The 117,845-nt window shown below is 53.6% G+C and overlaps 6 protein-coding genes and 2 long non-coding RNA genes across 37 annotated transcripts; 2 read left to right on the plus strand and 6 right to left on the minus strand.

The window, feature by feature from the left end:
• Positions 1 to 2,903: 2,903 nt before the first annotated feature.
• TMUB2 (transmembrane and ubiquitin like domain containing 2) lies at positions 2,904 to 7,076 on the plus strand. 8 transcript variants are annotated; one of them, XM_082706423.1, is made up of 5 exons: positions 2,944 to 3,012; positions 3,624 to 3,682; positions 4,300 to 4,466; positions 4,981 to 5,547; positions 5,799 to 7,076. In XM_082706423.1, the coding sequence occupies exons 3-5, from the start codon at positions 4,462 to 4,464 to the stop codon at positions 6,163 to 6,165; spliced, it is 939 nt and encodes a 312-aa protein (XP_082562549.1). In that variant the 5' UTR covers positions 2,944 to 3,012; positions 3,624 to 3,682; positions 4,300 to 4,461; the 3' UTR covers positions 6,166 to 7,076. The 8 variants fall into 8 exon arrangements, with proteins under 8 accessions (XP_082562552.1, XP_082562546.1, XP_082562549.1 ...); XM_082706422.1 differs by having other exon boundaries at positions 2,966 to 3,066; XM_082706420.1 differs by lacking the exon at positions 3,624 to 3,682 and having other exon boundaries at positions 2,922 to 3,012.
• Positions 7,077 to 7,149: 73 nt separating this feature from the next.
• On the minus strand, positions 7,150 to 15,255 carry ATXN7L3 (ataxin 7 like 3). 9 transcript variants are annotated; one of them, XM_082706405.1, is made up of 13 exons: positions 14,602 to 15,255; positions 13,139 to 13,249; positions 12,709 to 12,841; positions 12,322 to 12,493; positions 12,055 to 12,152; positions 11,835 to 11,857; positions 11,462 to 11,528; positions 11,225 to 11,310; positions 10,825 to 10,893; positions 10,506 to 10,549; positions 10,160 to 10,231; positions 9,909 to 10,066; positions 7,150 to 9,797 (listed from the first exon to the last, which is right to left on the minus strand). In XM_082706405.1, exons 2-13 carry the CDS (start codon positions 13,187 to 13,189, stop codon positions 9,649 to 9,651), a joined length of 1,122 nt encoding a protein of 373 aa, XP_082562531.1. In that variant the 5' UTR covers positions 13,190 to 13,249; positions 14,602 to 15,255; the 3' UTR covers positions 7,150 to 9,648. The 9 variants fall into 9 exon arrangements, with proteins under 9 accessions (XP_082562531.1, XP_082562537.1, XP_082562532.1 ...); XM_082706411.1 differs by having other exon boundaries at positions 11,225 to 11,253; positions 11,462 to 11,507; positions 14,602 to 15,254; XM_082706406.1 differs by having other exon boundaries at positions 11,462 to 11,507; positions 14,602 to 15,254.
• A 5,575-nt stretch (positions 15,256 to 20,830) lies between these two features.
• Positions 20,831 to 38,079, minus strand: UBTF (upstream binding transcription factor). Of its 9 annotated transcripts, none has more exons than XM_082706352.1 (21): positions 36,460 to 38,079; positions 33,354 to 33,492; positions 31,743 to 31,918; positions 31,115 to 31,198; positions 30,862 to 31,017; positions 28,375 to 28,439; positions 27,971 to 28,091; positions 27,502 to 27,612; positions 27,024 to 27,157; positions 26,711 to 26,852; positions 26,417 to 26,458; positions 26,156 to 26,269; positions 25,903 to 26,058; positions 25,434 to 25,589; positions 25,220 to 25,330; positions 24,720 to 24,808; positions 24,428 to 24,617; positions 23,603 to 23,650; positions 23,425 to 23,496; positions 23,186 to 23,329; positions 20,831 to 23,109 (listed from the first exon to the last, which is right to left on the minus strand). In XM_082706352.1, exons 2-21 carry the CDS (start codon positions 33,409 to 33,411, stop codon positions 22,984 to 22,986), a joined length of 2,295 nt encoding a protein of 764 aa, XP_082562478.1. In that variant the 5' UTR covers positions 33,412 to 33,492; positions 36,460 to 38,079; the 3' UTR covers positions 20,831 to 22,983. The 9 variants fall into 9 exon arrangements, with proteins under 9 accessions (XP_082562478.1, XP_082562475.1, XP_082562476.1 ...); XM_082706349.1 differs by lacking the exon at positions 36,460 to 38,079 and adding an exon at positions 35,994 to 36,338; XM_082706350.1 differs by lacking the exon at positions 36,460 to 38,079 and adding an exon at positions 34,637 to 34,769.
• A 13,806-nt stretch (positions 38,080 to 51,885) lies between these two features.
• SLC4A1 (solute carrier family 4 member 1 (Diego blood group)) lies at positions 51,886 to 67,325 on the minus strand. Its single transcript, XM_082706808.1, has 20 exons — positions 67,195 to 67,325; positions 63,661 to 63,743; positions 63,449 to 63,539; positions 62,374 to 62,453; positions 61,306 to 61,486; positions 61,064 to 61,199; positions 60,482 to 60,605; positions 60,281 to 60,365; positions 59,944 to 60,125; positions 59,282 to 59,492; positions 58,843 to 59,055; positions 58,516 to 58,664; positions 58,209 to 58,403; positions 57,162 to 57,335; positions 56,605 to 56,694; positions 55,959 to 56,125; positions 55,171 to 55,424; positions 54,357 to 54,526; positions 54,087 to 54,263; positions 51,886 to 53,613 (listed from the first exon to the last, which is right to left on the minus strand). Exons 2-20 carry the CDS (start codon positions 63,673 to 63,675, stop codon positions 53,533 to 53,535), a joined length of 2,775 nt encoding a protein of 924 aa, XP_082562934.1. The 5' UTR covers positions 63,676 to 63,743; positions 67,195 to 67,325; the 3' UTR covers positions 51,886 to 53,532.
• Positions 67,326 to 72,053: 4,728 nt separating this feature from the next.
• LOC309851100 lies at positions 72,054 to 76,261 on the minus strand. The gene is made up of 2 exons (XR_014304630.1): positions 76,052 to 76,261; positions 72,054 to 72,404 (listed from the first exon to the last, which is right to left on the minus strand). It is a non-coding gene; the product is annotated as an uncharacterized lncRNA (long non-coding RNA).
• A 1,931-nt stretch (positions 76,262 to 78,192) lies between these two features.
• On the minus strand, positions 78,193 to 88,811 carry LOC309851319. Its single transcript, XR_014304718.1, has 4 exons — positions 88,695 to 88,811; positions 87,346 to 87,514; positions 79,747 to 79,769; positions 78,193 to 78,557 (listed from the first exon to the last, which is right to left on the minus strand). It is a non-coding gene; the product is annotated as an uncharacterized lncRNA (long non-coding RNA).
• Positions 88,812 to 92,768: 3,957 nt separating this feature from the next.
• On the plus strand, positions 92,769 to 101,698 carry RUNDC3A (RUN domain containing 3A). Of its 4 annotated transcripts, none has more exons than XM_082707621.1 (11): positions 92,769 to 92,940; positions 96,654 to 96,769; positions 97,132 to 97,280; positions 97,468 to 97,553; positions 98,534 to 98,623; positions 98,729 to 98,809; positions 98,894 to 99,059; positions 99,149 to 99,306; positions 99,712 to 99,849; positions 99,975 to 100,081; positions 101,106 to 101,698. In XM_082707621.1, exons 1-11 carry the CDS (start codon positions 92,834 to 92,836, stop codon positions 101,246 to 101,248), a joined length of 1,341 nt encoding a protein of 446 aa, XP_082563747.1. In that variant the 5' UTR covers positions 92,769 to 92,833; the 3' UTR covers positions 101,249 to 101,698. The 4 variants fall into 4 exon arrangements, with proteins under 4 accessions (XP_082563747.1, XP_082563748.1, XP_082563749.1 ...); XM_082707622.1 differs by having other exon boundaries at positions 97,144 to 97,280; XM_082707623.1 differs by having other exon boundaries at positions 97,147 to 97,280.
• A 621-nt stretch (positions 101,699 to 102,319) lies between these two features.
• SLC25A39 (solute carrier family 25 member 39) lies at positions 102,320 to 107,819 on the minus strand. 4 transcript variants are annotated; one of them, XM_082707626.1, is made up of 13 exons: positions 107,618 to 107,819; positions 107,397 to 107,498; positions 105,639 to 105,738; positions 105,446 to 105,505; positions 105,275 to 105,319; positions 104,895 to 105,028; positions 104,466 to 104,533; positions 104,199 to 104,323; positions 103,842 to 104,015; positions 103,415 to 103,524; positions 103,119 to 103,200; positions 102,958 to 103,038; positions 102,320 to 102,866 (listed from the first exon to the last, which is right to left on the minus strand). In XM_082707626.1, the coding sequence occupies exons 3-13, from the start codon at positions 105,721 to 105,723 to the stop codon at positions 102,751 to 102,753; spliced, it is 1,080 nt and encodes a 359-aa protein (XP_082563752.1). In that variant the 5' UTR covers positions 105,724 to 105,738; positions 107,397 to 107,498; positions 107,618 to 107,819; the 3' UTR covers positions 102,320 to 102,750. The 4 variants fall into 4 exon arrangements, with proteins under 4 accessions (XP_082563752.1, XP_082563754.1, XP_082563751.1 ...); XM_082707628.1 differs by lacking the exon at positions 107,618 to 107,819 and having other exon boundaries at positions 104,895 to 105,004; XM_082707625.1 differs by lacking the exons at positions 107,397 to 107,498; positions 107,618 to 107,819 and adding an exon at positions 107,020 to 107,177.
• Between the last annotated feature and the right edge of the window lie 10,026 nt (positions 107,820 to 117,845).

The raw sequence follows: 117,845 nt of genomic DNA on the forward strand, positions 1-117,845 counted from the left end.
ACACTGTTATGGGGCACCTGGGTGGCTCAGTCAAGGGTCCGACTGGGTTTCGGCTCAGGTGGTGCTCTCCCATCATAAGATCAAGCCCCATGTTGGATTCTGCACTCAGTAGGGAGTCTGCTTTGGATTCTCTCCCCCTCTGCCCCTCCCCATGCCCCTTTAAATAAATAAATCTTTAAAAACAAAGCAAAACAAACAACACAACTCAGTTTGCTAAGTGTTCTGGCAGAAGTCAGTCCATGCAGCTTGGGAAACGAGACTATAGGTACCAAACCCCAAACAGATACCTGGTACCTGGAGCCGTGAAAAAGCCAGATGTGCTGGCCCCTGGACAGGGCAGGCCTGGCCATGGGCTCTGCCTTCTTGGGCTTCAGAGGTCACTGGTCAGTCATTTATTCCCTAATCAGGTTTCACTTCCCTTCTTTTCCTCCATTCTTTCCTCCTTATAACGTCTTATAAACATCTTCAGGGTTGTCACGTCTCTCAGAACCTCCACCCATTTATTCCCTGCCCTCTCTCACTTCCATCCTGTTTTAGGGGAAGAGAAACAGTCGTAGGCACGACTCACACTGCCGTGGAAATGGAAATAGGTGCACCAGGTGTATCAAAACCTGAACAATGTGAGCACCCTTTGATCCAGCGATCCCATCTTCAGAAATTTATCCTAGGGAAAAACATCATGGGTGTGAACAAAAATCTGTCATCAAAGACGCATAAAGAGGTTTATGAAAACATTGTTTAAAAGCAAAGTACTGAAAACCATCTAAATGTCCATCCAAATGAGATAATTAGCTAAAAAGCTAGGGAGCAATATGGAAAATGGTACTGTTGAACAGCTACTTAAAGCTATGCTATGATGCTATAAAAATATTCAATGACACAGGAAAAATTTTATGGTATATAGTTGAGTGAAAAAAAGGAGGGGGCTAAATATTGGCAATTAAGATCGTATATATAGAGAGAGGAAATGAAAGAGTGAGCTCGAGCACTAGATGACTTTAGCTATAGCACTAATGGCAAATTTGGATATTATGTGAGCCTCAGTTTCCAAACCTATAAAATGGGTACAATAAGAGCTACTTGACAGGACTCCATAAGATAAGGTATATGAAGTACTTAGCACAGTACCTGGCACATAATAAACTCTCAAAAGCATTAATGGTGGTTCAGCTCATTAGTTTATTCATTCCCTCAAGCATTTATTGAGAGCCCTTGAACTTGCTACTCTGTCTGGAAATTTGCTTGGTAACCTTATTCACTCTTCAGAATTCTGTTTAACTGTACCCTACCCCTCCTGCATTCTTCAAAATAAAAACATGCTTTGGCTCAGGTCATGATCCGGGGGTCCTGGGATCGAGCCCCGCATCTGGCTCCCTGCTTGGCGGGAAGCCTGCTGTCCCTCTCACACTATGTCTCTCTCTGTCAAATAAATAAATAAAATGTTATAAAAATAAAAGGGTTTAAATGGTAAATTTATGTGTATTTCACAATAAGGCTTGGAAAAAAGAATAAGAAGCCAGACAGCTTGATTCCATTTATACAAGGTATGAAAACAGAGGAAACTAATCTATGGTAAGGAAAGTCGTAATACTCTTTGTAAGGTGGTGGCTGGAAGAGGACATAAAGGGGGACTTTGGGGTCATTTTTTATTTCTTTATCTCAGTGCTGGTTCCACTGAGTTCAGTTCCAATCAGTTCAGTTGGTGAAAACTACCGAACTCTTCACTTGTCTGTTTGCCCTCTCTGCCTTTTTTATACCTGAACCAAAAGTTCACCAGAAAACAACAAAAATCCTGACATGTCTTTGGAAAAAAAGTGTTTTTAAACATTTGTTTACGTATTTTAGTGAGAGGAAGGGAGAGCGTGAAGGGGGTAGAGGCAGAGAGAGGCAGAGGGAGAGGGAGAGTACCAAGCTGACTCCTTGCTAAGCATGGAGCCCCTAGGGAGGGGGAACTCAATCTCGTGACCCTGAGATCAGGACCTGAGCTGAAATCAAGCGACTGACGCTTGGGGCTCCTGGGTGGCTCAGGTCAATGATCCCAGGGTCCTGGGATGGAGCCCCGCATCAGGGTCTCTGCTTAGCCAGGAGTCTGCTTCCTCCTCCTCTCTCTCTGCCTACTTGTGATCCCTGTCTGTCAAATAAATAAATAAAATCTTTAAAAAAGAGAGAGAGATAGAGTCTGATGCTTAACAGACTGAGCCACACAGGTTCCCTCAAATTTTTAAGTAATCCCTAGGACAAGCGTGGGGTTCGAACTCACAACCCGTCTGTGCTAGCCAGGGCTCCCTAAAGAATTTTAATTGCAAAAATCTAAGTTCTTGGGAGCTGAATCTTTTTCTCCTGTTTTCTTCTGGGCTCCTTTTCTTGTGCCTTAAGCCTGCGCTGAATCTGTGCATTCTTTGAAAGGCTTTCTGGCATTTTTTACCAAGGTCCCTCAATACCTGGAGCCAACCGAGACGGTAACTAAACTGCCTCCGGCCTTAGAATTGAACTTTTGGAGGTCAGAGAGACCAGTCCTTACTGATCCCGCTAACCAGGAGCTCATTGTGCGTTACAGAGCAGTAATAAAACCAATCAACCCTGGAGGCTGGGAGCAAGGCCAAAAGAACATGCCCGGACCGAGAAAGAGCCGCTCACGATCTGCCCGACTATGCCAGCACGCTGGTCCCCCAGAAACGAAGCCACGCCTTCTCCCAAGCACCACCCCCAACTCTATGTGGTCCTGCCCCTCACCCGTGGGCTCTTTATGCTCCGCCCAGTAAGCTTGGCCCCGCCCTGGGAGGGCGACGATCCCGCCAACAATAACTCCGCCCCTCCTTCCGCTAAGAAACCAGTCCTTTTTAAAGAATACGTTTACGTCAGCCCGCCTTACGTAAACTTACGTCATCAGTGCAGAGCGCGGAGGCGGGATTTCCTGTCTCTGATTAAAACAGCTTCCGGGAGAAGCCGGAAGAGACGGGACCCCGGACAGAATCGGGGATAGCCAGCCCCTCCCCCGGCCCCTACGGAAAGGTGAGTCCATGGGCCGTCCTGGCGAAGTCAAAACACTTAGTCTGGCCGTTTCAGGTGAGGACCTCTTTCCCTATCCAGGCACAGTACCGGCTCAATCCCCCTTTAATTTCCCATGACTCCCCGCGTACTCAAGCCCCGCCTCCAGGCCCCCAGCCCCGCCCCAAAGTTTGAGGGGTGTGAATGGTTTGTGACCCCCTCACCGGACTCTACCCCTTATGGGCTGGGATAATTGAGCTTGGCGGCCAGGAACTAGGTAGACTTTCGCCTCGGGTGGGCCCACCGACTCCTCTCCAGCGCCGCGGGAATAGGGCCGCCCCACGCGGAGTCTTCGCCTCAGAAAAGGCAGGGTCGGGACCCCTCCTCACCGCGCGGTCAGGGTCGCCTACAGACTGAGGAGACCCCCCAAAGGCCTCTGAGGCGGGAGACGTGGGGTCCTCCCCAACCCAAGAAAGTGCCCTGTGTCTGTGCCAGTCGTTTTCGCCTCTGTTCGCCGCAGTTTCCTTTTCTGTAAATCAGGATTGGTGACATTAACCATCTTACCGTTAGGGGCTAGTTGTGGGAGCGATAAGTAATTGCTGCCATTTATCTATTGAACCATTGCAATGTGCCAGACTCTGTGCTAAGTATTTTGCTTCGTTGATTTCCCGTCACCGTCAAAACACCTTATGAGGTAGGTACTATTTTTAACCCCATTTTACCGATGAGCAAGCTGAGGCTCTGAGAAAGTTGTCCGAGATTAGAGAGCTAGTAAGAGGCAAGGCCAGGATTATAGTTAGGTTTTTTTTTGTTTTGTTTTTTTTTTACTCCAGGGCCCATGTTCTAAATAAGATGTGGAAGCTATTCAGATGTTGCTATGTCCTACAGATATTCTTTGAGCGGCGACTATGGCATTATGCTGGGCACTAGGGTACATAGAAAAATACATGTGATCCTGTCTTTCAGAAGTCTAGTAGAGAAAGATGGACCGGTAGAGGAGTATAATGAAGTTTTATAGGTATTGTGAGAATACTCTGTTGATGCTAATCATCAGATTGGATTTGCCTGGGGACAGTTGTGAAAGCCACACATTCTGTGAGGGAAAGAGTAGGTACTCTAAAGGAGCAAGCCACCATCCTTCTGCCTTTCTAAGAAATCGCCAGGGGAGAAACTACACCGTGCACAAAGAGAGATAGGGATATGGATTGTGAGAGCTATTTTGGAATATTTTCCAAATCCTTTCCAGTTAGTGGTTTTGCAGTTTTGAGCCTCTGTTGGTGTTTCTGGTGTCTGTCCTCCTTCGCTTCCTAGGACTTGTCAGAAGAATTTCAGAGGTGGTAGACACGGTGCCTGCTGCATGATGTCTGCTGATGGTTCCTGCAGATGTGTCCCCTTTGGGGTGGTCTGACCATGCTTCTGATGAAAAATTAATTTTTTGGTTCTTGACATCTGAACCTGAATACGTGACCACGAATGAGGTAGGGTTCAAATGGAAAAATCTGGCAAGAGTGGCTGCACTATGCCTCCAGAAGACCCTAAAATAAAATATTTCAGCCTCTTTGGTCTCTCAGAAGCCACCTTGGAGGCTTCTGAGGGGGGCATAGTTGCTAGACCAAGTGATAGAAATCCTAGAGAAACTCAGGGCATAAGGAAGCAAACGTTTATTCCCCACCTACCAAAAAAGCAACAGGCAGTGACAGCAGCAGTCACCACAACAAAGCCATGAAATGTTCCTGATGATCCATGCTCTTTGGGAGCTCGAAATGAGAGAGGAAGGATGTGGAACCTGAAAGCTAGTGTTTAACAATAGAGGCAGAGGGTAAGTCCTTAGCTTTATGTTGGGGGTCCAAGGGTAGGAAGGTTTGTTCCCCCTTTTGTAGGACGCTGAACTCCATTTTCTTTCAGGGCTGACTCAGTTAGGACCTGAAGAAACTAGGAACCTGGTTGCAACCCTACATGCCTTGCTGATGCTGTCCTCCTTTGTTCCTGCAGTGTCGACCCAGTCAGCGGCCAGGCCATGGAGTTCTCTGATGTCACCCTCATTGAGGGTGTGGGTAATGAGGTGACTGTGGTGGCAGGTGTGGTGGTGCTGATTCTAGCCTTGGTCCTAGCTTGGCTCTCTACCTACGTAGCAGACAGCGGTAGCAACCAGCTCTTGGGCACCATTGTGTCAGCTGGAGACACATCCGTTCTCCACCTGGGGCATGTGGACCATCTAGTGGCAGGCCAAGGCACCCCAGAGCCAACCGAACTCCCCCATCCATCAGAGGGTAATGATGAGAAGGCTGAAGAGGCTGGCGAAAGTGGGGGAGACTCCACAGGGGAGCCTGGAGCTGGGGGCGGTGTTGAGCCAAGCCTCGAGCATCTGCTTGACATCCAAGGCCTTCCCAAAAGACACGCAGGCCCGGAAAGCAGCAGTCCAGAGGCCCCTCTGAGATCTGAGGATAGCGGCTGCCTCCCTCCCAGCCCCGGCCTCATCAGTGTGCGGCTCAAATTCCTCAATGACACCGAGGAGCTGGCTGTGGCCAGGCCGGAGGATACTGTGGGTGCCCTGAAGAGGTGAGTGGACCGGAAAGTGGGCAGCTGCTCATACCCCACGCCCACAGCCTTTGGTCGCCTAAGAGGAGCCTGGGATCCACCTGGGAGTGGCGGGGAGGTATCGGGTCCGGCCCCCACCAAGGCTGGGTGGGATACCTCTTAGAAACTTACCCTTCACTTCTTCCCTCACTGCCCTGTCTGTCTGGCCCAGGCCTGTCAGCCTTCTCATTCGTTGCCTTCTGTCTTGCCTTCTATCTCGTTCATCCTCGCAGTAAATACTTCCCTGGACAGGAGAGCCAGATGAAACTCATCTACCAGGGCCGTCTGCTGCAGGACCCAGCCCGCACACTGCGTTCCCTGAACATTACCGACAACTGTGTGATTCACTGCCACCGCTCACCCCCAGGGTCAGCTGTTCCAGGCCCTTCAGCCTCCCTGGCCCCCTCCTCGGCCACTGAACCCCCCAGCCTCGGCGTCAGTGTGGGCAGCCTCATGGTGCCTGTGTTTGTGGTGCTGTTGGGTGTGGTCTGGTACTTCCGTATCAATTACCGCCAGTTCTTCACAGCACCTGCCACTGTCTCCCTGGTGGGGGTCACTGTCTTCTTCAGCTTCCTAGTATTTGGGATGTATGGACGATAAGGACATAGGGAGAAAATGAAAGGCATGGTCTTCCTTCTTTATGGCCTCCCCCCTTTCCTGGCCAGAGCTGGGCCCAAGGGCATGGGAGGGAGGGGTGGAAAGGATGTGGCAGGTCCTCCTCCATAGGACATAGGAGGCAGGTAAAGGGCCTCCCCTTCACATCTCCAAGGGTACAGATAGCCCATCTCTGTGCAAGCACAACTCAGGTAGAAACAAGGATGTCATCTTCCTTCACTTGTAGGGTCCTAAAGTTCAGAGCTGAGCTGATGGCCCAGCTCAGTGGGGAGCCTGGGCTCCGAGGATTCCCTCCCAGCTGTGGCCCTAGCTCTTCCCATTGTCCTGCATGTCTGCTCCTCAGTACCCAGGGCTGCCTGCCAGGGCAGTTCAGCATGGCCCCAGCATACTTCTGTAGGGAGCCTGGAGTATTTTTCTGTTTCTTAAGGGAATATCTGTCTTTTGAGACTGAAGTCACACAGCAGGAATGAAGGTCATGTCTGCTTCCCTTACAGGCACCTAGCCGCCTCTTACCTTCTCTCTCCGCCCCTGTAGCAGGAATAGGGTGTTCTCTGTGTTCTGGATAGTTTCCAGTGTTCTCCCCTTTTTTTCAAAGCACTTTGCTTGTTTTTTTTTTTTTTTTTTTAAATAGTCCTTTATAGAGCTCAGTCAGAATGGGGATTGGGGCACAAAGCCAAGCCCCCAGCATTGGGAGAGGCCAAGCCACAGCTGCTGCTACCCTAGGCCTAAGGCTGTAAGCAAGAGACAGCTCTGGCCCTCAGCCAGTGTCCTACCCTGCCCAGCTCCAAGGACGAGCTCTGGGTATGGAGCCTTGGGCCCCAGGCCCTTGCTTCTGGGCTTCTCAGATGGAGGGTCAGTGTCTGTGACTAAATAAAGTTCCGTTTTGTGGCTGTGGAGCCTCCTGTGACATTAAGAGAATGGCTTTGCTCTGCCCCCATTGACATGGTAAGGAGGGTGGATAGGCCGGGCTACCAACGGGAGATGCAGTTTATTTACACCAGCAGCCATGGGGGCAGGGGAAATACACAGCGTTTACAAAGTTAGCTACCTGTACAGGATGGATTACATATGCAAAAATAAAAATCTCAAGACCACAGGACAGCGTGAGCCCCACCCCCCTCCCCCAATGACCCCAGCATGCGGTAATGCCAGGCGGGTGGCCCCTGGGCATGCGGGGGGGAGTGATGCATGGAAGGAAAAGCCACCGGCCATGGAAATTAGTACAGAACCCCCCCACACACACTCAGACACATGATAGGATACAGGTGGACGACACCTAGCCGGGGTGGGAAGGATGGGAATTGAGACCCACACAGCCTGCTGTTAGAGGGAGGGGAGTGGAGAGCTCCTAGCCCCTGTTCAACTACATGGTAGGGGGGCACACTCTCCCCAGAAGGAAAGGGGTTTGCTCCCTCAGGGTCCCTGCTGGACCAAGCCCATCTCTTACCCAGCTTGGGCAGGGGGCTGTGCCCTGAGGGCGGGCCAAGGAACAATGGGGAAGTGGATGTGGACAAACCAGTTCCCAAACTACTTCCCACTTCTCCCTCCTCCAACCAGAGGGGGGAAAGGGAGAGGCCAGAGGGGAAAGGGTATGGTAGGGCCTGAGCTGCAGCTGCCTCTCAGAAGGGAGAATGGCCTGAGCTGTCCTCCCTTCACCTTCAGCCCACTCCCAAGACTTCCTTTGGAAGCAGGCTGGAGGCTGGCTGAAATCCTCCTTTCCCTCTGGCTTCCCCTTCGAGGGAGAAGACTATGGAGGGTCAAGAACAGAGGAGCCCAGGCCCCAGGATTTATTCTAACTCCTGCCAAAATGTGTTTGGCTTTTTAAAAAATAATCACAATTCTTGGGTTAAAAACCAATTTGTAACCAGGCATCAGCCACAATCAGAACCACCCCAGGGTGGGGAGGGGGGGGCTGGGGTTCCAGACAGGGTACTGCAGCCCTATCTCTTGTTGTTCCCTTAACCCTCTAGGGTCCCTAACCCAAAATCAGTCCAACCAGTCCTGGGTACTAGCTACCCAAAATGTGGGATGGCTCCTCCTGGGAAGAGGGCAGGGTTCACATCCAGCAAATGCCAGAGAACATGGCTCAGGGTCAACTCCATCCCTGTGTCAGTCAGCTCTGCTCCCAGCCCAGACCGTAGTCCTCCAGCTCGGCTCCTGGGAGCGATGGTGCCCACGTGGAGGTGGGACGGTACATCTTTTCAGGATGTAGACCAGGCAGGTGGGCACACTGGCATGACAGTCCCACAGAGGGGCAATGCCGAGGCACGACAGCCCTCCACTGACAACCCAGAGCACGGAGACTAGCCTCTGCCCACCCCAACTCCTAGCAAAGGGGGAGAGGTAAAAGATCAGGATTTTCCTCAGAGCCCCAAACCACGAGTACAGAATAAATAACTTAAAAGCGGCTAAGGAAGGGGAAACAGGGGAGGCTTCGGAGGCAGGAGCATCAAGAGAGGAACTGAAGCTGGTCAAGGTGAAGGAGGGGGTAGCAAGCAGCAGTTGGGAACTTGGACTGCCCTGCTAGGGCAGTGGGGCAGGGGAGGCGGGAGGAACATGGGGCCACCCCAGGAGGGTGAGGCTGGGCCCCTTCCTGGGGCAGGGAATGAGGTAAGAAAACATTTCAAATAAAGCAGCACCGTTCCCTCTCACCTTGGGGCCCCACTCCTCACCAGCCCTGGGTCAGGGAGGAAAGGTAGGGGGGGGGAGTCATTCTGATACACAGCTCCCTCTTCCTACCCTCCCCTTGCCTCTTCCGTGAAGCTGTAGAGGCTGGAGGCCCTTTCCTGGCACCCAACAACAAAAGGACAGCTCCTGCTGCCAAGGAGGCCCATGGGGACTGAGGGGAAAGGGCTGCCCCTGTGAGGGGCAGGGAAGGCGGTGGCAGTTCTGGACGCCCACCTCAGCAGACAGCTTGCTGGGCCTGCCTACCCCTTGGATTGGGGGCATCTGATAGGATTCTGCACACAGACAGGACACACCCAGCCCTGCCCCTCAGCTCCAAGCACCAGACCCATTCACATTGCTGAGGGCGGCTGGGGGAGGCCCCCTCCAGGCTCAGCTTCCAACCCACAGCCTCCCCGGTAGCCACAATGCTTCTCGGCAGGGCTTAGTCCAGTTCCTGGGGTGGGGGGCAGGCAGTGCCCTGGCACAGTGCCCAGGTCAGGCCCCTGGCCTAGCTGGACATCCAGTAACTCACAGAATAAATAGGAAAACCGCCTCCCCACCGAACTTATGTCCAAGGCATAATATGTCCAGGTCTGAGTCCTGCATGCCAAGGGGTCGTGCTCCGTCGCAGAGGACCCTGACACCCCCCAGGGGCGCATAACTGGATCCTCTGCCTGCCTGGCCCCACCAAGCTTCCCAAGCCCAAACCCCCAGCAGCCGTCCATTCGCCAGGCTTTGCCACCTGGGTGGGGGTTGGGAGAGAGGGCTCTGCTCAGCCAAAGGCTAACCCTTGCACCCAAGTCAGTTGATGTCATCGTAGATGCTGGGCGTCGGGGGTGCCGGTGGCTTTGGCTTCTTCTTCTTGTTGGAGCCCAGGCTGGAGGCAGTCCCTACCAGGCTCAGATGGGATTTCTTTTTCTTGGTTTTCCGTGACTCAGAGCTGTTGGTACCTGAAGAGAGAGAGGCACCATGGATGCAGGCTGGGCTGTCAGGAGAACACGGGCGTGCCCACAACCCTGGCTTTGGGCGGAGAGCCCATGGGGCCCAGATGCATCACCTACCTAGACCCCATCCCTGATTCTCACTCGTCTTGGAGGAGCCTGAATCGGAGGGCGAGAGATCAGAGGAGCCGTCCCACTGAAGTCGGCTGATCAGGGCCTGGCTGTCAGTCATGTCAAAGCTGTCATTATCCAGGGAACTCTCGACCTCTGGAAGGACGCTGGAAAGAAGAGGGGTCAAAGAAGGGCTTCAGGGATACCAATCATCATCCTAATCTTCCGCAACCCACCACCCTCCCCGGAGGCTCCCTTACGCTGAGGGTCCAAGGAAATAAATGCGCACGGCTCGCCGCTGCTCATCTGTGTGCTGGGGGCAGCGCACGGACCTGGTGGGGAGAGAACTCGTCAGACCCTGACAAGGCAGGAACAGTCTGAGAACCTCAGGTGAAGCCCCTTTCCCCTAGCAGAGGTGGGAGGAACGGACACAGACAGGGAGGGGATAAACAGAGTGCCCCCAGATTGTGGCCTAAGGCCTGACCATTAGAGGAGGGAGGGAAAGGGTGGGAGCCCCATTGCTCAAGTCCAAGGGTACTCTCGACCCATGCCCAGGATGAGTGTGCGGAAGGGACCCCAGCCCCCTTTTCTAGGTTCTAAGCTCACCTTGTGCACATCTTCTTGGTGTGTTCAGAAATCACCCCACATTGCTGGAAGAGGAATATAAGCTGAAAGGAGGGACGGAGGGGAACCCACTCTAGACACTAGGTATTCTCCTCTGTACAGATGCTAGAAATCGGCAGGCAGAAATCGGCCGCAAGGTATCCAGAACAGACAGTCCCAGACTACCACAGGCCGGGAAACCTAATTCCAGAGAGAGTGAGCTAGGTGGCCCTGACTGCTGTCACCAGCCTCTTCCAGGGACGGGACCACTGCCTATGGCTCCAGCCCACTCCCAAGGGCCTCCCTCTCGCCGGTCTCTCACCGTGGTGAGCAGGTTACGCAGCTCGTCCGGCCCCAGGGTTTCGTAGCTGATCCCAGTTGAGTTGTTATACTAGGGGAGAATCAAAGGTACAGGTCAGAGAAAAGGCGGCTCGGGGGGCTGGGGGGGGAAGGGACAGATGGGGTTGGGGAACCAGTCCCTCTGGTCCTTCTCTGTGGGGGGAGGGCCCTGAGCCAACCCGGCACTTTTCCAGGGACACTCTTCCCATCCCACCTGCTTTGTCGGGAAGGGGCTGGAGCCCAGCGAGAACAGAAATATGCAAGACCAAAATACCCCGTCTAGTGCTTCTGGCCTCAGCATTCTGATCCCCACCCGTCCAAATTCCACCCAACTCACAACTGGGGAAATGAGAGAGAACCTTAGAGGGGCGGCACCCACTCACCTTAAAAGGATCCGAATTGCTAAGTTCCCCTGAAGAAGAAAAAAGAAGGGGAAGGGTGTTTGATGCAGAGGTACAGACAGAGAACCCTGAAAATAACCAGAGAGGAAGTGGGGGTGACAGAAGGATCACAGGCCCTCCCTCGATACCCCGGCTCCCCTAAGACCCCACCTCCACCCTCCAGCAGTGAGTCCCAGCAGACGTACCTAGAATCACCCCCATCGTTCAAGCCCCACTTACCATTTTTGTGTTTTAAAGACTTGGATCTTCGAGGGGAATTGGGGTTCTGGAATGGGAGATACCACAGCTTTGGGGAAAGGGTAACGATAAGGGGGAGCCGAGAACCCAGGGAAGGAAAAAAGATTTGACAAAGAAACATCCTCAAATTCCTACTCTTCCTCCCCAGTAAGAGGCCCACCTACCCATATTCCGTCCTCCCCTTCTCCCCCAAGGCCTCCACTGCCCTCCTACCCACCACAGACACCCTCATCCCGAAACCCAGTGAGGAACCCCATGACCTCACACTTGAGTCAAGACACCCGAGGACTCCCTGCCCAAAGGGGAGGGTTCTGTCCTTCGCCCAAATTTCCCTCATGCTTGCCCCGGCTCTCACCTTGTCTGATTTTCTCTTCTTGGCTGTATCAGACAAAAACAAAAGGTCAGGGTCACTCAACCTAAGTTCTCAATCTAGAACCCCACGGAAACACACCAAGCCACATTCTCCCCTCCTCACTCAACCTAACAACTTGTGACCATTACCTACCCAACTCCTACTTGCCCACCTCACCCCGATGCCCGCCCCCCATCCCAGCTTCCCCGGAGTCCCCAAACACCTTTCTTCTCTGAGCCATAGGACCAGTCGTTGTCATTGATGTCATCATTATCCTCTTGGTCACTCTCCGACTTGTTCATATTGTTGCTATTGGCAATCCTGCCAATGGAACAGAAGAGAAAGGGTCAAGGCGGCCACCTCTCCCTGCCACTGGCCGCAAAGGCCAAGCATGTGCCACCCCTGAGCCCTACCAAGGCCCCAGGGGGAGGGGGACTACGCCTCGGAACATGGCACGAGAGAGAGGAGCCTCGCAGCTTTGGGTCCTCACCGGCGGTTGGCGATGCGGCTGCTGTTCCGGCCCATCCCCAGGCACTTCTCCAGATGGGGAGCGAAGCGGGAGGCAGCGATACTGCGACTGCAGTTGGGGCAGACACACTCCTTGCTCTTCCACTGGTTGAAAACCTGTCCAAAGATGTCCAACCCCGGCTGGTCCACGATCTCTGGGGACAGGAGAGGCGTGGCGATCAGGGCAGGCGGGGGACCTCTTGTTTCCTGCCCATGGCCCCGTGGCCTCTTGAACCCAACCCCACCCCCTCTACCACCAAGGCTTGCAGCAGCTTTGGGGGCTACATCTGGTCCAGCTGCCAGAGAGGGGACTTCCAAGGATCCCAGGGGGGCAGGGGCTGGACAGCTCTCCTTCAACCCTGAAGCTCACCAAAATCCTTCATGCTATCAGGGTCCGTGTCGTCCAGGAAGAAGTAGCCACACTTGACAGCCCGGTGCACCTCGAAGCAGAATCCCAAACAAGAATCCTCAACCAGGTCCGCGTATATCTCCTGAGCGATGGCCTGGGCCCAGGGGAGAACGTCCGCGGTCAGGAAGAGTCACAGTCCCCTGGACTGAGAGCAACTCTCACCAACCACATCTGCCCATTCGCCCTGGCCCCAAATCATGCTTTCTTCTGCCATTTTCCCCATCTTGACTTCGCGTCCTTTCTTCTTCCGGATCCTTGGGCCTTCTCGGCTGGCTATTCCCTTTAAGGAACCAGGCTGACTACCCCAATTCCTCTTTGGTGTGAATGCCAGATACAGTGGCGTAGAGACGCCCAGAGAAAGAACTAGAGGCACGCGTGGGGCAGCCCTCACCTCTAGTTTGCTGTTATCCAGGCCAGACAAAGACATTTCCTCCATTTTCATTTGTAAACTCTTGTGGAGACGGCGCTCTGACTGCTCATAGCACAGCGGGCGGCAACACGGCTGCACACACGGGGGTGGGGGGTTCTGGTGTGAGGCCAAGGCACCTCTGAAGACCGCCACCTCCCCTCTGCACCTCGCTGCCCAGAGCCTAATCCTGGCATCAGGATCTACCCTTCCCCAAGGCCCAGGCTCACTGAGTCTGGATGGTCCTTCAGGGCCTGAAACCCCAAGGCGGCCTAGTCAGAACTGAACTCGGGCCCTGGACTCTGCTACCAGACAAAGTCTGGGTCTATGGGAGGCAGCAGCTCACCCCAGGTCCCCCAAACTCAAACCCCTCTTCCATACCCATGGTGCAATGCAGCAGGGGGAGGAGAAGGAACTCTAAGGCCTCAAAGCAAACCCACAGGGTGTGGCAAAGAACTGCACAGACTCCTAAATGCACCCCCCCCTTCCCTAGGCTCTCCTCAGAGTCACCTCTGCTTTCAGCCAGGATGTCCACTTGGGGGGGTACTGCTACCAGAAGTAGGAATGGCCCTAGAACCCTACAACCTTCACCCCACTCTGTCTTCCCTTGAAATAAGCCTGTGACTACAGCAGGGGAACAGAGCCCACAGAAACCGAGAGCTGAAGGAGCCTTTCCAGCCACCATGATCAAGAAGAGGGGTAGAGCCCGCCTGGGATGGCATGCCGGGAGTGGGCACTCCCCTTACCTGTTCTTCTTTTAGATAACCACCCTCCCTCCCTCAGGACCAGCCCGGAAGTCTCTCCAAGAGCCCCAAAGTCCAGGAATCCCCACCAAAGGAATCAGAAACAGCGCCCACAGTCCGGGGCCCCTCTGTACGGTGGGTACGAGTTTAAGGAGCTGCCGGCCTAGAGTGGGGTGGGGACTGACAAATGAGCCAGGGGCACTGGGGAGGGTAGGAGGCCGGGCCTCGGCTCTTCCCCCGTCCCTGCGGCACTGCTGCTGCATCATACCGACTGGGGGGAGGAGAGCCGAGCCGCCCGAGGCCGGCGCCGGTCCGGGACAGTCCGACCCCTAGAGAGTGGGCAGAGTGGGACGCGTCCCGGCCCCTCTCCTTCCCCGCCCGCCGACAGCCCCAGCCGGCCGGGGAGAGGAGTCCGGGAGGGTGTCTCTATTGTCCCGGGGGCTGGGGCCTGGCTCCCTAACAAAGGCCCCGCGCCCCCTCCCCGGCCGGCCCTGCCCCGCCCAGGGGGGACCCAGACAGGGGGAGAGCTGGGGGCCCCGGCCGGGCCGGGAAGCCGGGGGAAGCCGGGCGTTTCCGCGTCGGCCCGGGGGGAGGGGAAGGGGCGCTGACCCAGACCTGGGGGGAGGGGGCCCAAGCCCCGCCTCGGGCCCCGCCCCCCGCCCCCCGCAGGCCCCTCCCCCGTCCCCGTCTCCGTCCCGTACTCACCCCGCCCGGGGGGCCGCGCCGGGGCCCGGCGGCCTCTCAGGGCCGCGTCCTCCGGCGGCGGCGGCGGCGGCGGCTGCTCCGGAGCCCCATGTCCGTCGGTCCGTCCTCGCCTCTCCCCGGGGCCCAGGGCCCGGGGCCGGGGGGTCGGGCCGCCCCCCCGCCTCGCCGCCTCACCGGGCGGCCATGGCCCCTTCCCCTCCCTTCTCGTCCCGTCGCCGCCTCCTCCTCCTCACCTCACCCCGCCCGCGCGCAGTCCGCGCGCCGTCCGCGCGCCCCTCCCCCCGCCCCCCACTCCAGCCCGCCTCTCCCGGGCGGGGGGTGCGGCGCGAGCCCGGAGCGCGCGCGCGTGCCGCGACCGGAGGATGGATGGATGGAGCGAGCGAGAACGCGAGCGTGCGCGCGCGCGCCCCTCTCCCCCTCCCTCCGCGCGGGCGCGAGGCCAAGCGCGAGCGCGCTCCAACCTCCTCCTCTTCCTCCTCCCGCCCCTCTTCAACACCCCGCCCCCGCCCTCCCTTCCTCTTCCTTCTTTCGCTTTCGCGCGCCCAGCGACTGCTCGCGCCTGCTAGAAGGGCCCGAGCGCGTGCATCTGCCCCGCGGCCGCAGCTCGGCAGCATTTGCTCCAGGGGGCGGGGACCGGGCGGGGAGGAGGGGCGCCACGCCGCCGTCCAAAGTACCGGCGGACGGGGACGGGGGCGGGGAGATGGGCGGGGCTTTCGGGAGCCACCTCGGCCAATCACCATCTCGCCTCGGTCCGGCCGGCCCAATAGGATAGCGGTGGGTGGAGCGACGTTCAAGGTGAGGTGCGCGGTGCGCTGGGGGCGGAGACGTTGTGCCGTCCCGGCCGGCTCCGGGGCGGGGGCAGCGGGTGGCGTCGAAAGAGAGCGCCGGCTCCCAGCCGAGCCTGGGACGCCTTCCGGCCCAGGATCCCCCGCCCTTCCCTCGGGGCTCCCGGCTCTTCTCCCCCCACCCCCCCCAACTCCGCCCCCGCCCCCGGCGCCCCCACTCCGGCATTTACCCCGTAGCGTGCAGCCACTTCTCTGAAGAGGCCGGAGTTGAAGTGGGGATCTATTAGCACCTCAGGGCAGAAAACCTATGGAGCCAAAGGGGCTCGTCCGAGCCTCCGTTCCCCTGTTTCTGGGCGGGTCTCAGCCCACTCCAGGCCTGCGAGCCAACGAACGCCCGAGATGAGGGTCCTCTGCTGAGGGCGGAGGCCGAGCTGTGCCCTTCTGAGCCGAGCGCCCTCCCGGCGCTCAGACTAATTTAGATCCCACACCTGCTCGGCTTTCCTGCTTCCGGAACCCACGCTGGACCCCCCACCTCTCGGACAGTCTGCCTGGCACTGGCCAGACCCTTCCCCCGACCCTGCGCCACCCCCCTGGGTGTGCCCATATCCGCGCGCTCTCACGGTCCCCCTTTACCTTCTGGAGGAAAAGGCCTTTCCTAGCCGCAACCGATGCCCAGACTGGCGCTTCTATTTCGGTTATTCTCTGGGTCTGGAGTGTTGGAACGGGGGTCTGACAGCCCTTTTGCCCTAGAAGAGGGGGTTAAAGGAGGGAAGTCTTAAATATTACACTTGGGGATCATTCTTGGCTTTTGGTCTTAAGCAAACATATATTGTGGCAATGGTCCTAAGTGGTTAAGACCAGGAATCAAATTTGAATTTAAATATGCAGACCTGGCAAATAAACTTGGGCAAGTGAGCTCTCTGTTGCCTCAGTTTACTCTGTTGTCACCGGGTATAATGATAGTACCTATCTCATTAGGTTGTTGTGAGGACTGACAAGTCAGTGCATGTGAAACTCTTAGCTCAGTGTAAGTGGTTTATAAATTTTAGCTGTTATTCGTAAGTGCTCTAAGAATTCTTAACAGTGCCCTGTGCTGGGATGCAAAGATGAAATAAGACAGTTGTGCTTCCTCAAGAAGTTCACAAATTTGTGAGGTAGACAGAACTGTAGGAAAATAATTGCCAAACACTGTGATAAAAATGAGAGAGAGGGCGCCTGAGTGGCTCAGTCAGTTAAGCCTCTGATTTAGGCTTAGGTCATGATCCTGGGGTCCTGGGATTGAGACCTGTCGGCCTCCCTGCTCAGTGGGAAGTCTGCTTCTCCCTCTGCCCTTCCCCCCCTCCTGCTTGCTCACATTCTCAAATAAGCAAAATCTTAAAAAAACAGAAACAAAAACCACAAGAGAGATGCACAGGGGATGGGGTGGCCAGGACAACAGATAAAATGATGTAAGAGAGTTGGTCAGTAACAGCTTCTTGTAGTGGGAGATGAACCAGTTCAAGGCAGACCAGGAAGGTGCTACAATCCCAGACAGCAAGCTTCAGGAGTATGCTTCAGTTTGGGCCCCTGGTTGGAACATAGGAGTGGGTGGGGAAGCAGCAGGTCAGCAGGTCAGACCATGCAGGACTAAAGATGTGCTGAGTAATAAGGGCTTTAGACCTAAAGGCCATGAGGAGTCCTCAAGAGGAACCATTTGATCAGACTTGAATTTTAAGTAGATCATTCTAGCATGCTGAGTCTGTAGATTTCATTCATTCATTCATTCATTTGAGGGCCGGGTTGGGGGTGGGGAGAGTACAAGCAGGGGGAGTGACAGAAGGAGAGGAAGAAGCAAGTTCCTGCTGAGCAGGGAGCCCGATGTGGGGCTCGATCCCAGGACCCTGGCATCATGACCTGAGCCGAAGGTAGGCACTTAACCAACTGGGCCACCCAGGCACCCTGAGTCTGTAGATTTTTGTTACCAATCAAGGCTTGTGGGGTAAAGGACAAAGAAATCCTGAAAATACCTTTAACCAAGATGGGGACCTCGGAGGAGGAGATATGAGGATATAAGAAGGACAAGTTCAGTTTGGTGTATGTTGTAGGTATACTGTGGGACCAGCTAGTGGAGACTCTCTGAAGGTCACTGAAGTGAGAGGCCAGGCCTTCAGGAAACTCCAGTATGTGAATCAGGAATTCTCAACTCTGATGATGCTGCTCTGTTTCTCAGTCTTTAAATACACCCAGTATATCTGCCCTGAGGGATTGACACATGTGCAGGAAGCCTTCCTGTCTCCTCTCTGTTTACCTAAATTCTTCCTACCCATGGCCATCCTCACACCAAACTCCTTTACAAGTGGATTGTTCTATTCATCCGGCCTTCGGCCTGGGCTGCTTCTGCGGTGATGGCCTCTTTGGGAACCTGCCCAGTGTCCACAGTTAGCATCAATCAGTCAATAAACACTAAGGACTGTGCTGGTCTGGGCTCTGGGTGAGGCCCTGGGGTTTCAGCAACGAGCCAGAGAGACACCCAGTCCTTGTCCTACTGGAGTTTACACCCCAGCAAAGCCTGATGTGGATGAAACAAGACCAACTGTGAAGGTATCCAGACTGCTGAAGAAACAAATAGCATGATCTTTTTGTTAAGAGGTCAGAGAAGACCAGCCCCCAACCCACTCCAGAAGAAGTGATCTTTTTTTTTTTTAAAGATTTTATTTATTTATTTGACAGAGAGAAATTACAAGTACACTGAGAGGCCGAGAGAGAGAGAGAAGGAAGCAGGCTCCCTGCTGAGCAGAGAGCCCTATGCGGGACTCGATCCCAGGACCCTGAGATCATGACCTGAGCTGAAGGCAGCAGCTTAACCCACTGAGCCACCCAGGTGCCCCAGAAGTGATCTTTTCAAGGGAGCCCTGAATTAACTAGGCAAAGAGGTGAAAAGGAACATTCAAGGCAGAGGGAATGGTTATGTGTATAGGCAGAAGGAGGCCCTGGAAGAGACTGCGGTGTGTTTTGAGACATGGAGAGTTAGTAGAGCTGGGTTCATGTAGAGGCCAGCAGGGGCAACGGATGCCCCAGGACCTTGTAAGCCATACTTACTCACTCATTCAACAAACGTTTCTTGAGTGTCAAATGTATACCAGGCAATTTAGGTGCTGGGATTACTGTAGTAGACAGATAAGGTGTCTTCTACTTGAGGAGGTAGACAGCAAACAAGTAAAAAAAATACAGAAACAAAGATGTAGGAGGAGGCCTCATTAGAAAGAGTTGTTAGGGAAGGCCTGTCTGTGAGGTGACATTTGAGCTGAAACCTGAAGGATGAGAAAACCAGCTGTGTGTAGGCTTGAAGAATTAGCATTTGCAGCAGGAAGAACAAGTACAAAGGCCCTGTGGTAGGCATGTTTGAAGACCAAAAGAGATCCCTCGGCTGGATCACTGTGAGTGATTAGAAAGAGCAAGATGAGAGAAGGTGGGAGAAGGAAAGCAGGGGCCAGGCCTCATAAGTCGTGAAAGTTGTTAGTACAGAAGTAATCAGATTTCTTTTCATTTTGGTTATTTAAAAAAAAATTTTCATTCATTCATTAAGCTGTACACTCAATTTGGGGCTCAAGCTCATGACCCCGAGATCCAGAGTCACACACTCTTCCAACTGAGCCAGGTGGGTGCCCCAAGATTTCTTTTTTTTTTTTTTTTTTTAAGATTTATTTATTTATTTATTTGACAGAGAGAGATCACAAGTAGGCAGAGAGGCAGGCAGAGAGAGAGAGTGAGAGGGAAGCAGGCTCCCTGCCGAGCAGAGAGCCCGATGTGGGACTCGATCCCAGGACCCTGAGATCATGACCTGAGCAGAAGGCAGCGGCTTAAACCACTGAGCCACTCAGGCACCCCCAAAGTTATCTTTTAAAAAGAAATCTGGGGGGCGCCTGGGTGGCTCAGTGGGTTAAGCCGCTGCCTTCGGCTCAGGTCATGATCTCAGGGTCCTGGGATCGAGTCCCACATCGGGCTCTCTGCTCGGCAGGGAGCCTGCTTCCCTCTCACTCTCTCTGCCTGCCTCTCTGCCTACCTGTGATCTCTGTCAAATAGATAAATAAAATCTTTAAAAGATAACTTTGGTTGCTGTGTTGCTGTGTGCAGAATGGACTGTAGGGGGCAAGAGTGCAAGCAGTTTTAGGAAGTCTTTGCAAAAGTTGAGCAATGATGGTGGCCTTGAATGGGATGCAGATGCCAGCAACGGGGAAGGGTACACAGATTTGGGGGGAGATACAGGAATTGGAATGGACACGTCTAGGTGAGCAAATACATGTGGAGGTTTAAGAGGGAGAGAGAAGTCAAGGCCGATACCTTAGTTTCAAGTTTGAATAGCCAGAGGCTGATGATTGCTTTGGGCCTTGAGGGATGAGGTACCTGCAACATATCCCAGAGGATACACAGAAATTTACACAGGTTTGCGGTTTAGAAGAGCAGCCTCTGTAGAGAACCCCTTTTGGATTGGTTACCTATGGGTGATAACTGGAGGTTCCTAAGGTGACGAACACCCCAGATAGAATGAGGAGGAGCCAATGCCAGCGGAATAGACCAAAGATGACAAGAGATGAACAGGTGTCCACTGGATGGAATGATGCATGTGCTGGTGAATTTAGAGTCACCCCAGGAGAGTGGTGAGTAGGAGGTGAGGAAATGGGAGACCATGAAGGGCAGTGAGCTTTCTAGCAATTTGGCCAAGAACACCAGGGTGTGGGGCCAAGGGAGAGCTCTTGGATGGGGCCTAGGTCTCCGGCCCCGGTGGTTCCAGGAACCAGGCCAAAACTTGTGCAGGGAAGGCTATCTTCCTTTACCTTGGAGGGCGAGTCATCTTGGCCCAGCCCACTTCCCATAAGTGCCCTGGGTTGAGTTGGGAAAGTCACCTCTAACCCGGGGAGAGGCTGAGGGCTCAAGATGGGAGGGCCCAGTGATAAGTCCTTATACGACCAGGGCGAGCCCCTGACCCTAATAGTTCATTGCCCCCGATTTCCCAAAGCAGTGCACTCAGGAAGAAAATAAGTTATCAGTTCCCCAAATTCTGTCTTTGGTGATCTGACAACTGAAGGTGAACGAACGGAACCGGAACAGCGGCAAGAGCACAGAGTGATGTGCAGGTGGGCTGCCTGTGGAATCTTTAGGAAGAGAAGGTTCTAGAGAGAAGGAGCAGACAAGCTGGTATCAAGTCTTTCCCCACAGATGCCTGGGTGGCTCTGTTGGTTAACCATCTGCCTTCGGCTCAGGCCATGAGCCCAGGGTTCTGGGATCCAGGAGCCCCACATCCCACATGGGGCTCCCTGCTCAGCTGGAAGCCTGCTTCTCCATCTCCCTCTGCCTGTGTTCCCTCTCTCGCTGTGTCTGTCAAATAGTCTTTCCCTGTTGAACCTGGTGCATCCCTCCTGCACCCCGCCCTTCATTGATTCCAGTGACCAGACAGCAGTCAAACCTTTGTTTTTCACTTTATTGTACAAAAAGAGGGGAAACAAAACTTCTACAGTTGGCCTTAAGCTTAGGCAGACACCTCTAAGACACTCCCTCCCACCTCCCATGATACAAATTCAAGTTGTGGTTGTTGTTGAAATCTACAAAAACACTCCTTAAATATTAGAAAAAAAGGGGAGAGAGTGGGGCGGGGTCCTCCCACTCCAACCATCTCATCCCAGTGCCAAAATGCACTCAGAGTGACCTCTTACAGCACCAACATCCCCATCCCCACAGCCCTGTTCGTACTGTAAGAATTTTCAATTTTTAAAACCGGGGGGGGGGAGGGCCCCATTCAAAGTTGTTTTTAAATGAAAACACATTCCACTAAAACACAACAGTGTAGGGGCATTCAAACAGGAAAATGGGGTTCTTTGCAGGGGATCTTGGGAAGAAATAGAACCTAGGAACCCCTGTATGAGGGACAAAGGAAGGGGAGCAGGAGTGGGGAGTATTTTCCCCCAATGCCCCCACCCCCAGCACCACGTCCAAGGCAAAGCAGACGGCTTTCCTTTGGGAGTGGGACTCCTTTCTCATCCCACCTCCCCGGTGGAATGCCCACTCTTCCCCCACACCTTGGCTTTCATTCAGAGGGGAAGGTGGAAAAGCACAAAGCCCCAACTAAATAGGTCATTGACATGATTGTAAGGAAAAAAAAAAAAAAAAGCCAAAACTTAATCAAAAATTAAAAATCTCAATCCACAGAGATAAGGTGGCTTGGCTTATTAAGGGTCTAAGGAATCAGGGTACCAGAAATTTTGAGATGGCCAGGAAAAGTTAGAGGGACCACTGCAAAAGCAACCTTTGCAGACCCCTTCCCCAGCTGGGGGTTTGGAGGGGCAGGGAGGGGAGCAGACCTGAGAAATCAAAGGGAATGGGGGGCGGTGGGGGAGCTGGAGGATATAGGGAAAGGCAGGAAGGGTATATGTTAAGAGCTTTCAATATACTTCTTGAAGCCCAGTTTCTGAGCCTAAGGGGGCCAGGCAACCTCTCAAATGAACTGGGAAGGCCTTTTCCCACTAAATAAAAGGCTCTGAGGATCACCTAGTCTGTCCCCCTCCCAATGCCCCGCCCGAGCCCAGTGGCGGCTCAGTCACGTGGCCCTGGCAGAGGGAAGCAGGAGAGTGGCTTCGGTACCCCCCCCCCCCATCGAATCAGAGATTAGGCAAAGCAGAGAATGTGGAGAGAGGGGCTGCCCTAGCCTGTTCCCACCAGGATCAGTGTCTTCCTGGCCCTCACCAACCCACTCACCAGATTCACAGACTGAGGTGGACTCCCCCTTCTCTTACACACATGCATACACACGCACGCGCACACACACGCCTTTGCACACATCCACAGGTGCACCCATGCTATGTACAGGCGACACACACGCGCACACGCTTTTCCATTCGTGTCAAGACCGTTTTTAAAAAAGTCCCAAACCTACCCCCTAAGCCCTCCCTCTCCCAGAAATGACAACAGAGACTGCAGCCGAGATCGGTAGGAAACGTCTCGTTGACAGCTCAGAGCTTAAAAAAAAAAATATATACACATATATAAAAAACACTTCTGCCCCCTCCCCCCATGAGTGGGTATGGGCAGCTCCTTCCTGCAGAGGGCAGGGGAGAGGGCTAGGGGGCGGCGCCTATTTTCTGAGGCTCCTGCCCTCCTCTCCCCGCGTTCCCTGCCTCCAGTTCCAACGCAGGGGTCCAGTCGGCAAGCCCCTCTGGGAAGGGAGGGGTCTTCCCCGAGCTTCTACCCTCCCATGGGTTGGGCTGCAGGTATGGAGGGCCTCACCGGACTCTTTGGGACCCCCCACCCCACTCCCAGGTCCATTGTCCATGACGGAACCGCAAGTGCAGAAGAGGCGTGGGCCGGGCCGGTCCAGTGGTGGCTCAGTCTGATGGTTGCGCTCCCTGGAGGGCCCCCCCACCAGGGCCGATGTCTCTGAGGCTGCAGAGTCCTGGCCTGGGCTCCTCCAGCCCCTCCCCCACCAAATTTAAAAAAAAAAAAAAAAAAAAAAAGGAAAGAAAGAAAAAGAAAAAGAAAGTGGGGGAGGCCACGGGGCAGGGGACAGAACATGGGGGAGAAACAAAGGTGGTCAGTTGGGGAGGGGAGCCCTGGGTGGGACCGGGCCTCAGTTGGAGTCAGAGTCCGAGGAGTCCCCCGAGGAGGAAGAGCTGGAGCTGCTGCCCTCAGACTCATTGTCCTCGTCCTCATCGTCATCCTCGTCGTCGTCCTCGTCCTCGTCATCCTCCTCATTCTGGGGGGCAAGGAATGCGGTGACCACGGGCCAAGCCTGGCAAGCCCCTCTCCCCCACCGCGCCCCGCCGCCTGACCTCATCTCCGTCCTCGCTCTCATCCTCACTGCTCGACTCAGAGGAGTCCCCCCCGTCCTCTGAGGAGTCCCCGTTCTCGTCGTCCTCCTCCTCTTCATCCTCGTCCTCGTCCTCCTCATCCTCTTCATCATCCTCCTCGGACTCCTGGGAGGGGCAGAGGCACGTCAGGGGTCGTCCCTGTCGCACCCCCCTCTGGGTACCAGGGACACCCCCAGCCCTGCCGAGGAGGAGCTCCTTACCGACTTGGACTGCAAGGCAGTCCGGCTGGACTTGGGGTTCGGGCCTCGCAGCTTGGTCATGCTCTTACGTTTCTGCAGGCAAGGACAGCGATGCAGACAAAGGAACAGCCGTGAGTGCCAGACAACGGCCCGCTCCAAACCCTCCCTGTCCCCGGCACGGCCCTGCTCCCAGACTCACATTGGAGATGTACTCTTTATAGGCCGCACGGTCCTGGGGAGACAGACTCTGCGGGAGACAGAGAAGGTCAAGGTTGGAACGCCACCTGCACTGACCGAGTATGTGGCTGAGTACCAGGCAGGGGGCTAAGCCCTCATGTACCATTACCTTGCTCTACCCCTGCTGCTCTCCTCATACACACAGACCCCCCCACCCAGATCCAAGCACACAGCTTCAGTGCTACTGCTGGAGATGCCCCGAGTCCTTCTCAAAGCCACCCCGTCCCAGGACTATCGGTTTTCATGTCCCTCCTGTTGTTTTACCCAAGTGGAGCTTCCAGAGTTAGTCCTTCCTCAGCTCAGAGCAGCCCCCCACAATGACCACCATAACCTCGCATCATCACTCCTGCTCGCGAGAGGGCTCCATAGCCTGGAGCCCCAGAGAAGGGGCTCCAGGGCTCCCCAAATCTCTGGGCACTTAAACCCCACGCTCTCCCAGGGTCCCCGGCTGGATAGTTGGGGGGCAGACACAGGTGACTCTCCCCATGTTACAGCTCTGACTGCTCAATCAAGGTGCAGAAGGGGAGCAGCGCAGAGCCTTGCGGCCAAACTAGAGCCTGGGAGAGGTCCTCTGGCTCCAGCTGGAGGGAGGAAAAGGCAGTATGATTTGGATTATTCTACTTAGTAGCAGTGTGACCTTGGATAAATTACTTAACCTCTCTGAACCTTGGTTTCTTCCCCTGATAGTAGTCGCTGCTCTACAGGACTGCTGGGATGCTGAACGAAATCATAAATGCAGACCAGCCAGACACCGCGGCCTTCTTCCAAGGGTCCCCAGCCCTCTCACCTTGACCCAGAGGTCCAGGTGTACTTTGTACTGCTTCTGCTGCTCCTCTGCCAACTTCTTGTAGTGCTCCTTCTGGCTCTGGGAGATGCGCTGCCAGCGGCTGCCGATCTCCACCATACGTTCTTTCAGCGGCAGGTGGTTCAGCTCCCCGTTGGACAACAGCTCCTGGGAGAACTTCTGGTAACCGTTCCTAGGAGGTACCGCGGTGCAGGGAGGGTTAGGACGCCAAGACGGCCACCTGCTAGCCGTGACCCTCCCCTCGGCCAGCGTGGGTTGCGGCCCTCTGACTCACATGGGAGGCTTCTTCGGTTCTCCTTGGAACTTCATCTTCTTGGAGGAGTTCGCAGCGGCGGGAGGTGCCCGCATCTCACTCAGCTCTCTCTGCGGGGACACCGGGAAGGGTCACGCGCACTCCACCCCACACCCGAAGTATTTCTACCTCCCGCCCCATGCCATCAGTGCCTGGGAAACAGAGGCACGGCTAGGGAGCAACGTCCTCACAGCTCACACCTGGGTCAGGCGCCGCTGCTCGAAAGTGTTTATCACAACCACGCTCGTGTGACCAGTATCACCGCCCCCTCTACTGATGCGTGACTGAGGTTCAGAGAAGGAAGGTGGGAGGTTTGCTTAGGATCACACAACCAAGGCTGGGGCTCCTGGCTCCACGGCCCACCCGCTGAGGCGAGGGTACTCTGACCCCCAAAGCGGAGGGAGGTGGCCCAGGGTCCACTGAGCCTACCATGCCCGCCCTTCCCCCCGCCCTGCGCTGACCAGCTGAGCCCTTCTTCCCACCTCGTATCGCTTTTGGTCTTCGGCTGCCTTCTTAATCCACATCAGTTTCTCCTTCTTCTCCATGTTGTTCCAGGTCATCTCCATGGCTTTCAAGGCCTTCACCCGGTCATTCTGGAGACAAACAGGGGTGTCAGCTATGGGAGGGCTCACCTGGGGCTGGGGGCAGCAGCGGTAGGCAGACAGCGGAACCACCCCCTTTCAGGCTCCCTGCCACCTTGAAGCGGGCCAGGTAGTCCCCGATGACGCTCTGTTGCCAGATCTCCTCGGCTCTCTTGGGCGACTCTGGCAGCTTGCCCCGTTCCTCACGGTCCCCACCCGGCTTCCTCTCAGACTGGGCCTTCAGCGCCGCCTCCCGGGCCTTGTACTTGGCCTGCGGAGGGAGAGCAGGGACGTCAGCCTTCCCGCCGCCCCCAGGGGGCGCGCGTTCCCCGTCCAGCTCTGGAAGGCTCTTGCCCCTGGGCCAGGGCAGGGCCTGCAGCTCCTTGGAGGAGGCGTGGGCTGGTGCAGAGGTCTCCAGCCTGGCCCGCCAACCAGCTCTGGCCCTCCTCAGAGAGCTTCCCGCCTTCCGGCCTGCTGAGCTCCCAGCCCTGGCGTCCTAGCCCAGGTACAACTGGGGCCCACACAGGCCAAGGCTGAGGCAGAGCAGCCAGACCCTGGGGGACAAAAGCAAGCAGGACCCCGACCTTCTTCTTCTCTGACAAGTCGTTCCACATGCGGGCCAGAAGGCGGGTCAGCTCGCTCTCCGAGAGCTCAGGCCGCTCCTCTTGAAGCTGCCGCCGCTTCTCTTCAGAGAAGATGAACATGGCTGACACCGGCCGCTTAGGCTTCTCCGAGCCGCCCTGGAGGTGGACAAAGGAGGTCGGGGGCCGTGGGGGTGATGGCGGGTAGCCCCACTTTCCCCCGCCTACCCCCCAGTCAGTCATGCCCCCTGCGTACCTTGCCTCCTTCCTGCGAGGGCTTCTTGGAGGCTGGGCTGGTGGCCTGCTTCTTGTTGATGCTCAGCATCTTCTCCTCCCCCAGGACCCGCTGCTGTTCCTCCTCAGGCAGGCTCTGGTCCAGAGACAAGGTGTGACGTGGGGCTGTGCACCTGGCTGCCAGCTGGCTCCCGGGGTGGGGGGGGGGTGGGGGGTGGTGGTCCAAAGGGCCTTAACCCCAAGGCCTCTGTCTGACCGATGCCCCGCCTACAGGAACACTCACCTCTAGGAAACGGAGCAGTTCCACCTCGTAATCTTTCTTTTTCTGGGAACACAAGGGGAGTCGGGGTCAGTCTGGAAACGAACCCGCTGATTCTCAAGGCACCATAACCCTCTACAAAACATCCAGGGCCTGGATGGTCCAGAGCCAAACCTCGCCCAGCACCGAGTCTGGAGCGGGGGCCCAAGATCCACCTGCCCGACCACTGATGGACCCCTCGCCGGGGCCAGATTTCAGGCTTCAAAGTCCCAAGGCCAGGCCTAAGCATCTCCAGGAGTCACCCTCCACACGGCTCACCTGGTCACACTTCTTGTGGTAGGCGTCCTTCTCCTTCTGGGACAGCAGCTTCCACTGCTGGCTGCAGAGCACCATGCGTTCTGTGCTGGGCACGTCCTTCATGTTGGCCATCAGCTCGGCGCAATACAGGGAGTAGCTGTTCCTGTCAGAACCGGTGGGAAAGGAGACGCGATCCCCCCTGAGCCTCCTCCCTGAGGGACCAGGGCTTCCTCAACTCCGGAGCCTGGCCGAGGTCTTCTGCTGTCTGGACTCCCTCGATGCCCACTGGCCCACTCATCACCCCCCCAACCCCACCCGAGGGGGTGGCGCTTACGGAGGTGGCTTGGTGGGTCGCCCATCAAACTTGTCCTTGAGCTGGCGTTCGGCCTTGGTGAGGGTGGACTTGGTGATGCCCTCCTCACTGATGTTCAGCTCAGGGTGCTTCTGGATATAGTCACGCATAATCTCCTGCAGAGTGAGGTGGGGGGATGGAGGGCAACGGGGGGGTGGGGTTAGCAGGGGGGGTTGGGGCGGGGAGAGCCGCTGGGGAGGGGAGGCAGGGAGCAAAAGCTGGGGGGTGGCCGTGTGTCTGCTCCGTCACACGAGACATGGCGCCCTGCCCTGCCCTAGCCTGAGATCTCATGGTGGGGAGGGGGGCAGGGAAGGTAGGGGCAGAGGCAAGGGGCCCAGAAGGCCCCTCCCTCAACGGAGGGACAGGGAACGACTGCCTCCCGCAGAGTGCGGAGGCCGCAGAGTCAGAGGGCAGAGGCTCTTGAAGAGCCGGACGGGGAGGAGCGCAGCGGAAGCCTAACCTCGTACTCCTTCCGCTGCTCCAGGGCCTTATGAATCCATTTCAGCCTCTTTTTGTCCGAGAGCTGAGACCACTGCTTCCCCAGGGAGTCCTTCACCTCCTTCGTAGTGGCCTGCAAACCAAAAGCCGTCAGACACACACAGGCAGCCAGGGGAAGGGGAAGGGGAGGGGGGAGGGGGGCACAGAGGCCCCCGCCCCCTCAGGCCACAGGAGGTCACATGAGTGACCCCCACAGGCCAGGAGGGGAAAGTGGAGAGGCGGGGGTCCCGCCTAGGTGCAAGGGGACAGGCTCACGCACGCACGCACACACACACTCGCACGCCAGCTGGCCCAGGCCCTGTCCATGCAGCCCACCCCTGGGGAGGGGCCTCCTCTCCTGCTCCCCTGCACCATGCCCGGCCGACCTGGCGCGGCTCCCCCCTTGCCACCACCGTGCGCCCTCCATCCCTGCCCCCGGGCCAGACACTCACATCTGGCCGCACTTTGAGATACACCTTCTTCTCGTGGGTGTACCACAGCTGCTGGGGGGTTTTGGGCTTCTCAGGGATGTCCGACTTCTTGGCATTCTGGATTAGGTCAGGGTGATCCTCCCTAGCCAGGGCGTGGGGAGCAACAGTCAGTGGGTGCAGGAGACCCTGCCAGGGAGACCCCGGCTAGCTGCCCCACCCACCAAGGCTCCACGGCCTATCCATTGGGGCCTAGTAGGACAGTGGCTACCTGCTTATCCCTGCCCTTGAATATGACCCCGCTAGGGTCAACATGTGACCCGTCCATCTTCCACGCCTCAGAGAGCAAGCTCAAGGCTCTGGTCGGGGTTACCCTATCCTGCCACACCCAGTGCCCTGTGGCCCTCCTCTGGGCTCCACTGCCTTACCTGAACCGGGCCAGGTTTCGCTCGAACTCCTGTTTCTCTCTCTGGAAGTCCTGAATATACTTCATCTGGGGGAGGAGGGGACAGGGTCATCCACGACCCAAAGCCTGAGCTATAAAAGCCACTGAGCGCTCCTTGCTAGCTATTTTGCCTCCCAGTGGTGACGTGGACAGACACAGGGTGGCGTGAGCTGGCAGGGGATGGTGGCCTGCCTTCCAGTGGGTTGGGGAGACTCAACCGTAGCCCAGACTGTCAGCTTAGAACCAGACAGTGGGAGCTACAGGGGTCTCCCAGGACACATCCTATGTCCTGGTCTCTCCTGCTAAGAGAGGGAGAGTCCCAGAAGCAGGACCAGGCCTCACCCAGTCACGCTGAGCAGGGACAGGGCTGGGACTCCCCCTGACCCTACCTCCCCCTCCCCCAACACCGCAAACTCCCCACAATGAGTCAGGAGGAGGTGTGGGCCTTGCCCCTACTCTTCCCTCCTCCCGTGTCTGTGGCAGCCGGTACTGGTCTGTTGCCTCCAAGGCGGCCCAAGAGGCCAGGGGCAGGCGAGTCCTGCTTCCAAGGCCTGAGGGGAGACAGGTGTTGAAGGCACCCAGAGCGAACCCTTACAACATTAATGATATTCTAACAAATCGGTCCCTTGCATTTGGATTTCCTTCCAGATCCACTGAGTAGTATCTTGTAGTACCTCAGGTGCCCCGGCTACTAACCTTCACATGCCTTCCCCATTCTGAACCCCCTCCCATCACCTTCTCCCTGGCTCCTGGCTGGCAGACTCCTCCAGCCCTCCCCCTTCCCCATTGGCTCTCCTCTGCCTTCTCCTCCACCGCTTTCTGTAAGGCTGGCCTCCTTTCCCGCCATCAAGCAACTACCTCCCTGTCTTGTTCCTGCCTCTCCATTCCTCACTCTTCTTTCCTTTCCTTACCTACCTCCTGTCCTGGCTACCAATGTCCAGGTCTCCTTTCTCCCTGAATCACAAGAATCAGCCTTGGAAGAGTCCAGGGGCTCACAGCAACTGAGCCCCAACCCCCGCCTCTCCCAGAAGAGGCACCAGGCACAGGGATAGCCTCACTTTCCTCTGTGGCTCCTGCCGAACACAGGGAGCAGAGCCCAGCGCACTCTGCCCCAGTCTCAGCCCTCCTCACAGAGAACAGTGGCTCTTGGAACAAGAAGTCATTCACACACAGGGCTGGGCTTACCCTCCGCACCTGAGACAAAGACCAGGTCCAGAGAAAAGGAACTTACCTTAGGTCACGCACAGAACAACTCAGGGGTAGTCAGATCATCAGGCCCAAGCCTTGGGTCCCCCAGGCCAGTACCCTGTCCACTCTACCACACAGTGTCTTAGCCCTCCCCGGTCCTGCGACCCTGGGCCTCTGCCTCCCACACCCTGAGTGTCTGGGTGTCATGTACACAGTCTGCTCCACGACCTCCCCATCAGAGGGGCCAAGGAGAACTCTGCCACTTCCTAACCCCGCTGGGCCTGGGCAGCAGCAGTAGACAGCTGGTTGCACCCCGCCAAGCTGGCTTTTTGGGTACAGAATTAAGGGGGGAGGTGAGCGTACAAGCACAGGGTACAAACAAGGAAGGTGGGAGGCTACACGCTGGCTATATGTATCCTGATCTCTTCTTCCCAAAGATGTGCCTGCCTCTCCCTCCCCCTGCCCCTCCCCGACACCTCTCCCTGGCTTGCCTTGCGGCCCAGCACCCTTGCTGTTCATCCCCCCCACCCCACCCCGGCCCCATCTCGCTCAGGGCTCAGCAGCAGGCCCCTCCATGGCCTGGCTGCCAGCCGCGGGGAGGGTCCACTTGACTTCCAAAGTGTGGGACGGGGTCCAACCCTGCCAGGGAAACCGGGGCAACCTCTGCTTAAGGTCAACGATCTCCAACAGCCTGGGACAGTGGGAGGCCACAAGGGATGCTAGTGCATCCTTGGGCAAACACGCGCATAGAGGAAGAAAGCCCACTTCACATGTGTGTGGGGCAGTGAGAAGTGCGCCTGATTCCTGCTCTGCTATCACTGGCTGCGGGACCGGGGACACGAGTCCCTCCGGAGCCTCAGCTCCGTGCCTACACAATTGGCAGAACCCCCTCTCCAGAGGTCCCCGAATGGGGATACTAACTGCATGCATCAGATGAGACCAAGGTTGGGTGGCGAGGGTGGGGGTGGTGTCGTCAGAGGGTGAACTGCTGGGCCAGCCGGACCGTGAGAATGTGAGCCCAGAAGCTGTGCTGTATGAGAACACTGTGGACAGTCTAGGGTGGGGAAGGGTGGTCTGAGTGCCTGCTACAGTCCCAGTTACTATGCCAGTGCCTGTGCAGAGGAGGTCAAGTGTGGCTGCCTGAGGCCCTACGCTCTGCTCTGTGACCCACCCCACCCAATGTTGAGGCCCTCTGTCTAAGCCTCCCCGTCATGGCTGACCCACAATGCACCAGCTATTCCCTGCCTCTTCCCTCCTCCCTGCCTCGCCCCCCTCCCCCCACCTTCTTCTTCTCTGGCAGCTCCTTGTATTTCTTGGACAGAATCTTGGTCAGGTCCAGGTTGCTCATCTCGGGGTGGAGCTTCGCATACTTGGCCCGCTTCTCCATGAAGAAGCGGAAATAAGGGGTCAGGGGCTTCTTTGGGAAGTCCGGGTGTTTCTGGAAGGAGGGTCAAGGACATGGTGAAGGTCAGACAGGATCCCTTCTCTGGCCCATTCCTCTCCTGCAGGTCACGCTCTGCCTCCTGGAAACTCACCTTGAGTTTTTTGCCTTTGTAAGGATTTTTTACGTGTTCCTGAGCATCAAGGATCAATTCTGTCAACGTTCGGAACTTCCTCACCTGGAGGAAGAAGGGCGGTGAGTGCAAGGGGAAGTTCAGAAAGGGAAACACCACCCTAGAGTGTACCCCCCCTTTGCCAGTGGGTCTCCTCTAATTTCCACTAGACTGAATTTATCGAAGGGGGAGGGGCAGAGGGCAAAAGCCATAGCTCAGCCCCTGACACCCAGACGCTGGTCCATGCCTCCGGCAGAAGACCAGGCAGTCCGTACACACCAAAGGACAGCAACAAGGTGACCACCTGACCTCGATGTGTTGTCCATGCCAGCACCTCATTCATTCCCCAGAACAGCTCAGGCGACAGAAGCTCCAAGACGGTAAGTATTCAAGGCCACACAGCTAGAAAGTGGCAGAACTGAGAACTCTAGGCCAGTGCTGTCAACCGTGCCACCTCCCAAATGCACAAGGGCGACCACATGAGCACCTCGCCTGGTCTCTTTCCTTCCTGTTTATAAACTTCTGTTTCCTCTCCCCCACCAGGAAGGTTGAGGCAGGGGTTCACACAGATGTGTCAGGAAAGCGGTGGGGGGGGGGCGGTGTCAGTTACCTCATTAGAAATCTCCACCCATTTGAGCTTGCACATGTCTCCAGAAAAGTCTTTAAAGGCTACTTTTTCCCAGTCCATATGTGACTCGGTGGTTTTGAACTTGGAGCTATCATTGGATGGAAGGTTGTTCTTCATGCATTCCAGCAAAGTCAGCATGTCTTCCTGAGACCAGCGGTCTGGGGAGGGGTGAGAAAGGCAATCACGCCCAGCTCATGCTTTCCCCTCAACTGTTCCCCAGTTCTTAAGTGCTCAACCCTTCTTTCCCAGAGCATCCCAAATCCCTGTTTACCTCCGATCTGAAGGTAAAGACAAGACATGACCTACTCATAAAGGAAAACTGTGACCATAGGGATTAAAATGGGAAGTCCAGTCCAGACAGTATCATACCTAGAAAGCCAGACCTAAATTCAAGTCTGGCTTCTTTCAAAACTATGATCATACGCCAGGTTGCCACATGCTACCGTTTATTGTAGAAGAGAGAAAAGAATGAAGTTACAGCGATTTGGGGCTTGGTGGGCAAACAGCTAACTTACTGGGAGAAGGGAGAGAAGCAGGGAGGCACAACACATCTAAATGTGATGCCAAGTTTAAGTTCTAGGGGGATCCCACAGATGTGCAAGGACTGAGGATGGAGTGTGGGCACTGAAGAGAACCCATGCAGACATTCTTCTCCAGCACAGCTGGATGCTAACATTAGAGACATGAATAATTTGGGGCAAGTAAGGAAAATGGGATGGAAATGGAAAAACCATACAGGGCTGGCAGGTGGGCAAGGCTCTCAGGGCCCTGGTTCCAGGGAGAAGAGAACCCCCAGAATTCCGGGCTGTCTTCTGGGTCCAACTCCCCATGGAGGCAAAAAAAAAAAAAAAAAAAAAAAAAAGAAAAAAGAAAAAAAAGGCGGGGGTGGGGGGGTGGGGGGGGTCCTGAACCAGCTATTTTCAGCCATTGAAAACACACCTCTAGTAGGCCTCTCTGGAAGGTAAACTGGGAGAATAGATAGCCAAGGGCTAGGAGTCAAAAGGGCTCTTCATTTGCATTCGCATCTGGTAACCTGGGTCAGGGTTTCCACTGGGTGGGTCACATGGGACAATAATCCTCTCTCCTCTCAGTGTCCCACAGTCAGGGCCAGTTGATCAGCTTCATCCTACCCCCTGCCCCCATGCACAGGGAGTCCCCACTGGAGGGGTAGGGTCTAGTTATGGACATCCTATGGCTGGGAGCCTCAGACCACCAAAATATCCTCTCCCTCCACCTGCCTCACCAAAAACCTTGTCCTCTGAATAACAATAAAACACCTGGAAAGCCTTTCTCCCCCTTCCCCCACATTCCTCTCATCCTTCCTCCCATTCCAGGACACAGGGTGAGAAAAGGGCACACTTTGGCCTGCACAGGCCTTCTTCTCCCTCTCTAAGCAGAAGAACGGAGTGTGAAAAATACAGTTTATAGCCTCGATGCCAAATAATTGGGGTTTGGCCAAACTTGACTCCTGAAACTGAATATACCTCCCTCATCTCAATTCAGAGAATGCAGACTGTCTAACCCCTTTCCAAGGGGAGTGGGCCCTGCAGACAACCATGTGGGAGAAGAGGACGTAAGTTAAAGAGCTCCTACCTTGGCCTTTGGGGGCGGCCATTTCCAGGTCTGTGGGGCAGTCAGCTTCTCCGTTCATTCTTTAGCCGTCAAGCCACCTCCTCCAGCCACCTCGTTGGGTCGTGCTGGCCGGGCAACCCGCGGTCAAAACCACCTCACCCTTTAGGAGAGACACCAGTCCCCACTCAGGCGGGGATGCGAGGTGAGAGACTTTCTATCCCTCCCTCCCCCAAAGGGGAGGGGGGCACAAGTCCACACTCTCGCGGAGACCCTGCCAAGACCCTAGCAGACCTAATGGGTCGGTGGGTGTGGGAGTGCGCCCCCCACCCCGCGCGCCCCTGCAGTCTGGCTCCACCGCGTGCGCCCTCCCCTGCCCACGCGAGAGACTGCTCCCAGCTCCCGCGTGCAGCTAGCGCCCGCCCTCCGCCCTCCTTCCCCCACCCCGGCCAAAAAAAAAAAAAAAAAAAAAAATCTCCTCCTCCTCTATGCGCCCGCCCCGGGGAGGCCCCAGGCTGGAGGGCGGGGGAGGAGGAAGGGCGGGTAAAGGGCGCGCGCGGCCGAGGAAGCGGGCACGCGCCGCAGTCTCCTCCTCCCGCCTCCCCCCGGCCGGTTCCCCCCGCCTCCGCAACCCGGCGGGGACCCGGACGCAGCGCAGCCGCCGCCGGGCCCGGAGCGCAGCGGCCGCACCGCCCCCGGGGACCGGATCCGGATTCCCGTCGCCCCCCCTTGCCGGGCTCCCGACGCCGTCCCCGCCCGCCCAGGCAGGCGAGCAGCCGGAGAGAAGCGGCCCAGCCTGCCCCCCGCCCCCGAGCCACCCACCCCGGCCAGAGGCGCCGCCACCGCCCAGCCACCCCGACGCGCACGGAGGAGCCCGGCGCAGAGGCGCGACCACGGCGGGAACCGCCGCCTCCTCCCCCGAGCTTGCGGCCCAGCCCCGCCGGCGCCCCCGCCCCGGCCTCCGGGGAGCGGAGCCAAGGAGAGGGCGGGAGGACGGCGGCCGGGAGGCGGGGGCGCAGCGCTCACCGGCCCCGCCGCCCCCTCCGGCGGCCGGCGAGAACTGCGCCTGCCGGCTCGGAGAAGCGCGGGCTCCTCTGCCCGCGGCCAGGGCTCGGCTCGGGCCTCGCTTCCTGCCCTCCCCTCCCCCGGTTCTCGGCGTCCTCTCCAGTGCCCTGATACTCTTTCGTCCAGCCCCCTGCCTGGAGGGCGCCCCGGGTGCCCCCCGGTGTCTACAGCACCCGCGGTTCGCTCCCCGCCGCCCGGCCCCGGCCCCGACCCCGGCGCGCGTCCTCAGCCGCCTCGGTTACCCGGCGCAGCGCGGCCTCCGGGCTTCCCGCTCCGGCGGCTCCCTCCCCGGCTCTGAGCGGCGGCGCCCTCCCCCGCTCGGCCGGGCACAGCCGCAGCTCCCTCCCGCGGCGGCAGCGGCTCCTCCTCCGGGCGCGGCGGCGGCGGCGGCGCTGGGGCGGCGGCTGCTGCTGTGGCGGCGGCGGCTGTGGCTGCTGCTGCCTGCTGCTCCTCGCGGCGAAAAGCACAAAGCACAGCGCCCTCCGCCTGCAGGCAGCCCGCCCGCCGCCCGCCCGCCGCCCGCCCGCCGGCCCCGGCCTCAGCTCGCACACCCCCCGCCGCCGCCGCAGCCTCCGCCGCCGGAGCGGGGAGGAGGAGGGAGAAGGGAGGAGGAGGAGCGGGAGGGGGGGCGGGAGAAGCGGGGCAGCGAGCGCGTCCTTCCCCGTAGAGCGCACACCGACCCCCGGGGAGCGAGCGCCAGCCCGCCCGCCTCGCCGGCTCCGCTCCCTCCCACAGCCTGCCCGGGCGGGCTCCGCGGGGGGCAGCTGGGAGGAGGGGCGGGAGCTGGGGGGACCCGGGCGGCCGAGGCGGAGGGAAGGAAGGAGGGGAGGGGGGTGGTGGTGGTAGTGGTGGTGTTGGTGGCGGCGGCGGCGGCTGCTGCTGCTGCTGCTGCTGCCGCCGCCGCCGGGGAAGGGGGGGGCCGGGGCAGGGAGACACGCAGCCGCCCGGATGGCGGCGGGGCTCGGAGCCCAGGCGGGCGGGCGCCGAGAGCGACCTCGCCAGACCCGCGAGGGAACTAGCAAGCTCGGCCCGCGCTGGAGGGAGGGCGCGAGGCGCGGCCGCAGAGAGAGTGCCCGGAGGGTCCCCCGGCGGCCGGGGAGGCTGAGGGGTGCCGCAGCAATGCTTCGGAGCTCTCCCCCAAGTCCTCCCAGCTCAGATTCGGACTTCCACGGCAGTCCTCACTCGCTCCCCTCTCCCGCCTCCTGGAGCGGGCGCTCCGCGCCCACCCTCTTCCCCGGAGCGTGGCCACCGGCTTGGGGCGCACGCACGCCCATCGCGGCGCCAAGCTTCGGCGCCTACCTCGCGGTCCCCTGCTACCGAACAGCACACACACGAAACTTTAAAAAAAAAAAAATTGTTTTTTACCCATACAAAATGCCCTCCCTACAAATTTAGGGAAAAAAAAAATCAATCCCCTTTGCTCCTTACACCCCGGAAACAGCAAGGGGGCGATGGGCTTCGGCAGAGGAGCCGCGCTGGGAGCCGGTTCAATCCAGCCCGGCATGGCTCCCCAGGCCTGCCCGGGCGCATGGAGATCGGCGGCGCCGCCACTCGCGCAACCCCTCTCCCCCGAAATCCGCGGAACCCGGGCTCACTTACCGAGCGTGTGAATGGGAGCGCAGGCCAGGAGCACCTAGGGGTGCGGCGGGCCGAAGAGCGGAGCCGTAGCTCCGCCGCAGCCGACGCCGGGGCCGCGAGTCGCCAGACAAAGCCCGAGATGGCGAAGCGGAGCGACGGCTAATGGCGAGCCCCACGCGCCGCGCTCCGCCCGCCCCGCTCCGCCCGCCCGCCCGCCTCGGCGCAGCGCAGCGCCGCTCCGAGCGCTCGCCCGTCAGAGCCGCCTCGGCGCCGCCGCCTCCCGGGCCACCCCGGCCTCGCCTGGCCCCTCCGCCTCCTCCGGGCCACTCAGCCTCACCCCCTTCCCTCCCACCAGCGATGGGGGCTGCACGAAAATAAAAAAAGAAAAAGAAAAAAATGCTTTTCTTTCTTTTTTGGGGGGGGGTGTGGGGGGGCAGGGCGGGCGTGTTGAGACTTTTGGGGTTTTTTGCCCCCAGCTCGCACTCACCTGCGGAGCCGCCGGGAGGGCTGGGGGTGGGGGCGCGCGGGGCTGGAGCCGGCGAGCGCGGGTTGAAAGCTAGCCAAGCTCTGCAGCGCCCGACCCGGGCGTATACGCCGCCGCCAGTCCCCGCAGAGAAATCGTCCTCCTACCCCCGCCTCCATCGCTCTGCGTTTCTCTTCCAATCAGCCGGTCGCTTGGCGGCTCCTCCATTCTCCGGCCAAGCCCGCTGCCTAGAGCGAGCTCCACTCCTCCATCTGCTAGCCCGGCTCCTTGCTCCCCTGCCGGGGCCGGCGAAGCGACGTGGGGCCGGAGGGGGATTTGCGAGGGAACCTGCCTGCTTCCCGCTCCCATTGCTCCCTCCCCGCTGCCTCCTGCCTCCTGCTTCTCTCCTGCGTCTTTCCAACTCTCCCCTGTCGCCACTGGTGTGTGTCTGAGTGTGTGCGCGGGTTTTTTTTTTTTTTTTTTTTTTTTTTATTGCTCTTTGCTTTTGCAACCCTGAAGCCAAAGCGAGGGGGTGGGGGGATAAAGGGGGGGTGTTACAAAAAAAAAAAAAAAAAAGGCAAGAAAGAAGCTCTTAGATTTGCAACACATTGAAAAACCCGGGGAGCACCCCGCCTCGCCGGATCTCGGCTCCCCGCGAGGGCCTTCCGGGTTTTAGAGCGAGCCTCTCGTCGTTCTCAAAGCCCCTCACCTCCGCCGGGTTTAGGATCCGAGGTGTCCGAGCAAAAAGTTCTCCCCCTGGGCCGCAGCAAGGGGTGTCAGGGTGGGAATTAGGGAGATTTCTCTAGGAGCAGCAGCCTTCCCCACCCCCCACCCCCACCCTGGTTTCGGTAGTTCGGCCGGGGCTGGGTTGGAGAGTCTGATGCCGGTGGGTCTGCGCGAAGGGGCTTCTGGGGCGAAGTGGAGCCGGGAGACCGCGCTTCGCGCATCTCCCCCTCGGTCTCTGCCTCCTGTCCCCAGCCAGCTCCCCCTTTAATTTTTCCCCCCCTCTCCTTTAATCTAATTTCTTCCAACTCCACCTTTGTTGTTACCGGCGTCACGCCCGGACCAGCCAATCCCCGCCATGCAATCAGCTTGTCAAAAAGGCTTGGCCAGCCCTGGGAAAGCAGGCCGCGGGCGCTGCTCCCCCCACCCCCGCTTCTCCCCCCTGTGGCGGCGGGGAGCCGCGAGGGGAGCCTGGCACCCGGTCTCGCCGCCCAAGCCGCCGCGGGGCAGCCTTCGCGTAGGCCTCCGGCGCTCCACCGTCCTGCGGGCCGGGGATCGAAAAGGCCTGCGCGGGGACCACCATCCACTCCTCCACTGCCATCGGCCGTGGTCGTCCGCCTCTGCCTCCGCTCCTCGGAGGAAGGGCTGTCAGGAACGCAGGGAGCCAGGAGACTGAAGAGCGGCGGCTTCCCACAGGCTCGCCCGCAGTCTGGGCCGTCGATCCTCCGGTAGCCCCACTGCTCCAGGCTCCGGGGGCTCCCCGGCGGCCAGTCTCCCACGCCGACGCTGCTGACTGCCCACGTCGCGGCCAGCTGGGTCACCAGCCCCTCTGGACTCTCCCCTGGCACGCAGCCTTTTCCATCCTCACTCAGCGGCCTCCCTGCCGCTGTAATTCCTCCTGTCTCCTGGGAGGAATGAGATTCCTTTCCCAGGGCTTCCACAGCCCACATCTGCCACGTTTTACAAACAGAGAGGAAACCCCTGTTAAGATCTGGTGTGACCGGATTTTTGAGTGGGCAGGGCGCCTAGGAGAGGTCGATTTACCTTGTTGCTAATGAACCTGGAGCTAATGGCCCCTCATCTGTGGGACCTGTGCAATGCCCCATCCTTAATTTTATTTCATCCTTTGGTATGATTTTTGTTAAAGACCCCCGTTCACTGTACAAGTTAAGTCTCCACAAATCCAGGTCTGCCCTTGGAACACAGCCAGGGCGTTTTGTGTAGGCTCAATTCCTTCTCAGACTGTACTTGGAGAAGGCAGGAACTGCCTTTCTTGTTTTGACTGGTAAAGAGTAAAAGGTTTGGAGTCGGAAGTCACAGCTCCCACCTGAGCTTCCCCACCTTAAACAGTACGTGTTTGATCAAGTCTTTTAACCTCATCTGATCCTGTTTCCTTGTCTATAAAAGGAGAATAGCAATCCTGCGTTCTCTGTTTTCCTTCCCAGGGTTGGAGGGTCAACTGAGAGGACAGATACGTAAACTGTAGAATTCTCCACAATGTCACTTGCCACAGTTGAGAATCTTAGATCCCAAGAAAGGCCCAAGTCTTCCACATAGAGATCTGGAGTCCAGGTGTCCTGGCTCCTGGCCCTAAGCTTCTTGGCTGGGCCAAGGGGCCTTTCGGTAAAGTGTTCTGGAATGAAACGGGATGAACATGAATCATAAAAATGATTATTATTGATTTTTCATTCCTTGGGCTGCAAAAATCATGGCTGGCACTCTTCCCACTTGGAAACCAACTGCCTTGTTTTACATCTATTGCGTCTCTGGTGAGGTCAGGAGTCTAGGACTTGGGCTATGGGCCAGAGCATGAGGGAATCTGCCCTTGGTCCTTTTTCTTTGCCCCTCTCCCAATTTACCCTCCCTCCCTTCCAGTTTTCTGCCCTGTACCTTGAAGCAGAGCCTAGACATCCCACAAGCCCAGCCCAGGCTGGTAACAAGACATAATCCTAGCTACACCCGCTCCACTTGGCCCCAGCCCTTTCCCAGGTTGCCAATATCCCAGCACCGGCTCGCATCAAACCCCTAGTGTGCCTGGAATGCGTTAACCAAAGTGTGGTGCTTGAATTCCTGGGGAACATGGAGTGATTTTATTTATTTATTTATTTATTTGGTGATACACAGATGAACATTATTTTTTTTTAAAGATTTTATTTATTTATTTGACAGAGATTACAAGTAGGCTGAGAAGCAGGCAGAGAGAGAGGAAGGGAAGCAGGCCCCCTGCTGAGCAGAGAGCCCCATGTGGGACTCAATCCCAGGACCCTGGGATCATGACCTGAGCCAAAGGCAGCGGCTTAACCCACTGAGCCACCCAGGCACCCCACAGATGAACATTATTTTCTAAGTAATGTATTTTAATATATATTGGAAATGTTTTGTTTTTTAATGTTTATTCAAGATGATGACATAAAGACTTCCGCTTTTTTTTTCTAAGCTGCTGTCCCTTATTACTTTTTTCTTTTTCTCTTTAAGATTTTATTTATATGCCAGAAGCAAGAGAGAGGGGGTGGGGCTCCTGCACTAGCAAGGGGGCAGGGCATAGGAGGAGGGGGAGAAGCAGACTCCCCACTGAACAGGGACCCTGACCAGGGGCTTGATCCGAGGACCTCAGGACCCAGGGATCATGACCTGAGCCAAAGGCAGATGCTTAACCAACTGACCCACCCAGGTGCCCCTGTTTTTCTTTTCTTTTCTTTCTTTCTTTCTTTCTTTTCTTTTTCTTTTTTTTTTTTTAAGTCTTTGGATGTTCCTTTTATTTATTGCTTTTAAAGATTTTATTTATTTATTTGACAGACACAGCTAGAGAGGGAACACAAGTAGGGGGAGGGGGAGTGGAAGAGGGAGAAGCTGGCCTCCTGCTCAGCAAGAAGCCGGATGTGGGCTCATTGTGACCTGAGGGAAGGCAGAAGCCTAATGACTGAGCCACCCAGATGCTCCTGTTTTTTTCTTTTTTTATGGATAAAAAAATTAAAATTGATAAGTTTTTTCCTTTTTTTTTTTTACAGATAACAAAGTACCCATATTTTAAGTTTACTGTTTGCTTTTTATACATTTGTACCTATACATAATGTAACTGCCACCCAGATCAAGGTATGGAGTGTTTCTACTATCTAGGAAGCTTCCTCAGAGTCAATATTCCCCTCCAGATGTTACCAGTTCTGAGCTCCATTGCCGTAGAGTCTGTTTCTGGAGTTTATATATGAAGAATCATACCTATGTAACTCCTTTACATGCAACCTGTTTCACTCAATGTTATGTCTGAGATTAATTTGTGATGTTGAATGTAGCCATGCTTCCTTAGTTTTCGTTGCTATGTAGTATTCCATCGTAGGAATACATCATGCTTTATCCTTTCTGCCTTCAGTTGTCATTTGGGTTGTATCTACTTTTTGATTATTAAGAATAAAGTTGGTTCCGGGCACCTGGGTGGCTCAGTGCGTTAAGCATCTGCCTTCAGCTCAGGTCATGATCTCAGGGTCCTGGGATCTAGCCCTGCATTGGGCTCTCTGCTCAGCAGGGAGCCTGCTTCACCCTGCCTCTCTGCCTACTTGTGATCTCTCTCTGTCAAATAAATAAATTAAATCTTAAAAAAAAAAAAAAAGAACAAAGCAGCTTCAAACATTCTTGTGCATATCTTTTTGTGGATATATGGATTCATTGCTCCTGGGTATATTTCCAGGAGTGGAATTCCTGTATCATAGAATATAAATATATTGGACATATAATATTGCCAAACAGTGTTGTCAATGTTTTTGGATTTTAGCCATTCTAATAGATGCGTAGTGCTATCTCATTATTTTAATTTGCAATTCCTTAATGGCATATGATATCAAATATCTTCATATGCTTAGTTGTCCTCTGCAGATCTTTTTTGGTGAGATCTCTTTTCAGATCTTTTGCCTATTTTTTCATCAGGTTGTTCATTTTCTTCTTGTCGACTTCTAAGTCTTCTTTGTGTATTTTCAATAATAGTCTGGTATCAGACATATCTTTTGCAAGTATTTTCTCCCAGTCTGTGGCTTGTCTTCTTATTCTCTCAACACTGTCTTTTGTAGAGCAGAACTTTTTTCTTATTTTAATAAAATCCAGTTTATCGATTTTGTCTTTCATGCCTTTGGTGTTGTGTCTAAAAAGTGATCACCACATCCAAGGTCATCTAGGTTTTCTCCTATGTTATCTTGGAGTTTTATAGGTTTGTAATTTTTTTTTAACATTTTATTTATTTGACAGACAGAAATCACAAGTAGGCAGAGAGGCAGGCAGGGGTGGGGGGAGCTGAGGTGCGGAGGCAAGCTCCCTGCCAGGCAGAGAGCCCAATGTGGGGCTTGATCCCAGGACCCTGGGATCATGACCTGAGCAGAAGGCAGAGGCTTTAACCCACTGAACCACCCAGGCGCCCCTATAGGTTTGTAATTTATATTTAAGGCTATGATCCATTTTGCGTTAATTTTTTTGGTGACAGATATAATGTCTGCTTAGATTAAATTTTTTTGCATGTGGATGTCTAGCACCATTTGTTGAAAAGACTACTTTCCTCTGTTGTATTGCTTTTGCTCTTTTGTCAGACGGTTGACTATATTTATGTGAGTCTATTTTGGGGCTCTCTATTATGTTCCATTGATCTGTCTATTCTTTTCTTTTTTTTTTTTTTAAGATTTTATTTATTTATTTGACAGAGAGAGATCACAGGCAGGCAGAGAAGCAGGCAGAGAGAGGAGGAAGCAGGCTCCCTGCTGAGCAGAGAGCCGGATGCGGTGCTCGATCCCAGGACTCTGAGTTCCCAGGACTCTGAGTTCATGACCTGAGCTGAAGGCAGCGGCTTAACCCACTGAGCCACCCAGTCACCCCTGATCTATCTATTCTTTGGCCAATACCACACTGTCTTGATTACTGTAGCTTTATGGTACATCTTGAAGTCGAGTAGTATCAGTTCTCCAATTGTGTTCTTCTCCTTCAATATTGTATTGACTATTCTAGATCATTTTCGTCTCCATGTGAACCTTAGAAGTTTGTCAATAGCCACAAAATAACTCGATGGGAGTTTGGTTGGGACTGCTTTGAAACTATAGATCAAAGTGGCAAGAATGACATCTTTTTTTAAAAAAAGATTTTATTTATTCATTCATGAGAGACAGAGAGAGAGAGGCAGAGGGAGAAGCAGGCTCCCCACCAAACAGGGAGCCCCATGTAGGACTTGATACCAAGACCCAGGGATCATGACCTGAGCCGAAGGCAGATGCCCAAACATCTGAGCCACCCAGGCTCCTGGCAAGAATGCCATCTTAACTATATTGAGCTTTCTGGGGTGCTTGCATGGCTCTGTGAGTTAAATATTTGACTTGAGCTCAAGCTGTGATGTTGGGGTCCTGGGATTGGACTCTGTGTTGTGTTCCTCAGTCAGTGGGGAGTCTGCTTGTCTGTCCCTCTTCTTCTGCCCCTTCCCCGACTCATGCTTGGTCTCTCTGCTTCTCTCTCAAATAAATTAATTAATTAATTAAAAAAATATCTTTTTTAAAACCCCAAAGCAATATTGAGGTTTCCTATCCATGGACATGGAAATCTCTCCATTTAGGTAGTTCTTTGATATCTTTTCTCGGAGTTTTGTAGTTTTCCTCATATAGTGCTTATACATATTTTGTTAGATTTATATTTCAATATTTCACTTTGAGTGTTAATATAAATGATAATACATTTTTAATTTCTTTTTTTTTTTTAAGATTTTATTTATTTGGCAGAAATAGATGCAGCGAGAGGGGGGAACACAAGCAGGGGGAGTAGGAGAGGGAGAAGCAGGCTTTTCACCTAGCAGGGAGCCCAATGCGGGGCTCAATCCCAGGATCCTGGGATCATGACCTGAACTGAAGGCAGAGGCTTAACGACTGAGCCACCCAGGTACCCACATTTTTCATTTCTAATTCCTCTTGTTTATTGCTGGTATATAGGAAAGTGACTTTTGTACATATTTTTTAAAGATTTTATTTATTTGACAGAGATTACAAGTAGGCAGAGAGGCAGGCAGAGAGAGAGGAAAGGAAGCAGGCTCCTCGCTGAGCAGAGAGCCAGCCCAATGAGGGGCTTCATCCCAGGACCCTGGGATCATGACCTGAGCTGAAGGCAGAGGCTTTAACCCACCTAGCCACCCAGGTGCCCCTGACTTTTGTATATTAACCTTGGTACTACAACCTTGTTAGAATCATTTATTAGTTACAGGAAGTTTTTTATTGTTGTTATTGTTAGTTCTTTCAGATTTTCTATATGGATGATCCTGTCATCTGTAAATCAAGATGTTTATTTCTTCCTTCCCAATTTGTGTACCTTTTCCTTTGTTTCTCTTCTCCTCTTACTGTTTTAGCTAGGATTTCCAGTCTGATGTTGAAAAGCAGTGGCAGGGGGCGCCTGGGTGGCTCAGTGGGTTAAAGCCTCTGCCTTTGGCTCAGGTCGTGATCTCAGGGTCCTGGGATCCAGCCCCACATTGGGCTCTCTGCTCAGCAGGGAGTCTGCTTCCTCCGCTCTCTCTGCCTGCTTCTCTGCCTACTTGTAATCTCTGTCTGTCAAATAAATAAATAAAATCTTTAAAAAAAAAAAAAGAAAGAAAGAAAAGCAGTGGCAGGGCACCTGGGTGGCCCAGTCAGTTGAGCATCTGACTCTTGGTTCCAGCTCAGGTCGTGATCTCAGGGTCCTGAGATGGAGCTCTGTGTCAGTGCCAGGCACAGCGGGGAATCTGCTTGAGAGTCTCGACCTCTGCCCCTCCCTTTGCTTGCTCTCCCTCTCAGATAAATAAATGAAGCAGAAAGGAAGAGAGAAAGAAAGGAAGGAAGGAAGAGGGTGGGAGGGAAGAAGGAAGGAAAGAAAAAAAAACAGTGACAAGAGGGTACATCTTGCCTTATTCTGGATCTTGGTGAGAAAGTGAGTTTCTCATCATTTTTTAAAAAGATTTTATTTGTTTGTTTGTTTATTTATTTAAAGAGAGTGTGTGTATGGGGGCGGGGGGGGGGCAGAGGGAGAAGGGCAGAAAGAATCCCAAACAGGCTCCCTACTGAGCACGGAGCCTGGTGACAAGGGCTCAGTCTCACAACGCTGAGATCACAACCTGAGCCTAAACCATGAGTTGGTCGCTGAACCAACTGAGCCACCGCATCCCCAAGTTTCTTACCATGAAGTATGACATTGGCTGTATATTTGTTGTAGACGGTCTTTATCAAACAGAGGGAATTCTTCTCTATTCCTAATATGCTGAGAGTTTTTATCATGAATGGGCATTAAATTTTGTCAAGTGATCCATCCCATTAATATGATCGTATAACTTTTCTTCTTTGGCTTATTGATGTGATGGATTATAGAAATTGATTTTTTAATGTTGAACCAACCTTAGATGGCTAAAATAAATCCTACTTGGTTGTGGTTCTTGTTATACATTGTGGAATTCAATTAGCTAGAAGTTTGTTGAGGATTTTTGCACTTATATTTATGAGAGATATTGATCAATGGTTTTCTTATAATTTTTGATTTGGTTATTAGAGTGAGGCTGACTTCACAGAATGTTTTAGGAAGTATCCCCTCTATCTTCTGGAAGAAATTGTAGAGAACTGGTTTAATTTCTTCCTTAAATGTGTGGTAGAACACAAGCCCAGTGAAAACATCTGGGCCTGGTACTTCTTGTTTTGAAAGGTTATTAATTATTTTTTTTAAAGATTTTATTTATTTATTTGACAGACAGAGATCACAAGTAGGCAGAGAGGCAGGCAGAGAGAGAGAGAGGAGGAAGCAGAAGGCTCCCTGCTGAGCAGAGAGCCCCATGTAGGGCTCGATCCCAGGACTCTGGGATCATGACCTGAGCCGAAGGCAGAGGCTTTAACCCACTGAGCCACCCAGGTGCCCCTGAAAGGTTATTAATTATTGATTCAGTTTTTTTAGTGGAGATAGGCTTATTCAGGTTGTCCATTTCTTCTTGTGTAAATTTTGACAGATGGTATCCTTTCAAGGAATTGGTTCATTTCATCCATTTATCAAATTTGTGGAGTTGTTTATAACATTCTTGCATATCCTTTCAATACCCGTGAGATCTGTAGTGATGTCCTATTTTTCACTTCTGATATTAGTAATCTGTGTCTTCACTGTTGTTTTTTTTTCTTTCTTTTTTTTTTTTTTTTTTTGTTTTAGTTGGCCTACCTAGAAATGTACTGATTTAAAAACAAACAAACAAACACAGCTTTTGGTTTTGTTGATTTTCTCTATTGATTCCTTGTTTTCAATTTCATTGATTTCAGCTCCGATTTTTATTCTTATTTATTTATTTATTTTGGAGGTGGGAGTGGGGCAGAGGAAGAGAGAGAATCTCAAGCAGACTACCCCCTGAGCCCAAGGTGGGACTCGACTTCAGGACCGGGAGACCATGACCTGAGCTGAAACCAAGAGTCAATCACTCTACTGACCACCCAGGCACCACTCAGCTCTAATTTTTTTTTTTTTTTTAAGATTTTTATTAATTGGGCACCTTGGTAGCTCAGTTGTTTAAGCGACTGTCTTCGGCTCAGGTCTTGATCCTGGAGTCCTAGGATCTAGCCCGGAATTCGGCTCCCTGCTCAGCAGGGAGTCCGCTTTTCCAGATGACTTCTCTCCTCTCATGCTCTCTTTCTCTCATTCTCAATCTCTCTCTCAATAAATAACCATGGTTCTCTCTCAAATAAATTTTAAAAAAGTGTTTTTTTTAAATTTATTGATTTATTTGAAAGAGAGAGAATGAGAGAGAGAGAGAGCATGAGAAAGAGAGGGTCAGAAGGAGAAGTAGACTCCCTACTGAGTATGGAGACCTCGATCCAGGGTCTCCCGGATCGCTTAGCCAACTGAGCCACCCAGGCATCCCCTCCTCAGCTCTGATTTTTATCATTTATTTTCTTCTGCTTAATTTGGATACAAATGGCTCTTCTCTTTCTTGTTTCCTAAGGTGGAAGCTTAGATTATGATTTTAGAGCTTTCTTCTTCTTCTTCTTTTTTAAGTAGGCTCCATGCCCAGCATGGGGCTTGCACTCACCACCCTGAGGTCAAAAGTCCGATGTTTAACCGATGGAGATACCCAGCTGCTGCAGACATTTCTTCTTTACAAATATTTGAATTTGATACTATAAATTTTTCTCTAAGCAATGCTTTTGCTCCATTCTACAAATTTTGATAAGTTATATTTTCATTTTGTTCAAAATATTTAAAAATCTCTTTTGAGGGTGCCTGGGTGGCTCAGTGGGTTAAAGCCTCTGCCTTCGGCTCAGGTCATGATCTCAGGGTCCTGGGATCAAGCCCCACATCGGGCTCTCTGCTTGGCGGGGAGCCTGCTTCCCCCTCTCTTTCTGCCTGCCTCTCTGCTTATTTGTGATGTCTGTCTGTCAAATAAATAAATAAATAAAATCTTAAAAAAAAATCTCTCTTGAGATTTCTTCTTTGACCCATGTGTTATTTAAAAGTACGCTGTTGGGGGCGCCTGGGTGGCTCAGTGGGTTAAAGCCTCTGCCTTCGGCTCAGGTCATGGTCCCGGGGTCCTGGGATCAAGCCCCACATCGGGCTCTCTGCTCAGTGGGAAGCCTGCTTCTCTTCCTCTCTCTCTCTGCCTGCTTGTGATCTCTGTCTGTCAAATAAATAAATAAAATCTTTAAAAAAAAAAAAAGTACGCTGTTGGGGCGCCTGGTGCTGTTGGGGCGCCTGGTGGCTCTGCCTTCAGCTCAGGTCATGGTCTCAGGGTCCTGGGATCAAGTCCCACATCGGGCTCACTGCTCAGTGGGGAGCCTGCTCCCCACACCCCCCCACCTCTCTGACTACTTGTGATCTCTCTCACTCTCTGTCAAATAAATAAATAAAATTCTAAAAAAAATTAAAATAAAAGTATGTTGCTTCATCTTGATAAGTTCCCCCCACCCCCAGCTATTTTTCTGTTGATTTTCTAATTCAGTTTCATCATGGTCTGAGGGCAGACACTGCAATGATTTCTATTCTTTTATATTTGCTAAAGTGTAGTTTATGGCCCAGAATATGATACACCTTGGTGAATATTCTACATGAATTTGATAAGACTGTGTTATCTGCTGTTGTTGGATGAGTAACGTATGGATGTCAATTACATACAGTTTATTCTTTGTGTTGTTGAGTTCAATTATGTCCTTACCCATGTTCTGCCTGATGGACCTATTTCAGATAGAAGGATGTTAAAGTCTCCAAATATCATTCTAGACTCCTTCTCTTTGCAGATCTATTTGTTTTTGCCTCATGTATTTTGATGCTCTGTTGTCAGGCTCGTATTGTTCTGTTTTCTTGTCTTTCTCCATCCTTGACAGCTTTCCTTGTTTCTGAAGTCAGCTCTGTCTGAAGTGCATTTCTCATAGATAACGTAGCGTTGGATCTTGTTTTTTGATCCACTCTGACAATCTCTGGTGTTCAGTTGGTATATTTAGACCATTCACATTTAAGGTGATCATTGATATACTTGGATTAATATCTACCATATTTTTACCATTTTCTATCTGTTCCTAACTTGTCTTCCACACTTTTTCTGCCTTTTGTGATTTTAACTGAGTATTTTGTATGATTTCATTTTCGCTCCTTTTTTTATCATGTCATTTTCCCCCCACTTTTTTTTTAGTGGTTGCTCTGGAGTTTGCAATACCTATTTACAACTAATCCAAGTCTACTTTCAAATAACACTCTACCACTTCATGGGTACTGCAAATACCTTATTTTTCTTAAAAGATTTTATTTATTTACTTGACAGAGAGAGACACAGTGAGAAAGGGAACACAGCAGAGTGAGAAGCTGGCTCCCCAGGGAGCCTAATGTGGGGCTCAATCCCAGGACCCTGGGATCATGACCTGAGCTGAAGGCAGATGCTTAACTTCTAAGCCATCCAGGCATCCCTGCAAATATGTGGTGTCCCTGCAAATATAATAATAAAATATTCCCAATTTCTCCCTCCTATCCCTTGTATTATTGCTGCTGTCCATTTCACTTATACATAGACATACGTAAGGGAACTTCACCGTGCTTCTTGCTTTTTTCCTCTCTTTAGGTGGAACAGGATGGCTACAAGGGACTGGAGTTGGATATTAACCTTCCCGGTTAGGTCACGCTCTGATAAAACCCCAACAGGTTAGGCTCTGGTAAAATGGTTTCTCCTGAGGGCAGACCTAGTAAAGAAGAACAAAATGCTCTGCCATATTTCAAAAGGGCTCCTTTTCCTCTCTCCCTGCAGAAGGGGATTTTTCTCTGAGATTCACTGTGAGGACTGGCGGAGTCCTTGGAGATAACTCACAGAGTCTTGGGGTCCCCATATGACTGGGTCCCCTGGAGTTTTTACCTCTCTGATATGTCTACATGAAGTCTCCAGAAATTTGTCGATTATAGTCCAGGTTTTCCTACCTGCTTCCTGTGGAAGTTTCTGGTCAGGTAAATTGTGATTCTCTGCATCTGTCTGTTTGTATTTCCAATTTGGGCAGGGACAGGGACAGTTTGCCCTGTAACCTCACTTCTCTGACAGATCTAAGAAGAATTGTTGATCTTTCAGTTTGTTTACCTTGTTATTTGCTGTTAGGGTAGAGTGAAGATTTCCAGGCTTCTTATATGCTGGGTCAGAAATCAGAAGTCTATATCGCTATTTTGTTGTTGTTCCTTTTGTTTTGTTTCTGTTTTTTTCCCTTTTACTATACTACTTAATTTAATGTACTATTTTTCTTGTTTTTAAAAATTGTGGTAAAATAAAAGTGCCTGGGTGGCTCAGTTGTTAAGCCTTGGCCTTTGGCTCAGGTCATGATCTCAGGGTCCTGGGATCAAGTCCCAAGTCTGGCAGCCTGCTCAGCAGAGCTTCTCCATCAGCTCATGCTCTCTCTCTCATACTCTCTATCTTAAATAAATAAATAAATAAATAAATAAAATCTTTGAAAAATTGTGGTAAAATACATTTAACATAAAATTTACCATCTTTAGTATTTTTAAGTCTACAGTGCAATGGTATGGACGAAGTACCTTCATAACATTGTCAACCATCATTCACCAACCATCTCCAGAACTCATTTATCTTGTAAAACTGAAACTCTGTCTGCATTAAACAATAACTTCCCATGCCCCTTACCCAGCCCCTAGCAATCACTGTTCCATTTTCTGTCTTTAAGATTTTTGACTACTTTAAGTAACTCCTAGAAGTGGAATCATGTATCGTCTTTTTGTGCGCAGTTGGTTTCACCTAGTATAATACTCTTAAGGTTCATTCACATTGTAGCATGTGTTGCAATTTCCTTTCTTTTTAAAGCTAAATAATATTCTATTCTATGTATAGACGACATTTTGCTTATCCATTTGTTCAGCAAATGGATAAGTTTTAGATAAGCTTCCAAGTTTTAGCTATCATGAATGATGCTGCAATGAACATAGGTACATAAATATCCCTTTGAGACCCTGCTCTCAATTCTTTGGGGTATGTACCCAGAAGTGGAATTGCTGGATTATATGATAATCCTGTTTTTAATTTTTTGTGGAAGCACCAAACTGTTTTCCACAGGAGCAATACCCTATTTTCCATTCTTACCAACAGTGCACAGGGGGTTCAATTTCTCTACATCCTTGCCAACACTTGTCACTTTGTTTCATCTTCTTTTCTTCCTTTTTTTCTTCCTCCCTCCCTTCTTCCCCCTTCCTTCCTTCCTTCCTTCTGCCATCCTAATGGGTATGAGGTGGTATCTCATTGTAGTTTTGATGTGTATTTCCCTAATGAATAGTGATGTTGATCATGTTTTCACATGTTTATTGGCCATTTGTAGATCTTTTCTGGAGAAATATCTATTCAAGTTCTTAACTTATTTTTGCATGGGGTTGTTTTGTTGTTATTGTTGTCTCTATTTCTTTTGAATGAGCTTTGGCAGTGCATTTTTTCAAAGACTTTGTTAATTTCATCTAAGTTGTGAAAGTTATGGATATTTATGTTTGTAGTATTTTTTGCTATTTTTTAATGTGTTAGGGTCTATAGTGATGTCCTCTAATTTCTGTTTTTTAAAATTTACAGTTCTCCTTTTTTCTTGGTCAGTATGGCTAGAAGTTTATCAGTTTTGTTGATTTTTTTCCCCAAAAGAACTAATTTTGGTTTCACTGATTTTCTCTATTGTTTGTTCTCAATTTCATTGATTTCTGGTCAGTCTTGATTATTTTTCTCTTTCTGCTTATCTTGGTTCTAATTTGTTCTTCTTTTCTAGTTTTTTGTTTTTGTTTTAAGTAAGCTTTGTGCCTAACATGGGGCTCGAACTCACAACCCTGAGGTCAAGAGTCACATGCTTCTGAGCCAGCGGGACACCCTTCTCCAGTTTTTAAAGGTAGAAGCTTAAATTACTGAGTTGAATCTTTCTTATCTTCTGACTTAAGCATTTAATACCGTTTCCCTCTAGACACTGCTTAATTGCATCCCACAAATTTTTATCTGTTTTCATCTGCATTCACTTTAAAATATTTTCTAATTTCCCTTAAGACTTCATCTTTGACCCATGGGTTATTTACAAGTGACTTGCTGGGTTTTCAAATATTTAGAGGCTTGTTGTTGTTTTCCCCAGGTATCTTTCTGTTATTGATTTCTAATTTAATTCTGTTATGGGCATTAATCATACTTCCTATGATTTCAGTTCTTTTACATTTGTTAAGGTTTTTTTTTAAAAAAATGGGGTTGAATGGGTGAGCAGCATTTAAAACTGCTAAGATTTTGAGAGAGTGTGTATGTATTGGGGAGTTGGAGTGGGGCAGAAGGACAGCTCTTAGAGGAAATGCGGGGGAGGGGTGGAAAGAGTGGGTCCCTGCATCTGTTGAGGTGGGGGCAGGAAATGCAAGGGAAGGAAGGCCATTTGGATTGATTTCTGCAGCCTTCACACTTCCCTAATGCCTTCCTGGCTCAAGATGGCCAGTGGAGTTCTGGCAGGCCCCAAGGACAGACCAACTGCTATGGGGACACGAAGTTGCTGTGCATAGGAGTGGACAGCCGGGACTGCTCTCCTTGGGGCCGAGGTGGCTCTCTGGCCCTTGGGCAGCTGCCCTGGGCAGCCCAGGAGGGGTCAGCTGGGGATAGGCAGCAAGTAAATATAGATGCAGGGAAGGAAGCCAGACAGGCCAGCGTGGCACTGACCTCTTGCTGGAAGGCTTAGAAAGGTGGGGAGGGGTTCTGTTTTGGCAGCCTCCCCTTCAGGGGAGAGTGACTCCTGGCTCAGCAGCCCCCTAGAATGGCTGGAAGCAGCTGGTCCTCCATGGGGACGTGAGTGAGGGCTAGTGGAAAGGCTGGTCAAGAGACACCGTTCTTGTGTAACTGAAGGCAAACCGCATTCCCTCCCTGGGAGTCCCCCTCAGAGGTGTTGCCCAGTGTGGTGAGGTGATTGAGTGTAGGCCAAGGCTCTGCCTGGCCCAAAGGGACGTGGGGCCCACAGGACAGGGCTCTTGCTTGTCCTGAAGAAGGATGTCCAAAGGGTCAGTGTGCCTTCACTCAGCTCTCCCACTCTCTCACTGGCGGCTGGCCCTCTCTACCACAGGACTTCCGGCCACCAGTTCTGTCCCGGCTCCAGCACCGTTGCCAACCTCTCTGGCCTGGCTCTCCCTGCCCCCACCCAAGGTTACAACCCTGGCACCAGCTCCCCACCAAGCATGCCCTGCCCACCTGGTCCAACCAAGAGAAGACCCCTTGGCCCCCCGAGTCTGGGAGGGAAAGGCCAGCAAGACAGTCACTCCACCACAGACGCATTTATTGGCAAAACCTATAACCAAGCATCAAGGGGAAGGGTGCTAGCCGAGTGGGTGACTTTCTTTCTGTTTTCCTTAGGGGTGTTCAAGGAGCAGGAAGGAGGGGGCGGGGCCATCCCAGTGAGAGTCACCACACCAGCAGCTAAAGTCTATGCGCTTCCTCTGAGGCCTGAGATCAGGCTATGCTAAGCATATGCACTTTACTGTCTCATTTAATCCTTAGGACAATCCTACAAGGTAGGTACCATTATCATCCCCATTTTCCTGATGAGGAATCTGAGGCATAGCACAGGGAAGTGGTGAGAGGCGGCTGTCAGCCTTCAGGGCTGCCCCCACCCCCCCAAAAGCCTCCCAGCAGTGGCCCCCAGCTCCTGACTCTCCGTTTCAACCATTTCTCACCACTTCCAGCTCTTTTTATATTTTTTTTTTGTAAAAAAAAATAGATTATGCCCATATTCTGCAGAGCCCACTGGCGCTTCCCCCAGTTGATCAAATCTGGGTTCTCCCCCCAAGATTCAGCTGGAGTAAGATTGTGGACACTGAGTCTCAAACTAGAGGCCTGGGTGTTTGGGGGAAACCAGAGTACAAGGAGAGTTCTTAGAAAATACAATCAATAAATTACAAACCTCCCTCCCTTCCCCCCATTTCCTCCCACTCCCCATCCAAATCTAGAACAGATTTGTGCATCACCCCCCCACTCCCTCCCACCCCACTGCAGGGTCTCGTCTCAGTTGCCACTGTGTCTGTGGGGGTCCGGGGCCCTCCATAAATGTTTGTGGAATGAATGGATGTGTGAATGAGTGTGAGAATGGGAGGAGGGAGTGAGCCTTTGGAGTCCTGAGTCCCAGACCTGACTGTATCCTTACCGCCACCTTGCCCTCACCGGGACACCTCCCTCTGCCCCAGAGAAGAGGGTCCCCAGGATCAGGCTGGGAACAGAGTAGGAGAGGTGGGGAGTCAGCTGGGGCATCTTTAAGCATGGGAAGGTAGGTGACTGAGGTACAACATAGGGCTCTGGCCTCAGGGTCGGGAGACCTGGTTCAAATCCCAGCTATACGACTCAGGAGCTGTGTGACCTTGGGCCAGCCTAGAGAAGAATGATAACTACATGTTGGCCCTTTCAGAGCTGACAAGAACCCTTTTCCACATTTGTCTTTCGTCCTCAGTAACCATCCTGTAATGTGGGTATTATTCTAAATATACCCATTTTATAGAAGAAGAAGCAAAGGCTGGAGAAGTCAAGGGACTTGCCCAAGGTCGCACAGCATGCAGGAACCTGAACCCCACCCCCTCTACCTCCCTTGCTACTGCCCCTGTCTGTGCTATGAAGAGGCTGGCTCAGATCTAAGCCCTCCAGCTTAGGAGCCCCACATGACAACGTGGCAGCAGGAGAGACCTCACAGCAAAATCCCTAGTGTGGACCCTACTGACCATCTCTAGACATAGAAGCTGGTTTACCCCTCATGGAAGGGTTTCTAGACACCCCTCCCATCCCCCACCCACAATCCTGGGGCTCCAGTAGCTACCCCAGGAGGGATTCGAGTGTCCATGAGATACCCATGAACTTCTGCTTTTCCTGGGAGTGTGGGGAAGTGGGAGGGTGGAGGGAGCTTGGAAGCCCATGTCTTCCCTTCACACGGGCATGGTCACCTCGTTGTACTCATCCCGACCTTCCTCTTCATCAAAGGTCGGCTTGGCATCATCAGCATCCAGCTGGAGGGGAGAGTAGGAAGGACCGAGGGTGAGCTTCCAGGAGCGGCTGGGGCAGAGGAGCCCTCCCCCCAGCACGGAGGGCACTTCTAGAGCACGGAGAGGGACTGGCTCTCTCTGGACGGTGGACAAGTCATGTCCTACCCTCTCAGCCCCTAGCTTTGGTCTGGATGAGTTTTTTCCAAGGGGTGAGGGACCCCTGGGGATGGGGTGCCCCAGCAGGGGAGGGCCTTCATCAAGGGCAGCCCCATGGCGACTGTCATGTTGTGGGAGAATTCTATCGGAGGAGCAACTCTGTCCAAAATGACTGGGAGGACCCTAGGACAAGGGCTCCAGGGTAAGACAGCTCACGTCGAGCACACCCACTCCCTGCCCCCCCCCCCAGCTCTGGGGTCCTGGCCTCCAGCCTCTGCCCTCTATTCAGCCTCCCCCACCGTCCCAGGCCTGCAGGGTAGGGGCGGGGAGCAGCCACGCACACACTGGAGCTCCAGCTTCCTGAAGATGAGTGGCAGCAGGAGGCGGCGCAGAGGCACCGTGAGGATGAGGACGAAGGGCAAGGCCAGCGAGGTGGCGGGGAAGGTTTTCACCGTCCACAGCCCTGCCAGGCAGATGATCTGGATGACCGTGAACAGGTGCATGCGCCAGGTCTTCACCTGCAGGGGGAGGCGGTGGTTACTTCCTGCCCCTCCCTGGCGCCCAGCAACCCCCACCCCACTGTGGGCTGGGGAGCCACGAGGGCCCTGTACCCGCTTGACGTAGGGCACATCCGGGTGGTACTTGGACGGCTTCAACAGGAGCAAGACGCGGTCGAAGAGCTGGATGCCGCTGAGGGACGTGACCCCCATGTAGAGGAAGATGCCAAACAGCACAGCCAGGGGGATGCGGGACAGGATGGGCCCCATGAGGATGGACACACCTGCGGGGAGAACCAGGCACTCCTAGCCCCCGGGGGGCCCCAGAGGGCTGACAGCATTGGGGGCTGGAGAATGAAGCCATAGGGACCACATGAAGCCCTTTCTGTGGATCCTCTTAAGAGGGAGTACCCAATTTTACAGATGAGGAAACAGAGAGGGGAAGCAATTTGCCTAAGGCCACACAGCTACAAGTGGCAGATCAGGGAGTCAAACTCCTGCCTGCAGGACATCAAAGCCTATTCCTTTGGCCTCGGGGGTTCACAGAGGCCAGAGAAGCCCAACTTTTCCATCACCCCAGCAGAGAATGCCTCCATTGTCTGCCACCTACCCAAACCCTAACCCTCCTCCAGCTAATACTAACTTCGCCTCCTTTAAGAAACTACCCTGCGACTCCATCAGTAACGGTGGTGCTGCCCACACTGACCCCAGGTGTACTCTCACCTGCTCCAGAACTTAGATAAACCCCAGTGATCTTCTGTCTTCTCCTCTCCCACCCCAGATGATGCTCCGAGCCCTGACTTGCCATCAGTCATAGAGCAGCCAAGCTAGAGAGAGGGCTGTAGAAGGCTCTGGATCCGAAGAGGCAGAGGCTGGGGGCTGGAAGCAAGGCCAAGGGTGGCAGGGAGTGTGGCCAGCCCTTACTCACCCACGAGTACAGCGACCAGGAGCCCACTGATCCGCTGCTCCTTGACCTCCTGAATCTGGGCTGCAGCCCCTGGGGCGCTGGCCTTGCCCATGACCGTGAGTGCGTTGGCATGGGTAACAGAACGAACAGTGGTGGCACTGAGCCAGGGCATCCCAAAGAGGGCAGCCACACCGCCCATGCCTATGACCAGCAGCAGGTCCAGGTGGAAGCCAGAGCCCTTGATCATCTTGCGCTCTGGTTTGCTGATAATCAGCCTGGGGAGTGTGGAAGGTCAGGGGTAAGCAGCATTCTACCCCATCCCCACCCTCTTTGCCCCTTCTCTCCTTCTCCATGCTTGGGTCCCTCTGTGCCTTAGTTTATCCTGTTGTGCTCCTCTCCCTTGGAGTTCCTTGCTCCCCTCCCTCCCACCCCATCTTGATAATCCAGACTCTAAGAGTGGAAGGATCTCAAGGCAACCCCTAGAACGTCCACAGGCAGATTTACATTGAAGCTGATGAGGCCGATCTGGTAAAGGTCCATTCTGAAGTGTGTCACTTCCTTTTGTAGTTCTCATTTTGTTTTCTTTTTCTTAAAAAGGTCTCCCCAAATGATACCACGTCAGGTCCCACAGAACCTGCCCCTGTCCCTGTCCATCCATCACTCCTCTTCATCGGGGGTGGGGGTGGGGGGGCGCTGGGATTGACTAAGACTAGCTCGCAGTCCTTGCTGTCACACCTGCCTGGAGCCTGTCCCTTTCCCTGCCTCAGACACCCCCCCCCCCCAGGCCCAGCCCTGCCCCTGGCTCTTACGTGGTGATCTGGGACTCAAGGAAGATGAGGATGAAGACCAGCAGGGCCGGCAGGGCGGAGGCGAACATCATCCAGATGGGGAAATTCGCATACAAGCCCAATGGGTGGATGACCCAGCCCCGGGCTGAGGGGTTGGATACGGAGAGGCCTTCAGGCACGCTGAGTTTCTGTGGGAGGGGGATGCTGGTGAGAACACCAGGCAGGGGAGTAGGAGAAAGGAGGCAAGGAGAGCCAGCATCCTGGGAACTTATACTGGGTACTTGCTTTGTACCCAGTCACTGCTCTAAGGTCTTTATATACATCTTCTCATTCCCCACTTTACAGATGAGGAAACAGGATCAGAGAGGTTGTGTGGTTTGCCTTGCATCACACAGCTCTTTGGTGGCAGACCTGAGATACATACTCAGATCGGCCTGGCTGCAGAACAGATTCTATCCTATTGTCCTGGGTTAAGGAGTAAAAAGGCAATCTGACCCCAACCTTTGCTTCAATCAGAGGGGTCCTATAGGGCTGTGGGACGAACCTGGGGCTCTTGGGGGAGGCTGGGATGAGTCGAGGCTGTTCTAGCTGGCTTCAGGTTTGGGAAAGTTGTTCTTGGGAGGGGGCATACTGGGAGAAGAAGCTGACAATAGGAAGAGAGTGTCACCTGAGTGTAAGTGTCCTCAATGAAGAAATCCACAATGACCATGATCAGAATGGAGATGGGAACTCCGAAGTCCCCAATGATCCGTCGCAGCTGAGGGAAGGTGGAAAAATCCAGTCAGTGCTCAGTTGTTTCCCCACCTCCTGCCTCCCTCTTGCCCCTACTCCTGCCCCTTCTTCATGCAGGGTCCTTGCTCTTCCCGGGGGATCCATCGACCTCTAACGCCCTGTCCTGCACCTCAATGTACCGGCCTTCTTTCTTCTTTCCCTGGCTCAGCCCCACCGCTGGCCCCACAGCTTCTCTACCCCTCTCTAAGAACTGTCCCTTGCTCCCCGCTGGGTTTCCAGCCTCCACAGGCTAAGAAAGGGAGATGGGCTTGCCTGAAGAGTGAAAGCCTAAATGAGGTGGGGGCCAGGGGGCCAGGAAGGCTTGGAATAGGGAATGGAAATCTAGGGTAAGAAGGAGAGTTAATGGCATTGAGGAACTTGGAGGAGTGCTTTGGACTGGGACAGGGCAGCGTAGGGAAGAGCGGGGCCGGGGGGAAGTTGGGGGGTACTGACCACGCCAGGGAAGTAGGAGCTGTTCTTGAACTTGCGCAGCATCATGGCGAGAAAGAAGGTACCAGCCATGAGTACAAGGGAGAGGAGGGCTGTGTTGGGCAGGGGAGCCTGCGGTTTGGGCACCATTGTCACATTGTGGTCATAATGCTTCTGCAGCGGGTGGTCCTGGAAGATCTGGAGCAGAAAACCAAGGCATCCTATTTTCCTCATCCATCTATCCATCATCCATCTATCAATCTGCCCATCATCTATCCATCTATCTGTCCATCTGCCCGTCATCTGTCTATCCATCCATCCATCCTGCATCCATCCATCCACTTCTCTTCCTCAACTGACAGGGTAACAGAGGGACAATGGGATTCTACAGCTTGGTTTTCAGGAGTGAAGACCAGTCTCAGCTTGGGTGGGGCAGGTCATGGCGGCAATGAGTGTAGGTGTGCATGGGAGCACGCGGGGTCTCGGAGATATAAAGCTGGTGGGCAGGAAAGAAGTGCCAAGGAGGCTCCTAAAAAGGGCTTCAGAGACTTGGAAACAGAAAGCCCCACCAAGCAACAGAATCAGAGGCGGATACGCAGTGTCCATCCTGTCTCCGTAGACAATGCAGATGTACAGGTAACACAGTCGAAGGTGCGAGAGCTGAGGAGACAGGCTGCTCCACCCTCAGACCCCGTGGTTCTTGACGGTGAGCGCCAGAGGGGGCGTGGGGGACAGCAGAGCGCCTGGGACCCCTGCAACCCCTCCATTAACACAGTTTCCCCCTTCCAGGCTCACATACACACTGGCCTGTTTGTCCCTCTGGGCGTGGTTCCGAGCCGCCCATGCGCACACGGGCAGCTACCTCAGGCACAGGCACTCTGGGTCACCGCAGGACCACCGGCCCATAGGCAGCAGGTGTCAACCTGACTGTGGTCACAGCCAGGCACGTTGAAGGCACAGCGACACACGGGCCACAAGGACACGTAGACAATGACACACATGGCCACATAGTTTGTGCCCAGAGTCGCACACGCACACACACACGTGTGTCCACACTGCCACTTCCCCCACCTTGATCAGCTTGACGAAGGTCTCATAGATGAAGATGAGGGAGATCAGGAAGGAGAAGATCTCTTGGGTGTAGCGGGAGATGAAGCGGACCAGGAAACTGCCCTCGAAGGCCACTATGAGCACCACGAACAGGACAAGCCAGAAGCCGATCCACACGCGGCCCACGATGTACTCCAGGTTGTTGTTCGTGCAGAACTGCAAAGGGGTCGGGAAGGACTGGGTCAGGCAGGTGGGCCCAGGCACCCCGTGGTCAGGCAGGCTGGGGCCAGGCGGCTACAGGGTCCAGGTGGGGCCAGAACAGAGCTACCGAGAAAAAGGCTTCTTCAAATACAAGCAGGGGTCCCGAGAAGCCAACCACAAGCAGGGGTTGAGCCCCGAGCAGGGAGAACAGAATGCCTTGCACCGCCGTGGAGATGAGCAGCTCTGACACCCCCATCATGTTCTGGGTCTTCTCTCCTGTGGGTAGAAGTTACAGTGTGGTCAAGGTCAAGAGGTCGTTTCTAGGGTCCAGTAGAGCATTTCACAGGCAGGCTGTAGTAAGGGTCCAGATTGTCTGATTGGGTCAAAAGGCAGGGCCAACACAGAGGCCAAAGAGTGAGAGGTGAAGGTTAGAGGATCATGCAGAGGCACTGACCCAGGAGGCCACCGAAAGTGATGGCAGGTGACAAGGCAGCAAAGTAGATGAAGATGACAGCAGCCAGGACCTGGGGGCTGAACGCGTCTGTGATGTCACTCAGGTAGTAGGGGTAGCGGCGCCGGATGTCACGCACCAGGCCCCCAAAAAGCAGGCCTGTCCTCTGCAGAGGGTCATCTGGCCCACCAGGGGCCCCTGGAGCCCCATACAAATCTGTAGTCAAGGACAGGGCCATGGTCACAGGGGGTCATGGCAGGAGGCGTTGGGGGGAGAGGAATCGTGGGGAGAATCTTCCGATGGGAACAGGTGACCAAGGGGGCAGGGAGGCATGAGGACAGAGAGAGGGGACACCAGGGTATTGGATGGGAGGAGGGGAGGCAGGGGCTTGCAGGGTTGCACTGGGGACCCTGAGGGTATGTGGGGGTCGCAGGGCAGGTACCTAGGCCCTTGTAGAAGCGGGGCTCGGGCTTGGCGGGGCTTTGTGAGTAGCGTCTCCGCAGCAGCTCCTTCTGCACCGGCACCAGACTGAGCAGTGCCTGCTCAGAGGGAGCCTCGCAGGGAGGCAGCACCAGGCTGCAGTCCAGGAAGCCCTCCAGGTTGCGGACCAGCTCCGCTTTGCTCTGGGCCATGTAGGCATCCACGCGGAAGACCTGGGGGCCGGAGAGAGGGTCAGGACTGCGGGGACTCGCTAGATGAAAGGACCCAAGAGTCCACATCCATGGCCTCCAGGAACCAGAACCCTCTCTCCCAGCTCCTTCTTGTCCTGCCCCCCCCACTCCTCCTTCCTTTCCCACCACAAAAAGGTTTGGGGGAGCCAGACAGGGCCTTGCGTGGGGAAAAGAGAATCCACTAAAGCAAATGGGGTAGCTTAGCGCAGACCAGCCGGAACTACAGTAAGCTGAGGCCAGGCCAGACCTAACTGGGTGGAACCAGGTCCGGTCGGGCAGGGCTGGGCCAGACCACTTGCCCCTGGCTAGACAGGTTAGAAGCAGCAGGGGGAGACCGACTAGCAAAACTCAAGTGACCCAGGCCCGTCCAGTGAGTGACCTCAGCTGCCCCCCAGCCCTCGGGCTCCCCCAGCCCTCCCCAAGCCTGCCTTACCCTCTCAGACATGAGGGTGGCCGCAGCCCGACCAAGTTGGGTATAATCAGTGTTGGGGGCCTCAGGTCCCAGCAACACGAAGAGGAAGCGCACAGGCACCGGGAGCTGCACAGCCTCCAGCTCCGTGGCCACCTCCAGTCGCACGAAGCCCAGCACGGGCCGCTCCAGGAATTCCGCTCTGCCTGCCGGGGAGGGGGCGATGGGAGGTGGTCAGGTCAGGGAGGCCTGAGAGGGGCGGCGGCTGGGTCCATACTTCGGAAGAGGGAGGCTGGGCAGGGATAGGAAGCATCGTCTCGGGGGTGTGGGGGCATCGGGGGTGCAGACCCTAGCTGCTTACCCACAAGCACCAGGGTGGCCTCCGAATCTGGGGGAATCTTCTCCAGAATTCCAGATGGCGAATGCCCTTCTGTGCCCTCCTGTCCCTGTTGGGTGGAGGGTGGTGAGGGGAGTCCTCTGGCCACATTGATCGTCCAGCCCCCTCCTCCCCTAAACACTCTCATTTCTAACCCTGTTCAGGTGGGTCTCCCCACAGCCTCACCTGTTGGCAGAAGAGCTGTGTCTCTAAAGAGGGGTGCTGCGGGAGCAGAGGCTCGGAGGGGTCCCCAGAACGCGTCAGAACTGCGGGCTTCACACCGCCCAGGGCCTCCAGGTCTCCGGCGTGACTGTGGGATGCACAGGGGACATGGGCTGAGTAAGCTATTTGGGCTGGGTCGTTAGTAACACCTAGACTGAAATGGAGACCGGTGGTCAGAGGAATTAAGCAACGCTTCCCAGTGACCAGATGAGAGGGACCCTGGGGCAAAAGGACAGTCAGCCTCCTTTGGGAGGATATTGTGGATGCAAGTGGCCGGTCTCCATCTGGAATGACCAGGTGGGGCCAGAATGGAGGGAGGGAGGGGCCGTGAGAGCCTGCCCTCCTGAGGACCAGTAGCCCCCACATCTGAACACAGAGATACGGCCGCCCCTCAAGAAGTCAGAGGTAGGAGCTATCATGGAAGAAATGGGGGCCCTGGTCTGGTGGGGGAGGGGTCCCCTGGGCCGCCAGGGAGAGCTCTGGGCTGGTGGGCCGGGGAGGTAGGCCCTTGGGCTGCGGAGTCTGCGTCCTGGTGGGCAGGGGCACCTGTGTTGGAGCAGCAGGACCCGGAGCAGCTGGTCTCGGGCCTCAGGCCGGATCTGCTCCTCGTAGATAAACCCATCCAGCAGCTGGTTGGCCACTCCTGCCAGGGAGGTCTCCGGCAGATCCAGGAGGACGGTACCTACAAGGGATGGAGGGGTGAGCCGGATGGCGGGACGGTGGCCCTCCGGCCCGCCACCACGCCGCACACACATGCAGGTCTCGGGGAGGGGCCCGGCGGGGCTCACCCTTGGCAAAGGCTTTCTGCAGCTCCAGGAGGCTCCAGAAAGTGAGGTAGGACAGGTGCGGGCGGCCCCAGACCCCGTCCTCCCCGAGGTTCTCCTCCAGCCGCACCCAGTGTGCCGCCTCCATCCACCGCAACTCCTGGTTCTTCTCATCCATCACCAGTTCCTGAAGCTCCACGTACGCCTGCGGCCCCACAAACCTGAATCAGTGCCCGGGGCCCGGGACAGCACCCTGGGGAGACTGGCAGTCTAGGGCATGGTGGGCGCTCAGCAGGCTCTGAGAGGTGTTTGGAGGACGCCCAGAGTCCTGAAGCACTCAGGGCAGACCCTGAGCTCAGAATGGATGGGTAGGAGCAGCAGCCTGGATGCGTTGAGTGAGATAAGAAGCATGTGTGTGTGTGTGTGTGTGTGTGTGTGTGTGTGTGTGGTGGCGGGGTGGGGGTGGGGGGTATAGCCCTCCACTTCGGCCCTATTCCCCAACTCCCTGATCAAGCCCTTACCCCATTGCAGAGGCATTTGGAGAACCTCTGGACCAAAAGGGTGCTAGAGCAGACCCTTGGGAGGAAAACAAAAAAGGAAGCCTTTGGGGTCATCGGGTGGGTCTCCTGTCTCCAAGACTGTTGAGTGGGCTCAGCATGCCCTTGGGTTTCCTTGGGGCCAGCTGGTCACTCCCAGGGTCACTCCCCCTGGCTGAGGGCAGATGCAGTTTCCTAACCAGCTAGACAGTCTGATATCCAGCAGGGGTCCAGCAGGCCTGGGCACAGGGGCACGTATGCAATTCTGTGCTTCCCCAAGGAGCACCTGCCGGCCCAGCCCAGGAGCACAGACCTTTGGCAGTCCCTTTATCTCTGCCCAGGGAGCTCCCTGCTCAGTGGGAGAGGGACCTATGTCTCCCTGCACCCCCGTTCCAGTAGGGGTGCTCTCATCCCTTTTATTTCCTGCAGTGCTCACTCCTTTTCTGCCTGTGTGTGGGGCTCCCCCCTGCTGAAGCTGTGCCCATCCCTCTTCACCTCCCTTCTCCTAGTGGAAAGGTCAGTGTCCCAGCGATCAGGTGATGCCGGGTGTCCTCACCTCGTGGGTGCCTGCGTGCGATGTGGCGTCTGGGTCTGTGGTTGTTTCGTAGTCTGTGGCTGTCGGCTCAGCGTGGTCAGCTGAAAACCGGAGGTGGGTTAGTGTTGCCCCCCGATAATCCCACCCTTAGGGTCCTCCTGCACTCCCCACAGTGAGCCTCTGAGAGAGTCACGCCTTCCTTACTCCCTCCTGTGGCTGCTGGCTAGGACCCAGTGCCCCCCCCCGCCCCCACTCAAGGGTCTCTGGCGCCCTGTGCCCATTCTTGGCCCAGCCTGGCTCTTTCACGCCTCATCCGAGCCTTGTGGAAGACCCCTGGGAGTCATCTTCAGTGGTGACAGAGAGGGTCACCTAGGGATTCTCCTAGGATCTCCTTCCTCTCTGCCACTTTCTGGAATCAGCTTCCCTTCCTTCTTCCCCGCCTACCTCAGCAATCCCACCAGCCCAGCACTTCTCCCTGTCTCCGAGTGGAGCTCTGGGAACCTCGGGTGGGGTCTGCTTTATATTGTCCCCCACTCCACACCCCACTCGGCTCTCATTTCCCAGAGGGGCCTCTTATCTTTAATACCAATGGCCAGCACTTAAGGCCTATTGACAGTAAACAGGTCCCCACCTGGGGCTCCCCAACTGAGACCTTGGCAGGGCCAGGAAGGTTTCCTGTTGTCTCTCTGCCCAGGGGGTCCCTGTGGCCCCTGACTCCTCAGGACCTCTAGACCTCCCCAAACAGAATGATGTTCCCAGAACAGGCCTGGTGCCTGACCTAGAAGTCAGCATGGGATGGACACAGATGGTGTGTGGGCTCATGCCCTTGTCCCCGAGGGGCCTGGCTGCCCTGTCCCAAACCGAGGGCCTGGCCATGGGTGACTAGTCCTGCCCCCCCAACCCCCCCAGTCCCCTCCTGTGATCATTTCAAACAAAACTCTGTTTATCCTTCAATCAGCCAGGATTGTGGGGAGAACTGGCCCTGGGGCTGGTGGCAGACGGGAGGGGGTGTGAAGAAGGGACAGGGCAAGTTCCTTAACTGTCTCTGTTCAGGTCTCAGCAGTTCATCCCAGCAAGAGAGAGAGTTGGGGCTCACCGATTGGCTCCTCCACTTGAACCACAGGGACATCTGGGTCTTCATACTCCTCCTGTTCTAGAACGTCCTCCAGCCCCTCTTCATGATCCTCCTATAGGAAGTGGCCGTCAGGGCTGGGCTGGGAAGGGCTTCTTAAGCCACAGTGAAGGTAAGAGTCTGGGGAGTCCCAGAGGCCCCAGATTGGAGCCCCGCAGACACCACGAAAGACTTACCTGCCAGTCCCCCATGGCGTTGTCTTACTTGTCCACTTATCCACAGCGATCCAAGTCCCCAGCATAACCCGCACTGCGGGTCCCTGCAGGGGGGAGCACAGGCTGAGTGAGGTGCAGGCATCCTCCCCCAGAGGTGGCTACGTTAGAGTCAAGGGGGACCCCAGGTGTTGAGAGGCAGCAGTGGGGTCAGGGGCAGGAAGCTGGGGGGGAGGAGCTAAATTTGTAGGTGTGAGGACAGGTGTACAGGAGGAGCTGGGAGAGCTGGGGCAGGAAGAGGTAGCTTGGCTGGCATCAATCAAAGGCAGTTTGAGAGAATGGGCTGTCCTTCAAATTCAACTCCCTCTTCCATCCACCAGTCCTCATCCTGGCTTCTTTTCCTGTCCATTCCCTAGATTTAGCCAACTCCAGGGGCATCATGACCTGTTCCTTCTTCAAGGAAATTCGTTCCCCTGGGAGTCTTCACAACGTACCCTCTTCTCGCAGAAACAGTTACTTTCTGCTAGGCATGGGGCTGTAGCATCCTTGGGAGCGGCTCACAGGTGTTGAATGAAGTGTCACTGTTTCTCTCCTTCACCCCCTCAGTGAGCTCCCTTTCTCTTGTTCCCTCCCCATCTGTCTCATTGGCCTTACCAAGCCCTTTCCTGCCCCAGGGCCTTTGCATACACAGTTGTTACATCCTCAGTGCCCCTTTGCCCCTCATCCCATATCTCAGCTCTTCAGATGATTCCCTTCCCACCACCCTGTCATTCACTAGCCCACTCTGTCATGTTCTGGTTTCTTGAGTCATTTGTGTATCTGCTGTTCAAGGATGCCGCTAGAAGGGATGCCATCTGAGTGCTAAGATCCGTGTCTCGGTCCCCACTGAATCCCTTACTCCTAGCAGAATGGGTGCCGCAGAGTAGGTGCTCAGTAAGTACATGCTGGGTGAAGGGAAGTGTGGCTGTCCCTTGCAGGCTTGGTTCTCTGGGACTGAGGAGTCAGCATGACTGGGACCCAGCCAAGAGGAGACCGGACCCTGTGTCTCAGGTTTGCTCAGTGTGCCTCTGGCAGAGAGGAAGGTATGCTCACCCCCAGGAAGGTGAGGCCCAGCCCGAGGGGAGCACAGAAGTTCCCTGGGGACTGGATGTGGAGGGGCTCCCTTCACTCTCACCCAGCAACAGGGATTGGGGTCGGGTGACGAACATGCTCGCCCTGTGCCCACGTGGCACTGAGCAGTGGGAGCTGAGATGAACAAGACACGGTCCCTTCTCGCGAGAAGCCCCCACCCGGACTGGGGAGGCAGCTGGGAAGGCAGGAGAGGCCAAGGGCTTCGGGAGACAATACGTGCCTCAGACCAACGAGAAATGAGCCGAAGGAGTTGGGTGCCAAGGACCATGTGGCAGGTTCAAAGGTAGGGCGGACTGCTGGGGTTGGGGGTCGGGTGTCTCTGACGGGGGGGGACCCCGGGGCTGGGCCAAGAAGCTCTGGTGGGATCTGAAGGACTGGCAGGTAGGGAAGTGCGGCGCAGGTGTGGGCACGAGCGGGCAGAGGGAGGCGCGAGCCAGGCGGGGCTGGCTGCTGCGTGAGGGAACAGGGCAGGGAGGACATACAGACAGAATGGTCCAGAGACATTTCTTTCTGAGGGCTGAGGGGGTGGGTGTTGCCATCCCAAGAGATAGAGAGAAGGAGAGGGCATGGCAGAGCCCCACCGAACTGACAAGGGCAGGGGTTCCTGTCTTGGTAGGGGAAGTGATGACCAGGGGACAGTCCCAAGGACTGAGGACAGGGCTGTCCTGCATGGGCCTTTGCCCATGAAGACCCTAGTCAGGCACCCTTCTCTCTCCCTCTTTTGCCCCGCTCTTTCCTCTTCTCCCACTTCTATTTTCTTTCTTCCTTCTCTGACCTTGCCCTCTGCTCTGCCGGGGCCTCAAATCCTGAGCAGTCTCAAGCCTTAGGTGCTAAGGGGCTGGGCTGGAACTTTCCATTTCCTGTCTGAGAGGTGGACTGGGCAGAGGGGCCCTCCAGCCAGAGAACGCTGCCTGTCCGCCACTGTCTGGTTGAATAGCCTCTGATGGCCCCCAGTTTCTCTCTAGGCCTCAGTCATCCCATCTGTACAATGGGAGGGCCTTCCTGCCAGGGTTCTGAGACCTCAGTGAGACAGAAGAAGGGAGACTGGAGGTGCCTGGAGCTCAGCTGGGGCCTTAAAGGGTGCCCCCCGTGACCCAGATTGCAGCCCCCACTGGGCCCGGCCCCCCACCGCCCAGTGCTCCGGCACTGATAAGAGCTTGGAACAGGATCGACGCCCCGAGTCTGGAAGCTCATCAAACACCTGGCCACCCAGCCAGCCAGGGCTAGGCCAGATAAGGGTGAGCAGGGCATCTGGAGCCCTGGAGGTGGAGCACAGCTGGCAGAGGCGGGGCAGGGGGGCTACCAGATGATGGGGAGGGCTCCCTGGTGGCAGAGCACCACCTTTGTGCGATCACCGCCCCCACCTCACAGAGCCTTATCTCTTAGAACCCTCGAGGCACTGTGCAAAATGGATAATGTCACTAGCCCCGTTTTACAGATGAGAAAGCTGAGGTTCGGAGAGCTTAACTTGGCAGGTAGGTGTCAGAGGCAGGACGAAAGAGGCCAGCCTCCCTGACTCCCACTACCTCTCTCGCCATCGCGCTGATTTGCCTCCCAGAAGAGAAGACAGCTCTAAGCTGGTCGAGTGCTAGTGGGTTGAAAGCATGGGCTCTCCAGTCGGCCTGCCTGGGTTCAGATCCCAGACCTGTGACTTACTGTGTGACTGCGGGCAAGTGACTCAACCTCCCTGTGTCTCGGTTTTCTCATCTGCCAAGTGGGGTAACAGGAATGAACCCTAACTTATGGGGCTGTTGTAGCACTAAGTTGGTCGATGTAGAGGCCTTAGAACACTGACTGACACAGAAGGAGCTCTGGGTCATGTTGGTCATCATTATCACTGTGACTGGGGACCAAGGTCAGACTTGCTATCTTCCTCTCTCTCTGATCTTGTTGCTTTGTTCCCATGGAATTAGCCTAAGTGCTTTGAAATCCTTGGGTGATGGGGGACTCCTCCTTTCTCTTCAAACACCCCCTAGGCTGGGGACAGGGCCGGGTCTGCCCCGATGAGTCCCTGAAAGTGTCCCAAATGGGAAAGAGGGTCAGTGAACAACTGTCCTCACAGAGGGGGATAGGATGCCCTGTGGGTCCCCATGCATGGCTGGGGGCAAGACTTGGGTCTGTGGGACTCCAGGTGGGAGTCCTGGAGGCGGATCCGACTTACCCCCTCCAACACCAGCCACACAGACCTCTGCTGCCACGTGCCCGTGTCTTTCTCCCAACACTGCACCCTCGCGCTCCCCAGCTGGAGGTGCCAACGGGCCCGTGCCCTTAGGGGTAACAACACACATCCTACCGTTCTCATCCCACCCACCAGCACCCCCTTGGAGGTCTGGTGCCTTGGTCCCCTGGGCACGGATTCAGGCTGGGCACTGCAGAAACCCTCAAGACAAGTGCGGCAGGACCACCCCCCCCCCCAGCCCTGCTCACCTGCTCACGAGCCTCGGGGTCCCTCGGCGAGCTCCTGCAGCTACAGGTGTCCTCTGCCACCAGCTGAGCTCACACCCGCTCTGACAGCACCCAAGTCCTGGCTCCCAAACCCCGGGGGCAGCTCCCAAACCCCTGACTCATGCCCCCGCCTCCTAATCTGCCCGCCCCACCGTCCCGGGGAGCCCCTTCCCACCCCCCGCCCTGCTCCTTCTGGGTGCCCAGTAAACAGACTTATCTCTTACACACATCTGGACAGCTGTGCGTCTGGCCCACCCCACCCCAGCCGGCCAGCCCCCAAGGCCTCCTGCTGCCCTCCTGGCTCCCAGGGATTCTCCTGGGTCTTCCTTCGCCGACTAAGGTGTGATGGCTGGGTTCTCGGGTTCTCGAGCTCTCGGCCTCCCGGCAGGTCTGCTCCAGCTCCTGGGAGTTCCTGTCCTGCCTCTGTCCTTCCTCACTCTGGCCAGGCTCCTCTGCTCTCGCCCTGAAAGACACAGGTGCCTTCCCTCTTCTCTCTCGGTGTCTTCCCCGAACTCACTCTTGTTCTACACCTCACCCACAGGGACCTGCTCAGTGCATACAGGCTCCGGGCAGCCCCGTCCCCTTCTTGCCCCAGACTAGGGCTCCCTAGCCACCTTCTCCCCAAGACCCTGGATGGCTCCAAAGAGCTGGTCCCAGGGTGCTAAGACGCTGCCACTCAGTCAACCTGAAACAATGTCAGGTCAACAAAAACAACCTTCCCCACACAGAGCTCAGAGCTCACAAAGCAGCAATGTTTGGGCACACTGGCTTCTCTGTTGGCAGCCCGGCCCAGGCCCCCAGGCCAGAGCAGCCCGCATTCTCGGCCCCCGCCGTGCCCCTGCCCACACCCCCCAGCAGGGCAGCTTCTGCTCCTGGGGGCGCTAGGCCAGTCACCTGTCCCTGGGCTCCGGTTGCTAGAGAAGCAGAGACTGAAAGATGAGTTCAGATGGGCAAGAATGAAGAAAGGCTTGAAAGCAGACAGAGGAGGGGGTTTATGGATACGGCTCCAGGCACCGAGAATGAAAACCATCTCAGGCCAGCATCAAAACCCACTGGCTGTGGGACCCTGGGCAAGTGCCTGCCCTCTTTGGGCTTTAGTGTCCTTACTATAAAGTGAGAGTCCCCGGTTCTGTGGCTTCCAGTTTGGGGAAGCCCCATTTCCAACTCAGACAGACAGGGTCAGATCAATGGCATAACCAGAAATTTCCCCACCGTTTCCTGGGTCTCGACCACAAATTTACACTGTGCCGAGCCTGACAGAGAGGGAAAGAGGCCGCCGATTCCTCCGGTGTCCAGACACTGGGCTGAGGGCTTCATCTACTCCTTGCTGTGTCCGCAGTTCCCACAAAAGGCAGCTGGAGGGACAGAGGATTCCAGCACTTTCCCAGTGAAGAGAGGAGCTGATGGCCTGACACAGGCTGTATGCAGACCCTGGGCCCAGCCCTTCAGACGCACTCTGTGCTCCCTGAGCCCCTCTGAGGAAGGTTTTGCTCCTTGTTGTTCTCTGACAGTTGAGGAAGCTGGGGCAGGGAGGTAGGCTACCTGCCCCAGGCCTCTTGGCTGGGGGAACGGGAGCTGGGCCTTAGGCCCACTCCCTGCCTGATGCTAAGCCCTGTGCTCCCTCCTGTTGCCCTTGGCCATCATGCTAGTCGCTAACAGAGGCCCCAGCGGAAGGCAGCTGGGGGATGCCTCCTCCTGCTCCAGGACTGGAGCTCACACTGGGCTTGGAGGATCTTTCTCAAGCCCTGGCCAGCCTGGGTTGCGACAGCGGGGGCAGCAGATGCTAAATGAAGCCCCTGCCCTCACATCGCAACCCAGAGGCCCCAGGGACCTTGCCCTTCCGCTGGACCCAGGAGTGAGAGACAGCAGGAGGCAGGAGGCAGCACGGGAGCCCCCTTCCCTCGTTCAGAAAGGACAGGAGGCTGTGGGGTGGTGGCGGGCACATCTGGCTTAGGAGGACGGTTGGCCCAGCTGTTGGGCTGTTCTGCAGATACCATCCCCGGACAGCCCACCAGACACCCAAGCAGCAGCAGAGCAGATTGTGTTCTGGTTCTTTCTACTCATACCACCTGTTCTGGGTCATTCTTACTGCCCTGACTGAATGCTGATGTTTCCCCAAATCTGCCCAATGTCGCATTTTGATTGTTTATGCTTTTCCAGGAAGAAAGGATGGCTCCCATCACTCACTTTAGTCCAACTTGGACTTCAGGTCATCTGAAGGCTCCACGAGCCTAGCACTGGGTGAGGCGCTGGGCAAATAAGAGAGGGGCTGACCTCCCTTTAGCCATGACCCTGGGCTGGACAGAGATGGTCAGAACGCCTGGCAAGTAGGGGAGTGAAGCAGGGCCCCAGGGTGCCTTGAGTGTGTATCCTGACTCCTTCTTCCCATGGACTACTTCTTGCCACCTCCTCCTGTCCCCCCACCCCCCTCCCATTTCCTAGTTCTAAGGAAGAGCCTACCAGGTTCCCCTCCCCCAGGTTCACGGGTGTCATTGTCCAAGTCTGTGCCCATGGAAGGTTGGGAGCTAAGGTCAAGTGTCTGCAGGAACAAGGGAAGCTAAGGGTGGACCCCCGGACTGAGTCTGAGGAGCCCCACCCCACTGAGCAGTGACTTGGTGCCCTCCCTATATGATGTTATTGCGGACCACACAGCCCAGACTACGGACCGGGACAGGTTGCCCCAGAGGGAGAACTTCTGGCAGGGAGTTCAGTTCTCCTGAGGGATGAGACTTTCTCATTTTCCATCATCCTGGGATGTAGTCAGTCCTCAGTGAGAGGCGAGGACTTGACAGTGGGCCTTGGAAAGGAGGTTGCCTTCTCTCTCCTGGCCTGAAGGTGGAGAGGCTGAGATTCCATGTGAGGAAGTGGGGCGCGGGGGGGGGGGGCGGCGGTTTCCATGGCAATTCCCTGAGCTTTCCTTTGCAATGGACTTGGCAATGAGGTGTTAGGTGGAGCCAGTGACCACTGAAGGCAGACAGAGCTCATAATCTCACAGCTGCTCTTGGGTACACATTGGGTGAGTTTGGCGGCTCCCCGAAAGCCCCCAGCAAAACCTTGCTGGACAGTTCCCCGGTAGGCACAGGAGGGAAGATCTGGGCCCACGATCGCGAGAACGAGGGCCATGGTTTGCAGTGGCCGCTAAGGGGAGGGGATGTCCAGATGGCATGGCATAACCCACTGAAGGGAGCCAGGAGGTGGCCAGATGGGAGAGGGTCTGGCCAGGCGACCTGGAGGGGCCCATGGGTATTTCCTGGTTAAGATATGACTTCCTCTGCCCTCATGGACTGGGGACTCAAACAGTGAGAAAATGTCCCATGGCTGGGACGTCTGGGTTCTGTGGAACTGCTGGGACAGGAGGCTTTGTGACCTAGATGGATATGTGACTTTGAGCTGGACATATCCCCTCTCCACTCTTAGGTTTCTTTTCTGGGCTGTCATGAAGACCAGACAACATGAAGATGGGAACTACCTTGACAATGTCACCTGCTCCAGACACATGTAAAGTACCCTAGGAGCTATGGGTACTGAATCACAGCACCTGCCCTCAAGGAGTTTATGTCCAATGTGGAGAGCCGCACATAATCGCAGAGTGCAATGTCAGGGTATGAACAAAGGAAGGGCAGGCCTGAAGGACAAGCAGTTTGCGAAGTGTAGATGTCCCCAGGGAGTTTTCTGAGCTGAGTTTTAGAAAAGTGCATCAGAAGAGGGAGCAAGGCTTCCTACCTGGAAGGACCAGAGGTGTAAGGTACAGCGTGAGCAGGAGCCAGCCAGGGGTTAATGGAAATGGGGCAGTAATCCCTGCACATTGTGAACAGGACCAGTCATCATTAGGGCAAATGAGGGGAGTTGGGGGAGGAGAACAGGGGAGGCGGGGCATGGAGTGGAGTTGGAAAGATGCTTAAGGATGAACCAGCCCAGCCTTTCTCCCTGGGAATCCTGTATCTCACCCACTTCTCAGCCACCCCCAGGAGCCTCCCAACTTCACCTGGGCCCCCTAGGAGCCCTCCGACACAGAGTGACCTTTTATGTCTATTATTTATTTATTTATATTTTAAAAAGGTTTGTTTATCTATCTGAGAGAGAGTGAGTGTAGGGAGGAGGGGCAGAGAGAGAGGGAGAGGGAATCTTAAGCAGATTCTGTGCTAAGCACAGAGCTGATGCAGGGCTCGATCCCACAACGCTGAGAGGGGGACCTGAGCTGGAACCAAGAGTCGGATGCTTTGACGGCACCACTCAGTCACCCTGCAGAGTGATCGTTTAGAAACAGGTCAAAAGACCTCACTCCCCTGTGTAAAATCCTTCATGACTCTCCGCCATGTGGGGTGACACCCCCTCCCCACAGCAGGTGACACCCACTCCCCACTCCCTTTGCCCATCCCCCTGTTCCTCCTCCATTAAGGCACCTGCGTCATTCTTTTCCCTTATAAGATTTTATTTATTTATTTGACAGAGAAAGAGAGAACACAAGCAGGGGGAGGAGTAGGCAGAAGCAGAGAGAGAAGCAGGCTCCCCACTGAGCAGAGAGCCCAATGCAGGGCTCCACCCCAGGACCCTGGGATCATGACCTGGGCCAAAGGCAGATGCTTAACCGACTGAGCCCCCCACCCCACCCCCAGGCCCCCTAGGCACCTGCATCATTCCTGCTTGTCTCTCCTCTCCCTGCCTGGATACTCTCCCTAGTCCCTACCTGGCTGCCCCTTCTCATCAGGCCTCAGATCAATATCACCCTGCAAAAAACCTTCTCCAACCAACCATTTAGAGATAACCCCCCACCACTCCATCACTTTGTCAAGGAAAATCAGGGTGGACTGTGTGTGAGAGAAAACCCAAAATCTCAGTGGTTTAAGCCAAACAGAAGTTTATTTCTCTGTGAAGTAAAATCTGGAGGTAGGAGGTCCCTGGTGGCCTGGCGCTCTGCAGTGTCAGAAACTTCACCCGGGGTACCTTCTATTTTGTGGCATCTTTGGCAAGTGGCTTTCTCTTCATGGTCCAATATGGCGGCTTGAGCTTCAGCTATCACTTCTGCATTCCAAGCAATAGGAAGGAGGAAAAAGTCAAGGAAGAGCTGCCATTTCCTGGAGGCTGTTTCTGCTTACATCCCATTAGTCAGGACTTAGTCACATGGCTATAGTCAGCTTCAAGGGAGCCTGGGAAATGTAGTCTTTATTTTGGGAAGTCTTGTGTCCAGAGTTCTAGTACACGGGAAGAAAAGGAGAATGAAAATTAGAGGACGCCTTGTCATCTCTGCCAGAATCATATCACCTGCTAAATCCTCTTCTTTTTCCGACCAGCTGATAGTTTCCTGCTTAATTATATCTTTCCAGTAGAACATAAATTCCACAAGGGCAATTTTTTTTGCTAGACTCGTCCATCACTGTATCTCCAGAGCCTAGCACAGTGTCCGGCACAGGTAGGCTCTGAATTTTTACTGAATGAATGAATGACTCCCCACAGTAACTATTTAATAATAAGTATTCTCATTCCCATCTTACAGATGGGGAAAATGAGGCTCAGAGAGATCAAGTAACTTGCCTGAGGTGACACAGCAGGTGACAGGGCCAAAATGTGAACCTTGCTCTCTGCAGCCACAGCATTGTCGTTTCAATTCTTTCTACCTATCGTGTGGCTCCTCTGATCACTCAGTTCCACACTGGATCAAGGTAGAAGCCAAGAAGCAATCACGTAGAGTCTATTAGTGCTGTGTCCCTGGGAAATTCTACCATGAGTTCTCATCATCGCCTGCCTTTAGCTTCTAATGGGATCAACACAAGAGCTGGTTGTTTGGACAGGCTTCTGTAACTCTTCTGCAAATCCCTGGGTGAGAGGACATTACATAGAAGCCATGAGTTAGTTGGTCCTGGAACCCAGTGCTAGGAAGAAATAGGTTTCTTTGTTTCCCTTTGTTTCAGTGGAAGGAGAACTACCAGCCCATCTTATAAGATCTTCCTACCCCCCAGTCCCGTGGCTGTTAGGAAACTTGGAATTTAAATTATGGGCCTAGAGGCAAACCCACCCTCAGGAAAAATGCTGGAGCGGGCAGACCGTGTGTGACTTGGAACGAGGGGGCCACAACTTGGGTCTCCGCTGATGTTCGGTGAGCAAGACATTCACACTTCCCTGAACCTTAGGCCTGAGGTTGTAAACATATCATCCTTCCGTCCTAGGGCCCTTGGGAGGATTAAATGAGCTAGTACAGGGATGCCTGGGTAGCTCAGTTGGTTGGGTAACTGCCTTCGGTTCTGGTTTTGATCTCTGGGTCCTGGGATCAAGTCCTGCATCAGGCTCCCTGCTCAGTGGGGAAACTGCTTCTCCCTTTTCCGTTCTCCCTGCTTATGCTCGCTCTCTCCATTCTCTCTCTCTCTGTCAAGTAAATAAATGAAAAAAATTTTTAAATGAGCTAATACATAGGAAACTCTCTAGAAATGCCTCAGGGATGCATAGATGGTTGGCCCTTATTGCATGCAGTGACAGGGCACCTGCTCACCAAGGCTGAGCTGCAACTGCTCAGTCCCCAGGAATTCTGTGATAAAATCTCAGAGTGGTCAGGGAAGGCTTCAAGAAGGAGGCTTCTTTCCAGACAAGTGGGACCGTCTGGTGCAGAACCTTGACAATGCTGTCTCTTTCCCCTGTAGCACTAGCCCCTTCCATTTCCCAACCCAGCACGTCCTGGTCCAAATCATCCTTTTTGGTTCTTTCTCATCCAACACTGACCCCATGGTCTAGCCTCTGTCCCCAAGGGTAGCACAGCCCATGGACCGCACGCAAATCCCCCGAGACTGAAGGGCTTTGGAATGAGGAAGAGTTTAGACTTGGGACAAACTTTTTCCCATTAGCCAGCAACCTCTGACCCTCTGCTTCCTCAGCCATACAGAAACACTTGGTTACAGGGGCACCTGAGTGGCTCAGTCGTTAAGCGTCTGCCTTTGGCTCAGGTCATGGTCTTGGGGTGTTGGGATAGAGCCCCCCCCATTGGCTCCCTGCTCAGCGGGGAGCCTGCTTCCCCTCTCCCACTCCCCCTGCTCCGTTCCCTCTCCCGCTGTGTCTCTCTGTCAATTAAATAAATGAAATCTTAAAAAAAAAAAAAAAAGAAAAAGAAAAAAGACTTGATTACAGGGCATAAAGACCCCCTTCAAAAAGGTGAGCGGTCTTACAGGCTGTTCTTTGTTAATCCTCCCAATATTTGAATGAAATGGGCCACAGGGAGGTCAAGTAGCTTCCCAGAGGTCACCCTGCTCATAAGCGTGGAAGTGGGATAGGATTCCCACGCAGGCAGCCAGGGATGGTGACAAGGAGGGAAAACCCTCAAGGAAAGGGCTCTTCTCAGTCAGTGAGAGTACCGGGGCTGCCGCGTGGAGCCGGCAGGCGGGCTGGACAGATGGGCCAGCCCCTTCATTACCCCTTTCTTTGGGCTGAACCCACATTGGGGCCTGAATTCTGCCACCCCCCACCTAGGGCCCAGACAGTGGTGGGGGTGGGGGGAGGACAGGATGCAGGCCTGTTTGTGGGGGGAGCTCCACACCTGGGGGACCTTGGGGGTGGGGCAGAGAACCCACAGGTGAGTGGGCTGGAGAGAGGCCCCCCACCTGGGCACCCCATGTGTGGCAGCCATGCATATACGGAGGAAGCTAGGAGAGCAGTCCGCTCTTCCTCCTTGCGGGGCTAGGGGGCTGAGGCACACAGGGACCCGCGCACAGGCTCCAGGGGCCGCCTGACTTTGGCCTCCCTCCCTACTCCCAGCAGCTCCTGGCGACCTCAGGATAAAGTCCAAATTCTTCCTTCTGACTCGGTTTCTGTTGACCTCCTGGCCTGGCCTCCTGGCTGTGAACTTGCTCTTGATCCCAGGTCCTGCCCGACTAGTCCTGGTCTCTGCACTCTCCCTTCCCCTGGTTAAGTGTTTAAAATTGAGCTCCAGTCCCTCTGGCCGCCTCCCCTTTGGTTGACTTGCCACTGTGCACCCCTTTGTGGCTGCTCCTCTCTGTGTCTTCTTGAGGGGACCTCCACAGTGCTCTTCCTCCACTTCCCGAGGGCCCCCCGTGACTCAGCCCCCTCTGCTTACAGGACAGGCCCGCACCCAGTAGGAGCTCGGAACTAGGTGGGGTGGAGGCCGCCTACGCCTTATCCGGGCTATTGAGGATCATTAATCTCCACTGGGAAGCTGCCTGCCCTCCCCCCTCCTTTCCAGGCCTACTCGGAAGTGTGGAGGAGCCTCCTTCGCTGCGGGGCTGGGGGCGGGGTGTGGGGTGTGGGGTGGGGGTGGGGAGAGTAGGAGGTCAGCCCCAGGCTGATATATCCCTCTGGAGTCGGAGGATCCTTGATGCCAGGAGTCAAGGTAAGCAGGGTGCCACGTGCAGACGGCCAAAAATTGCTGTGTGCGAGGAACCCCAGCATTAAGGAGGGGACTCCCCCAGTCACCTTCTCCGTGCCCTTTGTTTTAAAGGAAAGTGCTGATAGAATGCATAAGGCTGCAGTTGTGACTCCACAGTAAGCGAGGGCCGCAGCTCCACACCTGCTGGGCCGGGGCTGGGGGAGCGGGGGAGGCGGGGAGAGGTAAGAGGGGGGTGGGGGTGGGGGGGAGAGGCAAGAGCGGGGAGCCGGGAGAAGGCGCAGGAATTCGCTCCTATTCAGCCGCCCGTCTGGGAAGACCGCCGCCGGCACACCGGAGCAGAAGAAGGACTGGGGGCCCTCCTCTTCCATCTTCCCTCCATCTTCCCTGTCTTGCCCCGACTTGTCTCTTATATGCGTCCCCTGGGGTCTCTCTGTGTGGCTGCCCCACGTCTGGGCAGGTAGTGCTCCCTGTCTGGGCCTCCCCTTCCAGCAGGGGGAGGGGGGTTTCTCTCACCATCTCTCCTGGAGGAGACGGATGGCTCCTCCCGCCAAGGGCCCGGCCTGACGTAAGGGACACCTCCTCCCTCCTCCAACAGTTCCACGCCTTCTCTGTTCCTCCTATCTGCTCAGCCAGATGTTTGGTGCCTCTGGCTGACAGCTGATGGCAGGGTCTGTCCCAGGGCTGGGACTATGGGTGTGTCCCGTCGTGTGTGTGTGTGTGTGTGTGTGTGTGTGTGTGTGTGTGTGTGTTTTGCAGGGGAGTTGTGGTTAAGCCAATGGCTTTAGAGTCAAACCAACTGCATTGGGCTCTTACTAGCTATGTGCCCTTGAATGAGTTCCCAGATATTATTAAAGTCTCAGATCCTTCATCCATAACATTCAGCCTCCCAGAGAGGTTATGAGGTAGTATGAGATTTTGTACCAGAAGCCCTGTAGAAAACTCCAGGCTCGCAGTTGTGTTTGATAATTAGTAGCTATTGCTACGTTTAGGAGAAAACCCTAAGTCAGCACGGGGGTCTCTTGAGGGAGGCCTCCAGATGCTGGGCCCTGGGGACGTGATATTTCCAGCAGGTGGGGGTTGATGCCCAAAGCCCAGGCTGCTGGGGCAGGAGAAGTACAAGGTCTCTGGGTTCAAAAACCCCAGACCCTAGCTTCTCCTCCTTTGCCTACTCTCTACATCAGGGGACCTTGAGCTGCCCACCCTCAATCCCAACAGGATGACTGAGCTCTGGGGAGAGTTTGTGGGGGAAACTTCAGAAACCTCTATTCTTCCATGAGCCTCTGTGACCCTGGGTGGGGAGGCCACCATGCTCCAACAGACTCATTTCAATAGCGGCTCCTCCCACAGCCTGGAGGGGGGCAGGGAGCCCCCAAGTCCAAACTCACCAACACCCACCCCGGCTTCCTTATTTCTTTTTGAATATGCATTGGAACAACCAATCAGGACCCAGAGCCTCAGTCCTGCCCCCCCCCCACTGGTTAATTTCAACTTGGGCCTGACCCATGGTGCAGAAGGGGCCCTGGGTGGGGTAGGGTAGGGTTGGGTGGGGTTGGGTGGGGAGTAGGGAGCAGTGTCTGCAGGGCCCAGGCCCCTATCTCAGGAGCCAGTGCTGTCAGCTGGGAGACTTCGGAGGGAACATTAATTCATCTTGCCTTGGGAGAAAAAATATTGGGTCTGACAGGGGCGGGAAGTGGAGCATGGGGGAAGTGTTTCCAGTCCGTGCCTCAGTTTGTCTTCCGGAGAGCTGGAAGACAGGAGGTTTGCTAAGCCTCGACTCTGACAAGGCGGGGACTTAGTTCATTTATTCACACAAGGAGTAGGTCCCTAACATTTATTTTGCCCTATAATGTGTCAGGCACCATACTAGGTATTTGGAGATACAAGAGCTTCAAACCCATGCTGTGGGGCCTGGGGCCTCAAGTCTGGGAGAGTAAACCCCACAGTCCTGGGGCTGTGCAGGGAATGGCAGCAGCCAAGAACCCATGGGAGCCTCCTAGGCAACAAGTCATACCTCATTTGGGCCTATAAACCTCGGGACAAGCAGGAATTCCTGTGCCACCCCCCCCCCACCTGTGATGTAGCAGAGAGGTATACAGATGAGCTCAAAGCCTTTAGGTGTTGCATAGGACCCACTTGGTGGGTCCCACCATCCCTTCTCAATCTCAAATGTTAGGATGGCCAGCACCCTCCTCCATTGGCTCCTCTGCCCAGCAGCCCCGGAAACCCTGCACGATCCCATCACAGGAGTGTCCTCTTACATCCAGGACTCGGCTGTTGGAGGTCCTCGCTCAGACCATATGTGGCCCAACACCCAGGTTGCTCTATCTAAGCTCCCTCTCCTCATTTTATACTTGAAAGGCAGAGTTTAGATCCCTGAAAAATACCCATTACTTGGGGCACCTGGGTGGCTCAGTGGGTTAAGCCTCTGCCTTCACCTCCAGTCATGATCTCAGAGTACTGGGATCGAGCTCCACATCGGGCTCTCTGCTCAGCAGGGAGCCTGCTTCCCCCTCTCTCTCTGCCTGCTTCTCTGCCTACTTGTGATCTCTGTCTGTCAAATGAATAAATAAAATTTTTAAAAAAGAAGAAAGAAAGAAAATACCCATTACAAAGAAGCCTCAGTTGGCCTGGTAACCAGACATATTATGTTTGGAAATAACTTTATTTGTATATGTTTTGCTGATTGTTCAAGGTGTGTAAAGTGTCCCCCCCACATCAGCCTTGTTTTCATTATGGTGCCCCACTGTGTAGAGTCATGATGGCCCAAGTGACTTAGCTCATATTCCAGCTCTAGCATTTTCCAGCTGTGCGACCTTGGGCAATTTACTTCACTTCTCTGGGCTTCAGTTCACTCAGATGCCAGAATGGAAGCAGGTGATGTCTGGAACCTTCTTCCTGGGGTTGTGAGGATCCATGAAATACAGCATATAATGCAAGTCAGACAGTGCCTGGCACATAGTAAACGCACTAGTCAGCGTTTCCTAGTTTCATTGTCATTGCCAAAAGGCAATTCATGCTTCTGTTTAGAGAAAGAAAATGTTGAGAGAAATTTAATTGGTCAAATTCCTGATTTGGGTGAATTTGTTGTGTGAGTATTAGAGAGATGTTGATTGCTTAAAGCACTAGCAATTCCTCAGTAGATTCAGAAGGTTAATAAATGGGACATGAAACCAAGTTTACTACTAATGAGGATTTCTCTCCACTAGTGAAGGCCCTTGGACTTTAATGAAGTTCATAAATAACCTCTTCCACCCCCAACTCCTGTAAACTTATCTGTAGTAACACGCCTGCCCTCCAGGGGGCTCAGGCTGTTCCTTAGGACTCCCTACCCCTCCTGAGCACACCCTCACCACCCCTACCACCACTTCTGGTCTTCCTCAATGTCATCCCTCCCCCACACACGGTCTTGTCTACAGCCCTAAATGAACTTAAGCCTATCCCATTAAAATAACGGATCTTCTGTTGACCCTACAACGATTGCCTCGTTGCGCTCCCGTTCACAGCTCAACTCCTCTTCCTCACCTCCCGTTCCCTCCTCTGCCCAAAACTGTCCAGTGTCTTCCCATCTCCCCTTTCCACTAATAACCAACTAGTTGCTAAATCTAACGGACACTGCCCAGCTCCCCAGCTGGATTTCTCTGTAGCATTTGACAGGTGCAGCCTTTCCCTTCTTGGAAATGTCTGCTTTTAGTTCCCTATCTCTTTGATGGTTTCTTCTCTATTTTCTAGGCTGAGTCATCTTCCTCCTATCACCTCCCCCCATGTCAGTGCTCCCCAAAGTTTGTCTTTCCTGAGCTATCTTTTCCTTACACTCTGCACACTTTTGCAACTTGGTGCTCTTCCAAGTTGCCCTATCTCAGCCGATGACATCCCCATCCACCCATTGCTTAAGCCAGAAACCCGGGAGTATTTGCAAAACCTGACCTTATCTGGCCAGTCATCAAGGAGCTATCCATTGGCTTCCCTATAACTGATGACCTTTCTACAACCCAAATCAGAGCCTGTCATTTCTTGCTAATGTTCAAATCTCATAGCTCTAACTTCCAGTTTCCTTCTTTCTCTCCATTCCCTCCACTTATGCGGTAAACTACATGAAGGTCCTGGATGATTATCACAGGGCACGGCACACATTAGATGCTCAATAAATGTTTGTTGAATGTGCCTGCCGATGCCGAAAGGTATAGGGAAGAAGATGCGAAAATACATACCACGCAGTTCCCAGTGGTCCAACCTAGAACAATTTGAGGAAAAAAGTAAAGTAGTATTGGATTATAGCCCAAAGTATAAAATAAATATCTATGAGTCTATATTGATATATTTAAATGATTGAGTAAATTGATAAATGGAGGGGAAGAGATAATTCTCCCAAGCAGAAGAATTCTAGATAATATATATTGATATTCGGGGCTCCTGGGTGACGCAGTGAGTTAAAGCCTCTGCCTTCAGCTTGGGTTGTGATCCCAGGGTCCTGGGATCGAGCCCTGCATCCGGCTCTCTGCTCAGCAGGGAGCCTGCTTCCTCCTCTCTCTCGGCCTACTTGTGATTTCCGTCTGTCAAATAAATAAATAAAATCTTAAAATATATATATATAGATAGATAGGTAGATAGATAGATACTCCATTTTTCAGGTGTAGGCAGTGCATAGTGACTCCCTTCAAAAAGACCACAGTTTGGGAAGTGTGTGTGGGGGCGTGGGGGAGGCACATAACTTTACAGGTGAGTAACCTGACAGATGCTACCTCAGCTGTGAGGTAGGTCAACATCACCAGCCATTAATTATGTTGATAGTATGTATACTTGATGTGATGGGATGAATATGGGACTCCATGATCTTCCTTCCTAAAACTTATAACCTCTAATCATGAGAGAAGCATTAGACCTATTCCAACTGAGCAGCAGCATGAGGGTTCATTCTACATGTCAACTTGACTAGTCTCTAGTACTCCTGTCGAACCCTAATCGGGGTGTTGCTGTGAAGGTGTTTTGTATATGGGATTAACACCTATAATCTTTTGACTTTAAGTAAACCATAATATGGATGGTCCTCTCCAATCAGTTGGAAGGCCTTTCGAATAGAAGTAAAGGCTCCATGATGGAAAAGAACTTCTGCATGGGGACTGCAGTGTTAGCCCCTGCTCTACAGACTTTGGACTTGCCTAACCAGTCCCCGAACTGAGTAAGTGAATTTCTTCACGATAAAGCAGTAAATCAAATATACCAAATATAAATATTTATATGTATTATGTATAAATATATATATGTATTTATTAATACATAAACATCTATCTATAAATATCTAAAATATATTTATAAATATATAAACAGGGGCACCTGGGTGGCTCAGTGTGTTAAAGCCTCTGCTTTCGGCTCAGGTCATGTGTCACAGAGTCCTAGAATCGAGCCCTGCATCAGGCTCTCTGCTCAGCGGGGAGCCTGCTTCCTCCTCTCTCTTTCTGCCTGCCTCTCTGACTACTTGTGATCTCTGTCTGTCAAATAATAAACAAAATCTAAAAAAAAATAGGGGCACCTGGGTGGCTCAGTGGGTTAAGCCGCTGCCTTCAGCTCAGGTCATGATCTCAGGGTCCTGGGATCGAGTCCCGCATCGGGCTCTCTGCTCAGCAGGGAGCCTGCTTCCTCCTCTCTCTCTGCCTGCCTCTCTGCCTACTTGTGATCTCTGTCAAATAAATAAATAAAATCTTTAAAAAAAAAAATAATAAATAAATAAATAAATAAATAAATATAGAGAAAAGATAAATATATTTAAATATATATAGATAAATATAGAGAAAAGATTCTGTCTCCTCACAGAAAGAGGAGACATGCTTATATATCTCTATCTGTACATCTCTGTCTGTCCTACTGGTTCCCATGGGTTAAAAGAAGAAACTAAAATGGAAATTATAAAGTGTTTTGAACTGAATGAAAAAGTATTTGTGGGATATGGCTAAAGCAATACTCAAAAATTATGGCCTTGGGGCGCCTGGGTGGCTCAGTGGGTTGAGCCGCTGCCTTCGGCTCCGGTCATGATCTCGGGGTCGTGGGATCGAGTCCCGCGTGGGGCTCTCTGCTCAGCAGGGGCCTGCTTCCTTCCCTTCCCCTCTCTCTGCCTGCCTCTCTGCCTGCTGTGATCTCTCTCTGTCAAATAAATAAATAAAATCTTAAAAAAAAAAATTATGGCCTTGGGGCGCCTGGGTGGCTCAGTGGGTTAAAGCCGCTGCCTTCGGCTCAGGTCATGATCTCAGGGTCCTGGGATTGAGCCCCACATCAGGCTTTCTGCTCAGCACGGAGCCTACTTCCTCCTCTCTCTGCCTGCCTCTCTGCCTACTTGTGATCTCTGTCTGTCAAATAAATAAAATCTTAAAAAATAATAATAATAAAAAAAAGAAGGGACGCCTGGGTGGCTCAGTTGGTTAAGCAGCTGCCTTTGGCTCAGGTCGTGATCCTGGCGTCGTGGGATCGAGTCCGGCATTGGGCTCCTTGCTGAGCAGGGAGCCTGCTTCTCCCTCTGCCTCTGCCTGCCATTCTGTCTGCCTGTGCTCGCTCTCTCCCCCTCTCTCTCTCTGATAAATAAATAAAATCTTAAAAAAAAAAAAAGGAGAAAAAAAAGAAAAGAAATGAGGGGCGCTTGGGTGACTCAGTGGGTTGAAGCCTCTGCCTTCCGCTCGGATCATGATCTCAGGGTCCTCGGATCGAGCCCCACATCGGGCTCTCTGCTCAGCAGGGAGCCTGCTTCCCTTCCTCACTTTCTCTCTCTGCCTGCCTCTCTGCCTACTTGTGATCTCTGTCTGTCAAATGAATAAATAAAATCTTAAAAAATAAAATAAAGAAATGAAAAGGTAAACTTAACTACCAAATTTAAGGACATTAAAAACAAGAGGATATTATGAATAAATTTGTGCCAAAATTTTTAAATTTTCAATAAAATGGACAAAGTCTTAGAAAATTATGACTTAAAGAAAAGAAAATTGGGGCATCTGGGTGGCTCAGTCTTCCTTCAGCTCGGGTCATAATCTCAGGGTCCTGATCGAGCTGCGTGTCTGGCAGGGAGCCTGCTTTCCCCCCACCCCCTGCCTACTTGTGATCTTTGTCAAATAAATAAATGGAATCTTTTAAAAGAATAAAAATAAAAGAAAATTATGACTTCAACGAACTCAAGAATAAAAAAGGAAATTCTATCTCATCCTGATAGAGTTAGAAGCATTAGGCTTGCTGTCTTGCTGTAAATAACTAGAAAAATAGAAAAGATACATGAGGCAACAGTTTTAGAGACTGATGATAGGCAGTGCAGGGCCGAGATCTCTAGAAGAAGGGGGAAAAACAAATGAGCCCTATGATTGTCCCAGTTTCTGCCTGGGGGCACGGTCGAGACCACAGTGCTGGGACGTCCTAAAGTTGAGATGAGAGATCAGAGCTTGGGGAAGCTGTAACAACTGGAATTTGCAGAATGGAATACTAAAGAAAAAGGAGCTATGCATGGAAAGAGCTCCAGAAATATGCATCAGATTATCCTAGAGACTGCTGTTGAATACTAAGCCATGAATATGAGGGTAAAATTCCTTACATCTGAGACAGTGAGTGGCCAGCTGTAAGCGAAAACTTAAGAGATTACAGAAGACTAGGATATAGTTAAGTTCTGGCCACCCAGAGTGGAGAATCCTTGTTAAAACACTCAAGACACTCAGTAGAAACTCCAGAAAGGTAGCAAACAATTTAGTAGTAGGGTCATTTTAACCTTAGAGTAAAGGCAAATTTAGACCTTCCCTATCATCTTAAAAATATGCTTTGAAAGAATTAGGTTTATCATGAATAAGTTAATTAATTGCCTGTTAGAACCAAGTCCAGCATTTTGGAAAACAACAAAATCCAGCACCTTGAGAAACGCAATAAGTCATGGTCTGAGAGAAAACGTTTGCAACATAAGTATCTGACAAAAGGCTTGTATATAGACTATGTAAAGAGCTCCTGCAACTCAATAATGAAAAAGGCAAACAACTCAGTAAAAAACATTGGCAGAAGACTTGAACAGACACATCATACATACATAGAAATAAATGGCTAATAAGCTCATGAAAAAACTCAACATCATTAGTCATCAGAGAAGTGCAAATTAAGTCCACAATGAGACATCACTACATACTCACTTAAATGGCTAAAACATGAGGTCAACAACACCAAGTGCTGGAAAGGAGGTGGAGTATTGGAAATCTTACACTTTTTTTTTTTAAGATTTTATTTTTATTTATTTGACAGAGATCACAAGTAGGCAGAGAGGCTGGCAGAGAGAGGGGGGAAGCAGGCTCCCTGCTGAGCAGAGAGCCCGACGTGGGGCTTGATCCCAGGACCCTGGATCATGACCTGAGCCGAAAGGAGGCTTTAACCCACTGAGCCACTCAGGCGCCCCGGAAATCTTACACTTTTATACATTGTACAAACTGTACAACCACTCTGGAAAACAGTTTGGCAGTTTCTTTAAAAGTTAATCATATATTTATCTTATGATTCATTTATTCACTCCTACTTATTTACCCAAGAAGATACGAAATACATGTTCACAAGAACCTTGAATGAGAACGTTCATCAAAGATTCGTTCATAACAACTGGAAAACTAAAACAGTTCAAACGTCTATCAACAGGAGAATGACTAGACAAACTGTGGTATACTTCTCATCAATAAAAATAAACAACTACTTACCCATGCTTCAACATCAGTGACTTGAAAAAGCATCACACTGAATGAAAACAGCCAAAGTCAAAGAGTATTTATTTATTGTATGATTTCATTTATAAAAGGTTCTAGAATAGGCAGAATTAATCTATGGTTCTAGAAATCAGTAGTTGCTTCGGTGGTAGTGGGGATTAACTGGGACAAAGCACAGGAGAATGTTCTTGGAGTTATGGAAATGTTCTGGGTTCTTTTTTTTTTTTTAAGATTTTATTTATTTATCAGAGAGAGAGCGGGGGAGAGAGCGAGCACAGGCAGAGGCAGAGGGAGAAGCAGGCTCCCTGCTGAGCAAGGAGTCCGATGTGGGACTCGATCCCAGGATGTTGGGATCATGACCTGAGCCGAAGGCAGCTGCTTAACCAACTGAGCCACCCAGGCGTCCCTCTTTTTTTTTTTTTTTAATAAGATGGGGATGTCACTTTTTTTTTTTTTAAGATAGATTTATTTATTTATTTATTTATTTATTTATTTATTTATTTATTTGACAGAGATCACAAGTAGGCAGAGAAGCAGGCAGGGAATCAGGCTCCCTGCCCAGCAGAGAGCCCAACATGGGGCTTGATCCCAGGACCCTGGGATCATGACACAAGTTGAAGGCAGAGGCTTTAACCCACTGAGCCACCCTGGCGCCCCGGAAATGTTCTGGGTTCTTAACTGGTATGTGAGATACTTGACTGTGTCTACCTATTAAATTAGTGAATGGCGTGTTCAAAATCTAAACATTTTGCTATCTATAAATTATACCTCAATAAAGAAGAACCATGGTGGGGTACCACCGCCCACTTACCAGACTGGCTAAAATGAAAAAGAATATAAATACTAAATCTTGGCAACTATATGAAGCAAGTGGACCTCTCACACATTGATGATGGGGATGTAAAAAATGGTACAACCACTTCGGAAATTTCTTATAAAGTTAAGCACAGGGGCGCCTGGGTGGCTCAGTGGGTTAAGCCGCTTCCTTCGGCCCAGGTCATGATCTCAGCGTCCTGGGATCGAGCCCCGCATTGGGCTCTCTGCTCCACAGGGAGCCTGCTTCCCTTTCTCTCTCTCTCTGCCTGCCTCTCTGCCTACTTGTGATCTCTGTCTGTCAAATAAATAAATAAAATCTTTAAAAAAAATAAATAAAGTTAAGCACATACTTCCCCTATGACCTAGCAATTCCATTCCTAGGTTATACCCAAGAGAAACAAAAAATTTAATTAGAAGTATTGAAAATTTATACAATACTATTTGTAGTAGTATTAGCCAAAATAGTAAAAAAGAATCAAAATAATCCCAATGTCCCAATCCCAAGTAAGCAGACAAATAAATTGTGTTACAGCCATACAGTGGAATAATACTCATCACCCACTGTATTTATCCACTGATCTCCACCAGCAATAATGAGGGCTGAATTAATGATACTTGCAGCAACATGAATGAATTTCCAAAACGTTACACTAAGTGAGAGAAGCTAGACAAAATCTTGTCTCCTATATGATTCCATTTAAATGAAATTCTAAAAAAAAATCCAAAAACAAATATGTAGAGTGACAGAAAGTAGATAAATGGCTGCCTGAGGTGAGGTGTGATACGGAGGATTGACAGGGAAGAGGCATAAAGAAATCTTTTTGGTTAAAAAAAAAACAACTTTCTGGTGATGGAAATATTCTGTATTTTTTCTGTGGGTGTATATATCTGTCAAAACTCACCGACTTGTAAAATTAACATGGACACATTTATTGTGTGTAAATTATTCTTCGGTAATGTTGATTTTTAAAAACGGAGACACCAAGTGACAAAGTCAAAATAAAACACTCAAGAGAATAGACAGAGTACCCAAATAATCCACAACAATTAAAGAAATTGGATCAGCAGTCAAAGACAGTTCCATGACCAGATAGTTTCATCACCAAATTCAGCCACATATTCAAGAAGCAAATATTTCCAAAGATTCACAAATTATTCCACAAAGCATAAAGAATAAGAGGGTATGTCTTAACTCATTTAACAGCATAATCTTAATACCTAAACCTGGCATGGATAGCACAAAGAAGGAAAATAACAGGTCAATCTTACACATTAACATAAATTTTTTGGGAAAATATATTATATATATGTAATATATAAAATATATATAAAAGATAATACACCATGACCAAATTGGCTTATCCTATAAATGGAATTTATAACATTAGAAAAATCAGTTAATGTAAACTGCCACATGAATATGAAAGTGTAAAAACCACATATTCATCTCAGAAACAAAACGAATTTGATAAAATTTGCCATCCATTAATGATTAACACTTTGAGCAAACTAAGAATAGAAGGGAACTTCTGTAACCTGATAAGGAATATCTATACAAAACCTATAGCAGGGACGTCTGGGTGGCTCTGTTGGTTGAGCCTTCTGCTCAGGTCATGATCCTGGAGTCCTGGGATTGAGTCCACATAGGGCTCCCTGCTCCGCGGGGAGTCTGCTTCTCCCACTGACCTCTCTCTTTCATGTTCTCTCTCTCTCTCTCAAATAAATAAGTAAAATCTTAAAAAAAAAATAAAACCTATAGCAAACATTACACTTAATAAAATCTTTCCTTCTGAGGTCGGAAACAGGGCAAGGATGCTTGTTACTTGGTGAGGAAAAAACAAACCTGTTTTTGCAAATGACCTACTTGTGTCTAGACAATCCAAAAGAAGCTACAGGTCAATTATTTTAGCTTATAGAATTTTTAAGTAAATTAGCAGCATCAGCTTAAAAATGAATTGCACAAAGACAACTCAATTAAAAAATTGTCAAAGGACTTGAATAGTGAAGATCTACAAATGGCCAATAAACATATGAAAAAATATTCAACATCATTAGTCATTAGGAAAATGCAAATCAGAACCACTATGAGATACCACTTCATACCTGCTAGGATGACTTATAAAAAATGGAAAGTAGCAAGTGCCAGTGGAGAAATTGGAACCCTCATATATGACTGGTGGGGATATAAATTGGTTCAGCCACTGTGGAAATGGTTTGGCTGTTCCTCAAAAAGTTAAATATAGAATAACCATATGACACAGCAATGCAAAAGAATTGAAAATAGGGACTCACAAGAGATCCCAGATGGCCGTTTTGGTCTTTCTGTCCATTGCAGTAATTATGTCCACCTTGACTCTGGTGGTTAAGGGCCATCACTTGGCCTCTGTTCTGGGCTCCTGTTGTACCTGTTAACTCTCAGAAGCCCACTTCCACAGCAGTTTCCACTACCATCAACTTTTGCCTGGAGAGCAGAGTCACTACTGAGCTACACATGGTGCCAGTGCCCCCCAGCAACCAGCCCATTTCTTATCACTCTATTGAAGAAAGTATCTTTGAATCTTCATGAGGAGCACAGGAGGCTGGAGGGTTCTCTGGTCACATACAATAAGAATTTCATTCTGGTGTGCCCACCTCTCTGCGCCTTTGAACCCCTTCCCCAGTACTCTGCCAAAGAAGTTCCAGCATCTCCTACTCATTTGCTGTAGTGCATAGATTTCCTAAACTTTAAAGATCTATGCCAGTAGTATATTGCAACTGGCTTTGGATGTCTTTGGCAAGCCTTTAAAATGCTGAAGTCTCCGTCATGGTAGCATATCCCAGATCAATAAACGCTCCATTATCCAGACTTATTTATATTCCACCCCCTGGCCCCAGTCCAGCACCCTCAAGATCCATTCCCAAGCATGTTCTCTCAATTTCTGCTGCTACAGGTTAGCCAGATCCTATAGTCTTCCCATTGCTGGGACAGTACTTCCCCACATGGTTCCCCACTTCTCCACTTGGTTCCCCACTTCCCCACTTGGTTCATGGTGATGCTTGACCACAGTTATTGGTTTAGAATCACAGAGGGGATCAGGGTCCAATCTTGAAGAGGGCACGTATCATCTTGCGAGGCATTTGCCTCAGGGGAGAACTTTGCATGGTATCCAAGCAAGAAGAGGATGCTCTCTTCCACAAACAAGAAGAGGCCACTTCTGTTGGCCCAAAGGGTTCAGGAAAGCCTGGGGCTTCCTAGACAGATGATCCCATACCAGGTCTGAGGGTCCTACTCTTTCTCTACTAGGGTCATGTCTTGCTGCATCTTTAAACATATCATTCTGCTGTTCTTGCATTCAGATTATGGGATTGATTCTCAGCACAGTCTGACCAGCACAAGCTGCGGATGAGAGCTCCCTTAAATGCTGCCATAAATGCTTTCTGACTCTTACACTGTACCCTGAGTTGATAGTTGGCTGAAGTGAGTCTCTCATTGTTGTCTTTTAGCACTTTGATGGCATTTAACAAATGCATTAACTGGCCAATCCCACAATCCTTGTAATCATCATTTCCCTCTTATATCTCAAATACTAGTAGTGCATCCCTACATTCACCATGGTGGCAGGGATGTGTGGTACTCTAGAGGATGTCAGGGCTCTGCTTACCTCAGCAATAGAATCCTTATTGCCATCTGGAAGGTGAGTGGTCCAATTCCAGAATCCTATTCTGGAGATCTGCTTCCTAGGACCATCTCAGACACCAGCTCTATTTTGGGGGGTTGCCCTAGAAGTAGAACCTAAGTCAAGGATTCAAAAGCACGTATTTGAGAAACAATGCTAAGAACCACCAGGAAGCAGGTGGGAAAGTAACACCGGGAAGGAGAGGAGGTCAATAAAGGGTATACTGTCAAGCAAGATAAGCATGTGAACCACAAGAGCTTAAAATCCTGTTGGGAAGCTCAAGGAACCAGTAATCATTGAGCCTCAGGACCTTCCCACGTGAAGGCTGAGGGAGGTGAGGTATTTATTCACTGATCCCCATCCAGTATTCCCTGAAGTTTGCTCTGGATGGGAGACCATTCCCCAGGACTTTCAACCTGCCCAGTGTTAGTAAGGCAGGCTTCAGTAGCCAGAGAAAAGCCCTCAGGGAAAGAGCTGCAGTTTTTCTGGCAGTTGGAGCTTCTTCCAGTGTACCCAAGGGCCTGGGGAATGGGGAAGGAGAAATGAGAACACTGACTACACCAAGGGAAGAATGCTTTTAAGCAATGCAACAATGGTTCCACTCAGCTGGAGATTAAGGCTTGCTTGGGGCTCAGGGCACAGAAAGAGGTTACCTTCTGGGGTGACTATCCTAAATACCAAGGGTTATTGAGTTGCCGCTACACGATGATGGTAGGGAGGACTATGTCTAGAACTCATGTGATTCTCTAGCATGGCTCTTTCTTCTTCCAAGTCCAATACCGAAAGTTAAAGAAAAAACAAACAAACAAACATAGGAACTCAATTCTGAGGAATTAGATTCATGAAGAAGGAACGTTTGGTCACTTGACCTGGTTAAAAACAGTAACAACAAACTGAGGTTTTGGCTAAGGGCAAAGTGAAAATGAAATGAGTAATGAGGGAAGAGAAGAGTTATAAAGATCAACTTATGACAAGTTACGGAAATAAGGATTGTAGAAGCTACTGGTATTTTCTTTTCCTTTTAAGATTTATTTGAGAGGAGCACCTGGGTGGCTCAGTGGGTTAAGCATCTGCCTTTGGCTCAGGTTATGATCACAGGGTCCTGGGATCAAGCTCCCCCATCAAGCTCCCTGCTCAGCGGGGAGTCTGCCAGTCTCCTTCTCCCTCTGGTTGCTCTCTGTCTCTCTCAAATAATCTTTTTTTTTTTTTTAAAGAATTCTTTTTTTTTTTAAGATTTTATTTATTTATTTGACAGAGAGAGATCACAAGTAGATGGAGAGGCAGGCAGAGAGAGAGAGAGGGAAGCAGGCTCCCTGCTGAGCAGAGAGCCCGATGCGGGACTCGATCCCAGGACCCTGAGATCATGACCTGAGCCGAAGGCAGCGGCTTAACCCACTGAGCCACCCAGGCGCCCCTCAAATAATCTTTTTTTAATAGGAGACACTAGAGAGAGATGGAACATAGGAAGAAGGCAGAAGAAACTATCTCCCTATTTTTCTGGTTTTGTTCAAAGTTGCTCTCTCTCTCTCTCTCTTTTTTAAATATTTTATTTATTTATTTGACAGAGAGATATCACAAGTAGGCAGAGAGGCAGGCAGAGAGAGAGGAAGGGAAGCAGGCTCCCCGCTGAGCAGAGAGCCCGATGCGGGGCTCGATCCCAGGACCCTGGGATCATGACCTGAGCTGAAGGCAGAGATTTTAACCCACTGAGCCACCCAGGCGCCCCTCAAAGTTGCTCTCTTGTTGGAAGTAGGCTCCAGTCTTCGGCTTCTTCCTGCATGCCAAGAATCATCTTTGTAGATGGCTCCTTTGAGGACTAAGCAGCAGACCACTGATGACACTGCCTGAGTAGAGTCCTGCAGTAATCCCACCTCTTCTCTTTTGTTCCCTCAGCCCTTGTTGCTTCATCTAGTTACTAGTTCTATGGTGTCTCGGTGTTCTCTTTCTCTTTTTGCTTTTAGCCTTCTAACTCCTGTATAACCGATTCCCTGTATTAAATCTCCTCTATCTGAAATACACAATACAGTTTCTATTTTTCTTACTAGGCTCCAGCTGATACACAAAGTTACCCTCAATGGTAGACTAGATAAACTGTAGTATTGACATGCATTGGAATAGTATACAAGGAAAAAATAATATGGAAAGAATAGAAAGAATAAAAAGAGAGCAATTTCTTTTAATAAGGAAACATTAAACTATATTTTTATTGATGGACACATAGGTGATAACACTATTAAGAAAAGCAAGGAAAGGATTATCACAAAGGTAAGGGTCATGGTTATCTCTTGGGAGTGCGGATGAAGACAAGATCTGGGAGAAGTACATGGGAAATCCTGAGTTCTTGACAACTTTCTATTTCTTGATCTTTAAGATGATGACACAGATGTTTGTTATGTAAATTTAAACTTTAAATTTTTAAATCTTTAAACTGAACCTATGTATTTTATGTGCTCTTACGTGCATATAACATATCCTGCAATTAAAAAACAAAAGGCCATCATGATTGGCATTGGCTCTGTATCTGGAGGCAGGAAGATGGTAAGAGGGGCTTCTAGAAGTGAAGTAAGAAGGGAAAGGCAAAGGGGAAGGGAAAAGACCAAGTCTAAGGTCTCAGAAGCCAAAAATTGAGGCTGAGGTTGAGTGGGCATGAGATTTGTGCCAGAAGCCAGGACTTTTTGCCCTACCCCCAGGGAGTCAGACCACGGTTGTGAACTTGTACAGTCCTTTCATCTCTTCCTCCTCTGATCGTGCCAACAGAGGTTCCCTGCCTGCTGATCATATTCAGATGTTGGTGCACATCTGAATCAATGTGGAGACATAAGACAATACGCTAGGAAAGAGGAGTAAATCTAGCATATGGGTAGAGTTGGTGATTAGGTATCAGCTGAGCCCTAGGATGGACATTTCTAAAGCCAGGTGGGGAAACTGGGTGGACCCCCTCTTAAACAACACAGAAAGATTTCTGTAGGAGCTGGGGATTTCAGTGTATGAAAGAGAACAGGTTGAGTAGAGGAATGGAGCAGGTGAGACCAGGGAAGAGAGAGCAACCGGGGGACAAGAAAGCCAGACCATGCATCCATCTCCTTCACCTCCCCCTAAAAGATGCAATCAGCTTTGGGGACCCTCCTAGCCTTGCAGCGATTCAATGCAGCAATGCTGGCAGCCATGGGGTTAAACCTCAAGCCAGCTGCCCTGGGGTGATGTGAGGGGGTAGGATTCTGAGAGAAAGCAATGCCTTGGCACCACTATGGGTATGAGTCCTACTGCTGGGAACCGCCACAGAACCCAGGCCCGTAGCTGCCAGTCTGGTCTCACTGTCCTGAGTGGTTCCAGGCCCTGGGCTCCTACAGCTTGTTCTGGATTCCCATCCCCCATCCCAGGAGCAGTTGAATCCATCCGTTGGTGCTGACAAGTCAAACACCAGATATGCAGCTACCCCTTGGCCTCCTAGGTTAGCGCACAGGGGCCACCACCTGCGCTCTCTGGGCGTAGACCTGGCCCCGGCCTCGCTGAGATACACATACAGAACAGTTGGAGAGGCAGGGCTGGGATGAAGGTGAGGACCTCCTTTCTCCGGCCGCAGGAGGAAAACTGAGACACCACCGATCACAGGTCAGAAACAGGAGTTTCGTCGGTCGGAACTCAGAGACGCGAGGCGAGGGGTCCCCCGCCCTAAGTGTGGGAGTGGAGAACAGGCCAGATGCCCCCTCTTTCTTCTTCCAATCGCTGCCTCTTCCGGGGACCCCCTCCGCCCTCCCTCGGGCTCCAGCCCCCACCTCCAAATTCTGCATCCTCTGCGGATTGGTGCCCGGCCTGCCAGGGGCGGAGCCCGAGGGCCCTGACGTCACCGGCCGAGGGGGGCGGGCAGTTAAGGGAGGGGGTGACGGGCCCCGGCTCAGCACCTCGGAGAGCTCCCTCCCCGGCCTTGTTTTGCTCTGGAATCGCCGCCGGGGGAGGGTGCCAGGGGGCCGGGCAGCGGGAGCAGCGGCAGGGGGATGGCCGTGCAGGGATCGAGGGGCCCCGGCGGGCAGAGGGCCCAGCTGTGATCCGACGGGGGAGGGGGCCGGGGCGCCAGGCGGGGTGTGGGGGGCAGCTGGTGGCGGCAGCAGTGGCCGCACATCTGGATGGAAGCGAGCTTTGTCCAGACCACCATGGCTCTGGGGCTGTCCTCCAAGAAAGCGTCTTCCCGCAATGTGGCCGTGGAACGTAGGAACCTGATCACCGTGTGCAGGTGGGCGCCGCTGGCGGGGGGTGGTCAGGGAGAGGCGTCGGGGCGGGCTGCGGAGATACGGACTGAGCCTGCCGGCGGGAGGACGCACGGCAGCCGCGGATAAAAGGGAGGAAGCACAGAGTTAAGATAAGCGCCTGCGTCCACTGTCCCTCAGGCCCAGACCAGACCGGGAGGGGCTTTGGAGGTCTGGTCCCTACCCTTCTAGGCCAAGTCAAGGCCTATGCCCAGCCCGCGGCCTGGGGGGTGAGGGGTGTTTAATTGGCACTGCAGCTTCCTGTGAAAACCAGGAAGTGACATTGTGTGTGAGGGGGAGGGGTGGGATGGCTGGTTCCCTAGTTGGGGGCGGGGGCCGGGTGGGCAGGGAAGCACTGAGGAGTAGCAGCGTGAGCGCCCTCGCCCTCCAAGCGTACCCTGACTCCCATCCGTGTCAGACCGGCCTCTCTGGGGTGGGGCTTCCTGAGAGATTTTCCCATGCTCCAATCCGGGAGCAGAGATCGGTGCCCTCCTCCATCTCTGGGCAACTGCAGCCTGTGGCAGGGTCAACCGGGGATGTGGGCAAAGCCCCCAAATCCACCCAGTGAGGAGTGAGGGGCATTGGGCCTGCCATGGGAAGGACTGAGGGTCTGACTGCAGAAGCCTGGGTCTCCCGGGTTCAAGGGAGGAGACTGGGAGGGCAGGGCCATTGGTCCCTGAGGGTGGAGCTGTCGCAGTGTTGGGAAAGATTCATCTGCTTTTTGGGGGGCCCAGGAAGTGATCCTTCACACCTCAGCCCTGCAGTGACTCAACCTCACTGCCCTGCCTTTAGCCACCAGTGGCCAGCTGCTCAGCCCCTGTCCCTCAGCTTCACCTGCCCTCCTCTCTCCCTCTAGGACCACTCCCCCTACCCCCATCCCCCCACCAGCTGCCTTCCACCCCCTGACATGCCACCTCTGAGGGCAGGGTGCTCCAAGTGCAGGGCTCAGCTGCTTTGCCACCCCACCTGCCTACACACAGACCTGGGCCCTGCTGCTTCCCCCAGGAATCAGCGCTCACCTGATGCCCTGGCTCCTGCCTCCCATAGCTCCTTCCCAGGTTTCTGAGCACACGCCCAGCCATCCTGCCTCTGTCTCACACCATTATATCCTAGTCCCTAGAACGGTGCTATGCACATCAGACCTCTATAAAAATGCCTGGAACAAATAGAAGGAATGAGTGCAGCAATGGCCCACCCAGACCAGAGTAGAGGCCAACGCTTCCATCCTCACCCCTCAAATCCTGCCAGTGTGGCATAAAACAAAGCTTTCTGCCTTTGGGGCCAGAGGATCCTAAGGTCAAGCTCTTACTTCTTCCATTATTAGCTGTGCAACCATGGGGAAGTTTCCTAACCACTCTGGGCCTTGGGTGCCTCATCTTCCCCACAGTAGAAGTAACAGCCATGCTGGAATAGTAACGGCATAATTCCGGTAGGAGCCTAGCCCAGTGCCTGGCATATGGAAATAGCCCGGCCCTGATGATGTCCTTTCTGTCCCTGAGAAGAAGATACTTCTTTCTCTTGCCTGCCTTCCCCAGTGTTGGGGAAGTGGGGATCTCCCTTTGGCATACCCCAGAGCACCAGAGGTTCTGGTGGATTGGAAGTGGGCTTAGAGCTTCCATGGGAGGGATAGTTTAGGAGGTGATTGGGGGCATGGTAAAGGCTCAGAAACCCCTTGGGCCTCTGCCACCTCATCGCCATCATGTGGTTCGCCTCCAGCTCCCAGAACAGTTCCCTTTAGCAGGCCAAGGGCTCCCCTGGGCCCTGGCCTCCCTGTCTCCATGGTAACCTGCAGCAGCCGCTGCACCTCCTAACAGGGAACACACCATGGGGCTCCCGGGGGCGATGGCCAGTTCTACAGCACCCCTGATGAGGGATGGCAGATGGCCGCCGTGCTGAAACCAGCCCCAGGCCCCCACTGAGGGCTGACCCAGATGACCAGAAAATACCATGATAGGGAGGTGGTGTGTGTTACACAATGAGGCCCAGCTAATGTCCCAAACACAGCCTCCTTCTGGCAGGGCCAACCTTCCCATGAATGGCCCTGCTCCTCGACACCCCTGCCCAATGGGCTATACACAGGCTCCTTCTCCCAGTCCTTCCTGGAGTCTGGGGCAGGTACTATTATTCCCGTTTGGGTCTCGGAGAGGTTAAATGACTTGTCCAAGGCCGCAAGGGTATCACAAGGGAACAGGATCTGAGCCCAGCAGTCTGCCTCCCCCCTACTACAACCCCACACTTGATCTGGCTCTGATTTCAGGCCCCGGACCAGCTCTAAGCCCAAAGAGAAGGGAGGGAGGTCGACTGCCTCCAGTCTGCCATTGGCCTGAGAGCCTTAGAGGCCAGTGCTAAGGGCCGGAGCCTGCAGAGTGGAAGGCAGAGGAGGCAGGGGCTTCTCCCCGACCTTGGTGATTGTGACAGCCAGCAGGAGGCCCCAGGATGTAGCAGAAGGAGCAAGGGCTTTGGGGTCAGACATCCATACTTGACTCCTCACAAGCCCTGTGACTCTGAACAGATCAGTCAACCTCTTGAACCCTCAGTCACCTTATCTGTAACATGGGGAGGATGCTAAGAGGACCTACCCCAGAGCTGTTGTAAGGCTGGGTGAGGAGTACATGCTGTGCTTGGCACGTCACAGGGCTTGATAAGCTTCCGGGGGAAAGGGCAGTGCCAAGCAGCCCCCGTATCCCTGGGTACCCCACTTCAGCTCTGCCGCCCATAATAGGGCAATAATGGGAGGTTGGGAACCTCATCCTCTTTCCAGCCCCACCCACTGCAGGGATGGCAGGTGGAGATCGCAGAGGGAGGGGCTGCAGAGGTAGCTGAGGCTCCAAGCAGGACTGCAGAGAAGGATAAGGGGTGCTGGTCTCCATCGCCTTCCTTTGTTCCCCTCCTCTCTGAGAAGCCAGGTGTCTGGGCCCCTAAAACCCCTCCCAGAGATTTGCTGCCAATGCCCCCTCCCACCCAGTGTGTGTGTCAGACCTATACCCTGCACACACACATGCACACACACACACACCCCGCCCCAGCCCAGCTCTGCACTGCCTGGTTCTGGGCAGCTGGTGTGTGGGCGACCAAGCTGGGAAGGAGAAGGGGGAAGGGGGGCATCCGTGTGCTAAGAGCCCACCTGGCCACCCCTGCAGGCCCACGCTCCATGTGCTCAGCTTCAACTCACATGCCCTGGCCCAAGTGACCCCCCCCCCCTGCCCAGGGAGGGACGGAAATTTGTTCCAGCAATAGCAGAAGATAGCTCCGGGCAGGGGTACAAGCCCACTTTCGAACTCCTAGCTGACTCCCAACACACACCCATCAAAAACGCAACCCCAAAGCAAGGGCAGGAAAGAAGGGGCTCTGGGACAATCCCCTGACTCCAAGGGCCTCCTCGGCCTACCTACTATTCTTTCCTCTCTTGTACCTTACTCCTGAAGCTTCCTTTCTCTGGCTGTCAGCTCTCCTGTCACCTGTTTGTCCATCAGTCTCCCGCCTGCCACTCTATCACTCCCATGTCATAGCACCTCTGTGGTCACTCTGTGCCTCCTCTGCCTCTCGCCTCCCTTCCCTTGCCTCCCCACGTGACCTCCCTCTTCATGACCTCTCCTCTGCCCTTCTCTCCCTCTCTTCGCCCAACACCCCTCCTCTAAAAATCCATTAGTCTGTCTTCTCACTGGACACGCCGCTGTCCCCTTTCCCGACCTCCTGCCAGGTTCTCTGTGAAAACGCTGCTGGAGAAATACACAGCGGAGCCCATCGATGACTCATCCGAGGAGTTTGTGAATTTTGCAGCCATCTTAGAGCAGATCCTCAGCCACCGCTTCAAAGGTGGGCCCAGCTCCCTGTCTCCCGTTGTCCAGCCCTCCTAGGCTTTAGCTTCCAGCCACCCGCTCTGATCTTTCCTGTGGTTTTCCCATCATTGATCTTGGCCCCAGTTCTGGCTGGGCCATGCACACAGCTGGGAAGAGGGGAGGGGGTCTTCTGGCCACATAGGTGGGTGCACACAAGCCCCATCAGTGGGCGTGCTGGTACATGCTAGCGTGCCTTCTGTGTACAGATATGTGGGCGCATGTGTTTGGGATAGGAGCTCTGTGCAGGTGGGGCTGTTAATACTTAGCATGTGTGCCCCATTACACGGACCCTCTACAAACTCCCTGGTTTTGCTGAGCCCCCTCCCTGCCCTGGCTCAGCCTGTGCCCCAGCAGGTCCAGTGAGCTGGTTCAGCTCAGACGGGCAGCGGGGCTTCTGGGACTATATCCGGCTGGCCTGCAGCAAAGTGCCCAACAATTGTGTAAGCAGCATCGAGAACATGGAGAACATCAGCACAGCCCGAGCCAAGGTGAGGGGCTTTGATGGGCGGGGCCAGGCCAGCTGTTGCTTGCAGGGGATACAGGTGGGATTTGCCTGCTCCTTGTTCCTCAACTCTGCCTACAGTCACTGGGTGGAAGAGCCACAGGAGGTCTAGACCCAATGGTGCACTCCTGAGTCCCTTCAGGGCAACAAGTAAAGTTGAATGTGCTTTCCAGGGCCGGGCGTGGATCCGGGTAGCACTGATGGAGAAACGAATGTCAGAATATATCACCACAGCTCTGCGGGACACCCGGACCACCAGGTCAGACCCTCTCCAACAGCTCAGACCACAAGTCCCAGTGGGCGAGCTCACGGCCTAACCATACTTGATCCTTAAGTTTCTGGAGCAAACTTCAGTCCCTGAACTACAACTCCCAGCATGCCCTGCTAGGCTCCCTCTCCCAGACTATCCTCTGGCTGAGGAACTTGCAGTCCCAGAAAGCCTTTAGCATCACCACCATTTCTTCCAAGTCACATTCATTCTTCTCTAACACTCCACAGTACTGATCTCATGCACAGCTCTAACCTCAGCATGCCTCTGAACAAGCCTCAACTATGCATCATTTTATCTGTTGGCCTCGTTCCATGACCTGTGACACAGAGCCCTGCCTATTTCCCAAACAGTGGCAGCAGTCTGCACTTGCCACCCGTGGACTAAAGTCCTGGTGTGCAGAGCCTGAGTCCCTGCACTGTGGGTTTGCAGAGAGATTGGGTCTCAGGGGCAGGGGTCACAGGCAGGATGGGTGTTTGCAACAGAGTACAGTCGGCAGTATGTGTCTCCACGCCCCGCCCCGCCCCGCAACCCAGTGGTCACATACAATCTGATGGTTTTATTCCGTTCTATCTCTAGTCTGACCTCACATTTCAGAGTTCACATCAACACGTTTTTGAGCACCTTCTGTATGTCAAGCACTAACGATGAGAACTTGTTTCCTGACTGTATGGATCTGAATGGTCCCATAATTGGTGGGAAAGGGGTAGTTCAGAGGATCAAGGAGAGTATTCTCGGGGAACACACGTTCTAGTACACAGGAGACACAGTGGGCGCCACTCTGAGGGAGAGCCAAGATCCACACTGAAGGGTGAGCAGGAGAGACATACCTCCTTCCTCTAGGAAAGGTTTGTAGTGAGCCAACAGGAGAAGTCCTGAGGGCTGGGGCCTCGCTGGGCGGATGAGGCTGCGGCACCGTCAGGCCCTCGATACCCAGCCTCCCCCCAACCCCCAACCCTCTACCCCCGCAGACGTTTCTATGACTCTGGAGCCATCATGCTGCGGGAGGAAGCCACCGTCCTCACCGGGATGCTGATCGGACTGAGCGCCATAGACTTCAGGTGGGGTCTGGGGGCGGGGGCGGGGACGGAGGGAGTTGAACCGAGGATGTCCACACTCCCTTCCCGTCAAGCCCGCCCCCCACCCTGTGGTTCTCCCGCCCCCAGCTTCTGTCTCAAGGGCGAAGTGCTGGACGGGAAGACCCCCGTGGTGATCGATTACACACCTTACCTAAAGTTCACCCAGAGGTGAGCCGTGCGTGGGTGCGGGGCTGGGGGAGGGCGGGCAGGGCTAGGCAGGGCGGGCCGTGCCCACTGCGCCTTCCCCCCAAGCTACGACTACCTGACGGACGAGGAGGAGCGGCACAGCGCCGAGAGCAGTACGAGCGAGGACAACTCGCCCGAGCACCCGTACCTGCCGCTCGTCACCGACGAGGACAGCTGGTACAGCAAATGGCACAAGATGGAACAGAAGTTCCGCATCGTCTACGCGCAGAAGGTGCGTGCCGCGCGCCGGGGGAGCGGGGGCGGGCGGCGTCCGCGGGGACACCCGCGTCCCGCCGCCGGCGCTGAACCCGCGTCCCGCAGGGTTACCTGGAGGAGCTGGTGCGCCTGCGCGAGTCGCAACTGAAGGACCTGGAGGCGGAGAACCGGCGGCTGCAGCTGCAGCTGGAGGAGGCGGCGGCGCAGAACCAGCGCGAGAAGCGGGAACTGGAAGGCGTGATCCTGGAGCTGCAGGAGCAGCTGTGAGCGCCGCCGCCGCCCAACCCCTGTCCTCCCCGCCCGCTCCCCACCCTCGCCGCGTCCCCGCCACCCCGACCACATCGCCCCCGCTTTCTTGATAACAGCAGCCAGCGCCACCCACCGCCAGCATCAAACCACTGATTTGATCAAACCTTCACCTCCACCCCAAGACCCCCTCCCCGGTGAACTAAATTGCCCTCAAAATAAGATCCAGCGACCCGACCCCCCCAAAACCGGCTCCCCACTTCCTCCATCAGCTAGCATGGCTGCAGAACGTTACTCAGACCTCATTTGTTGCTCAGAAACTGTGGACATGATGGCTTTCCCTCTTCAGCACCCCTTCAGCCCCTCTTTCCCCACTTCTGTGCCCTCTCCTAGTCAGGCCTGACCCCTCCTCCCCATCCCAGGACAGGTCTGATCCCCGGTGACCACGTTCCCCTGGCCCAGGGTTCCAAAGACCTCACCACGCCCCTGGTCAACCAATGGCCATCCCTGGGAACGCTCAGTGGGGCAGAGGGCACCAACAACCCCAAGCTGTACCGGAGGTAAGCCTCAGCGGGGCTCAGCTTGGGCCTCGGTGCAGGTCCATACTGGGGAAGTGGGGCTGGTAGGGGGGCTGGGGACGGGCTGCAGGCCTCTGCCTGCACATCAGCCCTCTGCTCTGCTCCAGACACAGTTTCATGAGCACGGAGCCACTGTCAGCTGAAGCCAGCCTGAGCTCGGACTCCCAGCGCCTGGGAGAGGGCAAACGGGACGAGGAGCCCTGGGGCCCCATCGGTGAGCCCCCCAATCCAGCACCCAAAATCATTTCAAGAAGAGCTGAGGCCAGGCCATGGGGCCTGCGGTGACCCTGGCCGAGTCCCTCCTTCACTGAGCCCTTCCAGGGGAGCTTAGCATCACATTTAAGAGCTTGCTTTGGGGTGTCGGGCAGACCCTGCTGCAAACCCCAGGCAGCACCTCTTCCAGTTGTTCGAGCTCAGTCTCTGGTCCGGCACTTCACCTTGCCAAACCCTGCTCATCAGTAACACGGGGCTGCTGGTTAATCCCCAGTGTAGCATTGTTGGGGGCTCCGTGGCTCACAGGTTCCTGGGGAATTATTTGCCTAACTAATTTGCTCTTATCTCATGTGCTCTGTGAACCGCTTGCCTGACCCTTGTTTCCCCCTTTTCTTTGGCTGCCAGGAAGCTCAGAGCCAAATTAGTGGCTCCCTTCAAGCGAATGTCCGGGACTTCAACGCATGCATTTTGTGTTGCCCTCCCCTGGCTTCACCTTGGTTCCCTACCCTAGTTTTCCTGGGGCCTGGACTCCTGCCTTTTCTTTCCCAACACCACACTGTTCTGGATGACTTTAGATCTTCTTTGAGACAAGGCAGGCTGTGGACGTGGAACCCCACCACACTGTGTTTGTGATTGTCTGTGTGTCTGTCTCCCCCACCAGACTGTGAGCTCCGTGAGGGCAGGGACCGTGTCTCGTCCGTTCTCTGTATCCCCAGTGCTTGGAACGGAACAAGTGCTCACCGTGTGTTTAATAAACAGACAGAGAGGATGAACCTCAGGGGGAGACAGAGACATAAACTGACGATTACAATACAGTGTCCCGGCACTGGGCATGGCATGGCCAGCTGCTTACCCTGGTTTACTTGAAAATACCAGATGCTCCAGAAATGAGGAAAATCTCCAGGGGGAGTTGGGGGGGTGCTGACCTGAGGGCTACCCTTCCCTCACCTTCGCTTGCACCCCCCTTCCCCAGCTCACACACAGGCAGACCCGTTGGCTCAGCCTCACCCGCCCTCTCTCCTCAGGTAAGGACCCCACGCCCTCCATGCTGGGCCTCTGCGGCTCCCTGGCCTCCATCCCCAGCTGCAAGTCCCTGGCGAGCTTCAAATCCAACGAGTGCCTGGTGAGCGACAGTCCAGAGGGCAGCCCGGCACTGAGCCCCAGCTGAGGAGCGGCGTGGGCAGTGCTGGCCCCCCCTGCCAGGGGTACAGGCACAGAGTCCCCCAATCCAGGCCACTCTTCCAGAGAACTTTGGCCACCCAGCCATGGGTCTCTTGCCAAAGGCACCCTTTGCTTCTTGCCCATTTTAACTTTCTGCCCAAGGGAGCAGGAGCTGCAAAGGGAAGCTGCCTGGGCCAGGACACAGGGGCACCACAGGCTACGGGGTGCCTGGGGAAACCTCGTACCATTCTTCTGGGGACCCTGGCACCTGGCTGGCTTCCTACCGGACTCTTCTTCGCTCACCCCCACCGCCCTCCTCAGGAGCTGATGGCCCAACCTCAGCACCCCACCCCCCTGCCTCTCCAGTCTGACCCTGTGTATGCCCCAGAGTCACTCCGTCCTCAGCCCCAGGGCAGGGGCTCTGAGGGGATCCAGCAAATAAAAACCAGAAGACTGAGGGCAACTTTGTCTGTGGGGGGCTGGGACCGGGAGCTGTCCTAAGGTGGTGCAATTCAGTAGAGCTTATGCTGGGTCCGTAACCAGGGTGATGGTAGACCAGACACCACGGGTGTGCGCCCCACGGGAGCAAACTGGTCAGAACGATTGAGGAAGTTGGGGTGCTTTTGTCCTGTCCAGGGAAAGACCACAACGTGTCGGTGCCCCATTCAACCTGAGGCTCTTAGTAACTTGATTAGCCCCCAGCAGGGAAGACATTGAACAGCACGAGGGCGGGACAGAGGCAGCCAGCCCTGGCAGGGCCCTGTTCTCTGAGACTTTCCTCATCCTGAGGGATTCAGCTTTGGCCCAGAGTTGCACCCCCAGTGAAGCATCCGCCCTCTGCTGTCACTTGGAGGGTATCCGTGGGGAGAGGTCTTGCCACCCTCCCCCGTGGCTCTAACACTACCCGTCACCCCCTCAACTCTGGGTCCTCACCCTGACCCAGCTCTAAGTTGGCAGGGTGTCCTCTCTGTGGATACCACCTGGGTCGTCAGAGCCAACCTCTGGGTCCCTTCCAGGGGACCACTCACCAAGTCCTCCTCCTCCCCACCCCTCCCCACCCCGCAGTCACAGGCGCTAATGAGAGGTTCATCGTCTTTAGATTCAAGGAATTCACAGGGACGGGGGGGGGGGGGGGGGGGCAGACTACACCAGGCCCAGGGTTTGGTGGCTCCCAGGAGCAGACCACCGCTACAGCAAACACACAGGGAAACGGTGGCAAGGGAGGGGACAGATAGCAGATTTGGTCTTGAACTTGGGTAGGGGTGGTGGTGGTGGTGGAAAAGTGATTATCCTTGGGGCTTGGGAATGAGAAACAGCAGGAATAAAGCTGTTTTGGGGAAGGGGCGTGGGCAGGCCTCGTGGGCAAGCCCCTACCCCCCTAGGACTCGTAGTTGAGGGGGATGGGAAATGAGGCCCCTCCCCTCAGTGCTGAGGACAAGGCACTTGGCTCAGTCTCCTTCGGCACCCCCCAGCCACAGAAGAGATGGGGTCCTTGTCCCCCGGCTCCTTCTAAGAGCCCAGAGGCTGTTCTCTGTTGAGCTTCTGGAAGAAGCCTTTGCCAAACTCGTAGGTGCTGATCATGATGGCACAGGAGGGAGCAGCCTTGATGATCCTTGGGAGAAAGCCTGCAAAGGGAGTGGGGGTTAGGGTCAGAGGTCAGGACCCCAGGGGGCCCCAATCCTTCCTGAGCTTGGACACATACACACACACACTCACCTGCAAAGAGGCCCCTGGTGCCCGACTCAGCCCGGATCCTCCGCAGCAACAGCCACGTGGAGTCGGCGCGTGGGGGCGTCACTGCAAACATGAGGCACAGCCAGGTCAGGACCCCGCCTGGGTCCCCACCCGCACAGCCCCGCACCAGCCAGAACCTTCACCTCTCACAGCCTCCACTGCTCCCAGCGCGACCTGGCGCTGAGTCTTCACCACGTCAAAGGGTAGAGTCAGGATGGCCGCCACCTGGTGGGGTGGGGAGAGGGCTGGTCTCGGGTCCCAGGACCCCCTCCCTCGTGTCCAGCCGAGCTCTGCCAGCCTTAGCTAGGGCTTCACTAGGCAGGGTGAGCTTGCTCCTCAAGAGGGAGCTACCCAAGCCCGTCTCCCTGGAGCGCCTCCCACAACTCTCGGGCCTCCCAAGGCCACTCGCACTGGCCTTGTCTGGGCCCAATCAACTCACCGTCCCTGAGATGCCGCCAGCCACGAAGCTGATGCCCACAGATGGCTGGTCTTTTGGTCTGAGCCCACTCAACCAGCTCTTCACCAACTCATAGTTGAACCAGTACAGGGCTTGGGGATGTTGGGAAACACTCATTAGAGTCAGGAAGGGCAGCAGGGTGGTCTCAAACCTCCCATTTTTCACCCCCGCACAATGCAACGAGCCCTTCCTCTGGAGAATGAGGACTGTCTGTGGCAGACCAGTTTCTGTGACAGATCCTCCGTGAGAATTTTCTCCTGGAAACCTGGGTGACTACCCCACCCGCTGAACCCATTTCACAGATGAGATATTCAAGGTCCAGAAAAGCAACTTCAAAGTCACCACACTGTAGACCACCTGTATGTCATCCAGAGGCTCCCTTACCCCACCCCCCGCATCCAACTCCTACCTGAAAAGGGCACATCCCGAAGGGCAGTGGGGCCCCAGCCTAGCCACAGTGAGCGCCAGCCGCCCTGGGCCATGGCAGCTCGGACACAGGATCCCAGCTCCCGGTAGGACACGTGCTGAGCCTGCAGCTTTGTCCGCACCAGCTCCAAGGGGCTGATCACAGTCACAGTGCCCACTGCAGGGGAACAGTATGGAGGGGTCAGCTCACAGGGCCCGATAGACACCGCCTCTCCCGGGATTTAGGGGCCCAAGAGATCCCTCCACCCCTAAGCTGCCAGACACTAGAGCTGGAAGCCCGCACCGGGCTCCGGCAGAGCTGGGGGTCGGAGAGAGATCAAGGGCCCCGGGCTGTGCTCACAGCGGGCTAGTGCGCCAGCCACCATGGGGGCGTAGAGATCAGAAGTCAGGGCTCGACCACAAAGGAAGGTCTTGAGTTGGTCATACGCGGTGAAGTAGATGGCAGTGGCCGGTACAGTCATAACCCTGGGAGCGTGAACAGACGTTAGCTGAGACTCCCAAAGGCTCCCAACCTTCCAGGCGCCCCCACCCCAGCCACCATGACAGGAGAGTAAAGGATCAGAGCAGGAGAGCAGGGAAAAGCAATGTGCGGGACTGGGAGACTCACAAGGTGGCTGGGAGGCCGCTCCACAGGGTCCTGGTGCCCTCGTGTCTCACGATCTTCACAAAGGCATCCTGGCCGCACAGACACCAGCCCACAAGGAGGGAGGAGGAATGTGAATGAGCCCTGTGATGGGGCCCACCTGGACTGGGCCCCAGCCTGATGCCCTCACCTCCGCCCGCAGCCCTGGGTCCTGCTGGGAGGCGAGAGCCCCTCAGGCCAGCACATGTGCAATCACCCATTTAGCTCCCAACAGACTCCCACTCACCCTTCAAACCACAGAGAGGTACCACCTCCACCGGAGAGCCCTTCCCAAGCTGCCCCGGCTACTGCTACTTGCTTTTCACCACCCACTCCTCCTTGGGTCTCCCACCCGACCGAAGTGAATCCCTCCAGAGCACTCAGATTCAAGGCGGGGGCCCAGCCGCTCCTCACCACGGTGCCGGTGAAGCGGGTGGGGTCCTGAAACCAGGTGGCACAGCGGGCACCGTTCGGGCACAGGTAGAGGGGCTCCAAGACCCCGTTGCAGTACAGGAGGCACTTCCCTGTGGATCGGAGAGAGGAGGGCACTGGGGAAGGGAAGAGGGTATTAGGAGGACACTGCCCTGGGACCCCGCAGGGAGGGGGGTGAGTCCCATCCCTTGGAGGCCAGCACAGGCCATGGTCTCCAGGTGAACATTCTTGTTCAGGACACAGGGCTCGCTGGTAGGACCTGGAAGTGTGTGGTAGGGCTGTGGGCACTCAGGTCCCCTGGGGAGACTGGGCCACTCTATGCCCTGGACTTTCACAAGCTCCCTATGGTTTGGGGAACTCACATTTCACGTAGGGGAGGCTCCAGAGTCTGGAGGGAGGCATCAGCTCTAAAACACAAGACAGTCCCTTAAGTCAGAAGGGCCCCCCCCCCTCCGACCTGTCCCAGGGACCCCATCTCTGGGAGATCTTGGTTTTGCCCAGGCCCCTTCTGGGCTCCAAGTCTAGGCACTCACCGCTGGCCATCGAGGGGCGCTGAGACTGCAGGCGAACTTTCACCACGTCCAGGGGCGTCACTGGAGAAGAAGGGCAGGTCTGAAGGCTCCTTTCAGGACCCCACCGTTGACCCCTACCCCAGGACCAAGTCGCCTCCAATCTCTGGCCTGTCCCAGTCCCCAGCTGTCCCCTTCCCACCTCCCCAGATCTTACTGAAAAGGGAGGTGACCACAGCCCCAGTGCCCGAGGCCACCATTTGTTGGAGGGGGCTAATGCCCCCAGGGTCCTGGTCAGCCATCTTGTAGCTTCAATTCTGAAAAACAAACAAGTCCATTGGAACCGCCACTCACAAAACAAAAACCAGTGGGAAGGGGAGACACGAGGCAGGGGCACTTTGGGATCTGACACAGCCCTTTACCTGAATTCACACACTAAATATGAACTCAGACAATCCTCACAATTACCTTTTATTTTTATTTTTGAAGACTTTATTTATTTGAGAGAAAGAACAGCACCAGTGGGGAGGAAAGTGAGAACCAGGATCAGGGAGCCCAATCGGGGCAGGATCCCAGGACCCTGGAATCATGTCCTGAGCGGAAGGCAGAAGTTTAACAGACTTAGCCACCCAGATACCCTCACAATTACATTTTATTTATTTATTTATTTTTAAAAATTTTATTTATTTATTTGACAGACAGAGATCACAAGTAGGCAGAGAGGCAAGCAGAGAGAGGAAGAAGCAGGCTCCCTGCAGAGCAGAGAGCCCGATGTGGGACTCGATCCCAGGACCCTGGGACCATGATCTGAGCCGAAGGCAGAGGCTTTAACCCACTGAGCCACCCAGGCACCCCCACAATTACATTTTAAAGCAATTCAGTCAGCTCTACTTTGCCAGTGGAGAAACAGATTCAGAGAGGTGAAACGACCTGAACAAGGTCACTCTGGGAGCAGACAGGAAGGAAATTTGGGTAGTTACTCATTACTTAAGAAACAACAACGGTCCACTGTCATTCCCCCTTGTGAGTAACACGGAATTACTGTGCCCCCTCATTGGGGGAAGGCGCCCCGTCTGGCCCTGAGAACCCAAAGATCGATCAAACGCCTGAGCCCCCTCCTCAGCCCCCGACTCCCGAGGCGGGCACTTCTGTGCCCCGTCACCGGGAGTGGAAGGTGGGGCAGAGCGATGGGGGAAACGTGTAAACAAATCTGATGGCCGCGAAAAGACCGTCCGCTCTCGGAACTGAAGGCTGGGTTCCCGGCCCTCCCTCCCGTACCCTCCCGAGGCCGGAAGGGCCAGTCCCTCAGGCCTGGATGGGAAGGGCAATCTCTCTCTGCTCTCTCTCCCCAAGACAGAGGCCGGAGGTTCGACCAAGAGAGCGGGAAGAAGGTGTGCGAAGACAGGATCTCCCCTTGCTCCTCGGAGCAACCCCGTCTCCGCGCGCAGCGGACGCCGGATGGGACGACCAGATCTGCCTGACGTCTGGAGAGTCCGGGACCCCAGCCCAACCCCGGGTCAGGTTCCTCGGGACCTCCGGAGGCCCATCTCCGCCCCCGCTCCCTGCCAGGCCCTTAACCCCGGTCCTGCTCTGCCCACCTGACTCCAGGCCAGTGCTCGCGCTGCACGGCGCCCGGGGCCCAGCGGGCCCATGGCGGCTCCGCGGCCGGTGTGCGGTCCGCGCGCGCTCGCCCCGCACCAAGGCCGTCGCTGAAGGCTCTCAAGCCCGCCCCGCCCCCAGGACCGCGCCACGAGGCTCCGCCCTCCATCGGCCGACCAGCTACATGCCCGGAGTTCCATCGGACCCGCCCACCAGCCGCAGCTCCGGGACCCGCCGCGCCCCACTCCCAGCGCTGCCGCTGCGCCGCGGGTACCCGGCCGGGCCAGCGCTCCAAGCAAGGTCATGGGTCTCCACTTTGCGCGTGACCGGTGGTAGCACCGCAGTTAACTGTGTATTCTCACAAACTCCATCCCACCAGTGCCCTGGCCGAGCGTTGTCCCGGGAGTCCCGGCGCTCCCCTTATCTTGCCGGGCCAGCGTGGGTAACGCGCTCTCCGCCTCTTCCTCAGCGTCCTCATCTGCGAGAAGGCAGGGATTTGAATCAGTTCTTCCAAGGCCACGGGGATATCAAATAGCGATGACAAATAGTTACCCGCCAGGCTCCTTGCTGAGGCTTTACAACATAATGGCGACCTACCAAACAGGAATTAGCATTATCCCCATTTTACAGGTGATCCACTGAGGCGCATCCAAAACCAGTCGGCAGACCGCTGGGTTCCGTGCGCCCGTGGGCGCTGGGATTAGACGAGGTGCGACTCGGGCCAGCCAGGTTGGGGCAGGGAGAAGGTTGGCCCGGGAGCCAGGAAGCCAGGAAGCCCGGGGTCAGCCGGACTCAACTTAGTCCCACCACCGCGTGACCTTGGGCAAGTGACACCACCACTCTGGGCCTCGGGTTCCTCCTTCGCACAGTGAGAGGACTGAGTACGGAAGAAGGGGTCTGACATTTTTTCCGTTGGTTACTCTCACAACATTACTTCCATGCCCCCAAACTTTTAGAAATATATTATTATTTGGTTCGTTTTTACAGAAGATGAAACTGAGGCTCGAAGTTTTAGTGTCTGGAGTTCGAACCTTCCAGGTACTTCACCCTGCACCAGGCTGCCTCCCTGGGCGACAAGTGGGCTTAAATACTGCGCTGGCGTCTCTAATCGCGCTTCTCAGGGAGACAAATCTGTCTCCCATGCAAGCCCCGCACCAGAAAGCCCGCCACCTGCCTCGCCTTTAAAACTTTTGTGCGGTCCTAATTATTTGTCCGAACACAGAAAAACGAACACGGCGTGCGAGCCTGCACCTTTAAGAAGGGAGAGCGTGACTTTGACGTCACCAGGTTCTCGGGCTTAAGTCGCCCAGCCATTCAGCGCCCGCGAGGTTTGCACATGGATTCTAAGGGGCCAACCATCAGCTTTCCCTGAAACTGGCTTTGCGGCTCTGAGAGGTTTGGCAGCCCAAGTTCGGGGGCGGGAGAGTGCAAACAGTAACCGGTGAAGGGGCTGCTGGTCGAAAGGGCAGGACAGAAGGTGCCCTTTGCATTCCCTTTCCCCCATCCAGTGGAGGTCTGAAATTACACAAAATCATTTTATCAACTGTATGTTAATGCCATAACCCAGTTCTATTTCGGTCTTTCATAGCCTCAAAGTTAGGGCTTACCTGAATAGTCCCCAGCCCAGAGCCACTCTCCCCATTTTACAGAGGAGGAAACTAAGGGTCACAGGCATAGTGATTCCTAGTGTATAACGGAACCAAGACTTCTCCTGTGCAATCTCCGTTTTATCAATGAGAAAATGGAGGCCTAAGAGATCAATCGCACCAAGGTCACTGAAATGAAAGAGCCAGAATTCAAACCCAGAATTGCCTGAGTCCGGAGGAGCTGCCACCCACCCCATGCTCAGCCTGGGTTCTCTGCTCGCCTGTGAAGTTTTTATTGAGCCGAGCCGCAGGCTTCAAGAACTCCAAGAATACAGCCCATAGGGCAACAGCCCTTGTCTGCCTCAAGGTCAGAGCCGCTAGAAGGCAGAGACCTGGCTGTTTCCTGCAGGAGCTGAGCAACCTTTAGCAAATGTCTTACCTCCTTGAAGCCCGAGTTTCCCCCTTTATAAAATGAGCTGATGGGGATAAAAATGCACCCACCTAACAGGAATGGTTTGAGAATTCAATTAGTTAGTAGCTGTAATGTGTTTGGACCCTTGTCTATCATGTGGCAAACACTCAATGACTATTATTATTATTGCTGTCATCATTATTATTGATTCCCCCCAACACCAACACCACCACTTGAACTGTATCACAGAAAGTTCTGGAAAGGCCCTTTAGAGAACCAGGTTCTGGTCCTACCTCTGACTCCAAAACAGGCACAGAGAGTAATAATTCCCTTCACCCCTTCCTGCCCTGTAAAGTAGAGGTCAGGAACCAGGTCTGGTGATCTCTGAGCCTCAGTCCCCACCCCCTCCACAGCAGAATAAGGGGCTTGCATTCCATTTCTGGTTTTCTTCTTGTGATAGGATGCTTTTGAGATTTGTTGCTACACCCCAGTTTCCTTATCTGCAAATAATCCCGCCCAATTTACAAACTCCTAACTAAACTCTGGTCTGTGAAAGCCCTGTCAAGAGTTGACAAATGAGGGGCGTCTGGGTGGCTCAGTGGGTTAAAGCCTCTGCCTTCAGCTCAGGTCATGATTCCAGAGTCCTGCGATCAAGTCCCACATCGGGCTCTCTGCTCCGTGGGGAACTTGCTACCCCCTCTCTCTTTCTGCCTGCCTCTCTGCCTACTTATGATCTCTGTCTGTCAAATAAATAAATAAAATCTTTAAAAAAAAAAAAAAGAGTTGACAAATGGTTCTGTGGCCCCATCAGGACCCCAGAGATGATCAGATCACAGTCCCTGCTTCTGCCACAGAGGAATGCCTTGAGGCATCACTGGTTCGACCAAAGCCCATTGTGGCAGCCATCTGGGCAGGTAGGAGAGGTGATCTTTGGGCAATGAGGCACCGCTGGAGCCGGTGGCTGTCTCTCCCAAGGATGGTCATGGCGGCTGCAGGCGGGAGCAGCAGCCTTGAGATGCCCAAGCCTGGACACCTGAGGAGGAAACAGCCACTGTCTTGGCTCACTTGGCCATGGTTCATCCTGTGGCCATCACTGGCCTCCTCATCAGATGGAAAAACAGAAACGCCTTTCAATCGTAAAAGGGGAGAAAACAGTACCAGCCCCAGGAGCTGTTGTGGGGATGGATGGACAAGTCCTTGACTGACACTGAAGGAGGGACAGACACGGAAGGTAATTTATTGTGAGACTGAATTCTTCCCCAGCAAGCCCAGCGGCAGGACAGTGTCCTCCCCAACCCCACTCCCAGCTTGCATGCCCAGGGCCTAGAAAGACATGTGTGGGGTTCAAGTAGGGCTTAGGTTCCTCTCGTGGACCCCACCTGCACCTGTGAGTTCACGGCCAGCGCTGTTCCCACCTGGAGCTACCTTCCTGGAGGCCGGCCCCACAGCAGCAGGCCCAGTGAGCTGCAGAGGAGAAATCCAAACTCCCGGCCTAGAGCTAAATGCCAAGTCAGATTTTTTTTTTAGATATATATATATTTATTTATTTATTTATTTATTTGTCAGAGAGAGCGCGCACAAGGAGGCAGAGTGGCAGACAGAGGTGGAGAGAGAAGCAGGCTTCCTGCCGAGCAAGGGAGCAAGGAGTCCAATAGAGGACTTATCCCAGGACCCTGGGATCATGACCTCAGCAGAAGGCAGTGGCTTAACTGACTGAGCCACCCTGGCCTCCCTCAAGTCAGATTTTTGATGGGACCTTGAGGGCCGGGAGGCGTGGGTGAGTTACAGAAAACTTTATTGGGCCAACTGGAGAAAACGTAATAAGGCCTATAGATCTTACGTCATCAAGGTTAACTTTCTTGAGTGTGATCACCAGACTGTGGTTTTGCTAGAAAATGTCCTTGTTTTTAGGAAATGCACACTAAAGTGTTTAGGGCTGAGTGGCTGCAACTTAGTCTCAAACGGTTCGGCAAAATAGAGAGAGATACAGCCAATGTAGCAAAATGTGAACAATGCGTGAATCAGGGTAAAGGGTATATGGGTGCTCATTGTACCACTCTTGCAATTTGTCTGAAATTTTTAGTTTTCAAAAACAAAAAGTTGGAAAAAAAAGTTGGGGGGAAAGAAAATTTTCCCTCTGAAATACTTAAAGAACCAGAAAGCAACAAAGTTTTTTGTTTTTGTTTTTGTTTTTTTTTTTGAAGGTTAAAAAGATACCCATAATAGCTAGGATCAAACCACTTGGGAAAGGACATCTCTACTCACCAACCCTCTCCCCCCCCACCCCACCTCCCCACCCCAGGCCTGAGAGGGTGGGTTGGGGAGTTTCTGAACACCGAAGGCTTCATTGAGGGGACGCTGGATGTGGTCTGAGGAGGGGGCCCCCAGAAAGGAAGGGTCCTGACTAAGACCTTCCAGAATTGTCTCCCTCCACTCCCACTCCCAGCCTGACTCCCAGAGCTCTGGGCCGGGCTCATTCCTGCTCTGCTCAGGGAATGTAGGTTCGTCTACTTCCGTGGAAGGCAGATTTGGCTGTAACTATGAAAATTCCACATGCCCAAACCCTGTGAGCCAGCCAGGCCACTTCTAAGAATTCCTCTGCTGCCGGGCTTCCGCAGGTGTGAAATGACATCCCAACTCTGCAGTCCTTGTAGCCTTGTTTGTAACAGCGGAATGCCATCCAGAGGGACTTGAGTGACAGTACGTCTACACGACAATCACCACCCAGTCTGGAAAGAGATGCAGAGTTCCACATTATGATATAAAACAGTCTCAAAGACAGAGTTAAATTAAAAAGCTGGGAGCTGGTGCCAGCTCCTTGTTTTCGACCAGAGCGCTACCGCCCCCTAGAGGACATCTTGTAAATGTAGGAGGCCAGTCTGTAGTTGTCACAAGACTGGGGCCCCTGGCGTTTGACAGATCGCAGGCCAGGGATGCTAAATGTCCTTTAAAGTATAGGACACCCTGACACAACAAAAAATTGTCTCGCACGCCACTCAGTTTTCCTTTGTCTTTCTAGCCAGCCACATACATTAGAAACATGTTCATAATTATCTAGCTCTCTATCCCAGCCACAGCTTTTTTTAAAAAAATTGTGGGTTTTTTTTTTTTTTTTAGGATTTTATTTATTTATTTGACAGAGAGAGAGAGAGATCACAAGTAGGCAGAGAGGCAGGCAGAGAGAGGGGAAGGGAAGCAGGCTCCCCACTGAGCAGAGAGCCCGATGTGGGGCTCGATCCCAGGACCTCGGGATCATGACCCAAGCTGAAGGCAGAGGCTTTAACCCACTGAGCCACCCAGGTGCCCCTAAAAAAATTGTTTTAAAATAATTGAATTTCTCAGAAATAAAACTACCATGCAATCCTACAGAAGATTTGACTTTGTCTCCGTTCGAACTTCATCAAAGATAATTCACCGTTTCGGAAAATCTTTTCCCAGTGGCCTCCTGGTCCATGTGAGCTGAATTGCTAACACGACACTCCAGCACTGAGCCGAGATGGCGACATTCATGGTTCTCCAGTGTCAGTGAGTCGTGGGCACTTGCAAGCTCCTATTCTCTCATGGGGTCAAGCCTGAGCTTTCACATATAGAAATGCATATTATTTTATTATAAATTCCTTTCTTTTTACTTTTCCTCTATAGCCCACTCTGAATTGTCTATAAATGTCTAAAAACACTGTGCATAGGAAAATTATATTATCTTTGAATTTCTTTTCTGAAGATTTGTTAGAATACAACACATATGTGACCAAAATGCAGACTTCGGATCAGATTCGACTGAGAACCTCAGAAAGGACCATGAGCTCACCAGGCACAGCCCAGTCCCTTGTAGTAACATGGCCTTCTTGGGGGGGGGGGGGCTTCTGCTTCTCAGAGCCACCAGTGCTATCTGGAGAATGTTGGCCACAGGACCAGCAAGGCCCCGTCAGAGCTGAGCGCCAGTCACTGGGGGCCAAAAGGAGGAGGAGCTGGTCCAGCGGGGCCTGGACCAAAGGGCTGGCTGGCGTGCATCCCCCCCCCCTTTTTTTTTCTTTAATTTACTGAGTCTTTCTCTCTCTCTCTTTTTTTTCTTTTTAGCAATTTTTGAGTGTTTTGTGCCAAATACTGTTGTAGGCACTAGGAGACAGCAGGGAACGAGTCACATAAGGTCCCTGCTGCAAGAGACACAAACAAATGAGTACATAAGACAGTGGCAGACAGGGAGAACATCCCTGCAAGCAAGACAACAGGTCATGTGACAGAGGGGGCCTGAACTTGGCCCAGAGACCACCCGGGAGAACTAGGGGGTCGGGAGCACCCATTGGGAGTTGCTGAGGGAGGCTGGAGCGGGTTGGGATGAAAGGAAGTGCCCAGATGGGGGCCAGGGATGTCCTAGTAACTTCCAGGGGAAGAATATTGTGATGGGCACAAACACAGGCTCCGGGTCCAACTGGATTCAAATTCTGGCTTCACCCCTTCCCAGCTCCATGGCCTTAGATATTTGCTGAACCTCTATGGGTCTGTCTTCCTTCACTGTAAGGCAGGGATCAAACTGTAGCTACTTGGGGCGGTTACGTTAAAGATTAAAGGGGAACCTCGTACAAAACCTGGCACAATGGAAACTTTTGAGAAAACATTAGCAGAAGCCAGTTCTTAATTTTTTTTTTAAGATTTTATCTATTTATTTGAGGGGCACCTGGGTGGCTCAGTGGGTTCAGCCTCTGCCTTTGGCTCAGGTCATGATCTCAGGGTCCTGGGATTGAGTCCGGCATTGGGCTCTTTGCTCAGCAGGGAGCCTGCTTCTTCCTCTCTCTCTCTCTCTCTGCCTGCCTCTCTGCCTACTTGTGATCTCTCTGTGTGTCAAATAAGTAAGTTAGAAATCTTAAAAAAGCAAGATTTTATCTATTTGAGAGAGAGAGAGAGAAAGCAAGTGCACAGCCAGAGGGAGGGGTGAAGGGAGACGGACAAACCGACTCCTCTAACCCAGGACCTGAGATCAAGACCTAAACTGAAGGCAGATGCTTAACCAACTCAGCCACCCAGGCGCCCCAGGACCCACCTCTTTAAAACACTGAAATCAAGTACACCCCCGACCATCCGGGCATTAAAGATTGAGTCAAAGTCCCCGGAAGCGCGCATGCGTACAGATTTCTCTGCTCACTTGTTGGAGGACTTTGTCTCCTTTCCGAGCCTCTGTTTCTTCTTCTTCCTGCTCCTGCTTCCCTCTTGGGACTCCTGAGTGGTGAAGACACATGAGAGGTGTAAAAGGGACTTATGACCTGGAAAGAATGGGGGGGGGGGAGCGGTTCCCTCCACCCCACCCACCTTCCCTGCCACCGCCTCCTCTGCTCCCCCTCAGCTCCTGAAGGAGGTGACTGTGACTTCACCTCTCTGAGCTGTCTGGGGAGAGCCATCTTCTCACCTAGGCCCCCTGGCCTGGCACTTCAGGGATAGATCATCAGATGAACAAGAGGAACCCCTTTGATGTCCTAAAAAGGCTTCCTCCCATTTCTAATGTGCTAGTTTACAAGGCCTCTTGGCATCCATCATTCCGTGTGAACCTCGCATACCTGTGGAAAGGGCACACGGAGGTTACTGTGTACCCATTTTACAGATGAGGAAACTGAGTCTTGGAGGAGTCAAGTGACCTGTCCCAGCACCTTGATGTGGGTATTTCTTTTTTTGTTTTGTTTTTTTATTTTATTTTATTTTATTTATTTGTCAGAGAGAGAGAGGAGAGAGAGCGAGCACAGGCAGACAGAGAGGCAGCAGAGGCAGAGGGAGAAGCAGGCTCCCTGCTGAGCAAGGAGCCCGATGTGGGACTCGATTCCAGGACGCTGGGATCATGACCTGAGCCGAAGGCAGTTGCTTAACCAACTGAGCCACCCAGGTGTCCTGAAGTGGGTATTTCTTGGCCCATGTGGGGTCTGCCTGGAGAAGGGACAGGGGCACTCAGTAGGCTGGAAGGGCTGGGAAGGCCGACTGAGCTGAGCTGGTGTCAGCTTCTAGTGGAGCCTGGTGCTTTGGGAAAAAGCTCTGGGATCTGCATGACTTGGACTCAGCCCTGACTCTCCTGCTTTGGAGCCGAGCAGTCCTGGACAAGACCTCATAACTACCACTACCCTGCAGGGTGGTTACAAGAACTCAGTGAGCTGGCACAGGGTAGGCATCCAAAATACTGTCCTAATTCTTGTCTCCATTCTGCTCCCAGGTCTCTAAGCTCATTATCCTCCCAGCTCTAATGGTCGATGAGTCAACAACCTAAGCTGTCCTTCCCTTTCCACCACCGAGCCTGTCCACTTGCCGCCCTTGACAAGAGCGGGACTCCAACTCCTGAACTCCACCGGCATGCACCAGCTACTCGGCATGGCTGTCCTTGGGGGGGTGTCTCAAGTTCAGAAGAAGGCACAGGGTGGGAAGGGTACTCCACGTACCTACAGCGAGGCAGGACACTGGCCAGACCACTGACACGGCCCAGCTCTTCTCAAACCTCCCAGCTCAGGGACCCCTGCCTCCCAGGGCTGGAGCAGGGTGTCCTTACCTGTGGGCCCAGGACCTGCCCCCTAGAGGAGCTTGGGAAGGGTTTGGAGGACCTGAGCCCTTGTCTTGGTTTGGCTGGCTTCCTTTTTTTCCCCCCTCCAGCAAGGCCAGATTTTTGTATCATGGATTTTGTAAATTAAAACAGGAAAATGAATTCCTTGGTCCTGAATAAATGCAGTTTGGTTGTAAAAATTCTTTTTAAAAACATCTTATGGGGACGCCTGGGTGGCTCTGCTGGTTAAGCAGCTGCCTTCGGCTCAGGTCATGATCCCAGGGTCCTGGGATCGAGTCCCGCATCGGGCTCCTTGCTTGGCAGGGAGCCTGCTTCTCCCTCTACCTCTGCCTCTGCCTGCCTCTCTGTCTGCCTATGCTCGCTCGCTCTCTCCCCCTCTATCCCTGACAAATAAATAAAATCTTAAAAAAAAATTTTAAATAAAAACATCTTATGTATATATGTATTTGAGAGAAAGGGAGAGCATGAAGGGTGGTATGTGGAGGGAACCCAAGGGAGAGGGAGAGCAGACTCCCTGCTGAGCCGGAGGGAGCGATCTGAGCTGAAGACAGGAACGACTGTGTGTGTGTGTGTGTGACTTTCCACAGGGCCTTCAGCACATTTGGTCCTCCCGAACTCCTCAGGTGGTGATTACAGTCTCTCTATCACATTTAGGGTCCAAGAAATAAGCCCAAGTCACCCAGCAGGTCAGAGGCAGAGCTGGAATTGAAGGTTAGCAGGCAATGACAAGGTCCCGAGGCTGATCAGTTCCCAGCCCATTGTCCAGGTTTCCAGGAAAGACCTAGCTCCTATACCCTGCTACCTGCCACCTGCCGGTCCCAAAGGCTGCTCTGGCTTCCTGGAGATTTGCTGGCATCAGTCCTTGCCCTCACCCGGAAGTTCATCTCCAGATCATCCTACAGGTCTCAGAATGGGAGAAGCTGTTACTTTAACCCAGGAATGTGCCCCCTTCTCCTGCAGGAGGCAGAACGCCTGGATGGGAGGAGTGAATCAGCACAGGGATCAGGACCCGGTGCGGTGCGTGTGGCCCCAGGGGGACAGAGCTCTGGCAGGAGGACCAGCAGGCTGGGATTGGGGGCAGCCCCAGCGAGGATCCAGAGGTTTCTCAGAGGAGATTGTGAGGTGGGCTTGAGGAGCAGGGCAACCTATAGTTGGGGGCTGCATTGGGAGGGCCTGAGGGCAAGAATCACCACCATGAGGCAGCTCCCTGGGTCGGACTCTGTGCCCAGCGCCCTAAAGGCGTTCATTCCCTCCGTGGGGGGAACTGCCTCAAACTCAAAGTCCATAATGTACAGACAGACCGGGCTGCTGCGGCATCGGGTCACGCAGCCCAGCTCGTAAGAGGAAGAGGAACTGGAGAATGGTTTCCTCCCTGAGAACCAGGTTCCTCATTCCATAGAGGGAGGCTGGAGCAAGGTGAGGGGTTCTCAGACCTCAGCACTTTGGGGCCGCAAAAGCTCCCCAGGTGATTCCAACGGAGAGCTGGGGATGAAAGGAAGCATGGGCTAGCGATCCCGGAAGACCCCTCCAGCCAGGCCCCTGGCAGAGCCAAAGAATCCGCTTTCTCCCCACGCCTTCCCCTCCCCCATTCATCAGTCTCCTCCCCTCCTCCTCCTCCCTCCAGAGCGCAGGCATAGCACGTCTGGTTTTTAGGGTACTACCCAGCTTCCTTCTCTCCAGCACTAGGGGGTCGCTGCTGCTCACTGTAGACTCAGAATTTCCCAGCAGACAGGGAGCAGGGCAGCGCTCACCTCACTGCTCAGGTGAGTACACCCAGCCCAGAGGCGAGAATTCCCAAATCCACACTGATGTAGAAATGCAAGTTTCACAGAAGTTTAGAAATGTAAGTTTCACAGAAGAAAACTTCCAGGATTTGAAAGTGGATCTCTGGGGTAGGAAAACAGAGAGGGCGAGAGTGTGGCTTTGTGTTATAATTTGAATAGCATTTACTTGTTACTTTCGGTTAAAAATAATGATTGATTTGGAGCTCCAGACTGGCTAAGTCGGTGGAGCATGCGACTCTGGACCTGAGGGTGGTGAGTTTGAGCCCCACATGGGGCATAGAGATTACTTGGGGGAGAAAAAAAAAAGCAGTAATTGATTAAAACACAACAACAGCATGGAAAGTGGCGTGCCCACCGGCACTGGGCAAGTTCGCAGCCTATGGTGGGACAGGAGCCGAGGTCTCTCCTGATTTCATCTAGTACTTCTGTTGCCAAATATCCTCCCACAGCCTCTGGCCAGGTCACTGGCTCAGTCCCAAATCCCTTCCCCCACACCACTCAGACAGCTTGG

This window comes from Mustela nivalis (assembly GCF_964662115.1).
Source record: "Mustela nivalis genome assembly, chromosome: 17".
NCBI lineage: Eukaryota > Metazoa > Chordata > Mammalia > Carnivora > Mustelidae > Mustela > Mustela nivalis.

Bases quoted from the DNA above. Each gene is read 5' to 3' on its own strand.
- SLC4A1 (XM_082706808.1), bottom strand. The intron at 61,200-61,305 runs GTGAGCCCCGCC...CATCCCTTGTAG, and splicing joins GCAGAAAGCCTTTGCCAAGG to GTACCGTCCTCCTGGATCTG. The intron at 59,493-59,943 runs GTAAGGCAGGCT...TCCGGCCCCCAG, and splicing joins CCACCCTCATGTCTGAGAGG to GTCTTCCGCGTGGATGCCTA.
- TMUB2 (XM_082706420.1), top strand. The intron at 5,548-5,798 runs GTGAGTGGACCG...TCATCCTCGCAG, and splicing joins ACTGTGGGTGCCCTGAAGAG to TAAATACTTCCCTGGACAGG.
- ATXN7L3 (XM_082706405.1), bottom strand. From the start codon at position 13,189: ATGAAAATGGAGGAAATGTCTTTGTCTGGCCTGGATAACAGCAAACTA. The intron at 11,858-12,054 runs GTGTTTGGGGAC...TGTCTGATACAG, and splicing joins CTATGGCTCAGAGAAGAAAG to CCAAGAAGAGAAAATCAGAC. The intron at 10,550-10,824 runs GTGAGAGACCGG...TTCCTCTTCCAG, and splicing joins TGCGTAACCTGCTCACCACG to CAATGTGGGGTGATTTCTGA.
- RUNDC3A (XM_082707621.1), top strand. From the start codon at position 92,834: ATGGAAGCGAGCTTTGTCCAGACCACCATGGCTCTGGGGCTGTCCTCC. The intron at 92,941-96,653 runs GTGGGCGCCGCT...ACCTCCTGCCAG, and splicing joins AACCTGATCACCGTGTGCAG to GTTCTCTGTGAAAACGCTGC. The intron at 98,810-98,893 runs GTGAGCCGTGCG...CTTCCCCCCAAG, and splicing joins TACCTAAAGTTCACCCAGAG to CTACGACTACCTGACGGACG.
- SLC25A39 (XM_082707626.1), bottom strand. From the start codon at position 105,723: ATGGCTGACCAGGACCCTGGGGGCATTAGCCCCCTCCAACAAATGGTG. The intron at 103,201-103,414 runs GTGAGTTGATTG...CCACCCCACCAG, and splicing joins CTGGCGGCATCTCAGGGACG to GTGGCGGCCATCCTGACTCT. The intron at 102,867-102,957 runs GTGAGTGTGTGT...CTCCCTTTGCAG, and splicing joins CACCAGGGGCCTCTTTGCAG to GCTTTCTCCCAAGGATCATC.
- UBTF (XM_082706352.1), bottom strand. From the start codon at position 33,411: ATGAACGGAGAAGCTGACTGCCCCACAGACCTGGAAATGGCCGCCCCC. The intron at 23,651-24,427 runs GTGAGAGGGCTG...TGTCTCCCGCAG, and splicing joins ACCTGGACCTCTGGGTCAAG to AGTCTGTCTCCCCAGGACCG. The intron at 23,330-23,424 runs GTAAGGAGCTCC...TGCCCCTCCCAG, and splicing joins CTGCCTTGCAGTCCAAGTCG to GAGTCCGAGGAGGATGATGA.